This window comes from Biomphalaria glabrata, chromosome 7, assembly GCF_947242115.1.
Source record: "Biomphalaria glabrata chromosome 7, xgBioGlab47.1, whole genome shotgun sequence".
NCBI lineage: Eukaryota > Metazoa > Mollusca > Gastropoda > Planorbidae > Biomphalaria > Biomphalaria glabrata.
In genome coordinates, this window is record NC_074717.1 from 21959348 (window position 1) to 22103526 (window position 144179).

The 144179-nt window shown below is 37.7% G+C and overlaps 2 protein-coding genes and 1 long non-coding RNA gene across 27 annotated transcripts; 2 read left to right on the forward strand and 1 right to left on the reverse strand.

Moving 5' to 3' along the window:
• Positions 1 to 10806: 10806 nt before the first annotated feature.
• LOC106071293 (GPI mannosyltransferase 1-like) lies at positions 10807 to 23761 on the forward strand. 16 transcript variants are annotated; one of them, XM_056034922.1, is made up of 9 exons: positions 10827 to 11165; positions 13297 to 13514; positions 13676 to 13738; positions 15036 to 15096; positions 15189 to 15347; positions 17038 to 17567; positions 20707 to 20971; positions 21416 to 21517; positions 22466 to 23761. In XM_056034922.1, exons 5-9 carry the CDS (start codon positions 15207 to 15209, stop codon positions 22622 to 22624), a joined length of 1197 nt encoding a protein of 398 aa, XP_055890897.1. In that variant the 5' UTR covers positions 10827 to 11165; positions 13297 to 13514; positions 13676 to 13738; positions 15036 to 15096; positions 15189 to 15206; the 3' UTR covers positions 22625 to 23761. The 16 variants fall into 16 exon arrangements, with proteins under 16 accessions (XP_055890901.1, XP_055890904.1, XP_055890907.1 ...); XM_056034924.1 differs by having other exon boundaries at positions 13682 to 13738; XM_056034926.1 differs by lacking the exon at positions 13297 to 13514 and having other exon boundaries at positions 10807 to 10869; positions 13682 to 13738.
• A 421-nt stretch (positions 23762 to 24182) lies between these two features.
• On the reverse strand, positions 24183 to 92753 carry LOC106071291 (protein CBFA2T1-like). 10 transcript variants are annotated; one of them, XM_056034916.1, is made up of 11 exons: positions 92453 to 92753; positions 37314 to 37734; positions 31207 to 31341; positions 30394 to 30620; positions 29998 to 30087; positions 29700 to 29881; positions 29325 to 29584; positions 29129 to 29196; positions 28695 to 28908; positions 28262 to 28452; positions 24183 to 27954 (listed from the first exon to the last, which is right to left on the reverse strand). In XM_056034916.1, the coding sequence occupies exons 2-11, from the start codon at positions 37321 to 37323 to the stop codon at positions 27484 to 27486; spliced, it is 1848 nt and encodes a 615-aa protein (XP_055890891.1). In that variant the 5' UTR covers positions 37324 to 37734; positions 92453 to 92753; the 3' UTR covers positions 24183 to 27483. The 10 variants fall into 10 exon arrangements, with proteins under 10 accessions (XP_055890891.1, XP_013086821.2, XP_013086818.2 ...); XM_013231367.2 differs by lacking the exon at positions 92453 to 92753 and adding an exon at positions 40819 to 40980 and having other exon boundaries at positions 28262 to 28449; XM_013231364.2 differs by lacking the exon at positions 92453 to 92753 and adding an exon at positions 40819 to 40978.
• On the forward strand, positions 59552 to 63742 carry LOC129927226 (uncharacterized). Its single transcript, XR_008778839.1, has 3 exons — positions 59552 to 59833; positions 62665 to 62923; positions 63068 to 63742. It is a non-coding gene; the product is annotated as an uncharacterized LOC129927226 (long non-coding RNA).
• Positions 92754 to 144179: the final 51426 nt, after the last annotated feature.

Consider the following 144179-nt stretch of genomic DNA (forward strand, 5'->3'; position numbering starts at 1 on the left):
TAAGCAGGGTCAGCCTCTCTTAGTCTCCTTCAAATGAGCACTAAAACCAAAACCCTTGAATGGAAGGGCGATACCAGGCTAGTGGAGCACTCAATGCCTGACGTTCTTGGGCTTGAATGCCTCACAAACACTAGAGAGTTTAGATGACATTTTATGTTATGTATTACCTCCCTTACTAACATTGAAATCTTTCTTCTGCTCTTGTTATTTCTGCTGACAACCAGGCGCTGTGCTATGTGAGTGTAGGTGTTTACTTTCTGGCTACATAAGGTAGTCACGAATACATGGAAACAAAGAACTTGAATTCAGAGACCTTTTTAGTTTTCAAAGAAAATCGAAGACATTTGCTATTGTATAGTTGTAAGTTACCATTGATTCACTGATTGATCAAGAAATCTCCTAAACTGTCGTACGGAATCACATGAAATTTCGTACACATGTTCGTTTTGCCTCCTAAGAATCTGATTTGACAGATTCAAAGCTTTAAGACAGCTATTCGCCAAAAAGCGAAGACCTTTGTATTTTCTCCCAAAAAGGCCGCAGTCAACAGATAAAGTATTTAAAAAATATAACATAAATTCCGTATCTTTAAAGCTATTACTTATGTTGAATATGCTTTACGTCATTTCCGCTTCCTTTTAGACGCGGTCTAAATAAAAAACAAAACCAATCCTAGTAGCAATAAAAAGATAATTCTAGAGTTTGTGTGTGTGTGTGTGTGAGAGAGAGAGAGAGAGAGAGAGAAATATCAAAGAATGGTACTTTGTATCATTGTCAAAAAAAAAATCCTAATAGCATTCAAAAGATAACTCTAGATTTATTTTCATTTCTCTACATTCAAAAGGGGACCAAATAAACGATTACAATGAATAAAACCAAATTGATATTTCTTTTTTATTTACAGAACAAAATATGAAGATAAATGTAGAAAAAAGGAATCGGGAATGTAGCAATGAATTAAAGTCTTCGGAAAATACATTTTTTTTCCTCTAGGCCTGAAACGTGTTTTCTACAACTAGTTAGATTTGAGACTATAGGAAATCTCAATTTGTACAATATTATTTTGATACTATTTGATATTATTAAAAAAGGGTGAAGCATAATAGTCCTACTTGAAAAGGAAGCAACCTAAAATTTCTTGCAATATATTCATTTATTAAGGATAAAATGGTGTTCCAGTCATAATAAACAATATAAAGCCGGGGAACAAATCAACAAGCATAGACGATGTGTACGTCTACAGAAGTAACCACTGGACCTGTTCATCCTCACTACAGAAGTAACCACTGGACCTGTTCATCCTCACTACAGAAGTAACCACTGGACCTGTTCATCCTCACTACAGAAGTAAACACTGGACCTGTTCATCCTCACTACAGAAGTAACCACTGGACCTGTTCATCCTCACTACAGAAGTAAACACTGGACCTGTTCATCCTCACTATATACAAAGTCCAAAATAGTTTCATAAGTATAATAATAAAACGCAAAATGTAATGTTATGTTTGACACACGTGTGTTTACTAGTCTAGCGTATAAGAATGATCTCATGCTGAAATTAGATGAACCAAAAACAATGCAGTGTCGTACATTCTTTTCATTTTGACGCTAGTGACTTTTATTTGACATTTAATGATGCTATTGGCTCCATGTTGACCTTATTCTGCCCACTCACTCAACTAATCTAGATTTGTTTTTTAAAAAAACTAACATTTTGTAGTCACCACAATAGAACAAGAAAAAACTGGCGAATGTATCGCAGCAACTTTATTTTACTGGGCTTATGGATGCAACTCAGGCTGAGAAACTCAATCTGTTGTTATCACTGTGGTTTCCAGTGTCCAGCATTACACAATGGAAAGATAAGCTCTGTACTGACCAAGTGACTTATTTAAGTTGCAGTAAAAACATATATAGGATTGAAGCACAAAACAAACAAAATTTCTGTTCAGTTAAAACACATTGGCTAAAGTCAGGTACAGAATGAGAAAAGAGAACTTGTGTTGACCCCAAGCAGATAATGCGTTAGTTTTGAACACATATTCTGTAGGTATGTGTGGAGTTGCGCTCTTCCTGAATCTTCATTTTCAAAGGTAGTAAAGGGAGCTAATTATAATATAAAAGTAGATCTTATATATTGTGTACATGTTTACTTTGTAGAAGAGACGTTTGAAGTAATTTGTTTAGATAAGAGGCTTTAAAAAGACGAACCCTCCTCTGGACACAAAACAATCTTCGCCTTTTTAAATGTATTATCTTATCTTATAGATATCAGAAGTTACTTCAAAGAAAAGAAAATAGTTACTCCCTATGCATTTTATGTGTCAATGTAGTCATTTATGTTAATCACAGACTTAGACTCTGCTAAGTCCTTGGTTTTCAAGACTGATTCAGCCAACCCATTTTATGCTCTAATGGCAAAAAGAAAGAAGAAGCACTTGTACAAACTTGTTCTAACATATGGAATAAGAAATGTGTCTCTCTCTTTGTGATAATGTGATGACAATGTGAAATGAATGTGGTGAGAATGTGATAAGAATGTTGTCAGAATACGATGAAAATGTGGGGAGAATATAATGAGAATGGGGTGAGAAAGTGGTGAGAATGTGATGAGAATGTGGTGATAATGTGATAAGAATGTGATAAGAATGTGCTGAAAATGTGGTTAGAATGTCATGAAAATGTGGTGAGAATGTGATGAGAATGTGGTGAGAATGTGATGAGAATGTTGTGAGAATGTGATGAGAATGTGATAAGAATGTGGTGAGAATGTGATAAGAATGTTATGAGAGTGTGATGAGAATGTGGTGATAATGTGATGAGAATGTGGTGAGAACGTGATGAGAATATGATGAGAATGTGATGAGAAAGTAGTGAGTGAGAATGTGATGAGAATGTGATGAGAATGTGGTGAGAATATGATGAGAATGTGGTGATAATGTAATGAGAATGTGATAAGAATGTGATAAGAATGTGCTGAAAATGTGGTGAGAATGTCATGAGAATGTGGTGAGAATGTGATGAGAATGTGATGAGAATGTGGTGAGAATGTGATGAGAATGTGGTGATAATGTGATGAGAATGTGGTGATAATGTGATGAGAATGTGATGAGAATGTGATGAGAATGTGGTGAGAATGTGATGAGAATGTGGTGATAATGTGATGAGAATGTGATGAGAATGTGATGAGAATGTGGTGAGAATGTGATGAGAATGTGATGAGAATGTGATGAGAATGTGGTGATAATGTGATGAGAATGTGGTGAGAATGTGATGAGAATATGATGAGAATGTGATGAGAATGTGATGAGAATGTGATGAGAATGTGGTGAAAATATATTTTTTTGCGGGATGAAATATGTTTAAAGTGAGGGAGATATGTACTGCATCTCTCCTCTGGTCAGCTATATCCAATGGCAGAACAGTATCCAGAAACTGGATCTGGTTGGTGGTGCAGCGGATGAACAGTTTGCTCTACATTCTACATGCACCAAAGTACTCCTAACAATGTATGCTAGGTGACGCCTGATGGCCCATGTAGTTGCTCACCATGAAACCGGATCAAGAATTTACATACTGGACAGACAAAATATCACAAGATACTTGCTCTGGCTTTAACCAGTCAGTTGAAACGGTTTGCCGGAAGTGGAGTGTTGTCGCGTGCTGACAACTAACTGGAGCCACAGGTCAGAATTGGGTTTTCAGTGGAGAAATGAGCTGCTTAAAGAGCCTGGTTGCCAATGACAGAGGTAGGCCTTCTCCTCCTACAGAACCTCATTAATCATGAAAAGGAATAGATGAATGCCTAATGACTCCTAGCTTCTAAAAAGCCTAGAAACGAAAAAATTAAATACTAGCGAATTTTTTAATAATTGGGGGTGGGGGGTGAAGTACTAATATAATGTAGAAACCTCGACAGTAGACTGAACTAAAAACATGCAATATTTATCCACTGTCACATAAATTTCAATTTAAATTAAATATACCACTAAGACAAACATACCTCCCTCCTTTAAAAGAATAGGATTCGCCCATGTAATAATAGTACCAAAGGAGTACACAATTCATTATAATATGAGACTATTTCCTTTCTAAACCAATCTCTTAGAGTCTTAGACGCTAACTGTAGAATTAGAAAGGAGATTCCTAGCTATTGACTTGCGATGCAATGGAAGGATGCTCTAGGTATCCCCTACAAAATCCATAACACAAACAAGAAAATTCTTAACAGGTTCACAATGGCAAATGGTGCCCACGATGACCTGCTGCAGACGGCAGAAGACACAAACTTAAACACGAGTTCGTAAGGGCTTGCAAAGACCTTCCTCAGTCAGTGTCTGATAAGGGTCGAGCTTATGACTCTTTGACCAACGGGAAGGATTTTACCCAGAGGCCAGACTAGAGATGTTCTTCGCCGATCCCTCTGTCCGGAGTTTCCACATCAAGTAGAAAATCATTTAATCACATCCTTTATAGTGAGACACAGCTTCCTGAGCCACGAATGGGTTTTTCCTTCTCAAACGAGGCCGTAAGTCGAGCACCCGAGGGGGTTCCTACATGTTACTATAATGCAAAGACCTTCCTTCATGGAGCAGTACCAGGGAAAAGAAGAGGTAGACAGAGTAAGCGACGGTAAGACACAGCAAAGAAAGGACTGGTCTATCATCGAAAGATATTCTAGTCAAGGCAAAAAGAGAGAAATGGAGAAAAACAGACGTCAAATCAAGTATGGTGCCCCAACTGTTCTACAGAAAGACTTGATTCACAAAAGAAACTCTACCCTAGCGCGTTGAATATGCCTGAAGCATAAAAGATAAGCTACATAAAAACAAATTTTAAAAAAAAATGGTGGCATAATGAACGAAAACCAAATGTAGGCTATGCTTCAATCCATCTAGATCTGGTAGTGAGTAATATACAAAGTGCCAGTGAATGAAAAACCGCTGATGAAGATTTTATGGATCTCGTGAGAACTTCAAATACAGTAATGCCTGGAGGGATGGTGTCAATGAATATGCATTTTTTTGGTCCCTTGTTAGTGCTTTCACAGTTTAACATTCATTGTCGAAAATCGATATAAGCGTCCCGGAAGAGCAACCGATATGCTTCGTTGATTTTCAAATATTGAATTGAATTATTGGAAAGTTAATCTCGGTAATCGATACAGTATTTGAAAAAAAAAGAGACAAAGTCGATACGATAAACATGGAAATACGTCATATCAATATTTAAATAGGAAATCGTTAAGACCAAAAGTGTAGCATGAACTCAGGCGATTACAGACTAAAATATTGATGGACAGAAAAACGTGTAGATTGATTGAAAGAAAGACATATAGATAGATAGATAGATAGATAGATAGATAGATAGATAGATAGATAGATAGATAGATAGATAGATAGATAGATAGATAGATAGATAGATAGATCTGGTCTTTTGAGTGTAATCAGGGAGTATATATATATATATATATATATATATATATATATATATATATATATATATATATATATATATATATATATATATATAACGAGGCCCAATGTTCCGTGAGGAACTCCAAGGAGTGATGATGATGATGATGAAATATATATATATATATATTGTACCCTAGAATAGGCTCTTCTTTTAGTTAGTGTAAAGACAGTAGACATGCCGCCCTTGCCAGCTAAGGGGTCTGGAGGAGCAATATGAGCTCCCTTAGCGGACTCCGAGCCAAGCATTTTCCCGGTATATTTTAGATATCTACAGTACATTATCCTGCTACTTTCTATTAAAAAATTGTAGGTCATAAACCAGTAGGGTGAAGGGAAACCGTAAAACTCTTTTTGGCTACGCTCATAAAATTTAGTACTTGTAACTTTGCTCTTCCTTTGGCTGGGTAAAAACGTAGAGAGGGGGGTGTGTGACAACCACAAGGCTACACTCATAATGGAAGTTTGGTGATTGTCATTTAGAATTTTTATAGAAAAGGGTTTTATCGTCACTACCTGCTGTTTTTTTGTTTTTAACAAAACCATCTGGAGAAATTTTTAAGCTCAAAACCCCCATTGGCTACACTCATAGGATTTGGTGACTGCAGTTTGCTTTAGCTTAATATTAAAGAGGGGATCTTACATTTAAAACCATCTAGAGGGGTGGGGGGTTATACTCAAAATATCTCTTGACTACGATATTAGAATCTGGTGACTGTTGTTTGCTTTAGTTTTATAATGAAGAAGGGGTTTTTAAGGTTAAAAATTCTGGAGATTTTTTATTTACTCAGCACTTACAAATGCCCATCATGTGACCGCTGCTGTGTATCGAGGATTGGCTTCTTTTAAGTCACACAAGAAGTTGCAAAGGGAAAGGATTATATCTCGAGACGAAAAATATAACAGATAGTTATGAAGACATATTTAAATGTGAACGTGGCGTAACTGATGTTATTGAATGATTATCAGTTTGATTTAATTGTTTTGTAAAGGGCCAATATCACATTTATATTTACACTGTGCCATGATATGGTGAAGCCCCGTAAGTGGACTACACTTCAGGTGAATAGTTGTAAAAATGGTAGTTTATTTTTGTGTGTATTTCTTGCTTTAATTTTTCTAAATACGCTCTGGCCCTATCTTTTGTCTAGACCAGGGGTGGGGAGAAGGAAGGTATCTGGCTAAATATTACCGTGACCGCTTTTTTAAAATGTATGTAGCAAAAAAAAATGTAGTTGAACGACCTGGATTCGAACTTGTTGTCTCTAGCTTCCTCAAGTTTATACCCTAACCACTGTAGCAGAGAAGTGCTTAGAAAATAGAGAGGTTTTATTGTTATGTATTGTTATTAAACTTTAAAGTGGACTAATTCAACATATACCACTATATCAGTCAATTACAATTTCTTTCCCTTGTTCGATACCAATAAAAAATAATTAATAACCAGAGAATAAGAGAATATAAATGTTTTACAATCCATACGAGCGGCACCTTCGACACGGAGGTCACGACACGAGCCTCTGCCTTTCTTGCGGTCGTTAGATGCACCCAGGGGGGGACTGGCTATATGGGCAAACGAGCAAATGCCCGGTGGGCCGGTACCAAATGGGCCGGTCTGGTCGCGACCAAAGAAAAAAAAACTAACGCAGACAACTTAAAAAAAAAAGTGACAGCAGCAAGACACAAAGGCCCGAACACGTTTTCTTGTTTTTTTTTTTAAATTCTTATTACAATTAATTTTGTTTGAAATTCATTAAGAATATCATCAAAAAAAAACACTATACACTGTATGTGTTATCATTTGCAAAACGTTAGACCGTACTTTCCGCAATGCACGAGCGGCATCGACTGCTTTGATGTCTTCGAGGCTGTGTTTGGCCTCATCATTTTGCTGGTCGGCATGGGCCTTTGATGGCAGTCCCATTTTGTTTTGCTCCTTCCCTCCCCCGTCTTTTAATGGTTCCAATGAAATTTAACCATTAAGAGGGATAAGAGAGGTTAAGTTAGAAAACATTGCTATAAAGCAGCAAAAAAAAAAAAAAAAAAAAGGTGCGAAAATTAGAAATTAACTTTAACACATACACACAGCCGCGAAATTGCAAACCACCCTACTTATTCACATCTCAATAGGGGTATAAAGCTATTCTTTCTGCGATTTGATAAGAAAAAGTAAGTTTCTTTTTGTTTATTTTTAATAACATAGATCTAAAAATACTGCACTTAATTAAAATATTTAATAAAAAAAAATAAATCTATATCTAAATCAATTTTTATACAATTATAATTGATGGCAAATTTATGCTTAGTAAAAATAATAAGGCTAGTCTTCGAGTCCGAAGATTAGTGAGGAATGCAGTATTTCCCTTAACTGCGCAGCCCCAGCTCAGACCAACATATTTTGACACATCCAGGGCAAACATAACCATTGTCCGCAGATGGTCGATTTAGATTCTACTTTCACCGTCTACGTTTGTCCTCGGCAGCAGATTTTCTTCTGCTCTCAAATGTGTATCCCGCGGCCTTCGTGAGTGACCTCCAGCTGTCTCGTTCTGAGGCCGCATTCAACCAGGTGCTCTCTTCTACGCCAGCCAAGGAAAGTTGACGCCTAAGCTGGTCTTTGAATCGTTTCAGTGAGACGCCTCTGTTACATCGACCACCTTTTAGCTCATCAAAAAAGACTGCCTTTGGCATACGTTCGTCTCCCATACGGGATACGCGGCCTACCCAGCGTAACTGTCGGACCAAAAGAAGTCCCTCTATACTGTCCATACCGGCGTTCGCAGAGGACATCGCTGTTTGTAGTGCGGTCTTGCCACCGTATGTCCATGATAGAGCGCTAGCATCTTTGGTAGAAGCGCTCAATAAGTCTTAGATGTTTCCTGTATAGTGTCCATGTCTCAGAGCCATACAGAAGGGTTGAGAGAACCACCACCTGGTTTTTGTAGGCATGCTGAGCGATCTGTTCCGACAAACTCTCGCCTGAACGCGTCCAAAAGCGCTACTAGCCCTGGCCAGACGGTTATCAACTTTTCTTGAAAGTGAGGCGTCATTTGACACTATACTACATAGATATGTGAAGTGGTCTACCAAATTAAGGGGCTGTCCGTTTACGGTGATCCTTGGGGCTGAGTATGTTTTATTGGGTGACTTCTGGAACATGACTTCTGTTTTCCCGAGGTTTATACATAGACATAAAGAGGCGGCAGCGTATGCAAATTCGTTTATCGCGTTCTGGTGGTCATGTTAATTGTGAGCTAGCAGGGCGCAATCATCGGCATAGAGTAGCTCCGTTATGACCATCTCCTTTGTTTTTGTATGGGATAGTAGACGTCGAAGATTGAACATATTGCCGTCAGAACGAAACCGGATATAGATGCCTTCGTGCAATCGCTGCATCATTTGACCCAGCATTACGCCAAAGAAGATAGCGAATAGAGTAGGAACAAGTACACAGCCCTGCTTCACACCATTTTCTATTGGGAAGTGATAAGAAAGGGCACCATTGTGTCTGATCTGGCCTCTTTGACCCACGTGAAGCTGCTTGAGAATGGAAAGGAACGTAGGTGGGCATCCAAGCCTAGCTAAAATCCTCCACAAACCATCGCGACTGACTGTGTCGAAAGCCTTGGTGAGGTCCACAAAGGCAGCGTATAGGTTTAAGTTCTGCTCTTTGCATTTTTCTTGTAATTGTGGCAGAACAAATATCATGTCAGATGTACCTCTACCGGCTCTAAAACCACATTGGCTTTCAGATAAGACCTCGTCCACTAAAGAGTGGGTTAGTCGGTCGAGCAACTTAGTATGAAGTCATTAATGATGAAAATTATTACAATAATTACAATAATTTATATAGCGCTGTCACATCCGATATTTAATGAAAGGAGTTTTATATTTTCAATAATGGGTCATGGTATATTCCTATACAAATGGCGTTTTTGAGAATGTACTAGGAGGAAGCAAGAGCTTTTCACATTAAGTAAGTGCCTCTCTAACCGTTCTACTTTCTCTTGTCTTTTAATGGAATGGGTTGCCTGAGATGATTTAGTAATATTTTAAGTCACAGATCAACATACATGACTAGATTGACACATGAAATGCGTAAGACGTAACAATTTTATTTTTTGAAGAAACGTCTGTAATCTGTAAGTAATACCAAAAAGCTTCAAACTCATTAGGCTGCTATTGTATTGTTTATAGTTTTTATAAATAGAATACATTATGTAATCCTACGAATGCATACATCCAGTTTTCGATGCATTATCAAACTTTATATATTTTGTAGAGAATTAGGCTTACACCTATAATATAACAGATGGGGGTAGCCGGGAGGGGAGGGTCTTCAAACCATCACTTGCCTCAGACCTCATTGTCTGAAAAGGAAATTTTACTTACTGCCCAGTGCAGCCAACTTAAGCAAACTACAGTCACCAAATTTCATGAGCGTAGCCAAAAGGGGTTTTGTGGTTTCCCTTCCCCCTCCAGTACAAAAACTAAAGCATTTTACCATTTTCTACCAGTCGCTGGACTCCATTGAATAGCAGATTTGGTTTTTGATTTTTTTTTAGCGAAAGAGTAGCAGGCTAATTGCACTGTAGATACCTCAGAATATGCATTTTTAAAGCTTAAAATAACGGAAATAATTCTTTGTTCCGGGGCTTCGCCCCGGACCCCACTAGGAGGAGCTCACAGCGCCCCCCCGGACTTCCTATCTGCCCTTTGGCGGTGTGTACTGTCTTTCCACTAATTATAGGAAGAGAGTATTCTAGGCTAGAAAAAAAAAAGTTTGAAAGAATGAAAGATCCGAATGTAATGAAGGTTAATTACATACACACACACACACACACACACATATATATATATATATAGGCATATATATGAATTGCGGAGTGGGATAAAAATCCCCCCCCAACCGAAAATATATGACATGCCATTTGTGGGCCGGTTTATATGGTAATGCCCGGGCCGATTTTGATACCCAGTCCGCCCCTGGATGCACCTACTACCATTTGCGTATAGATTTGCCTACTGGGCATTTGCCGAAATGCCCTTAGTACCTGTCCGCTTCTGCCCACCGGCCCACAACTTATACTTTCGTACGGGATTTATGCCCTTCTCAGCAGCGTAGCTGTCAAACAATAAGCAGTTTAGATAGATTTTTTCTTCTTCGTAATAGTCTTTAGAATGACATACATTAGAGTCATTAGAGTTAGATCTAAGACTCTTGGAAATGTAGGCCTATAGATTATATTTATATAGGTCTGGGGGTACATCCATATACAGATATACATATATATAGGTCTGTGAGTATACCATAATCTTCTTTTTTGAAGGATAAATGACGATAAGAGTATCTTCCCTTGTGTTTACTACTACTAGACTCTAGTCTAGATCTAAAGTATTCTAAAGCTACTAGTTAAATCTAGTATCATTACTATCATAGTATCATGATGTAGTGTACAGAGATATGTGATTATGTCGAAAAAAAAAACTATTATTGTATACCATAACCATAACTCATAACATAGAATAACTTAAGAATGTGACAATAATCTAGATTGATTAATTTTCATTAATTAAATTTAAAGTAAAGCCACCCATGCATGGGTCCGGGGTATGGCAGGCCCATGCCCATACAATGATACATAGCATACCTAGTAGTGACTCATTTACTAGCAACTAGACATAGTCTAGGTAGGTAGTGCCTAGGCCTAGACTAGTTCAAAAAAAACCTGAAAAAAATATCTTACTGACTCAATTTCTCAAACTCGAGTTAGAAGTATCTCAAATCGACAAGTCATTCGACAAATCATTGAAAATGTCAAAACTGAATAACTATGCCAACTATGGTAGTCTATGTGTTACAATGTCACTCAATGTGTATGGCTTGAAGCCTTGAGTTATGTCTAATTGTCTTGAAGTTGAAATTCTTTATTATTGGGTCACAATTTTCATAGTGATAGTAATAGTAATGATAGTGTAAAAGGTGTGTATTAACACTACACTACAGGACGACAGTAAGACTACATGACTACAGTGTTTACAGTCTACCTACACTACAGTCACAGTGTCATATTTCATATTATCTTTTTTTTTTTTTAAGTAGCATATCTGTATTATATAAGATACTTGTGACATTATCATTATGTTTATAATATATGTAATATATATATATATATATATATATATATATATATATATATATATATATATATATCATGGGCGTAGCCGAGGGGTGGTGGTTTGGGGTTCAACACCCCCCCCCCCCCCCGAAATGAAATCGGGAGGGGGGGGGGGAGACGGACTTAAGTGACTGATTTTTTGCTTTGATTTTGTTTATTTTAGGTGAGATTTTAATACTAAACAATCACTTGCCCCAGTGCAGCCAAGGGAGTTTTGAGTTTAAAACAAAACAAAAAAATGCAAACAACAATCCCCAAATTCCAAGAGCACAGTTAAGGAAGATTTTTATTTTGAAACCCCTCCAAAATTTATGATAAACCCCCTCTTCAATATGAAAAAATAGCAAATTATGCACTCCAATGTTATGAGCGTACCTAAATGGGTTTTGACTCAGTTTTAAGTTTAAACTCCCCTTCAGTGGAGTTTGAAGCTAAAAATACATCTTCAATAAAAAAAAAAGCAAATTACACACTCTAAAATCTATGAGCGTAGCCAAAGGGTTTTTGAGTTTAAACCTCCCGCCAGAGGGATTTGAAGCTAAAAAATACATCTTTAATTTTAAAAAAAAAAAAGCAAATTACGCACTCAAAATGTTATAGATGAGTGTTGCCAAAAGGGGTTTTGAGTTTAAATCCCCCTTAAGAAGGGTTTGATGCTAAAAAATACCTCTAAATATAAAATAAGCAAATTACACACTAAAATTATTTGAGCGTAACCAAGCCAATTGGGGGTTTTGAGTTTAAACTCCTCTCCTCCAGATGGTTTTGAGTTTAAAATCCCCCTACAGAGCGTTTTGAGGTGGAAAACCTCTATATTCAATATTATTCTAAAGCAAACTACAGTTACCAAATTCTATGATCGTAGCTAAATGGGGTTTTGAATTTAAAAAACACCCAACTAAGTCCTGAGATTTTTTAGTTTAAAACCCCCAACAGATGATTTTGACGATAAAACTTCCCTTTTCGATATAAAATCTAAAGCAAACTACAGTCACCTAATTCCAAAAGTGTATTCAAGAGAGGTTACACATTTCTACCACTGTTGGGATCTATTAATAAAGTGCAGTGAATAGTCATCTGCCGAAATTGAAAAACACTAAATGTGGCTCAACAAAGATGGCTAAGACAGATTTTAGGAGTCAGTTATAGAGATCGGGTCAAATCAAGGAAATCCTATGCCGAACTGGAAGTCGACCCCTTAGTAAGATTGTGACAGAGCACACTCGGTTTTTGAAATAAGACTTTTTAATAGCAGGAAAATGCACTGTAGATACCTCAGAATATGCATTTTGTTGGCATTCAATACCAGAAATAGTGCTCTTGGCGGCGGGGCTCCGCTCCGCGCTGGGGGGAGCTCCTATTGCTCCCCCAGACCCCCTTGCTAGCAATGGCTGGAAGTCAACAATCTTTCCACTAACTACAGGAACAACCTATTCTAGGGCACAATAAACGTGTTCCGAAAGAATGTAATAAAAATTATGTACACACACACACATACATACAAACAAATTTTTTTTTTCGCCGGGGGAGAATCCCCCCTCCCATGAAAAAAAATCCTGGCTATGCCCATGATATATATACAATATAATATATAGATTTACTACATCTATTGCTAGAATATTATCTTATCTTTTTTAATACAGACGTTACTTCAAAAAAAGATGATTACATCCTTAGCATCATACATCTAGTCATGCATGTTAACCAATGACTTAAATTCTGCCAAATCACTGGTTTTCCTGGCTGGCTCAGGCAACCCATGCCATGCTCTAATGGCACTAGGGAAGAAGGAGCATTATTTGTACAAATTTGTCCTAGCATATGGAATGAGGAATGTGCCTTAATCCTTGTATCTTTCTGAGTATTTTATTAGATTTTGTTTTTGTATTAGAAGATTATGGTTCAGTGCTTTATGTATAATTGCTAATTTACTTTTGAGTCTTCTACTAAAGGTGTTACTGTAGTCAAATGTGAATATTTGTTTGTTATGAATCTCACTGCTCTATTTTGTGTCTGTTTCAGTTTCAGTTTCTTCATGTTTTCTTGAGTTGAAATCTACTAAGACTACTAGAGATTCTTGAGTAGGTGAGTACACAGTGTCAGGGTCAAAGCACATGGTCATGCAGACAATACAGTACTTGAATTCATGAATGGCTGCCTGGTCATGCGGTTTGCACGCTGGACTGTCGTTCAGATTTATCGATGGTCCAGGGTTCAAACCCTGCCTGCTCCCATCCCCCGTCGTCCTGCGGGAGGTTTGGACTAGGAAGTAATTATCTTCAACTCTGAAGGATCATCCAAAACATGTAAAACAAACAAACAATACAGAACAATATTCAACACAGCTAGATCTAGATTTCTCTTTATGTATCTTAACCTACCCCAAGGAAGATCAGGCGCCAACTACTAGTACCATGATAACAATGATTATTATAGATCTAAATCATATTCATGATAGGTCAAAGTAGATTATAGATTAAATCTAGACAGTCTAATCTAGATCTAGATTTTGTCTTCGTTTCTTAGATTTATGTTTTGTGAAAGTGCATGTTGTAACTCAAAGCCTCTAATTTTAGTGAGTGACCAACAGAATCATGAAAAAAAGCAGCAATACAAACTGTCAGAAAACTTTATATGGTACTCTTTCCATTCCATTTTAAAGTCAGTTAGTAATATGTGTCACAGTATGTGGGCTAAAAGCAAGAAATAGCTTTATACTAAACAATATTATTGATGGTAATATTAGTTTTTACAAAATTATCAGATGACTATCTGTCTTACAGTTTCGTTTATCAAATTTGTAGATTTAAAGATATGTGATTTTAGATTGTTTAAAAATATACAGATACTTAGAAATTCATTGGGAGAAGATTTAGGAAGTTAGTACCTTAGCCATGTAGTACCCCTTTCAGACCTTGTGATCTATTGGGCAGATGTATGTATTTTCTGTGGCCTACAGTTAATGAGGGTGTCATTTTACCAGCACAACAACCAACTGCCTTTATTTTCCCCAACTAAACTCAGGACTGAGGTACTTATTAAGAATTGGGTGGACTCAGGGGCACCCTAAATATACAGAAATTTAAAATCTCAGTCTTCAACAAGATTCAAACCCAGGACCCCATCTTAGGAAGCCAAGCACTTAACCACACACCCCTTCCCCCCTTAGCCATGACTTAAGTCTGAATGGGACCTTAGTCTATTACACTTATATGCAAGTATGGCTAAATCTATTCAAATAGTGTTATGCTATTAAAAATCACTAGTATTGAATGTTCTTCACCCTTCTCTCTTTATTGCCACATCTAAAAGAAGCTAAGAAGTACCAAACTAATATCTAGTTAAGAGTTGAAATTGAAAACCTTTTTGTCTTCCTACCCAGAAATATTTGAGTTGGAATCCCAGTGCAGATGGGACTGTTGTGCTGACCAAATAAAATCCTAGTAAGCCATTAGTTAAATACAATTTTGAAGAATTAATTACTGGTATGAACATGTATTAGTCACTGTCATAGGCTTTCTTTTAATGTTTTCAGTCCTCACCACATCAAGAAATGAATCAGATCTATGGCCTCTCATTTGTGGCTAGAGTTATTCTCATGCTGTATGGAGTCTGGCAAGATGCTCATATGTCAGTGAAGTTTACTGACGTTGATTACCATGTTTTTACTGATGCAGCCAAGTTTGTTGTTGAGGTGAGTATCTGGTGCTCAATCCCACATCTTCTAGTTGTTTTTGTCATGAAGCAATGAACTTCACCATTGAATGCCGACCATGTCCTTCAAAGCTACATACTCTATCAAGAGGCCCGAATAAGACTCTGATCCCAAAACCCTCCTATAGAGAAAAATATATGGAGAACTGACTGATCTGGAAACCACTGGATGGTTCCTCTCAGATAATAGGATAACTGATCTGAACCCTAACATAAAAAAATGAGAACAAAGAAGAAGAATGAAACAATGAAATAACCAGTAATAACAATCTTGTAGTGGTAAAGTCAAGAGGATTGAGCAATTGTGAGTGCATAGAGTGGAAGGATCGGTACAGACACTCATGAAAATTTATATTCATATTCTATCAAATTAAAGCATACAAAATACCTATTAAGAGGCCTTTACTTACAACAAAACAAAGTTAATTTTTGTTTTTACAAAGCTTATATCAACTCACTGTGCCTGTCTGTCTTGTAAAGATCTATCACATCTAGTTGAAACTTTGCACAATTATTCATTGGCAAAGACAATAATCAATGAAAAATAAAATCAATAAAAGATTGATCAATTAGTCAACTGATTTTTTTGTTTGATACCAACAAGGGAAATAAACCTTTCAGTATTCACATATATGGCTAAATATGTGGGGTTTGTCCACTTAGATAATTTTACACATTATTTCTTCCACATCCATTCTCCGATCAAGTTAAAACTCGAAATAATTATTTATTGTACCTAATAAAACATGAATGAATAAAAAAATGAACATTTTACTCAATTAATTATTGGTAATTAATTATTTTGTTTGATACCAAAAGGGAAATAACTTCTACATTATTGTGATATGGCACCATTAGGAATTAGTTATTTGTTTCATAGAATGGGAAAGTTTTGACTTAGAGACAATGACGCGATTAGAAAAAACAAGACTAGGTTTTGGGGAAGAGTAGCAAAATGTAAACATACTTTTGACTGCTATAGAGAGAAGCAGGGTTTTATGAACAGAGAGATTTAGCTTGCTGACATTCGATGGTTCCCTTCGTTATTATTAAACTTCTTATTTGACATTTGCTATCAGCGTCGACTATCTTATATTGTTGGCCTTTCGCCTGTGTTATTTGTTTTCATTATTTGAGTGTTACCGCCTTTTGACTTATCTGCATAATACACAGCACGGAAGAGCCTAACTATTGAGATATATATATATATATATATATATTGTAATGTGGAGTTCTTTCCATTAGATAAGCTTTATTTTTGTAAAGTATTTTAATTTTATATTTTGCTTGTTTATAGAATAGACTTATTGAGACAGGATTATATCATCTTCTAGTGTTGCTCAAACTATGTCCTGAGGTCCGTGTCTGGCCTGTGATGAGGTGCTGTCCCCTTGAAATATCTGTCCACAGTGCATAATGAAACTTGAGAGAATTAGTTTCATTGGCCTCTAACATTTTTTTAAGCTCCTGTGGCCCGCGACACACATGTTAGAAATTTATATGGCCCCCAAGATTAAAAATTGTTGTGCATCACTGTCCTACAAATTTTTTTTTTTTTCAAATTAACTTTTTTCACTTGTTTATTAGCATTGTGAAGTCTTTTTAGTTTTAAGATAATTTCTTTTTGTAAGTAATACTTACATAAGTCCACTTTTTTTTCTCTGTTGCAGGGTGAATCTGTTTACAAGAGAGCAACCTACCGTTACACTCCACTGCTGGCATGGGTTTTAACTCTTAATATTTGGGTCACCCCTTTCATTGGCAAGCTTATTTTCATAGCGTTTGACGTCCTGACAGGCCACACCATTTATACTCTTCTCCGTAAAATGGGCCATGAGCATCACATTGCTAGAAATTGCTCCCTGTTCTGGCTGCTGAACCCTTTGTCTGCCACTGTGTCCAGTCGTGGGAACGCAGAGTCAGTCATGGCGTACCTGGTCCTCGTGTCTCTCTTGTTGCTAGTCCAGGGCAAAACACTGTGGTCAGCTGTGTTTTATGGCTTGGCCATTCACTTTAAGATCTATCCCATAACCTTTTCTCTACCTATTTATTTGTACCTGAATGGTGATGCTGCTGACAATAAAAGCCAACAAAGGAAGTTCTGCTTCTGGAAGTTGTTGCTGCCCAACAGAGACAGGATTTTGTTCTTTAGTATATCAGGTGGAATATTAGGAATTTTAACAACTATATTTTATTACATGTAAGTAATTCTTTCTAACGTAAGAAATAATCTTAATTACATACAAAAATACATTATACAAGGTGTGATTTTTCTAAGAACAACACATTGAAATAACAAAAACTTTCTAAATTTATAAACAGAATCCAGATATTTATTTGTAAATAGGAAAGATAATTAAAAAAGAATAAATTTATGTTGTTTATTTTATTTCCATTTGAGACATTTTAGAATATAAATCTAAATTTATGCAGTTTTTTGGATTATGGGTGATTTCAACCTACCTGATATAAATTGGAAAACACTAACCATAGATAAACACCAAAACCTTAAGGATATAAATGAGCTTTTCATAGAAACTTTACACAACCTAAGTTTAGATCAAATCATTAAAAAGCCAACTAGATTAAACAACACATTAGATCTCTTCTTAACCAACAGACCTGGATTAGTAGTTGATTATGAAATTATCCCTGGTCTATCAGACCATGAGATCATAAAAATACACAGTCAGATAAAAGCAGTAGCCAATACAAAACCCAAAAGAAAAATCTTACTCTGGAATAAATGTAACCTAACACAACTACACCAAGCTGCACTAAACTTTCAACAAACATTCTTATTAGAAAAAGACATTAACCAACCAGTCGATGACCTCTGGAATTTCATTAAAAACCATCTTAAAAGCATAATAGAAAATCATATACCAACTAAATACACATCAAACAAAATAAATAAATGCTGGTTTAATAATAGACTAAAGAAGCTTTGTAAACAGAAGGAAAACCTCTATAGAAAATTTAAAGAAACTAATGCAGAAAGAGTTTACAAAAAGTATATAAAAATTAAACACTTAACCCAAAAAGTAAGCAGACAGCTGCAGAGTGAATACATAAACAATGTAATATCTAAAGATAACAACAAAAACCTATGGTCATACATTAAGTCTAAGAAAATGGAAACAACAGGCGTACCGCCATTAAAAGATGAACATAACATAATACATAATGATAATGAAACTAAAGCAAACATTCTAAACAAATACTTTGCATCAGCATTCTCAGCCCCAGGAGACAAAGACATATTACTGAATTTGAACCAAGTAGACAACATAGAAGATATAGTAGTACAAGAAAATGGAATTCAAAAACTATTAGCCAACACCAAACCAAATAAAGCTTCTGGACCTGATGGTATTCCAGCTAGATTACTCAAAGAACTAAGTAATGAGCTAGCCCCAGTGTTCAAAATACTCTTTCAGGCTTCACTTAACCAGGGCAGAGTACCAAAGGACTGGAAAGAAGCTAATGTCACCCCCCTATTTAAAAAAGGAGAAAAATCTGACCCAGGGAACTACAGACCAGTATCACTTACCAGCATCACATGTAAAATCCTAGAACACATAATATGTAGCAACATCATAAACCACTTAGACAAACATAATGTCCTCACACCATACCAACATGGCTTTAGGAAATATAGATCATGTGAAACACAACTAATAGGACTAATTGATGATTTTTCAAAAGGTTTAGATAATAGTGAACAAATAGATGCTATCTTACTAGATTTTTCTAAGGCTTTTGACAAAGTTCACCACCATAGTTTGCTTAAAAAATTAAAATATTTCGGCATTAATGGTCCACTGCATCAGTGGATTAAAGACTTTCTGATAGGGAGAGAACAAACTGTAATAATAAATGGCTCTAAATCAACACCGATAACAGTAAACTCAGGTGTACCTCAAGGTACAGTCTTGGGTCCACTACTATTTTTAATTTACATAAATGATTTACCAAATTGCATTAGTTCAGGAACAAAAGTCAGATTATTTGCAGACGATTGCATAATATATAGAACAATAAAAACAACACAAGACACAGATATTTTACAAAGAGAATTAGATGAATTACAGAAATGGGAATCAAATTGGAGCATGTCTTTCCACCCAGAAAAATGTCAGTTGTTAAGAGTAACAAAAAAACTAAAACAAATTAATTCCACTTATCTTATTCATGGCAAACCAGTATCACAGACTAAAAACGCAAAATACCTAGGTGTTATAATAAATGAAAAACTATCATGGAATCCACATATTGATGAAACTACAAAAAAATCAAACAAAGCATTAGGATTTATTAAAAGAAATTTCTATAAATCAAATAAGAACATAAAACTAAAATGTTACTTAACCTTGGTTAGGCCAATAATAGAATATGCATCCTCCGTTTGGGACCCCTCAACTCAAGAAAACATTAAGAAACTGGAACAGACACAAAATAGAGCAGTGAGATTCATAACAAACGAATATTCACATTTGACTAGAGTAACACCTTTAGTAAAATCACTAAATTTAGAAAGCCTTCAGGACAGAAGGCTCAAAAGTAAAGTAGCAATCATACATAAAACACTGAACCATAATCTTCAAATACAAAAACAAAATTTAATAAAATACTCTGAAAGACACAAAGATAAAGGCACATTCCTCGTCCCATATGCTAGGACAAATTTGTACAAATACTCCTTCTTCCCTAGTGCTATTAGAGCATGGAATGGGTTGCCTGAGCTAGCCAGGAAAACCAGTGACTTGGCAGAATTTAAGTCATTGGTTAATATGCATGACTAAATGCATGACGCGTAGGACGTAATCATCTTCTTTTTTGAAGTAACGTCTGTATTATATAAGATAAGAAGAAGATAAATTTTAAAGAAAACATTTAGTTATGGAAAAGTAAACAATCTGCAATTCATTATAAAATTCTAAAAGCAATATACATCTTAATTATTGTTCTAGAAAGAAAGGGAGAGCATTGGAAATATATATGTGACTTGTGAACAGTGTTTATCATTCTTACTGTTCTTTTTGAACTTCAACATTGCCATGTCTTTTTATGTTCCTAATTTTTCTCTTCATCGGTATGGATAATTTATGTAAATACTGTCTGTAATGTTTTATTAAAAACTATTAAATAGAGATCTATGTATATTGAATCAACCAGTTGCATTGAAAAAAAAAAGAATCTGGCTTAAAAGTTTTTAAAATAACTTAACCCTCTCCATTCTACTACAAATACTTCCTAAATTAAGGTGAATTTCAATTTTTTTATTCTTAATGTAATATTTTATCATCTGATGTTGATTGATTTCTTAATATTTGTAGGTATGGATGGACATTCCTCTTTGAGACTTATCTCTACCATGTAGTCAGAGGTGACATCAAGCACAACTTTTCACCTTACTTCTACCTACTCTACCTAACCTCCGACCCCACCCTCGGTGTACCCCTGTGCCTCCGCCTGCTAGTCTTTTTACCTCAAGTAATCCTACTTGTGGCTGTGGCATTGACATTTCATCGAGACCAGCCTATGGCCTGGTTCTTGTGCACATTCATCTTTGTCATGGCCAATAAAGTCTGTACATCACAGGTAAACTGATATTTACTTACATTGCTTACTGCAGACGTTATGTAACATCATAGTACTGGAGGTGGATATATCATTAGTTAAGAACATCATATATCTCAGAATCTCTAAACATATATATAACTGGGATTTTGAGCTTCAAGATTTTTAGGATGCCTCTGGGCCCACTCAACTCTAATGGGTACCTAATATACATTGTGGAAGTAAAAGCTGTTGGTAGTTGTTCTGACCATATGGCACCCTTGTGAAACAGTCAGACAGAGAAACAGATGAGCTTAACATCCTCTGCGCCCCCCCCCCCCCCCCAATCGATCACAATGTCTGAAAGGGTTACCTTTAAAAAAATATATATATAATTAATTTAATTATTAATAATTTTTTTGGTCACTCTTAATTAAAATTGTACCAAGGCAATATCATGATTATTTTGACTGTTTTTTTCCCCAGTATTTCTTATGGTATTTGAGTCTACTGCCCATAGTACTACCATCCCTTCACATGAATGCTACTCAATATTTGAGTCTTGCTAGTTTATGGTTTTTTGGCCAGGTAATTGTTGATTGTTGATGTTTTTTTACATTAATCTCAATACTATCTGTATATAATTTTTTTTATGTATGTTACTAGTTTAAAATGTGCATTTGTTGACAGTTTGGTTTCTAAGTTTGGTCATGATAGAGTTTTATCAGACTACACAGTTTTGGATCCTTAGTTTGGTCATGGTAGAGTTTTATCAGACTACACAGTTTTGGATCCTTAGTTTGGTCATGGTAGAGTTTTATCAGACTACACAGTTTTGGATCCTTAGTTTGGTCATGGTAGAGTTTTATCAGACAACAAAGTTTTGTATCCTTAGTTTGGTCATGATGGAGTTTTTTCAGACTACACAGTTTTGTATCCTTAGTTTGGTCATGATGGAGTTTTATCAGACTACACAGTTTTGTATCCTTAGTTTGGTCATGATGGAGTTTTATCAGACTACACAGTTTTGTATCCTTAGTTTGGTCATGATGGAGTTTTATCAGACTACACAGTTTTGTATCCTTAGTTTGGTCATGATGGAGTTTTAACAGACTACACAGTTTTGTATCCTTAGTTTGGTCATGGTGGAGTTTTATCAGACTACACAGTTTTGAAGAGTATAGAAACTGAGGGTCCTGAGTTTCAATCTAAATGGGGAATAGAGATTTGTATAAATTGTGTTTCTAGTATTCTTAAAGACAGCATGAAGCCTGTTAGATATTCCTCCCAGAACGCACTGAGCAGTCTATGATCATGTTTAAATCATGTAATAATTCAGATCTGCTATATATTGCTTATCTTATACGTTTTTTTTATTTACAGAGAGTAGAAGATTTGGAATGAACACATTTAATCTAAATGTTCATTAAAAAAAAGTTTATTTCCAATTGTCTAAGATTGTTACATGAAAACAAATAATTTAATTAGAACAAATGTTATTTGGTTCAAATCTAATTTGTGCTGCTCTACTTTCAGGCTGTGTGGCTGTGTCCAGCTTATTATTTAGAATTTGAAGGCTACAACACTTTTATGTTGATCTGGTTGGCTGGTTTACTATTTTTCTGCATCAATGGCATGATTCTATACAATGTCATTAAAAATTATAAGAAAAATAATTTTAAACACATAGATTAATACTTTTTTTTATCAAACTGTTTTTGCTGAAATATTGTTTCTTTTTTTTTCTTTATGTGATAATTACACAAAGTCATGTTGTTGAAAAACATTTTATTATTATATTTTATTTACTAAACAAGAACTAAATATCTGCCATTTTAGTGTCCTATAATGTAAAGCTCAATTTTTAACATTTTTATTTACTTTGGTAAATTCAAATTTGATGAATTTTGATTTGGTCAATGTCATGATTTTGATTTTAAAGTAAAGTAACTTTTAACTTACTTCAACTCAAGAAAACATATCAGAGTTTTTTTGCTTCTTATTTCTGCAATATTCCTGAAGCATCGGACCAAAAAAAAATTAAAAAGAAATGTTTTTTGTTTGTAAATGTGTGTGTGAGGACTTCTAAATAGAATTGATGCAGTGCATAAAAGGCTGATGCAAGGAAGTTCAAGATGAGAGACTGGGTGTAGTTTTTATGATTCATAAGTCTCCGTCTCTAAAATAAAACAACAGTAAAAACAAACTAAATGTATTGAGTTACTTTTGTGCTCAACAAAACACAAAAATCAGTAACAACAAAGGAGGGTAAATAATTGCATAGCAACTGTTGAAAATGTTCAGCATATTGTTCCAGACAGAGATTGCATTGCTTCCTGAAGCTTAAATAACATTTATGGACGACTTCTTGATTGAGGTTGATTAATTCTTCAAGTTTGTTGAGTGTTGTTTAATTGTTATGGAGTGCATAAACTCAGTCTTTGATATAGATCCATAGCCAAAAGTCCAGTATCGTGAGGTCTGGAGATGTGTTCATTCCTTTGATTCTCTATGACCTATCTACCGCTGTGGAAAATGTTGATCAAGCCTTTGTTGTGCTGGAATACTGAAATGAGGCGAGGCACCATCGTGTTGATACCAATGTTGATTGTCATTTCTAATGATTTAAAAGTGACATAGTGCATTTTGTTTCTTGTATTGTGACTGATACTGAAGGTTTGTTCTGATTGTAGTTTTGTTAGTTTTAGAGACAGACTTATGAATTGCATTGTATATTTTAAATAGTTCACTTGTGTTTCTACATATATCTTTATTGAAATTGAAAGCTGTTTATATATTCTCAATAAAATTTAATTTTATTTTGTTTAAAAAGTTTTTCATCTTTTATTAAAAATGTGTATCATTTAACTATAGGCCTGCAAGGGTTTTTTAGCTGCAGTCCATACATTTCTTTGTTATTTTTCATTCTATAAACCTTTTGATAACTTGATATCCTTTCTTTAGAATGGTAGAGAAAAATCTATAGAACAAATAATTACGAGCATTTTATTGGTCGACTCAACACAAATTCCTGACGAGAAAATTATTTTTACATAATAGGCCTATTTTTCTTTCTTCTATATTTGGTTCAGAAATGGATAAACTTTTAAACTTATCTCATAGCATAAAGAAAAAGCTCTTGTTTCCAAAATGAGGACAGTAATGTCTTTTGTTTGGTTATACTGGCCACATGACACCCTTGTGTCACAATTATAGATGACAGAGTTAAACACAGAAAATAGTGACAACAAAGTTCTGTCAAATAATGAGTATTTTATTTGTCACTGTTAAGATGAAAACAAAACAGACTAAAAAAAAATGGGACGAAACATTGAACATATTATATATTAAATGTGAAAGTTTCAAGAAAATAAAATCACATTCTGCCCTTTATATACAGTACCCCATGGCACCAGAGATTGTCAGGAAACTCTCACCAGTATATTGTTATACTGTGATCATCATTACATAGTTTAAAATTATGTACATTACGGTTTAGGGTTAGCTATATTGCAATCTGCTGACTTGTTTATTACAGATCTACGAGGCAGTGCTCTTGATATATGTATTTAGCTTTATAGAAACTTTGTGCTTAAGAAAAATTTATTGACAAGAGTGGTAAATAAGTTAAAAAAATATTTTTGTCTATTGTATTATGATTTCAACATATATTGTTTCATTATTTTCCCACATCCTAACTTTGAATCATTTAACTTTCTACTGCTGCCTAGAATAAAATCCTACTTATTGTAATAAGTATTTAATGTCACTTAGTCTACTCAAAAAACTGCTGGCTATTTGGAACTGATGTGAAGAAAATGCTTTAAAAATAATAAATAATTTTATACAAATTTACTTTAACGTTTAGAACATGTTCAAGCACTTAACACAAATTAGGCTTAAACTTTTATGCAACCCAATTCTGAATACTAAGTCAAAATCTATGGTTTAGCAAACTATTCAAAAAATAAACTAATGCATTGGGCAAGAAATTTTTTAATCCTCATTTGTGTGGTTAATGGACCCACAATATGTGCCCCTTGCTTAGTGACAATTGCACTGAAAAGTGTTTTGACGCACAAAGAGATTGGTTAAAAAAAAATATATTAAAATGCTGCTAACATGTCATGGTTCAAATATCAAGCAATAAAATATCACAATCAAGTAGATTACAAGAGTTTTGATAATGTAGCAACATGTAATTAGGGCTATAAAATGTCCAGTGGTCACTAGAAAATAAAGTCATGATTTAAAAATAAAAAGAAAATTGCTAGATATCGGATAAATTTTAACTACCATATTGATAGTGTTTTGTTTTTTTTCCCCCTTTTGATACATAGACTATAGATTATACTATTTCAAAAAATATTAGCAAGATAATTTGAAGTACATTTTTATGACTTTGAAACAGTTTCTTTACAAAATTGAGGAAGAACAAAAAGAATAATGAGTAATGAGATTCAGGAATGTAAGGTCAAGGCTGTTTCCAAATAGATACATCAGTGATTAGTTAAAGAAGAGAATTTAAAAAAATAGTGCTCCTGCACTCACAATACTATGCAGCTTTTCCTTGAATTAAACAGTCTCAGTCGAGTATTGCCTAACAGCAGAAACAGCCTGAATGTTAAGGTTACAGTTAAGATGAAGCCAATTAGTTTGGACACATAGCAGCCCATAGTCAGTGTAAAAAAAAATGCAGAAAGGTCACACAAAATATTTAACATTACTATTTGTATTATTATGAAATAGTATCTTATTATATTAACTGACAATTCATCTGAGCCTAAATGATGACTTCCTGAAGAAGAAAGAAAATGGTCAAATGATATATGTATTGCACTGGGTTGAAAAAAATAATACAAGAATGTCTGAAAAAGTGATATACCACCATATGATACAATCAGATCTCATGTTAAACAAGAATGTCTGAAAAAGTGATATACCACCATATGATACAATCAGATCTCATGTTAAACAAGAATGAACACCTGGATGCTGATATTTAAAATTCGGAGTTGTGTTAATATATATATATATATATATATATATATATATATATATATATATATATTAAGAATAAGATAGTTTAATTCAAACAAATATACACCAAACTTTAGATAAATCAGATCAGTCAAAACAATATTAATCAATGTGAAAACACCAACCGTATTTATACATAGAAAATTTTAGACCATAGTCTTTAAACTTACTAAGTTTTTTAGAAAATTCCATTTATTAAAATAAAAACTGCAGTTTATATGACACAAAATATTTCTTTTTCTGAAATATTTACAAGTAAAAAAAGTATATCCACTCCACAAAATACTGACAGTAATGAGACAGTTACCTCCCAAAATAAATAAAAAAAGCACAAAAGGCCCAGTAAAAAATAAAAGGAAAAAAATCCAACTTTATAGCAATTAATCTTACCCTTTACCATTCAAAGAAAATTTTTTGGCAGATTGAAAATAAAGTTAAACACTCGAGTTCTTGTAAGAAAATTAAAAGAATAATTTTAGTATCAGCCGGATAACAATCTGTGCTTCCGTAGCAAAAGTAAATAAGAAAAAATGTCAAGAAAATAACTAAATAGAGAAATATGATTGTTCTGCATTATAGAATAAACAATTCAATTTTAACTAGATTAGTTTGCATAATTATTAATAAAAAAATAATGAGATCTACAGTTTCTGTGATTCAGTAATGGAGGTAACTAATTGTGAGTAGAAAAAATGCTATCATTTAATGGATCACTAGAATACCAGTATCACAGTCCAATGGCTGTGTTGATTGATGTATTAATAATGTACACTTCATATATTTCATGATTTCTTTTTCAGGTTTTTTATTTTTGAAGGAGATAAACCTGATGTATAGATCATAATATGATTTTTTTTATGGTTCTTGCTAGATAAAAAATCGTACTTTAGAAATATTGGATTAATTGACTCTAAAAAATATGTTTCTTTTGACTCTAAAAAATATGTTTCTTTGTTACCGGTACAATAAAAGAATTATGACAAAAGGGGCACACTATTATGAAATGGTGATAATTCAAATGTACAAACTCATCACTGCAATAAATATATACATGTTTGAACACAATAGTCAAGTTAATGTGACAGGAGTACATTTGATAAGTGCTACATCACAAATAAAAAAACCCACAAACATGGATATGGCAGATGCAAAAGTCTACAAATAGGTCTAAGCTATTATGATCAATCTAAAATCCTGATAGCTTTAAATTAAATGGTGTCTCTAGCTGAGTGGAGATCAATTATTGTCAAGGCATAGGGTCGGTAGAACCCACAGCATCAAAGCATGGATTATCATGTCGTGGATGTCATTACTTTTGTCATTAAAATTCTTTGCTTGACCCACCATTACGAAAGCATTTAAAAATGTAATGCAGGAGACCATCAAGACTTTGGGCTTAGTATCCTACACATGAAGGAAAAAAAAGACGAACAGCCTTTATTGTTTCACTATTTAGAACAACAATGTGCGATCTGACTCCTCAAAGTTTATGTTCAAGTTTTTTCAAATGTGTGCTACACAGGACAACTTTCTGGGACAGAAGACACGTGAGAATCGGTGTCTTGAGCTGGGGTGGTTCGGTCTGAATTAGCTGGACTTGAAGATTTAAAAGATGGTGAAGGAGGAGCAACAACAGTTGCTGGTTTTGTGCTGTCTTTGGCTGAGAGGCTGGGAACAGTGGAGGGTGCAGGAGAAACACAGCTGACAGAAGATGCCTCTGTGGATGAGGTTGTTTTAGAAGATGATGATGATGCCAAATCCTTGCTGGATGTAGAGGACAAGGATGTGGATGAGGCCACTGCAGCTGCGCTGATAAGTGCTGCACGTCTCATTTCTCTAGCCTCAGCAGCAGAAGTGATATGTGCCTTGCCACAAACATGGTGATGGTTCTCCCAATCCTTGTGCTGGCAGAACGATCCACAATATCTTGCAACATTGCACCCACTGCAAGTTTCACTGGCTTTACGGCCACAGTTCCAACAGCTCTAAAAGAAATAATTTCAAACTATTATTATTATTCAATTTATGGTATTTAAAATAAAAGACAAGAAAAAAATGTATGAAACACTATAAGAACAAAATAAGTTAAAGAGTAGTGCTTTCATTATTTCAATGTAAAGCTATATATTTAATGGATAGAAAGTTTGTCTATTAAATGACATTATTTTGTTTCATAACAATATTTATGCATACATTATTACTTTTATAAAATTTGTAACAATAAGCTTAGAAAGCCTGTAAAAAAATGTAAGAAAAATATGTTTGAAAAGATTATAACTGCTGCTTGCTTACCTCAGCAGATTCCTCTTGATGGCTAAGTGTCATAAGTAAATCTGAATGGGTTTGTTTCCTGGCCTCTGCTATGGCCCTTTCCATTTTTGCTCTTTCACTGGAAACCAAGTCAGCTGCTTTCTGATCTGCTGCTGCCACAGCCTTCTGTAGTTCCAACATGGCTTGTCTCTTCATGTCATTGACTGCTTCTTCTAGACAAATGGCCAAAATTTCAGTTTAACCTTTTAATGCTACAGCAGTTTTTAAAACATTAAAAATATTCTATTGTAAATATGTGCAGACATATTTTTTTAAAAGAAAAGTATATAGGTAAAAGGCAAATATAAAAAAAAAAGATTATAATTTTTTAAAATAAAAAAACACACATTTTAATGGTTTAAAAAATTATTCCCTGCATTTTAAAACTATTTCATAATGGTTTTTTTTTACTTACCAGCTCTGCGTCTCACTTCACTGACTCGCTCTTCTGTTTGCCTTAACGTGTAAGCCATGACATCTCCAGAGCGCTTCTTAACATCAGCATCAATGCCATCAGCTTGCCGCCTTGCCCACAGTGCCAGCTCTTCTCTGTCTCTGATACTTCTTTCCTGGAGTACTGCCATGGCTCTTTTAGTTTTGTCCACCATTCCAATGATACAATTTAACATCTGAAATACACCCCATAAAGAGGTTAGCATTTGGTACATTTGAAGTTCAAATAATTGGACAGCCTTATAAGTGCAAACATAAATTCAGTCTATGATTCATACCAAGATAGAAATGTGGTTATTTTCTTGGATTAACATTGAGCCATTATTGTTAAGATAGACTATTTTAATATCAGTTTTAGAGAAAAAAAAACAAAACATCCACACACACAAAACTTACAGTTTCTACGTGTCTCCAATCATCATCTAATCTTTCTAAGTGATCCAACGATTCAGTGGATCGAAAACCTAGATTGAAAAAAAAAATTAAAAAAAAATGAATTGACATTTGAACCAATTTATATTTAATTTAAGGTTTCTAGAATAATGCAATGAAAGTTTTAACCCAAAACTTTTTGATTAAATATAAAACTTACTGAAACTTGAAAAGTGTCTTTCTCTTTCTCGTTCCCTGTCTGCTCTCTCTCTTTCCATCTGTTCCCTCTCCATCCTTTCACGTTCTCTCATTTCTCTTGACTTGCTGATGTCCTCTAATCTAATGGGCCCAGTTGAAAGGTTAAAAGTTGACCCAGGGCTGACCCTGCTGCTTGATACTGGACTGATAGGGTGACTCCCATGATGTCTTTTAGCAGGATGGCTAGAGTCTATGTGCAAGTCAAGGCCGTTCTCTTTAGGCCTTTATTGACAACAAGAAATATTGTATACATTTTTATATTGATCAATTTTTTTTTTTTTATTTTTGATAATTTTACCAAGCTGTCCAATAATTAGTTATAAAATTTTGCTGCTACCTGTCAGGAGATCGTCTTTTGCCATTTTCATTGATTTCTGACATGACTGAATCCTGGCCATCCAGTGGAGAATGAGTAGGGTCAAACACTATGTGCTCATTTTGTGTCAGAAACTGCTGAGGTGTTTGCTTGGCCATGCGAGCGCAGTGGATCAGCTCTCGTTGTAGAAGTGGCAAATTGGCCTGCGAAAAGAAATTTGGTTATTGAAAGCAATGAAAAAATGTTCTATGAGGATTGCATCATTACCAATACTTCATAATTAGCAGTTTTATTTTATCTGAAAGAAAGAAATGACTACCTTTAAAAATGGAATGACAAAAGGTCGGAGAGGAAAATTTGTTGCTTCTTGAAGTTTCCCATGGAACTCTTCAATTGACAAGTGGGAATTCTATAATAAAAAAAATTAATAGCTTTGGTTAACAAAAATAGACATTTAAAATTTTAATTGCACAAAAATAATGTTCTGTTCAAAAAGATGAATTTAATTAAATAAGATATATGATTGTATATCAAAAATACTTTGAATATTTTTAATTTATCAGCAACCATTAATAAACTTGATCAGTGACATGGTCTTATCTTTATTTAAAGAAATAACTTTGAAATTATGGTATGGTTCGGTTAATAGTTTGTTAGTAAATAGATTATTTTGTGCAAACAAAATACTAAATAAATTTTTAAAGTCTCTACTTACTACTAATCCCAGAACCAATGTTCTGACTCGCTCACCAATTTCGGGTGATATGTCAGAACCAAACTGCTGCAGCGTGGTGAGAAAACGTTTTAATTTGCTTAGCTGTCTTGCCCCACATGCCGGGGGAAGTTGCTGCCCACTGGAGGAATTCATGATGGAACCTAACATAGGTGGTGATGGACTCCGTCTGTTCAGAGTACTGTGAGGGGAGTGGCTGCCATTTACACCTTTCAAATAAGACACAAAAAATATATTTCTAAATTAATTTAAATTACCACAAATAATAATATTATAAAATAACTGTAGGAATGTAAGTCCTAAAAGTTAATTTAACTAATCTAATTGTATTTTTAAAATTGTAGGTAAATCTATGAGGTGGTAAGGTGCTTGGCTTCCAAACTTAAGGGTTCGAGATTTTTAGGATGCCCCCTGAGTCTACCCAACTTTATAAAGGTGATTGGTTGCTTTACATCATCTCCCCTGTGCTTCTCAAGGGCCACTGACTATATCGATATAGATCTAGTTAAATGTATGCATTTGTGTGTATTTCTTTGAGAATTTTATTCTGGAAAGTCAAAAATTATACACGTGAAAGCTATTATAAGCATTGTTTTGGAATTTTAAAAAGTTCTACTTGTCATCAAACCACTATGTGTCATACAAGCTTGAGAGAAACCCTACAGTTATTAGCATACCAAATGAAGGCTCGTTTCAAAATATGAGCAATAACTGAATAAGCTAGTTCTATTACTACTAGTTCAAGTTCTAGTTTTATTACTAACTTAATATTTCTGTTCGAGATAACAAACTGACCAGATATATTGCTGTTTGAAGAAAGGGGTCTTGTTGTTGGTGCCATGCTGGTCATACTGGATGACTTGGGGGAGTGGATTGGTGGACAATTTGGTTTGATATCTGGACTGTCCGGCATGGCACACTCGCGGAAATCTGAAAAAAAAAAAAGTCAATGATAATTTTTACATTTCAAGGGAAGTAACTAGAGACTACTTAGTGTTAAGTTATACTGAGTTATTTCTCTTTGTCAATAACACTATTTTGTCCACAATAATTGTAAAATATTAGGCTATTGTTACATATTGTGATTGAAATAATTTAAAACTACTTGGATAAGTTTAATATTTTTGGTTTGGAACGTTAAAAATAAATATTAATTTCAAAGAATATAATTAGACTTTCTTTGAATAAATATTTAACTAATAATTAGTCATCTTTAGCTATAACAATATTTGACTTTTTTTTTCTTTAAAATAGATTCCCGTTGTAAGCCTATGATGCTAATAAATATTTCTAAAACTTTATCAAGAGAAAACAATATGTACAGGAAGGAATAGACCCTCTATTTAATATTTTGGTTGATGTTACATGTTATATATTGGGTTGTTTAAACATTCACTTGAGAAAAACAAGATTGCGAATCTAATCCCAAATACAAAGTATAACCAAATCAAAGTTTCCCTGTTTCAAATATTTTTTTAAAGAACCTTTCGCCCAAACATGTATAAAAAGAAAAGTAAAGGCTACTATTTAAATTATAAGTGCAATACAGAGAGAGAGAGAGAGAGATAGAGAGAGAGAGACAAAGAGAGAGACAGAGAGAGAGAGAGAGAGAGAGAGAGAGAGAGAGAGAGAGAGAGAGAGAGAGAGAGAGAGAGAGATGGGATAGTTAATAAATATAAAAAGTTAAAATTTTCGTTTAATAAATAAAAAAAAATCAACTGACCAATAAACTAAAGATCATAGGCCGAAAAAGAGGGTGGGGGCTTCCTGGTGTGCGCTTGAGACGAAATAAAGAATTGCTTAAATCAGGGGTGGGCAAATTACAGCCCGCGGGCCACATGCGGCCCGCCGAAGTGATTTACGCGGCCCGCGAAAACCTAAATAAATCAAGTGTGCCCACACATTACACATATAAAATTGCAAATATATTAAAAATAAATCATTGTAAATATCTATAGAAATTGTTGAAACTTTTGATTCTTACGTATAATGAAGAGGCTAAAGAAACATTGTCTCTAAACGTCCTTATAAAAAGTTTAAAGTAAACGAACATTATATTTAATAGCAATATTTCGATAAATTCAGTAAAAGACATAAGCCCAGGCCAGTATTTATCCAATGCTATGAAGAACTGTGTTGAAAGAGTTGGGTTGGCTTGTACAAGATGGCAAGGGTAACAACTGATGGAGCTTTGTCTGAGAAAAACAACCTTTTTAATAAAATAAAGAAAATATCCCAACCAAAAAACTAGTAACTGGAAAGTTTCCAAAAAACTACACTGAATTCAAACGAAATGTGTCATATTATGCTATAATTGTATATTACGCACAGGGCCGTATCCATGATTGTTGGGGTCATCGCAAAGGAAATACGTTTCGATTTTTAGAGAAGGAACAGCGAAACTTGAATTCAATGCTATTGTTCGAAGTACACTAGGTCTTTAATAAATGGCATAATTTTAGTTTTTTCCCTTTATTTTTTATTTTATATTTTATTCGGGGCCACCAAATTCACTTCGCCTATGGCCTCCAAGTATCCAAGGCCGGCCCCGACTGGCAGTTCCGAAAAGTACGTGAAGATTTGGAATTAAAACATTCTGATATTCGGTAACACAGTAGTATTCGCTGGCCAATCATTAGATCAATATGGAATCTCAAGGAAGAAAATGTTAGGTTCCTTGATGGACATTGACTGTGACCCTTTCATAATATTTCTAATGAAGAGTTGAAGACAGACTTCATGTTTATCATCAGAAGCATTGCAATTTATTGTTTGCACATGAAATGTATGTGCATCTTAAATCTTTTCAAACAAAGCTATTCAATTTCTTGAGGCCAACCAGAGAAATTAAGGCTTTATCATTTTACCTTAGCTGAAAGGTGAAACTATTTCTAGTGAAATGGTTGAAAAGTACAAGACTTATTTGGATTCCTTGATTGTGGAATTTTAAAACTAATTTTAAGACGTCAAGAACTTAGAACCAGTTTTCAATAGCCTCAGTTCACCATTTAATGCAGAAGCTGATTCAGCTCCAGATGACATACCTCCAAGCAAATTATGACCTGAAAGTGAAGTTATAGTCAGTTCCTTCGCGGGAGTTTTATGGGTGCCAGAAGCTGTATATCCACACTTTAAGAAATTTAAACTTTCACAATTTAAGTAACCACATTCATCTTTGAAAAAGCTTTTCTTTTTGTTTGAAAATTATCAAGTGTTAGAACAAGTCGATGCTTACTGAAGATACTTTGCCAGTAGTCACAAGAAAAACAACAACTAGTAAGCTAGCTCCATGGTTTCGGAACTGCACGAGAGTAAACAGTTAAGTACTACCATACATTCGTCTTGAAATGTAAATGGACAAGAGCAAAATTTAAACAAAAAATAATTCGTAAAATTAGTTCAAGAAATTGCTATTTCTTGTTTTAATTCCTTATATATATATGCGGCCCGCCTGGTCCCCAAATTTTATCAATGCGGCCCTCGGTTTAAAGAAGGTTGCCCACCCCTGGCTTAAATGAAATCTGACATTATCTATCGACAAGCTTGGTGTCCGAGTTAGTTTAATTATCGGGATTTTAAGGGCGCTCTTGGTTGCACCAATCTATAATGGGTACCTGACATTAGTTGGGGAAAGTTAAGCGGTTGATCGTTGCGCTGGCCACATGACACCCTCGTTCATCTTCGGACATTTAAACAGATGACCTATACATCATCTAGCCTATAGATCACATGGTCTGAAAAGGATCCTTTACTTTTATACATAGAGCAGCATTAAATAGATAAGCCTAACTATAAGTGTTACTAAGAAAGAATATATCTAACTACTCTCTCAAAACAAAAACAATGTCACAACATCATCAAACTCCGGGTGAGAGATAAGTTGCGCGGCAAGACATTTCTTGCTCAAGCACTAGACTAGAAGCAATAGTTTGTGTCTGTGGCAATGTACGTCCCGAGAGACGATCTTTTCCCTTTGCAACTTCTTGTGTGACTAAAAAGGCCTATCCTTGATACACAGCTGCGATCGCAGGTTGGGCATATGTGATCACCAGGCGCCGTTGCATTTTCACCCTTCTTTCTGCTTCTGTTGTGTATGACATCTGCAATCCGTGACCCTTCCTTTATAATCTCTCTCCATGTGGATCTATCCAGTGCCACCTCTTCCCAGCAGCTAGTGTCGATTTTGAAGAGCTTCATGTCGCGTTTGCATACATCCGTATAACGTAAAAGTGGGCGACCGGCGGCTCTCCTGCCTTCTATTAGATAGCCATAGTAGCAACAGTTTGTGTAGCAAACTGCATACACATATACCAACACACACACACACAGCAACACATACCAACACACACTAGCCTACTTCTGAGAAAAATTTAGAATGAATAAATTACATTCAAAGGCGGAAAAAAAAAACAATTCAGTGGGGGAAAAGGGGGGGGGAGAAAAAGTGGTCTGCTTTATCTAGCTTCATCTGACCGAGAAAAAACTCGCGTTAAACGACCGTATAAGTCTACTAGACTTTATAATATAGATAATGATAGGTATTTAGATCAAGAATTAGCATTAAAAAGCAAAGTTCCCATTTCAGACCTTGCGATCTATAGGGCAGATGATGTTAAGATCATCTGTTTCTGTGGTCAACGGTTAAAGAACAGGGTGTCATGTGGCCAGCACAGCGACCAACCTTCACTTTCCCCAACTAAAGTCAGGTACCCATTATAGTTGGGTGCACTCAGGGGCGACATAAAAGTCCCGAAATTCAAAATCCCAGTCTTCACCGAGATTCGAACACAGGACCCCAGGTTTGGAAGCCAAGCGCTTAACCACTCAGCCAACGCGTCCCCCATAAACTTAGCAAACAGTGCACGAAATGTTCCTGAACACTAATTTATGACTCGCGCCTACATGCGGAAATACCCGAAGACGTATAGTCTATTCAAGATATATCTTTCTAGTCCTTTACCCAAATTTATACATATATATATATATTTTAATTTGAAAAATTATAACTGTCAGACTGGATGAGTGGCAATACGGCCAACGAGCAAGTAGGTCCATTATTCTTTTCCCAACGATATATATCGAGTCTTTTGACTGTCAAATTTCTAGCATGCGCCGTTTTCGAGAAGCGTGCCCACCTACCCAGGTTTTGGCCATTCGGAATGTGTAACCGGAATAGAGGTACTGCAACAAAGAATACCTGTCTATAGTCAATGAAACAAAAGTTTAATATTTGGTTAGAAAATGACTCGGATAGATGGAAAAACAGAAAGACAAAGAGAGAGAAAAAAATAGAATATATATATATATATATATATATATAGAGAGAGAGAGAGAGAGAGAGAGAGAGAGAGAGAAACAAAACAAATGTACACTGAACATTCTTTGTCTTCTGTTGAACTTTCCACATCGAGCTAAGCTTATGTTTTTGAGAATGTGTGTTCTTTTTCATTTAAACATAGATCTGTCATGTTGGGGACTAGTTGGAACATTCATGACTTTAAATATGTCGATATATATATCCCTTCTTTTTTTAATATGTCCATGAGACTACAGGTACATTCTTTTAAATAGGTCCACTTATATTCGTCCTGTGACTTAAAGGAAAATATAATAAAGTTAAGCCAGTCTTAGACAGTATAAAGTGGTTCGTAAAGGGTTCTGTCACTGAAATTGGTGTCGTTATATAATATATTGGAGTATATATATATATATATATATATATATATATATATATATATATATATTATATGGTATAATATAGAATACTCTATATTGCTGTTCATATTAGCCAATTTTCGCATCACAGCATGCTATTTATGATGTATGAGAGTCTCGTTACATAGACACCTAACTCAGATGAAAAAAAAATGCTTAAAAAAGGGCTTATATAAAGGAAGAAGTTCACATTGCCAACTATATCTTTCAATAATATAGAAGTTATTTCCCTTTTTCGATATCAACCAACATAACTGATTAATTTTTAATGGATTTTTTGCATTGTCTTTGCCAATAAATAATTGTTCAAAGTTTCAACTTCATCAGAGAATGAGTGTGTCCGTTATTTTGTATTCCAAATGTTACCAGACAGAGTTTATATAAGCTTTGTAACAAGTCTAGACTCTAGTTTCCCTGCGTGAATTATCTCCCCGTAAAGCTGTCTTTAACATGTTAAACAAATAGATTCACTCTGCACTGTGTATTCAAGAAGACACAAAGTAAATTTTACTTCCCTGCTGTAAACCCCCCCCCCCCCCTCCCTCTCTAAAATTGAAAGTGTGGATGATGAAAATGCTTTTTTTTTTGTTTTCTGCAACTTTCAAATGCCCCCTCCCCCTTTACTTCGTTTGCAGTTACACATAAGATACAAACTGTGTTATTAAATGCAAAGTCCACAAAGTCTATATAAATTGCTCGATTTATCGTGAAATAAAAGTTTTATTCTAGACCTGATTGTCTCCACAGCTAACGGCACACGAGGCTGTCTTGTGGATAGGACAATGACACATACCTCACCCTTTTAATCATAGGTGTAGGCCTAACCATGTTCAAAATCATTTAATGGTAGATTATAGCATTGTAACAATTTAATCTATTTGATTGAACGGACTCAACGCCATCTTTCAATTTCTGACAACAATCCCCCCCACCTCTAGTGAGCTACTTGTTCGAGCCTTTAGGATTCATGCCGCGAACAGAGCTTGAACCTCCTCACCGCTATTCCCCGCCCTCTAGCATAAGTCTAAGAGGATGGACGACACGTTGACAACTTTTAAGAGGCAACAACATCACCAAACAGATTTGTACGTTGACAAGCGCTTGGCCATTTGGCCACCATTACATCAATTCATGCTTCACATAGTTCAGTATGCTGTTATGTATGCTGTTATGTATAAACCACTTACATGTAATCATGCTGCAGATGTCTTGTGGGTAAAAAGATGACAAGACCTTGGAACCATAGAATGCCCTGGAAGCCAGCCTCAGTAAATAAATCCAATGGGACCACTCCAACAAAACTATCCCAGAAATTTGTAGTTTCTGGCAATCCTTTTGAGTAGCAGACGAACTCTCAGCACAGATCTCTCACGAGACTGTCGATTACAAAATCAATATCGTCCTTTTAGAATGTCCGTTGTGACTCCACCACTTTGCATTGACTTCGTTTACAGTCATTTAATGGCTGACTTTCTGGGTCAAAACATCACTCGACCAAAGTCATTGGATGACTGTATAGTTATTAAGCTAATGGATCACTCACAGTCTTTAATAGCGGGGTTTACAATCCAGTTTTTTTTTAAACTCAAAGTAGTTCAGTTCAAGATTCTGAAAATTTAAAGTCAAACACACATTTTGACGTAACATGATATAAACTCACAAATAATGTGCTCAACTTAACTGATATATATATATACTGATAACACTTCACATTAATCTACTTCAATAATAAGCAAATTTAAAATTAATATTAGAACTACGCATTCCTGATTTTTGTATCTTAGGCATATTTATTTATTTATTTTAAAAAGTTTTTCTAGATATCGATATCTACCAAACAATTGATCGTGTTGAATACAATTAAATATTTAAATCTATTGCACAGAAGCAGAAGGGCTAGAATATCTAGACTAGATCTAGAAATTTAGGCCTACTAACAAGAAATATATCAATAGAAATCGCCACATAGATCTAGACACTGAACATTCATGAATAATTTATCTATAAATCGCAAAGATGAAATCTCCTTTCACTATTTTAAATGTAGCACACATACTGTGACGAAATATAAATCTAGACTCCTCTGAAATAATATCACCTCACTAGGCTAGTCTTGTTAAATTCTGAAATGATAAGGCGGGAAACAAATTTCCTTTATAAGAGTATTGGAAAGGGAAGATAACTCCCGATAAATGACAATCTCGTCTGCTGTAATTAAAGGAGAGGACAAGCTCTTCACATCCAGTCCTGTTCAAGCGCGCTGTCGTCACAGGGAAAATACTCTCGTCACGTTGACATTGCCGTGAAAATAAAACCTTCCTTTTAAAAAAAAAAATGATAGCGTTTTTTTTTTATTCCATTCATCTAGACTAGTTCTCATTGTCCCCCACACGTAGAGCCTGTCCCCCCTTCCCTTTTACCAAACTCCCCCCCCCCGCCACACCTTTAAAACAGATCTCAACTTCTCCATGATCAAACACTAGCTGGCTAGAGTACACATACAGAGAGAAAAGTGGGGGGGGGGGGGGAAGAGGTGGGGGCGCTGGGCGAAATTGAAAGTTTTTCTCCCTCCCACCCTGAAGTAAGATGTGGTCGAGTAAATATCATCGGGTCGAGTTGTTCAAATATTGGGCAAACATTCTTGGACAGGGGGCAACTGTCTCAACACCCAGCCGAGATGCCCACGCGGGAAAGGTAAAACAAGCCATCCACAACACAGTGAAAAGGGGGGGGGGGGATAACACGGCGACAGTTTAACCTTCCTTGAAAAAATATGTTGGTATCCCCCACCCCCATTCTGTTCATGTTGCTCCGCCCCTGTTGATTGAATGTCTGCTAATCACACGTCGTCTGCAATTATGTCCAGTTCCTAAGGCATGGCAACCATAACCACTAAAAATAATCCCTTTTTTTTTTTTTCAATTTCTGTAAGAGCAGGTGGGTAGAAGAGTTTAAAGCACTACGAGGGCTTAAAGAAACGTTTCCCTTCAGAATTAGCATTGCAAACGAGGGTGTTAGGCAGACTGCACAACGACCAACTGTCTTTAATGTCAGGCACTTGCTCATGTTCCGTGTAAATAAAACAATTATCAACAGAATTGAGAACTCAAACCCATAGCATTCGTTACGACAGCCCAAACCTCTAATCCACCAAATCCAATCAAATTGACCTGATGGCTGCCTGGTCGTGCGATATGGGCTCTAGACTGTCGTCTTGGTGGTCCCGGGTTTGAACCCTACCTCCCCCCCCACACACACACACCTCCATCTCGTCGTCGTGTAGGAGGTTTCAGCTAGGATGTAATAATCTTAAGTTCTGAAGAAAAGTCCGCAACATGTTAATTAACTAAAACATCATTTTATTGACTGATCCAAACAGAAGTAAAGGAATGGAACTCTGGTTATTCAGCGCACGATGGGCTATTTGTGTAGGCTTATACTAAAATCTCCAATAATGCAGTTTGATTACAGTGAAATTAAATTTTTGCCGCTTTTAATTTGGTCCAGCTCCTTTTCTTAGTTATCAAATTATGCAAACTATAGCAATATTTTAAAACTTCAAACCAATTTTATCAATAATATTTTAAGAATAAATTCTCAAGAGCAGTCTACTACACACCACGGCGGGCGTAGGCCTATATTCAATAATCGATCGATAATTTACGCGATCTACAACCAGCTGATAAAAATGTTTGAAATAAAAAACAATCTTAATTGTTAAATTGCAATTAATTAAATCTTTTTTACCTTAAATAATTAATAACAAATCATTTTTAAAGTAGAAAAAAAAAAAACTGATGCTAGAATATCCAATGAAAAAGTACGGAAAACAAAATGTTTTTGTACTAGGATATTGAATCAGATTTGTTTTGATGCTCATGTCTTTTGGAGTTTTTTAAAAATAAGTTTTTATAAAGTTGTTTTTTTGTATGTGTAAATTATAATTTTAAGTTTTTATTTACTTGTACATTATTAACTCATTCTCTCCGTTATTATTTTTCTACGTTTTGAAGGAATTCTTCATTTCGCTCAATGCTATTTCATTACCCTGTTATGATTGGGCTTCAATAGCTATGTTGTTTGTTATCAGAAAATGTTGTGTTTGGTATAGAATTAAAGGGGACTGCATGCTCTTTTTATATAATTCAAAGTCAAGTTTAAAAAATTAAACATTAATTTAATATAATGAGGTAATAATCAACGATGGTATCGTCAATTAGGAGAGAAAGAGTTAATTTAATGTAGATCTATAAGTCGTCTGCTCAAAGTCAAGTTTTAGATTCAAACCAAATTGGAACAAAGTTTGTTATAGCTTTAAACAAACCTCTGAATCAATAATCAACCCATTCTAATAATACATTTTGACACAAATTATAGGCATCAGAAGTAATGATTTACTTTCGCTTTTTGAACAATAAGTAGCTAATTTTCGAATCACCATCAGATTTTTAAACGTTTTCATTTCTTTGTAAATCTAGCTCGTAAACTCACTGATTAGTTGAGCACATTAATTGAAGATTTTGCGGTACTAACTTACAAGTAAGTAAACTGCACTGCAACAGTTTAAAACATAAAACACACAAAAAACCTAGATCTAGATATAATCCAAACAGTGTCGAAAACACATGAAAATAAAAACTTTAACCAAGAGGAACACAGTGAAAAGAATCTAGGTTTAAATTGGATGTTTACTTGAGCGACACCATAGTAAATTGTGCTGCCATCAAACGGGGGGGGGACGTCTTCTGTGAACAAGGGAATTAACCCTCATCAACAAGTCCTTCCTGCCGCACACAGCAACACACCACAAACTGCCTCGATACGTCCTCGGCTTACGACTGAGTGCGAAGCGAATAAAGTTGGGACCAAGGCAAGACATCGCCCCCGAGCGACTGGGAATAGTGGGAGAGGGGGGGGGGGGCGAGGAAAAAAAACACAAGGGAAACTGGGACGGGAGATATGGCAGCAGCTCTCGAGCGCGGGGTTGAGGGCTCTCGCATCTTCATTCATACCCAGCACGTGCTCAGCGCCGCCTTGCTAGTTCCCACGAGGTTTCGCTCCTCCCCTTCCCAAGTCCCCTCACTTTACAGGCCAGTCGAATAAAGGTAGATTTGATGTCGTCCCCTGTTGTGTTATCATTCAAATAGCCGCTGTTATTGCCATTATAGTTTATTATTCATGTATTCTTCCAGCGTTTGATTCGAGCATTTTATCTGCCAGATATACCCGGTCATTCAATGAAAAAGTCAATCGATTGATAGATTGAAGTGGATGGTTGCCTGGTCGTGCGGTATGCGCGCTGGACTGTCGCTAGATGATCCCGGCTTCATATCCTGTCAGCTGCAATTCCTCGTCGTCCTGCTGGAGGTTTGAACTAGGAAGTAGATTATCTTCAACTCTGAAAAAAACTATAGTTTAGGGTTCCAGGAAATATTTAGCGCTAGATATAATATCTGGACCCATATCTCAAATAGCTTAGGGACCTTTCAAGTCTAAACACAGAATTGAACTAGATGTATTAACAAAGGGACACGGTTTCGCGAGACCATAAGTAGCTGTTGCAACTTTTCCTATTAATGCTATGATTTCAAATCAAACTATTGCGGGACAATATATTGAAGTATTGTTTTAAAATTGGTCAATTAAAAAAAAGAGGGAGGACGGTGGCTGAGTGGTTAAGCGCTTGGCCTCCGAACCTGGGGTGCCGGGTTCGAATCTCGGCGAAGACTGAGATTTTAAATATCGGGATTTTTAGGGCGCCCATGAATCCACCCAACTCTAGGGAAAGAAAAGGCGGTTGGTCGTTGTGCATGACACCCTGCTCGTTAACCGTACGTCAAAGAAACAGATGACCTTAACATCCCCTGCCCCAAAGATCACAAATTCTGAAAGGGGATCAGTAGTATTTGCATGTATTTTCAGTACATATATACTCCCCTAGTGCCTTGCATCATTGTCAATTTTTTTTTATTCTTTTTTTTTCCAAAATAATATTATATATATATATATATATATGTTTAAAAATATTTTTTTTCAGAAAACCAAAAGCAGCCATTGCATGATAAAGGTTACTTTCATTATCGCTTTTAGTTTTTGAGATAAACGTGACGGACGGACAGAAAGACAACAACAAAAAAAAACAATGCGGATTTTCCCTACGGGTAACATATTGCATACAGCAAGGGATTAGGATGGAGGGGGGGGGGGGGAAGGAGGGATGGAGACGTAAATGAGGTAGATTTGAACCAATCTTAGAGTCTAGCCGAAGAATTCCCCCCCGACAGCTGTGCTCATTAGTAACATCCCTCGCTGCTGTATTGATCGGGTATCTCTTTCTTACTCCCAGCACAAAGTAGTCGATGTTAATTTGTTGCATCCGAGGAGCCCTGCCTTGATAAGATCTCATGCACGTGATAAGTGTATGCGACACATAATAAGGCGTGTTAGTTGTGTTCTGACACACGTCTGCTGTATGTGACACATAATAGGGCGTGTTAGTTGTGTCCGACACACGTGTCCGCTGTATGCGACACATAATATGGCGTGTTAGTTGTGTCCGACACACGTGTCCGCTGTATGCGACACATAATATGGCGTGTTAGTTGTGTTCTGACACACGTGTCCGCTGTATGTGACACACGAAGCGTCCCTAGCATCTGAGACACATTATGATGTCGTTTTTTTTTAAATGTATTTTTAGAACTTAATGACGCAGTGTCCGAAGATAGAGCCTCCACGCAATTTTTACATTAAAAAAAATCTTTACCCTGAAAATGTAAAACTTAGATGTAGTCATAAACCCTACCGGTACGTTGAATACTTCCATTTATTCAACAAGTATTTCCTACATAATGACGTATGAAGCCTTAATGTTCGGCGAGGCCTGAATAGGTGTTCCAGGAACTGCTTGAATAATTAGCTAGTAGGCCACCACGTGAATTCATCTCTCTAAAAACTAAGCAAAGTGTTCCGCTAAATACTCCGAAAGTGTGAAGCGTTCCGTTACCAAAAGTACTCTGAGAAATACTGTGTTAATAGTTTTAAACGCTATAAAGTAACCGGCAGTGTAACTTATTGTTGGTACTCGGTCGTTAGTGTGTGGCTACTACAACCAAACCGAACTGTACAGCTTCAAATAAACTTCTTCTAAAACAAAACTGAATACAATGTTTTAATTATAAAATGTTCAGATTCAAGTTGATATGTGCAGAAACACAATTGAAACGAGAATTGAAACAAGATCTAACTCTTTAAAAATTTCACAAGTCTTTTGCGGCGATCCACAGTTGAGAACCCCTGCCATGGAGCCTCTTTCCCTGGCAATAACAATGCAGATATGTCGCCTGAGAGCAGCGATTCCCAAAGTGGTCTAAATAGACCCCCAGGGGTCTACGACGACTTCTAGGGGGTCTACGAGATTGAAAAATGAAATGGGTGTCTTTGAGATGTAAATGGTAGTCTACGAGATGTAAATGGGAGTCTACGAGATGTAAATGGTAGTCTACGAGATGTAAATGGGAGTCTACGAGATGTAAATGGGAGTCTACGAGATGTAAACGGTAGTCTACGAGATGTAAATGGTAGTCTACGAGATGTAAATGGTAGTCTACGAGATGTAAATGGGAGTCTACGAGATGTAAATGGGAGTCTACGAGATGTAAATGGGAGTCTACGAGATGTAAATGGTAGTCTACGAGATGTAAATGGGAGTCTACGAGATGTAAATGGGAGTCTACGAGATGTAAATGGGAGTCTACGAGATGTAAATGGGAGTCTACGAGATGTAAATGGTAGTCTACGAGATGTAAATGGTAGTCTACGAGATGTAAATGGTAGTCTACGAGATGTAAATGGTAGTCTACGAGATGTAAATGGGAGTCTACGAGATGTAAATGGGAGTCTACGAGATGTAAATGGTAGTCTACGAGATGTAAATGGGAGTCTACGAGATGTAAATGGGAGTCTACGAGATGTAAATGGTAGTCTACGAGATGTAAATGGTATTCTACGAGATGTAAATGGGAGTCTACGAGATGTAAATGGTAGTCTACGAGATGTAAATGGTAGTCTACGAGATGTAAATGGTATTCTACGAGATGTAAATGGGAGTCTACGAGATGTAAATGGGAGTCTACGAGATGTAAATGAGAGTCTACGAGATGTAAATGGGAGTCTACGAGATGTAAATGGGAGTCTACGAGATGCAAATGGGAGTCTACGAGATGTAAATTGGAGTCTACGAGATGCAAATGGGAGTCTACGAGATGTAAATCAGAGTCTACGAGATGTAAATGGGAGTCTACGAGATGTAAATCAGAGTCTACGAGATGTAAATCAGAGTCTACGAGATGTAAATGGTAGTCTACGAGATGTAAATGGTAGTCTACGAGATGTAAATGGTAGTCTACGAGATGTAAACGGGAATCTACGAGATGCAAATGGGAGTCTTTGAGATGTAAATGGTAGTCTACGAGATGTAAATGGTAGTCTACGAGATGTAAATGAGAGTCTACGAGATGTAAATGGTAGTCTACGAGATGTAAATGGGAGTCTACGAGATGTAAATGAGAATCTACGAGATGTGAATGGGAGTCTACGAGATGTAAATGGGAGTCTACGAGATGTAAATCAGAGTCTACGAGATGTAAATGGGAGTCTACGAGATGTAAATGGGAGTCTACGAGATGTAAATGGGAGTCTACGAGATGTAAATGGGAATCTACGAGATGCAAATGGGAGTCTACGAGATGTAAATGGTAGTCTACGAGATGTAAATGAGAGTCTACGAGATGTAAATGAGAGTCTACGAGATGTAAATGGGAGTCTACGAGATGTAAATGGGAGTCTACGAGATGTAAATGGGAGTCTACGAGATGTAAATGGGAGTCTACGAGATGTAAATGGTAGTCTACGAGATGTAAATGGTAGTCTACGAGATGTAAATGGGAGTCTACGAGATGTAAATGGGAGTCTACGAGATGTAAATGGGAGTCTACGAGATGTAAATGAGAGTCTACGAGATGTAAATGAGAGTCTACGAGATGTAAATGGTAGTCTACGAGATGTAAATGGTAGTCTACGAGATGCAAATGGGAGTCTACGAGATGTAAATGGTAGTCTACGAGATGTAAATGGGAGTCTACGAGATGTAAATGGTAGTCTACGAGATGTAAATGGGAGTCTACGAGATGTAAATGGTAGTCTACGAGATGTAAATGGGAGTCTACGAGATGTAAATGGTAGTCTACGAGATGTAAATGGTATTCTACGAGATGTAAATGGGAGTCTACGAGATGTAAATGGTATTCTACGAGATGTAAATGGGAGTCTACGAGATGTAAATGGTATTCTACGAGATGTAAATGGTATTCTACGAGATGTAAATGGTAGTCTACGAGATGTAAATGGTAGTCTACGAGATGCAAATGGTATTCTACGAGATGTAAATGGGAGTCTACGAGATGTAAATGGGAGTCTACGAGATGTAAATGGTATTCTACGAGATGTAAATGGGATTCTACGAGATGTAAGTGGGAGTCTACGATATGTAAATGGGAGTCTACGAGATGTAAATGGGAGTCTACGAGATGTAAATGGGAGTCTACGAGATGTAAATGGGAGTCTACGAGATGTAAATGGTATTCTACGAGATGTAAATGGGAGTCTACGAGATGTAAATGTGAGTCTACGAGATGTAAATGGTATTCTACGAGATGTAAATGGGATTCTACGAGATGTAAATGGGAGTCTACGAGATGTAAATGGGATTCTACGAGATGTAAATGGGATTCTACGAGATGTAAATGGTAGTCTACGAGATGTAAATGGTATTCTACGAGATGCAAATGGGAGTCTTTGAGATGTAAATGGGAGTCTACGAGATGTAAATGGTAGTCTACGAGATGTAAATGGTAGTCTACGAGATGTAAATGGGAGTCTACGAGATGTAAATGGGAGTCTACGAGATGTAAATGGGAGTCTACGAGATATAAATGGAGACTACGATAGGGGACCTCATCTAAGTAGGTCGAGACTTTCGATTGTATTTCAAATTAATGGAATTAACTTACGCACACATATGATTTGTACCTCAGATAATTTAAGTTGGAGGATAATTTGATACATTGACACTTATGTAAATATTTGAAGTTTCGAATAGACCCACAGTGGATAAAATATATAGTTCAAAATCATAAACACATATTAGCTAGTGAGCGTCTTATATTATCTCTACTCATTCATGAAAACTTTATCTTTGACGAAAATTATCATTAATGGCTCCTTTACACTGGTGTACGCTGGTTGTCCAGAGGATTCAGTTTTATGGTATTATGTCTCTTTTTAACACTGTTACGATCCGATATTATAGCAAAATAGTAATCAAGTGGAATTCCTAATGTATTAATCAGACCTGTTTCCTAAATTTGATGTGATTAACTTGCAGCTACCAGTTAATAGACCAAATTTGATGAAAACGGAGTCTACGATCTCAGCATTTCTTATACGAATTGAATCAATGAATCAAATTATTAGACGGGGCTAATTTTCTCCATTTCCAAATTTATAACTGTCAAACTGTAGGAAAGCGAATTTTTTTACTTATGTTGAAGATTTTAATGCCTTTTATTCAGATTTTCATCCACGTTTTGAGACTATTCTGAATATGGACTTATGGTAAGTTTCGAAAAAACGATATCAGTACTTTTGGCTTCAAAAAGATTATACCTGATACTTGTATTATCATCAAAAAGGTTCTAATTGTTGTACATCTTCAAACCTAGTGAAAAAAGGTTTCAGCAGGGTTGCCAATCTTTTAATGAAAAAAAAATGTAGACATCACAAACAGAGAAATTTCAATATTAAACATAATTAAATAATTAAAGCCCAATGTTGAAATTGTAATATCAAAGCAGCCAAGTAATATGCCTTTTGTTTGGTGTTTAGTGATTTCTTGTAATAATGCTTTTTTTTTTTCATTTTTAATTTGAATTTCATCAATGAATAGATATCTATATACAGCTTAGAAATTGGTGATTAAACACATCTGAAATTCATGGATTTTTAAAAATGCATAATTAGCTATGCAGGCGGTCTACCGAAAAAAAACTAGAAAACATCTCAAGGGGTTTACGAGACACAAACGTTTGTGAACCTCTGCCTTAAGAGTCTCTTTGCTCTGGCAATCACAAAGCAGATATGTCGCCTTAGAGTATCTTTGCCCTCGTAATCACAAAGCAGATATGTCGCCTTAGAGTATCTTTGCCCTCGTAATCACAAAGCAGAAATGTCGCCTTAGAGTCTCTTTGCCCTCGTAATCACAAAGCAGAAATGTCGCCTTAGAGTCTCTTTGCCCTCGTAATCACAAAGCAGAAATGTCGCCTTAGAGTCTCTTTGCCCTCGTAATCACAAAGCAGAAATGTCGCCTTAGAGTCTCTTTGCTCTCGCTACCGTCACAATGTTTTACGAAATGATAATTTTTTTTCAAGTAATATCTGATTGTGAGTGTAGTGGCGGGTTGTCTGATTGCCTAGCACAGTGTACCTGGCCACAGGTGTGGCTGGTAGTTATTTCAATCATACCTTCACCCCTTTCCTCGTTGCGCTTCGGCCATTGAATCATTACCTGCCATTGTGACGAGCTGGTGAGCGGTGTCACGTGGACTAACGAACCGGCTGTTGTAGCATCTGCTGCTGTCTTTGACTTCAAGCTGCTCTCACAGCTACTGCCCCCCCCCCCCAAACACACCACACTCTTTAGTCCCACCCCCCTCCCAAACACACCACACTCTTTAGTCCCCCACCCCTCCCTTAGTGAGACAAACGAAATTCTAATCTAAAAACGTTGAGACACTAAGGCTTGACGACCACGTGACCTTCACCTTTACACAACAGTGAACTAGACGTGTAGATAGGGTGGCCAGGGGATTAAAAAGATAGACACATGCATGTACGAATGATTGATTCATTACTCTCGATAGTGTGGAATCTATATATTGAAATGTATAGAACAATATGGGTCTAGGTCACACAGACAGTAAGGTGACATCAATGTCCAGAAATATCAAATATAAAAATCTCAAATCTTAGTGTTGTTTGGATTTCAAAAAATAATTGTCCAGCTCAAAATATAACAAGCAAAATGGAATTCAAAATTCTTTAAAAAACAACAACAACAACAATAAAACACAAAGTTTATCTAAGGGGAATAATTCCACATTTACAGACATATTTTCTCAATACTGTAATATTTATTTCCCATTTTCCCTATCGAACAAAGTAAATTATTTACCACTATTTTATTAACTAAATGTTTTTTTTTTGTTTTTTTTTAAATTGATTCATTGTGCAACTTGATCCGAGAATGTGAAGTGGGAGAAATAAGGTGTACAAAATTTGTACCAGACAGACTCGCACTTGCCTATTCTTTTTAATAGAGATGCAATTAGAAATTTTTATTGCTATATTTTAGTTTTCTTCCAGCAAGTTTAATGTAGAGAATAAACAGTAACATCCCCTCCCCCCGTTTTATATGAGAATGTATTGACTTCATAAGGGGGGTGTCTTTTTTTAATGTCATGATAGAACAAGTTTGTGTGAGTGTGCGTGCGTGTGTGGAGAGAGAGAGAGAGAGAGAGAGTGTTTAATGATTGTTTGAATGAGAGCAGAGAAAGCGAGTGTGTAGTTAAATAACACAGTTTTAATTCAGTTTTTTTTTTTAAATTATTTTTTAATTTAGAGAAGAAAATGTCTTACTGAACTACTGAATAGGAGAAAGAGACAAAGAGAGAGAGAGATAAAGAGATAGAGAAAGAGACCTTGAAAAAGTGAAAGAGAGAACGACAGAGAAGGAGATAGAGAACGAGAAAGAGAGAGAGAATGAGAAAGAGAGAGAGAGAGAAAGTAAAAGAGACAGTGAGAAAGAGAGAGGATGAAATCGAAAGATAGAAAAAAGAAAGAAATAGATAGAAAGAGAGAGAGAGAAAAAGAGAAAGAAAAAGGGACAGAAAGAGACAAAAATGAGATGTGATTGTTCTACGAAGCTAAGATGAACATTGGATTTGATTCAAAGAGAAGACGACACTAAGAGAAAGTACTGCAGGAAGAAGATATTGAAAACAAAAGACAGATAGAAGCACGGGGGGGGGGGGGGCAGGGGAGAGAGTAGGCCTAACGTCAAAGAGAATACAACAGATTGAGGGAGAGCGCAGGACGCCAACCCAAAACATCAGGTTTTAATCTCATAGTACCGAGACATGTTCTCACCTATAAACTAACTAGATCTATTATCTTGAAGTTAATATTGCCAAAGTCCATAGCAACAGCAACAAATTCCGATGTTCTTCCCCTTCAGATCTCCTCTTCACTAAGTTTAAGAAAGAGACAGTGTCTCAAACACAACAGTGTAATGAAAAGTAGTAGAGACTTTAAGTTAATTTACGTATCGCTGAGCAATTAGCATTACATGAGCTGTGGACACAGTACTTACATTTATGTTCTGTTCTAATAATTAGGAAATCCCACAATTTCCGTTAGGGCCCTGGGTTATTTCCCATTTCTGCCCCCCCCCTCCCCATTTCCACCCCATCAACCATTCCGAAATGATGGGACATTAGACACGTACATGGCCTTTCTTCCGGCTATCATTGTTTCTCATCCACTGAGAGCCTCTATCTAAATATCTTAGGTCCGGTGCTATCTATTTCTCAGGTGCCAAAAACCTATCGCGCTCTCTCTCTCTCTCTTTATCTCTTCGTCAGGACCTGTTGTGGTGTGAGGAAGGGGGGGGGAGCGGGAATGGAGGGGGTTAAAAAAAAAGCCCTGATGGTTGAACAAACCAGGCGTGCACCGCACCTGTCCGTGAGTACCATCATCTGGAATTGTAGTCCTGTTCCAGACAGACTGGTGCCAGCCAGGAATGCACAGAGCGAGCAGATATAAGGCGGTGTGCGAGCCACATGTGAAAGGGGGGGGGGGTCTGGGTACAGAGGGGGGCGAGGGAAGGGGATAAAGAGTGAATATAATAAGAAGGGAAGAAAGCAGGGAGAGTAGGGGCTGGCAAAGGTAAATTCTGGCGCTGAGGTAGTCAATGAGAAAAATAAAATGTAGATCTACAGCGTTACCTCTGTATACACGTAGCATAACCTAATAAAAAAAATTGCCGCAGTTACGCGAATAAATGTACTCATTTATTGAAATAAAAACATTTTAAAAATGAATTGCTTCAACGTTACCTTAAGCAATATTTAGTTCTTCTATATAACACTGTCATTTCTTTAAGGCGATTGGTGCTCACTTCGATTTGGTAAAATATTTCCGAGCGTTAAAAAAAAAAGGACCTACCATGTAATTGAACACTCTTAGTATCCGATGGAATTGTTGCTCCGCCATTACGCACTATACTTTTATTGTGGCATTATATCTTTCTACTGATCTAGTATCTCGCCCCTCCGCCCTGCCCTTTTTTTTTTTTCTTTTATATTATCAGCTTTTAAAACGTTATTGTTAAGTTAAAGGATTTTTTGACTAGAGACTAGGCTAATAGTGTTCCTCTCTCTTCCTGGGGGTCATGAAGCCTTACCCAAATGAGCTACATCGAACTGTTTATGTACTTCATTACTAGTGGCCAGACTTTGTAGATCTACCTCATTACTAGTGGACGGACACACTTCGCTTAAGAAAAAAATCAGAACCTGAGAATACAATGTATATTTGAGTGCAATCAATGATGTTTGTATATTTCAATGGTCTTCTTTTTGGTTTGCTTTGATTTGTTGTAGTCATTTGTTTCTCTCCTTGAACGGAACGTGTTCAGCACTGTTCTGCAATGACTACTAGACAGGCCGTATCATTCTAATATACCATGACGCCTGGGACAGACCCAGACTTCTGCAAGTGTTAACTATTATTCCTGTCAGATAGTTTCTCCAAGACGATATCCCACATCTCTGGTCATGTTCTCATAATTACAAAGTCATATATCAGTTGTTAGTATCGTTTCCGTGACTTCAGAGCCACATAAAAGCCAAAATCCTAGTGCTGTGTCTACACTGCAATGCGTGTGTCGCAGACCAAAGGCAGGTTCATAAAAGTACGGAATACCGCTGAGACCATAAAAAATTACCTTTACAAGCAACGTGCGAAGGCAGATGTTGTTACCTCACAGGCTTACGCGGCTATTGTCTGCTTTTCAAGGATACAACCTGGAAAGTGTGCGTTGGGGAAGGGTGGGATCGGGGTGGTCACACCATTCTGACTTGTTTTAGCGATTAAATTAAAGTGCAACAAAAAATGTAGATCAATCGCAATTAAAGAAAATGTAACAAAGTTGTGCGGATTATGTTGTCATTAACAAGGAAACTTTAGCTTGGAGATTTAGCGACAATGAAAGCTGACTAAAATTGCAATATGTCCTATATCAACTGAAGAGGTAACAACTGACCTCAAAGGCATCTTTGAGGCCCTGAACATTTCCAACAAGGGCGGTACTGCTACACTGCCACATTATAATAAAATTCCTCTGGAGACTATGCTAATGTTTTTGTTGTAAGTTAACGAATGTTGATCCTGTCAGTGTGGGGGAAAGACTGAGAAGAAGACACTGCAGACTGAGAAGAAGACATTGCAAGCTTTAGGGACAATATGCCATAATGCCAGATTGGATAACGCCCTTCCACAACTGTCTTTGGAACTGAGCTCCAAAATATAAATTATTCATAGAAGGAAGTTTTTTAGAATGTGTGTTTAAGTAGCATAAACCGCTTGACTAAACCGAGAGTTTGAGTTTGAATCCTGGTGTAAAATTGAAATCTAAATCGAGGTTTGGCTCTATGGGAGTTGTGTTTCCTGACAGACTAAAGACATCACGGAAACTCCCTCTCCCCCCCCCCAAAAAAAAAAAAAAACACAAAAAAAACATCATATTGAAGAACATGAAAGATCCGCTATTCAAAAAGAAAAAAAACAACAAGAAAACAGAATCGACGGGGTTCCAATATGTGTTGGAGAAACAACCAGGTTTATATATACAATGCTGGGCTTTTACTGGACAAAGAGAAAAAAAAACATACACTGAATAGAAAATCTACCTTTATACTTGTAGTAAGACCAATGGTTTAAATCAACATAGAACAGCGTCAGGTCGCCATGCAGGTCCGTCCATGCAGGTCCGTGAGGCCTGGTAGACATGGAATTTTGGTGGACACAAAAAAACAACATTGGAAAGCGATTCAAAACGCTGATAGCATTATTGAGGTGGACATCAATTTCTCTTCAGAGCAATGCTTTGGCTGGTACTATACTGCCCAGATATGTAACGTCATGAATCACGTTCAATGAATGGCCATCTACAATGATTTGGTGGGGGTCAAGTAGATACCAATGTGAGCATACTAGGAAAACATAAATACACCAGTAACATTTCAACAACACATAAATCAATACACAACAATAACATGTGTACTACACATACAACAAGTCAACACACAACAGAATAAACATTATACATACTGATTAGATTTATAAGCACAAGTAGGTCAACTTGAATGTAGGCCTATGTCTGACTCACCTAGGCTATCCTAGAAACGGTCAAGTGGCGATGTCCGGATAAAGTCCAGTTAGAGAAAGAAAGAAGTATTTAGATTCCTCTCGCTCTCTCTGTATCATAAGTTGTTTTTTAATATGTAATTCTTTGATTATGATTTCCTTTACTAAGCACAAAGCTTTATACACAAATATAGGCCTATGTGTTTACATTGTAAAACTATCGAATAGCGAAATTGTTTTCTCACGTTAGATTTAAATGGTCAATGGCTGTCACAGACTGGCCAGCGGTCGAAGTAGAAAAAAAAAACAATGTTAATCCACACCTCAGGACATATCACAAACATATGACAGAAGAGTATCGTGATGAGACACAGCCCGAACCAACTATCCCTGGTGCAGTATCGATGCGGAAGACCATCACAACACCATAAACTGGAGGGGGGGGGGGATAGCAGCATCGATGTGAACATGATCCAATCGGTTCCAAGCCAGTCCCTGCCCCACACCACGCTCTGGATTTTTTAAAAATAATTTCGGCCGAGTTCGGAAAGCAAAGGGAGATGATCACTAGCGGGGGGAAACATGAATTTATCGCAATTTCCTCCCCCTTTTTGAATTGAGGCGTCAGGTGCGGGACAGGGAGAACTCAATTAACTAATTAGCCCCGCACATCACCCCGCACAACATTTGATGCACAGCTGGTACGCACCAATCAAATTGATTACGGGAATGCGCCCGAAAGCCAATCGCATGGATCATAACACGTAAAGGAAGCCCGAAGATTCGGCCAATCAGAGGCCTCGTTTCTTCGGATTCATTTGAGTGTGTGTTTGTGTAGAAAGAGAGAGGAAAGATAGAAAAAGAAAAAAAAATAGGGTGCGCGTGTGCAGGGGTCTAAAGGGAGGGGGGTAGTTATCCATTATTGAATTTCTGCGTTGGCCATCTGTTGGCCAGGCTGTCACCAAGATTCCAGCCAAGGCACGGTGCCAAGCTGAACGATCATAGTTACTCGCCAAATCTTGAAAATCTTTTCCTCAAGCAAGAAGGGAGGGGGCAAGAGGGTGATGAGGGGTATGTGTCGAGCCCCAGAGGATTGCTCACATTTTTTCCTGTTAAAGTTAGTACATTGTGGATTGCCTAACCATCTGTTGTCTATTCACTGATGAGGTAAAAATTAAAATAGTCGCTTATCCATTTCACTACCACCCCTTCCAATCCAAGGTCTCAACACAGACCAAGTTAAGGTAATCAGAGTTCCCAACAACTGTTACCGATACGACTAAGGTGTCCGCCTTTGAAACGTATAATGTGATTAACAGGGATGTTTAATTACAAGGCTACTGGCCTTTATGTCGCTAGACACTAAAGACGCATGCTGTCTCGTGACTGGTGACAACTTTCGGTTTTATTTTACTTTTCACTAAAAAAAAAAACAACCTTACTATTTTATGTAACCCTGTTAAGCTTAAAGCATCGAATGCTGGTCCGGACTCTCCATGATGCAAGACTGTGCAACTTCACTTGGCCTTACCTTTACAGCCTCAACATTTCAAATGTATAATATGCAAATTAAACATACCAGTAAAAAAATGGGATTACATTTACTCCATTGCTCTCCTCCATGCTTTCACGCACAGGTGTCACGTTTTATCCCTACCAAATAGCTTGAATAGAATTGAAGCATAGACGTAAATTTTAGCTAGGTCCTTAATCAAAATATGGCTCTGATTGAATGAATCATTAAAATCATATTGTCAAAGATTTGAACTAGATAGCTAGTAACCCACAATTTGAGCCTCATACAATAGAATTGAATCCAAGACATATGTACATTTGTCAAAATAACTAAATTCTATTCAATGGTGAAGTTTAGTTATATAAGTAAAAAGAACCTCGAGTTTCTTTATTGGGGGAAGGGTAACAATCCATGCTCGATTCTAAACAGTGCCAAGGACTTAAGTAAACGATCACCGTTACCAACTAAATAGTCACTAAATAATACCAACATTAATTTGTGCTCCTAGCGATAAAGCGTAGAAATGTAAGTTTACAGTGCTCAGCAGTACACAGAATTCATCGCATACACTCTGAGATATATATATATATATACTATAAAGTAGAAAGTAAGGCGTATGTGTGTATATTACGAATAGAAATAAAAACCGCTTGACCAATCTTGATAAAACTTGGCAGAAATGTTCCTTGGGTACTAACTTAGACCGTAGTGTATGTATTGTAGCCTTTATCCTATTTATGTCTAAATCCTTTCGATCTTTTCTCATGTCAACATTGTTAACCACGGCCTAGATCCATAAATTCTATAGCTTTAATAGAGTCGGACAGCTTATTTTTTTTTTAGGGTCTTAAGTTTATTTTAGGGCTACAATACATACACTACGGTCTAAGTTGGTACCCAAGAAACATTCCAGCCAAGTTTTATCAAGATTGGTCAAGCGGCTTTGATGTCTATAGGCCTAAGTCACATAATTACAAACGCCTTACTTTATACTTTATAGTATAAATCAGTGATGCCCAACCTTATTCGGTCTGCGGACATTTTAATTTTCGGCATTCGTGTCGCGGGCCATAACACCAAAAAGAAAAAAAAATACAATATGCTATTTTTAATAGTTTTATTTGTGGATCTACTTACATAAATTAATGTGATGCATGAAGTTTATCCAAAACCATCTTCTGAATATCTGGCTGCATAGATGAAACACCAAGTCGGAGCACTGAATCTAGATGTTCATCAGCGAGGTGATTACGTCACTTGGTTTTCACCCGTTTCATCATTGAATAAATTTGTTCACACAAATAAGTGCTTGAAAACATTGTGATCATCCTTAGCGCTTGCTTTCGAAGATTTGGAAACGCTTCAGCAAGTAACATGGAGTAGAAGTCAATGGTCTGCATCACTTGAAATTTGTCAAGCAGGGATGTCTGGTTTTGTAAGTCAATCAGTTCCAGTTGTAGATCTGTCGGGGCACTTGATACATCTGCAGCAAACGGATTTTCAAAAAGACGGATTTCATTTTTTAAATTCTGAAAATCCACAAATCTTTCACTGAAATTATCCATCAAGAGCCTCAGAAGTTGGATCATTCTTTCTTTTGGGAGAGACATATTTAGCTGCTATTCATTTTGTAGAGTGTTACAGGTAGGAAAGTGGACAAGATGCACCCTTTCAGCCTGTTGAATGAAGAGTTGCAATTTGTTTGGAAAACACATATGTCTGCATACTCATGCGAAATCAATTTGTCATTCCTTTGTAGTTTGGTGTTAAGTTCATTTAGATGTGATGTCGCATAAAATAGCCAAATCCCACAACCATGAAGGGTCGTTCATTTGTGGCACTTGTTTTGATTTTTAAAAAAACAACGTTTTAACACCTTTCCTCGGCTTAACCAGCCCCCCCCCCTGCACTTCACTGTGAAATAGAACGTCTTCATGTTCAGACTCTATTTCTGTCAGAAAATCTTTGAAAGTTCTGTCATTCAACGCTTTTGTGATTTGATGAAATGTACAGTACTGAGCACAATCCTCACATGGTCCAGATTCAAAACCTTTCCACAGAGATTTTGTTGGTGAATGATGCAGTGAAGCCGCAGGGGTTCAGTTCCATTTGACTTAACAAAGTTTTTAATAACTCTTGCTGTCAGTCCGCTGTGACATCCAACCATATTTCTAGCGCCATCAGTAGTCACTCCAACTAATTTATTCCAAGGAAGAGCAAGGTCCTCAGTGATGGTTGACACTTCTTTGAACAGGTCTTCTCCAGTTGTAGTCCCATGCATGCTCCTCACAGCTGCTAACTCTTCTGTTATATCATAATTGCTGTTTGTACCGCGAATAAATACCAAGAGTTGCGCAGTATCAGTTATGTCAGTGGACTCATCAGCAGCAATAGAAAACATTTCGAATTCTGCTGCTCTGTCTTTTAATTGTGAATGAAGATTTACCCCCATATCTTTCACTGGCCTTGTAATTGTCATGCGAGAAAGGCTGACAGCTTCTACTGCATTCTTCTTTTCAGGACACATTTCTTCCATCACTTTTTTACACGTTCGACATCTGAAAAAGGCTTCATTGCTCTACTTAAGATGTGAGCAACTCTGTAGCTGGCCCTTATCGCAGACTCATTTTCTTGTCTCTTTTTGTTAAATATTCTTGTCAATCCCCCAATCTCTAGTCGTAACTTGACAATCTTGTCTTCGCGGCTCAAACCAAGAATGCCACCATATGTGTTTATGTGTTTGGCTTCGTAATGCCTTTTAATGTTATGTTCTTTAAAAACAGCCACACTTTCTTTACAAATCAAACATGTTGACTTACTATCATATTCCACAAAAAAGTAAAGATCTGTCCACTTTTCTTGAAAGTTTCTACATTCAGAGTCCACTTTTCGTTTTTTAGGCTCTCCCATTTCATTAAATCACAAACTTTCAACACTACCAATCGCTTTGACATCAAAAGAACACGACCCAAAATGATGCATCAATGATGCTCTGTGTTGCACACACAAGGTGTCAAGGACACGGCTAGTTCAAGACAGTAGCGGAATTTTCCAAGAATTAAAAATAGCTGTCTAGTTTTATCGCCATTGAAAAAAACAATACAACACTTGACTTGTGTTCTTACAATACAAACAAATATTTACTGTGAATATTAGAATACCAAACATAAAGATGAAACTCATCAAAGAATGAGTGAGAATCCTAACTTAAAGAGAATATTTATTCAACATTCTAATTTTTTAATTAAAAAAAAAAAGTTTTTAATTTTTTTTGTTAACATTTTTTACCGTTTTAATTGTTTTTTTTTACATTTTGTTCCCATGCGTTGGCGGGCCGGATAGAAGCACGTCGCGGGCCGGATCTGGCTTGCGGGCCGTAGTTTGGGCATCGCTGGTATAGATTCACCCCACATCGGCCTCCACCCCTGCCCCCATTGACAAACTACGTAATTCTTGAAACATTGCTAACTGCTAGTTAATAAAGGACATTTGGTCAAGACGGCGACAAATGGCAGACATTTGATGAAGACGGTGACAAATGACAGACATTTGATGAAGACGGCGACAAATGGCAGACATTTGGTGAAGACGGCGACAAATGACAGACATTTGATGAAGACAGCGACAAATGGCAGACATTTGGTGAAGACGGCGAAAATGACAGACATTTGGTGAAGACGGCGAAAATGGCAGACATTTGGTGAAGACGGCGAAAATGGCAGACATTTGGTCATGTTGTCATGGTTTCACGCTCTCCCTGTGACAGTAAACATTTGTCAGTTGACTGGCTAAAATGGAAACAAAGAGGAAGTGGAACTTGAGCAGACGATACATTAGTCTTTGGAGGCTGTCACATGATCAAGCATCAAACAATAGTGTAGAAGCTATAATGTGTAATATTTATGTATATAAAAATATTTACCACAAATGTTATAACCAATCTATTCAATTATATTATAAAGGGTATTTTTTGTTAATTCTTGAATTTTTAAAACTTAATTTATTAAATTCAATTTACATTTATCTTCTGCCTTTATTATTTCCAAACTGTTCAAATAAGTCAGTACTTCTGGAAGTAAGAAACAATAACTAAAGACAGGACAAATCGATACGTATAAAGGCTGAGTATGAGATAATTCTAAAAGCTCAAATTCCCTCCCCTTTCACTATAATTAGCAGAACTCCCAAGAAACAGACGTGTCATTTCAGTAAGGGAGCGCAAGCCGAGGGCTGGAAGGCAATGAGGGCTATACACGCAGTCTGCTCAGCGGGCTCGCCAGGCTTTCAAGCTGATCATCTGTTAAACACAAGTCATACGCAAAAATGATTTGTGAACACCGTAGTAGTTTGATAAGTCAAATAAGATTATGTAAAATCTTACTCTCAACAGAGACAGAATAATTATAAGACGACCAAATATTACATTCATTGACTGTCTTTGCCGCCTTTTTAATGTGCATGTGTGCTGTGTGTCGGGGGGCAAAGAAGGGGGGGGCGCTGATTAATCCGATGTCTAATTAGGTTTTAGGAGTTTTAAGAAGTCTGGTCTCCCTTTTCTCTCCCCATACACAGGGAGTCGAGACGACAGATGGCGTTCATGTCACGCAAGCATGATGACATTGTTTAGGAGGTGGAGCACTGAGAGGAGACACATCCGCTACAATGTAAGAACACTTGGAACAGTGTAGTGCCTTTTTTTTTGTCAGACATGTAGATAGTCGACGACTTTTTGTCCGTCATGTAGATAGTCGACGACTTTTTTGTCCGTCATGTAGATAGTGTAGATAGTCGACGACTTTTTTGTCCGTCATGTAGATAGTCGACGACTTTTTTGTCCGTCATGTAGATAGTTGGCGACTTTTTTGTCCGCCATGTAGATAGTCGACGACTTTTTGTCCGTCATGTAGATAGTTGGCGACTTTTTTTTTTTGTCCGTCATGTAGATAGTTGGCGACTTTTAGTCAGTCATGTGTATAGTCGGCAACTTTTTTTGTCAGTCCTGTGAAAAGTCGGCGACTTTTTCAAAAAGCTTATATCAACTATGTATGTCTGTCTGTCCGTCTGGTAAAAAGTTTGCAACTAACAACAATAAATCTGTACAATTAGAAATATTTTGTGCAAAATTTCCGCTTGATCCATGATTGGGTGTCGGAGAAATAACGCATACAAACGTTTTACCAGGCAGAGTTGATATAAGCTTTGTAAAAATAAACTAAATGAAATCTCCCATTTGTCGTGCGCGCGTGAAGTTTTCTTTTTGTGTTTAATATTTGTGTTTTAGTGTATGGGAAGTAGTTTGCACTAGGCGCGTTTTTTTTCGCTAGAATATTGTGTATTTGCGTGTTTACGTCATGAGAAAGAGCTGTTGTGTTAGCTGATTGTCTGTTTCCCCGTTTTAACGATACGTAAGTACGTAGTTTTATTTATTAAGTAGGCTGATATTAAGGTATGGGTGTCGTTAATGAAATGTTCTTTATTGTAGCGGCATCGCTAGATCTAGGTTGTCTTTCGTTTCAGGGTGTTAGACTTGGGGCTATGGGAAAGAGTGTCGCCTTTCCGCCCTTTGGAGCCGCATCGTTAACTATCGTTGTTGGAGGTGTATAAAGTTGATGTTCTGTAGGGCCTGCTCATGGATGTAATGGAGTAATAGGTAGGCCTACCAGACATTAGTTGGGTAAAGACAATGCGGTTGGTCGTTGAGTTGCCCACTTGACACCCATGTTATCTGTCAGCCATAGAAAAAAAAAAGACCTATACATTATCTGTCCTATACATTATCTGTCCTACACATCGCAAGACCTGAAATGGGTACTTCCCCCCCCCTCATGGTAGGCTCCAACATGTATCACATTCATCCAGGACATATTTGGAAAGAGGATACGAAAGGATGGCTGTTCGGTCGTGCGGTATGCCCGCTTCTCGGTGGTCCCGGAATTATACCCTGTCGCTGCCACCCCCCGTCGTCCTGAGGGAAGTTTGACAAAGGATGATCTTCAAGGAACGTAAAAAAAACTTGTAAAACAAAAAACAAAACATCATAAATTCATAAATCAACAACAACTAAACTGAGGAGTTGTACTGGCCACACGTCAAGCCTGTCTGTCCCCCTGTCTGTGAATCTGTAAGCCTCGACAATCGCATTGTCTCCGAACGTAACTATATGACAACTTTTATTGTACCGATACCAGCACGAGGACTATGGTATAAACACATTGTACGGCATTGTTCAATGACCCTGACCCTGCTCTGCCACGTGCGTCTTGTCGTCTGCCATGTAAGAAAAAAGAATACACGTCTCACCTCGTTAAACGCAGCAGATTCAAGAATCAGTCACGGTGTTTATTGTGTCATTTGTTATAAACTCGATCAGAGCAAAGCCAGGGGAGGCGATCAGCCGTTAAGATCAACTTTTTTTTTAATCGTCACAGTTGGAAGCAAATCAAAAGAGGATTGGTTGCTGGGAGAGAAAAAAAAAGAGAAAAAAAAAAGGGGGTTTATATAATCCAATCAGGGTCGAGTAGGCGTGGCTTGACATGAACATTTGCATTTTAAAAAAAAAGTTTAATACATATTGGTAGCTTATTGTTTGGTCATGTCTAACATTAATAATGAGTAGAAGAGACACAATGGTATCAAACATAGCAAATGGGATGGGGATGGTTGATAAGGTAAGTGAAAAAATTCAAACGCTGTCGGCAAAACTAAATCGTAGGACAGTGATGACAAAACTACAACCTGCAGACATTATCCGGAGAGTGGCGCGTTGCTCTTGAAACTCCTGTCCATACTAACTAATGCAGCCAGTGTATCTCAGTTCTATTGCACTTGACCATGCGGCCCGTAGCACGGGTGTTGAAAGTGTACCCCCTCCTCCTCCTCCTTTCAGGCTAAACAAATGTTGAGCACAGTCTCAGGAAATAAGGAATGGAAGTAAGGGTGCACATCAATAATCAATACCTCCATAACAATATCCTACAGACACCTCGATACAGTCAATATCATACAGACACATCGATAGAGTCAACATCCTACAGACACATCGATAGAGTCAACATCCAACAGACACCTCGATGGAGTCAATATCCAACAGACACCTCGATGGAGTCAATATAATACAGACACCTCGATGGAGTCAATATAATACAGACACCTCGATGGAGTCAATATCCAACAGACACCTCGATGGAGTCAATATAATACAGACACCTCGATGGAGTCAATATAATACAGACACCTCGATGGAGTCAATATCCAACAGACACCTCGATGGAGTCAATATAATACAGACACCTCGATGGAGTCAATATAATACAGACACCTCGATGGAGTCAATATAATACAGACACCTCGATGGAGTCAATATCCAACAGACACCTCGATGGAGTCAATATCCAACAGACACCTCGATGGAGTCAATATCCAACAGACACCTCGATGGAGTCAATATCCTACAGACACCTCGATGGAGTCAATATCCAACAGACACCTCGATGGAGTCAATATAATACAGACACCTCGATGGAGTCAATATCTAACAGACACCTCGATGGAGTCAATATCCAACAGACACCTCGATGGAGTCAATATAATACAGAAACCTCGATGGAGTCAATATCCAACAGACACCTCGATGGAGTCAATATCCAACAGACACCTCGATGGAGTCAATATCCAACAGACACCTCGATGGAGTCAATATAATACAGACACCTCGATGGAGTCAATATCCAACAGACACCTCGATGGAGTCAATATCCAACAGACACCTTGATGGAGTCAATATAATACACACACCTCGATGGAGTCAATATAATACAGACACCTCGATGGAGTCAATATAATACAGACACCTCGATGGAGTCAATATAATACAGACACCTCGATGGAGTCAATATCCAACAGACACCTCGATGGAGTCAATATAATACAGACACCTCGATGGAGTCAATATCCAACAGACACCTCGATGGAGTCAATATCCAACAGACACCTTGATGGAGTCAATATAATACAGACACCTCGATGGAGTCAATATAATACAGACACCTCGATGGAGTCAATATAATACAGACACCTCGATGGAGTCAATATAATACAGACACCTCGATGGAGTCAATATAATACAGACACCTCGATGGAGTCAATATAATACAGACACCTCGATGGAGTCAATATAATACAGACACCTCGATGGAGTCAATATAATACAGACACCTCGATGGAGTAAGGAATTGAACCACGTGGCGTGTTGTTGTCATCATTTAGCAGCACAAAGAAAACATCTGTTGTTTTGGGGGGCTGTTACGTGGACGCTGGACATGATGCAACACATGTAATGTCCTCCACCACTGCCGCCATCACTCTGTCTAACCCCTTCAAACAGATGTTGACATCCTTTTTTTTTTTTTAAAGATATTTAGCATCTCGGCCACTTAATCTATTTTTTTCCACTATGACATGAGCAAACATTTCTCATTACAGATTGGAAACATCGTAGATCTAAGAGGTGTCCAGCTTACACGCTGCAGGTCATACACATTTGAGGTGTCCAGCCTACAAACCGCAGGTCAAACAAGTTAGAGGTGTCCAGCCTACAGGCCGCAGGTCATATAAGCTAGATGTGTTCAGGCCGCTGGCCATATCCGACCCATAACGCAGATAGATTTTAATTAAATACTCACTAAATTTACTTAAGAGCGCGTGGTGACTGAATGGTAAAGCGCTTGGCTTACAAATAGAGGTCCCGGGTTCGAATCTTCTCGATTTTTTGGACGCCCCTGAGTCCACCCAGGTATAATGGGTAATTGAGATTACCGTAAAGTCGGTTGGGTCGATGTGCTACAGGACAGCCTCATTAACCATCGGTCTTAGAATATGTACCAAGGAGTGATAGGAGTGAAAAGAAAAAACAGGAACTTAGCTTTAGGGTTCAAGAATTGGAAACTTATTCATTTTGTTTCTTTTAGTATTGCACTGCAAGCGGGCTAGCTAATGCGACTACTGTTTGAGTGAGACATTACTTCTGACATTTATATATAGGCTAGATATCTACACCTATATTCCAGCCTTCAAAGATTATGACACATAGTTGTGTAGACAGGGACAAGCAGGGCCGGTCTTAGGCCACTGCAACCTATGCGGCCGCAGTAGGCCCCGCACTTTCATAGGTCCCGCGCGATGCGAATTCTAGGTGTAAATTATTAAATTAAACAATTTTAACTTATTATTAAAGGGTTCCTGGAATTCTCCTGAAATTATAAAATATAAGAAAAAAAGCATGCGAATCTTCTGAAATTATTAAAATCTTCTGAAAACTGATGCAAATCTCCTTAAAACAGAAAAATTTGTCATTTTGGGATATCATTCAATATGGAAAACGCCAATCCTACAACTCGCGATTTAAAAAAAAAACGGCATTGTCAGCTTTCATTTAATAAAAATGAAATAATAAGCCCAATTTTAACCAAAACAAGAAGTTCAAATACTTTATTTACTTTAATAGTAACTGGCATACAAATATAGATTTAATACTAAATTTATCTCGACCTATTAGAAAAAAACAAAACAAAAGCGATATTTTGCTAGTCAGTAGTAAATCTAAAAGGCAGATCTGAATGTTTATCGGCTTTTTGTTGGAAAACTACTATCTACTGTAGATGGCTCGTAAAGTTAATTTGACAGTGATTTTGTACTTAGTAAACTATAAATAAAATGCAAAGACGAATTTATTTTCTAATACAAAATCTTAATTTTCACTTATTGTCCTTATCACAACCCAAATAAGGCCCCGCGCAATCCGTTTCGCATAGGGCCCCGCAACCTGTAGGGCCGGCCCTGGGGACAAGGACGAAGACATAAACCTAGTCAATAACTAGGTAAAGACCTAGATGAAGACCCCTAGATAAAGACCTAGATGAAGACCCTTAGATAAAGACCTAGATGAAGACCCCTAGATAAAGACCTAGATGAAGACCCCTAGATAAAGACCTAGACGAAGTCCCCTAAATAAAGAAGTAGACGAAGACCCCTAGATAAAGACCTAGACAAAGTCCCCTAGATAAAGACCTAGACAAAGACCCCTAGATAAAGACCTAGACGAAGACCCCTAGATAAAGACCTAGACGAAGTCCCCTAGATAAAGACCTAGACAAAGTCCCCTAGATAAAGACCTAGACGAAGTCCCCTAGATAAAGACCTAGACGAAGACCCCTAGATAAAGACCTAGACGAAGACCCCTAGATAAAGACCTAGACAAGTCCCCTAGAAAAAGACCTAGACGAAGACCCTTAGATAAAGACCTAGACGAAGTCCCCTAGATAAAGACCTAGACGAAGACCCTTAGGTAAAGACCTAGACAAAGTCCCCTAGATAAAGACCTAGACGAAGACCCCTAGATAAAGACCTAGATGAAGACCCCTAGATAAAGACCTAGACGAAGACCCCTAGATAAAATCCCCTAGATAAAGACCTAGATGAAGACCCCTAGGTAAAGACCTAGACAAAGACCCCTAGATAAAGACATAGACGAAGACCCCTAGATAAAGACCTAGACGAATACCCCTAGATAAAGATCTAGATGAAGTCCCCTAGATAAAGACCTAGACGAAGATCCCTAGATAAAGACCTAGACAAAGGCCCCTAGATAAAGACCTAGACAAAGTCCCCTAGACAGTCCCCTAGATAAAGACCTAGACAAAGTCCCCTAGATAAAGACCTAGACAAAGTCCCCTAGATAAAGACCTAGACGAAGTCTCCTAGATAAAGACCTAGACAAAGTCCCCTAGGTAAAGACCTAGACAAAGTCCCCTAGATAAAGACCTAGACAAAGTCCCCTAGATAAAGACCTAGACGAAGACCCCCTAGATAAAGACCTAGACAAAGTCCCCTAGATAAAGACCTAGACGAAGACCCCTAGATAAAGACCTAGATGAAGACCCCTAGATAAAGACCTAGACGAAGACCCCTAGATAAAGACCCCTAGATAAAGACCTAGATGAAGACCCCTAGGTAAAGACCTAGACAAAGACCCCTAGATAAAGACCTAGACAAAGTCCCCTAGATAAAGACCTAGACGAAGACCCCTAGGTAAAGACCTAGACAAAGTCCCCTAGATAAAGACCTAGACAAAGTCCCCTAGATAAAGACCTAGATGAAGACCCCTAGGTAAAGACCTAGACAAAGACCCCTAGATAAAGACCTAGACAAAGTCCCCTAGATAAAGACCTAGACGAAGACCCCTAGGTAAAGACCTAGACAAAGTCCCCTAGATAAAGACCTAGACAAAGTCCCCTAGGTAAAGACCTAGATGAAGTCCCCTAGATAAAGACCTAGAGGAAGACCCCTAGATAAAGACCTAGAGGAAGACGTAGATGATGGCCTAGATAAAGGCCTAGACAAAAATCTAGTCCTAGACGAAGACAATACGAGGACGTAGAGGTAGATTCAAAGACCTATACTCAGATGAAAACCTAGAGACGAAGTTCAAGACTTGGACGATAACCTACTAGCCTAAGACTCCAGCATATTTTTTATTTGGTTAAAACAAAAAGAAAAAAAAAGTATTTTACACATGGACCCACGATACTGTTCTGTGACTTGATGACAACACATGTGACATATGGTCTCCGAGCAGGGTCGTTTATTAATTAATTCTCCAGGGCCAGCGGCAAGTGGAAGCCGGCACTGTGGAGGTGTTTGACTTTGTGAGCCCGTGATATGACTTACAAAGAACACATGTTAATATAATCATTTCAGTTTTGACTTAAATAGACCTAGCCCGCCCCAAAATAATGATACATCATAAACTAAAAGACATTATTTCACCATAGAGCGTTTTGTCCACTTCTGTGATCCAAACAATGGCATCACACGTGTCAAGATTCAAATAATTCCCTTTACAATGCAATGAACGTCACATGTGAGGCTGACTAATGCATGCCGGTAGCCCGGGTCAGTTCATATGAAGAGATAACGACAAACGACCATTTAGGACGGGGAGAAAAATCTTTGTCAGGCGACTTCATCCCCCCAGTTTCTCTTAACTTGTAGGATTACTCTCAGTTCCGCTTGCGTTGCGGCCAATCGCGGGCCATTCATAATTGAAGAGCATTAAATACTGATGAAGTTTTCAGCCCCCTTTAGCCAGGCTGCGTCTGCTGGCACACGGGACGCCCCTGGAAAGCTGTCTCTTAAAATTTTTATACTAAGTAGACGAGTCAGGTGGAGAGGAGCAAGGTTGAGGGGGGTAGAGATGGGTGTGAATTATTGATATGCTTTTCTACCTCCACTGTCCAGCATGTGCCCGATGGATGGTACCATTGTTTGTTCGTCTGAGTGTTTATTCTCGCAGGAGCGCGTGAGTGTGTTCTTGTGTGGAATGAAAGCGCGGGAAAATAAAACAATCACTTTAGTATGGAGATTATCCTTGGACATTAAGGGGAATTAAAAAAAACACACACACACAATATAACATCAGGTGATGTCCCTTGAGTTGAAACTTAATATCCTCTTTGTACTCTGGCAGAAGAAAAAAAAACAATCCGTCGACTGGCTTGTCCCCTCTCTCCCTCCTTAATCCCCCCCCCTTCACCATGGACCACCTTACACTCCTGGCGACATAATAATGAGTCTAACAGGTAAACATATGGTTTTGTGTGTTGGAAGTGGGGGCCGGACGGAGGCGCTAAGAGCAGGCCCGTAATATGAGCGCACCTCTTTGCCTTAAGCGGGTATTACAATCGAAAAGAAGACAACAGAAAGACATCCGTGGAGTAGGCGGATTGAAGGAGGTCACGACTAAGTGGCATACCGTCTGGCCTTCGCTAAGCCGCCTGGCGAAGATCTTGTCCGGATCGGGAAAAACAAAAGTGGCATGACGTATCATTGTCACGAAAGAAGTCCCAGTTGTGAAAGATGCGTAAGAATACTTGTAGACGTGACTAATAGGAAAGACTTAAAAATCATTTGAGAGATAGGCCTAATCATCATCTTATCAGGGCTCTCGTATTCTGACTATGGTTTCACGACAAATCACTTACAAATTCGTTCACCCGACAATTGGCTCACGACAAGTAGTTCACACGACAATTGGCTCACGGGCTAACCGTTCACTGGATAGTAACGTATTTTTAGTACTCTCTTTGTGTGTTTAATTTGTTGACATCAAAAGTACGTAAAAGGAATTGATTTTTCCTTTGGTTCTGGTCCGAGGAGCAGTGAATGTGATGGTCCTATGAAAGTAGTTGTAAGAAGCCTCCTACGGGTCTGTAGTAGAAATGTGGAGAATAGAGTCGAATCTTTTAAGTCATGTCGACATTCTGAAGCCCATACCATTAGACCAGAAGCAGCATCTCCAGGCGTTTCGAATAGATAGAATTTGTGAGAAAAAATAGGCCACATAAAAATATCTATTACTAGCCATATGTTACCCGCGGCCCGCGGGTCTTAATTTGCGTATCACTGTCGATATAGTCAGTGAGAGTGTTTTGGAAACAATTAAACGAAATAATAATGCGTCAATTTAGAAAAATAGTATGAATGGAGCTATCAAAATAACTAATCGATTTCTATTCGTAACATACATACATACATACATACATACATACATACATACATACATTCGCCTTACTTTCTACTTTATAGTATAGATATACGTAGAGTGCTAGGTGGCTCGAAAAAAAAGTAAAGTAAAGTTAGAGCAGATGATGTTAAGGTCATCTGTTTCTGTGGCCCACGATGAACGAGGGCGTCATGTTGCCAGCACAACGACCGACCGCCTTTACTTTTTCTTAACAAATGTCAGGTACTCGTTAGAGCTGGGTAGACTCAGAGGCGCCCAAAAAAGCCTAAAATTAAAAATTCCAGTTTTCACAAGCATTCGAACCCGGAACCCCCGGTTCGGAAGCCAAGCGCTTTACCGCTCAGCCACCGCGCTTCCAGGTGGCTCGAAAACTGTGGACTAAATGTTTAGGAACAGATTTGTTCTCCGTTAGTCACTTCTTGTAATTCGTTCATTAAGTCAGTTTGAAGTCCAGGCTGTGGACAGTATGCTGCGTCACACGTGTCGTGAGAACTTCAAACTAGAAGGGGGTGGGCGGGGGCATCTATAATGGTGCTGTTGTTTATTTAACGGTTTTTATTTTGTGCTCCTCCTAATTAAAAATCAAAGAGCACTCGCTAATCAATTACCTTTGATTGCATTGTTCTGAAAACTAGAAATTGTTTCGATGTCAACCATCCCCCACAGTTCAATCAGAAAGTTGCTAATAGGAAATGAAGAATGTAAAATTTAAGCTTTATCCAGTTCATCTATCGACCTGAAATGGCCTTTTGGAATTGATTCAAATCTTCATATGGAGAAAAAGCCTTGACTCTTAATTGATAAAATGGCGGTATTTTCTTGGCTGAACGTATAAAGGCAATTAAGGGCTACCTACAGGGCCGGATTTACACTTGATGAGGACCTAAGCAATTGGAGAAATGGGGCACATTGTAATCAACGTCAAGCTTTTTTTTCTTGACTCTACGACGTGTATAACTAATTTATTAGTAGTTAAAAGTACCACAAAAAAAAAAGTACTACATAAATTTATAATAAAGAATAAATTAGAAACAGCGATTCTTTGGATCATAGTTTATATCAATATAATCATTCTTTGACAGTAACTAAACTCCAAATATGATATATATATATATATATATAATACAATTTGATTATTTAATAACAATGTATTAACCCCCCCCCCCTTTTTTTTTTGGTCTTGGTTCAAATGTAAATTCGAATTTGAAATATAAACCAAACTAAATATTTCAGGAAAAGACATTTATGTGTTTACAATTGTAGGTTTTATGTAAATGTGTGAATTCCATTTGTATGTATACAAAAACTATCGATAGTCTGACGTAAAGCAAACAAATGCAAAAACAAAACAAAACAGAACAAAAAAAAAAACACACGTGACTTACGATACATTGAAGTGATCGAACTAATAAAATAAATTCAAATCATTTATAGTTGAAAGTGATTTCCCATGTGTCAAACTTTGTGACACAGCTCCACTCGAGCAAGTTTCAACTATCTGAACCGATCAATTGGTGGAGCAGCTCAAATTTCTTTTACAGCTTAATGTCATAGAAGTGCTAGATAGTCTTATATTGCAGCTCAAGACCCAAGAAGTGCTAGATAGTCTTATATTGCAACTCAAGACCCAAGAAGTGCTAGATAGTCTTATATTGCAGCTCAAGATCCAAGAAGTGCTAGATAGTCTTATATTGCAGCTCAAGACCCAAGAAGTGTTAGATAGTCTTATATTGCAGCTCAAGATCCAAGAAGTGCTAGATAGTCTTATATTGCAACTCAAGACCCAAGAAGTGCTAGATAGTCTTATATTGCAACTCAAGACCCAAGAAGTGCTAGATAGTCTTATATTGCAGTTCAAGACCCAAGAAGTGCTAGATAGTCTTATATTGCAGCTCAAGACCCAAGAAGTGCTAGATAGTCTTATATTGCAGCTCAAGATCCAAGAAGTGCTAGATAGTCTTATATTGCAGTTCAAGACCCAAGAAGTGCTAGATAGTCTTATATTGCAGTTCAAGACCCAAGAAGTGCTAGATAGTCTTATATTGCAGCTCAAGATCCAAGAAGTGCTAGATAGTCTTATATTGCAACTCTTGACCCAAGAAGTGCTAGATAGTCTTATATTGCAGCTCAAGACCCAAGAAGTGCTAGATAGTCTTATATTGCAGCTCAAGACCCAAGAAGTGCTAGATAGTCTTATATTGCAACTCAACACCCAAGAAGTGCTAGATAGTCTTATATTGCAGCCCAAGACCCAAGAAGTGCTAGATAGTCTTATATTGCAACTCAAGACCCAAGAAGTGCTAGATAGTCTTATATTGCAACTCAAGACCCAAGAAGTGCTAGATAGTCTTATATTGCAGTTCAAGACCCAAGAAGTGCTAGATAGTCTTATATTGCAACTCAAGACCCAAGAAGTGCTAGATAGTCTTATATTGCAGTTCAAGACCCAAGAAGTGCTAGATAGTCTTATATTGCAGCTCAAGACCCAAGAAGTGCTAGATAGTCTTATATTGCAGCTCAAGATCCAAGAAGTGCTAGATAGTCTTATATTGCAGTTCAAGACCCAAGAAGTGCTAGATAGTCTTATATTGCAGTTCAAGACCCAAGAAGTGCTAGATAGTCTTATATTGCAGCTCAAGATCCAAGAAGTGCTAGATAGTCTTATATTGCAGCTCAAGACCCAAGAAGTGCTAGATAGTCTTATATTGCAGCTCAAGATCCAAGAAGTGCTAGATAGTCTTATATTGCAGCTCAAGACCCAAGACGTGCTAGATAGTCTTATATTACAGCTCAAGATCCAAGAAGTGCTAGATAGTCTTATATTGCAGCTCAAGATCCAAGAAGTGCTAAATTATGTTAACCAGTGCTTTTTTGTGACGGTACGCACCGGTACTGCGTACCGGAACCTTTTTCAATGTGGGGGAAAAATTATTACTTTTTTTTTGTATTTTAACGTTTATTTTTTAATTTCTTAGTAGTTAGAAGGCAATCCATCACTGAGGACTGGAACATATTAAAAAAAAAAAAAAAAGCACTGATGCTAACTAACAAATAGTCATAAACTCAGTTCAAGATGCAATTAGTGCTAGATAGTGCTAAATAACAAGTAGTTTTACAAGTTAAAGAACAACGGGTGTATTAACACCAGAGACTTAAATGACCATTCAAGAAACAGTGTTACTTACAGTACAGCTTAAGATCTAGATTCTTATCTTACTGGTCGCTTTTTAAAATGTCTATTCAACTATTCCAATAGCTTGGAAAGGACTCGACCAATACACTAGCTGCTCGCCAGCAGTATGTGTGCAGTGTAATAATTGTGTAAATAACTCTTACCTGACGGTTGATAGAAGTACATCCCTGAATCCAAGTTCACTAATGGATATAGGAACACTTTGGTTTTGAAACAGTGGCAGAGCACGAAGACAAAAAAGGTACGCAAAGAAAATGAAATCGCAGATCTGAAGCACTGAGCACTGTATGTGTCTCTAGTAGATCAATAGGTCTGTCCACCAAGTCAGCTACTCATCTATACCAAAGATCTACCCACTGTCCAGCTTTCTTTCCTCTCCTTTCCCCAAGCCCGTACACTATGACCATTATTATGCCCCCCCCCCTCCTCCTTTTTGAAGGAAAAAAAAAACTAGATCCTTTTACAAAAAAAAAAAACACTAACACAAAAAAGGGTGAGGGGACACATCTGTTTTGATTTCACATGTATTTGAGAAAGAGTCAACTGATAGGAATCTTATACCTGTACAATACTGTCTCGTGGCTGTCAAGAATCACATGACCGTGGTTTGTCTCAATATTTAAATCATGGCACCAATAAGTGTCTCATTGAGACGGACTGGGTTCATCTGTCATTGTCACAGTGTCATTGTCACTGTTCAATACTTAATACTATCACTAACAGAGCTGGCCTGGGGTGTTGGAATAAGCGTGCATGGGAAGCAAGGTTAAAGTGGATTATCCCGACACAAACCTTATATAATAGAGTTTAATTAACATGTAAACTCTTGAGACAGCTATTTGCACATATTACATTGCACATGGTACAAGGTGAGAGGCACATAAATGAGCAGAATACAACAAACTATTTAAGTCTTGCATATGGCGTCTTGGTCACAGTATTTATCTTTTTGTTTCAGTATTGAGACTAGAAGAAAGGCTTACAAAGTCATACAACACGCTAACAAGAAAAGACGCTTTCAATAGTTTTAACTTGATAAAGGCAGGACTTTATTTCTCTAATAATAACACAGACAGACTAAAGGATAGGTGAAGGTGAAGTCTAGACTAGAAAACTGGATCTAGTTAGAGATGTGGTATTGATATTTTAGAATCAATAAATTGTAGAAGTTGTCTCTACAATAAGTGTGTTGTCACAACTTGGAGCAGTCCAGCTAGTGATAAAACAACGCGTAAAATGTTCTTTAAAGTCTCTTATTCCTCACTTGACTGAACACATGCGGGACTTCCTAATGACTTATGTTCAATATAAATAGACGGAAGTCAAATGTAATTTTTAAAGGATTATATTTTGAAATATTAAAACGGTCAAACCAGGGTTTTCCCTCTGTGACCAATTAGCTAGTAATTATTTTTCCAAATATAAACATAAACTGTCAAATTTCTAGGAAAATCGTTAGAGCCGTTTTCAATATCAGTGTCCACCCACCCACCCTCCAGCCAAGACGTGTTTGCACGCTACCAAGAGGAATTTTTTTTAAAAAAGGTTGTTCCTATTCAGTTCATTCTATGATACAGTTCACTCTATGATTCCGTTCATTCTATGATTCCGTTCATTCTATGATTCCGTTCACTCTATGATTCCGTTCACTCTATGATTCCGTTCATTCTATGATTCCGTTCATTCTATGATTCCGTTCATTCTATGATTCCGTTCACTCTATGATTCCGTTCACTCTATGATTCCGTTCACTCTATTATTCCGTTCATTCTATGATTCCGTTCATTCTATGATTCCGTTCATTCTATGATTCCGTTCACTCTATGATTCCGTTCACTCTATTATTCCGTTCACTCTATTATTCCGTTCACTCTATGATTCCGTTCATTCTATGATTCCGTTCACTCTATGATTCCGTTCACTCTATGATTCCGTTCATTCTATGATTCCGTTCACTCTATGATTCCGTTCACTCTATGATTCCGTTCATTCTATGATTCCGTTCATTCTATGATTCCGTTCATTCTATGCTTTTGTTTGTGTTCAGGAAATGGTGAAATGTTCGGTCTTATAAAATGTTATTACAAACAAATTCTCTCAAACAACACCCAATGGGTGAACGGTGGGGGACAGAAAGCCAGAAGCAGGTCTATTACAATATCAAGCCGTTACCACTGGGTACTACAAGAACGTTCAGGGCCACTGCCAAAATCCAATCTGTTTCTAAGCCCCTCCCCACCCCCTTTTTTAATTCGCCTCCTTATCCACCCTTTCTTTCCTCCTTCCAATTTGACCCCCCCCCTCCCCAAAATCAATCACGTTCCCTTCACACACACACACACACAGACACACACACACACACAGATACCAACAAGCTCACACATACACCAGACAACAAAGTGGAAGACACAGCTGGCCCAACAGATGTCTCATTGTAAAATGTGGAGAGACAACAAAATGTGCACATCTTGAGCCAACAAATCCTGACTCGAACCCTTACATTAACAACAATGCAATAAACAAAATTGTTATTTTTCTATTTCTTTCTGTTCTTGATTTGATTCCTAACACTTTATAGTACATTACCCCTACTGTCTCTCTGACCTAACATTGTCTGTCAGATAAATCACTCAATTTAGAAAGCCTTCAGGACAGAAGACTCAAAAGTGAAGTAGCAATTATACATAAAACACTGAACCATAATCTTCAAATACAAAAACAAAATTTAATAAAATACTCAGAAAGACACAAAGATAAAGGCACATTCTTCGTCCCATATGCTAGGACAAAGGATTTACAAATGCTCCTTCTTCCCTAATGTTATTAGAGCATGGAATGGGTTGCCTGAGCTAGCCAGGAAAACCAGTGACTTGTCAAAATTTAGGTCATTGGTTAATATGCAAGACTGAATGCAAGACGCGTAGGACGTAATCATCTTCTTTTTTGAAGTAACGTCTGTATTATATAAGATAAGATAAGATCCTAAGAATGTATAGTACCTTACCCCAACTGTTTCTATGACCTAACATTGTCTGTCAGATAGATCCTAAGAATGTATAGTACCTTACCCCTACTGTTTCTATGACCTAACATTGTCTGTCAGATAGATCCTAAGAATGTATAGTACCTTACCCCTACTGTTTCTATGACCTAACATTGTCTGTCAGATAGATCCTAAGAATGTATAGTACCTTACCCCTACTGTTTCTATGACCTAACATTGTCTGTCAGATAAATCCTAAGAATGTATAGTACCTTACCCCTACTGTTTCTATGAACGTACATATTTCGCAAGGTCTGAAAGGGTTACTTTTACTTACTGACTACCCCTATTATGGTGATTGATACTCCCATACTTTAGGAGGGCGCTGTGCTACAGTGATTCTACATGGGGCATAGACACTACGTTGTAACATGAGTTGAATAGAATAGAAAGAAACACAAATCCAATTGGAATTAGTCAATAGGTGAATATCACAATCTTGAATTGTAGAATATATAAACCAATGAATCTACAGTCACAAACACAGAAATAAAGCTAGAATAGTCACGTGATCTTCAACGTCCCCGTTACCCATTTATTAGATTAAATATGCTTTTTTAAAATCTATATTTAGATCTAGACAGATCCCAGATTTTAAAAAAAAAAAAGAAAAACTATTTTTAGTTTGGCCGAACTTAAAGAAGTTATTTTGATCTCTTCTCGAAGATTTTAAGAGGGTTCTCAAAAAAATAATGTCTCCAAACACCAAAACAACCTCCGTTGTTATTAGCAGCAAGCAACATGTCTAGTTAAGTAACACTTTGAGATAGATGATTGAACTAATTGAAACAACTCGTGCAGTGTACTTGTATATCTACCTAGCAGTTTATAAAACAAAAACCCAGACTTGTATATCTACCTAGCAGTTTATAAAACAAAAATCCAGACTTGTATATCTACCTAGCAGTTTATAAAACAAAAATCCAGACTTGTATATCTACCTAGCAGTTTATAAAACAAAAACCCAGACTTGTATATCTACCTAGCAGTTTATAAAACAAAAACCCAGACTTGTATATCTACCTAGCAGTTTATAAAACAAAAACCCAGACTTGTATATCTACCTAGCAGTTTATAAAACAAAAACCCAGACGTGTATATCTACCTAGCAGTTTATAAAACAAAAACCCAGAAGCGTTCTTTACGTGTTTCTCAATGGAGATTTATTTTGGAACTAAAAACTTTTTCTCTACTTTTGTCATTAGTTCAATTAGTATGTACTGTATTTCGTCTCCTCTGTAGAGGGTCCAAATAGGGTCAGGCTGAAGGTACTTGCGACCCTGCATCAAAAGAAAGGGCTTTGACCGATGGCCAAGAATGAGTGATTGGCTGGTGACCGACTCTCTGTCCTCTATTTCCAGATGTCTCCTCAACTTATTAACAACTTCCTAATTAACTTTTGCATTAGTCTAATCCAGTTAATCAACTCGTCGAAATGGTGTGAGTGTGTATGCCTTTGTGGGAGGAGGGGTAAAGACACTGTGCCACTCAGGCACCCTCCCCCCTCTATGTACAGCCGTGACACTAAGTCGTCAATATAAACACAATCATTCCAGCTACGTGCAGTGCTATGGTCATTAGTAGAACCGCGGGAGCACCAGAGCATACTTACCCAAAGACATGAGCTCTTTAAGCCTGCGAAACCGACCTGAACCCAGCCCCACTCATACTACGACACACATCCACGTAGACACAACCAATACCTTCACATTCTTGGTTTGTATGAAGGACACAGTCCAAGTGGCGAGGTATGCGCTAGAAATGTCAATAGCAATAATAATTGTATCAGAACCACGCATCAAGGGTCATCAAGTGTAGGGTTTGCGACATTTGTGGTCACACTGGGGTCACTTCCTTTTCTACAACGTGAGCAAAAATTTGAGTTGCAACCAGTTCATGCCTCGTTTTCATCAGGGAGTTAGTGTTACAGTGGGGGGGGGGGTTGTTTATATAACAAGGTAATTAAGTCACCAGCACATTAATTAGACTTATATAAATAAAATTATGTTGCACTATGAAATCGCTACACACACGAATTCTGTTGAAATTCGAAGTTTGGTGGTATAAGTCCCCTTTACACTATGTGTAGAGAATTAGCTCGTCGTTTAAAAGTTAGAAACTTTTTTCATAAGCACTTTGCTGGCATAGTGGTTAGTGTATAGGTTTTGTTTTTTTTTTTTACAAGAAGGCGCAAGCGTGCAGAAGTCTAATTGATCCATTCATTTTGTACCTGTTGTCGCGAATGGCAGGACTTATCTGGAACTAGTCACAGCCTGGTCTGGAAACGTGGTCAGCTTAGGTCCATTTTCCCACGTTCAACACCTTTAATCTTAATGAGACCTCCTTTTCCTCTACTCTTCGACTACCAGCGTACCACAACCTAACACGTGTTTACAATGACTCCCCTCCCAGCAGAAATCTTTTATCAGAATGACCCCCCCCCCAATCCCTTTTCCAATGAGCATATGTTACTAATGGAGCCATCTCAAAACTTTGCTGTGGGTTCACCATCTGGCACTCGTCTAGTTAACGAATGGCAGGTACTCTCTGGTGGCAGGGATTAGCAAACTCCGATACACTCACCACCACACGCACACACAGACTCACACTCGGACAATCTGCGTCCATTTGCTCGTTCTGTCCGGAGCAGGGGGTCAGTGAAGGCAGGGACGTTTCATCAGCTACTTAACCGCTTTAATTGTCGTGTTTGTGGTCGACGCTTCACACCGTAAAACGATGATCCCTCCACTAGTGGTCAAGACTGGCCAGCGTCCGCGAATAAGAAAGTGCACTTGATTACGTCATTACAACGGCATTTATAAGATTGTTAAGAAAATAACCCCGACAGATGGGCGACATACACAAACACACACACCCACCCGGAGACAGAGTAACACAAACAGCGACGGACTGACACAGACAACCTGACACAGGCAGAGACTTACTTGAGAATAAAATTATGTTGGTAAAACAAAGATATTCATACAATAAAAGAAATCTTTACTCCACTAATTACATAGTAACGACTCAAATAATTTGCATGCAAGATATGTTACAAGTCCAGTTTCAAAGATGTGACAAGATACACTGCATGTCACATGATTTAACTTTTCTTTTCAGGAATACGTTTTTTAGCATTAACATATAAATTTCCGACCCATATGTCATTGAGTAAAACAAAGTCAAGACAGTCAGAGTCTGTCATTGAGTAAAACAAAGTCAAGACACTCAGAGTCTGTCGTTGAGTAAAACAAAGTCAAGACAGTCAGAGTCTGTCATTGAGTAAAACAAAGTCAAGACACTCAGAGTCTGTCGTTGAGTAAAACAAAGTCAAGACAGTCAGAGTCTGTCATTGAGTAAAACAAAGTCAAGACACTCAGAGTCTGTCATTGAGTAAAACAAAGTCAAGACAGTCAGAGTCTGTCATTGAGTAAAACAAAGTCAAGACACTCAGAGTCTGTCATTGAGTAAAACAAAGTCAAGACACTCAGAGTCTGTCATTGAGTAAAACAAAGTCAAGACACTCAGAGTCTGTCATTGATTGAGACAAAGTCAAGACAGTCAGAGTCTGTCACTGATTAAGACTAAGCTTACCTGCGACTGATCGAAGCTTATGAGTAGTATAAAAACCCACTATACAAATACTTAGTCAATTACATAGCTATAATAGCATTGGATCTCATTGTCCGTCCATCAGTCAGTCAGCTCACTTCGCAATCTGTCAGCACAGTCAGCATACCCATCTGTCAATCTGTCAGCATACCCATCTGTCAATCTCAATGTCTGTCATAAATTTAGCATTGACCTTGCGAGTTTACTAGCCCAAGTAAATTTTTTATCAACAATAATTGTAACAATCTTGATTACATATTCGCAGGTGTTTAATTGGACAGGTGGTCAAGTTGTAATGAATGGATTCTTAAATAAATTACCTGCGTGATGAAAATAATTTCTTCATTTCAGCAAACAAGGACACGTGTAACTGTCAGCTTACAAGTCAAACATAAAACATGAGTCCAGAAACAAAACAACAAAATAAAATAGAGCTAGAAACATCTAAATAATCTGAGGGGTAAAGTAGACTTGCTAGAACAGCTAACAAAGAGAGATGCGCTAACAACAAATATAGATTTTTTTTTAAATTAGGCACCGAAAGTAGTTTTATAAGAATATTATTTTGAAAGCAAGAATTTCATGTACCAGCTTTTGAACAAATATGGTTCGGTAGAAGTGTGTCAGAAATTTATCGCAGACTTTGTACTGGACCGAACGATAGACGCACAAAGTAAGACATAATTACGACTTAGAAACTCAACGTACAAACAACCATAGACCGCACAGCCGATGTCCAAGCTACCAAACGAAAGCCTTCTCAAAGTCTTCACTACCAAAAATTGAACCGACGTCCAATCAACCGGCGTCTAAACTAATGACACTGAACTAATAACGTCTGAACTAACGACATTGAACTAACAAACTCAAAACAAATGGTCAAGAACAAAAAGAGAGTTTTCGTGTAAAAGTGAACACTTCCAGTCACTTGACCAATGCTCATCTGACCCTAGACTTGCTATTAATACGTTTGCATTAGGACGACGTAATAGATATTAAGGTTCCCAGTGAATGATGTTCGCTTGTATTACTCCAAGTTTGAGACTCGCTGTTCTGAACACACTGTCATAACGTCGGAGCCAGAAAATACGAAATTGAAAACTGTTGGAGGTTTTTACGATCAACTCATCAATGCCAAGGACGCTAAATCGAACTTCACTGTTGCCAACTAAAAGAATGAGCTGTAGTTGTAACACTTTCAATAGAACTTCATAGCCAATCTTCTGACCGCTAGCTAGTTGTCTATTGCTTTGAAATAAGTTTGTTATGTTCCAGAATGAAAGTCCAATTACTCCAAATATGGAAATGATTTTTGTGCTCAGACAATTTTATTCTGTACTAAAAAGTACAGAGAGAGTCAGAGAAGATACATGATAGAGAGAAGGAGAGAGAGAGAGAGAGAGAGGGTGAGGACAAAATGAGGCAATATAATGGAAAGTATCGAAAGATAAGAGAAAGTTGTCAGAGAAAAGTAGGGAGCGAGAGAAACAGAGAGACAGAGAGAGAGAGGGGGGTGAGAAAGTAACAGAGAGAGAGAGAGGGGGGGGGGAGAAAGAGAGATAATGAAATCGAGAGAGAGTGTGAGAGAAAAAAGAGAGAAAAGATTTGAAGTACAAGAAAAGAGAAAAAGAATCGAGAATATTATTAACATAAGGAGAGAAAGAATTGACAAAAGATAGAAAATAATAAATATAATAATTTTAATAATAATAATAATAATTTTTATTGTCCGTAAGGAAATTTGTCTTACAATTTGTGCATTACACCAAACAAAACATTATAATAATAAAAAAACAAAACAACAAATGTACAAGCGCACCAGACTCTCTCATAATTTACTTGTGAAAAGTTTAAATCAGGAAACTTGTTTAAGATCTTTGGAGAAAGACATTCAAATAGAGAGAGAAAACGAGAAAGACAGAGAAAGAAACAGATCTAGAAGGAGAGAACGCGAGAGATACTTCCTCCCCCTACATCTGTTGCTGATTACCTAGTGATGTTGCCAAAAGAATTTCCCCCTCCCCCATTTTTTAGGCGCACCACCCGCTTTCCCGCCCTCCCGCATGCCGGCACACATGAAGGGCGCTGGCAAGCACCTACTCAGTGACAGCAATTGAGGTCTGGGGTATATCAAATCACAGGTGATGCGGCGCCAGCAGACCTGCTAACAGGCTCCCTGAAGCCCAACTATCTGCCTTCTCATCTTCAGAAGTTTCCTTGGCACCCCACCCCACAGCCCCCCCTTTCCCCCACACCCTAATCTTACCTGCCCCTCCCCCCTCACCACAGCTGCTGTTGCCGCGCGGAACAATTAGACACAACAGGCTCCGTCTGTTTTTACACTCACGCTTCTGTTTGGGCAAACAGGTAAATACATAAATACAAAACTTAGACCCCCCCCCCACCCTCTTCTAACCCCCCCCCTCTCTTTCTTCACTCTTTTCTTCTCTTTGGAACTTTTTTTTTCCCCACCATTCTCAGCAGTGACCGACCAAGTACAAGATACTAATACTTCCTAGAGATCTGCAATAAGAAGTCTATATAAGCCATTGTATAGAGATATCTTAGTCGTAAAGGAAAATCATCTACAATAATACGTTTTGAAATGTGTTTTATATCAATTCTATCTATCTATCTATCTATTATCTATCTATCTATCTATCTATCTATCTATCTATCTATCTATCTATCTATCTATCTATCTATCTATCTATCTATCTATCTATCTATCTATCTATCTATATAATACTACGAATATCGCAATCACTTTCACAAAACTGTGACAAGTGTGCAATATCTAATGTTTTTGGTGAATTCGGTGTACAAAATAAACTAAGTGTTGATAATCAATGGCTTTTTTTTATTGTTTTTTTTTTATGTATAACACACATTTTTTTTTCTTTTTGCAATTTTTAGCCCTGACGAATAAACATTTTTAACTCTATCTCTCCATAACTATTTTCCGCGTTCAGAAGGAATTATTCATTTTTCCCATTTGTATTTCACTAGCCTGTTAGGGTTAAACGTCGAAAACGTTTTTCTTTTAATCAGAAAATGTTATAATTGGTAAAGATAAATGTATGCTCTTTTTATAAAACACCAATTAAAGTTTATGAACCGAAAAATTCCGTTAATTAAATGGGGTCAAATCAACGATGGTAACGTCGATCAGGAGAGAAAGAGTTAAAACTCTTGCGTTTCAAGCACAAACTACTTTCACTATAGAGGAAGCATTCGACTTTTAATCTATGGCTGGATGGCTGCCTGGTCGTGCGGTTTGCACGCTGGACTGTCGTTCAGATTTATCGATGGTCCCGGGTTCAAACCCTGCCCGCTCCCATCCCCCGTCGTCCTGCGGGAGGTTTGGACTAGGAAGTAATTATCTTCAACTCTGAAGGAACATCCGAAACATGTAAAACACAAAAACACAAATTTTAAAACAAAGGGGTAACTAATTAGCGGTAATAGAGGGAATTCGATCGAGACCATTCTGCTGCCACTTGCCACTCATTCAGAGATTGGTAATATTTTTATTCGATTTTTTAAAACAAATTAGTTGGCAACAGTGAAGTTTAGCGCCCTTGACATTGGTTAGTTGATCGTGAACATCTCCAATCCAAAGATTGTCTCTAAGCGTGACCTCCATGACCTCGAAGGTGTCGCTCGGAGAGAAGTATTATCGCACAGCGCACGATTGCCAGAAATATTAAGCATGGTGCTAGAAAAGAGGAAGGTTTAATATTCTAGGTTTAAACTTAAACGTATTTCTGGGTTACAAAATGGTGAATACGATTACTGAGATTAAGAAGGTAATGAGAGAGTCATTGAGAGAGAAAGAGATAAGAAAAAGAGACACTGAATAAAAAAAAAAGAGAGGGGGTTGGTGGGGTAGAAGAAAAAAAAGGAGAGATGAAGATATATGGATTGTGAAAAGAAATGAAGAGAAAGAGAGAAAAGAGATAGAAAAGGACAAAAGAGAGAAAGAGAAAGAGTTGAGATCGTGAGAGAAGAGAAAAAGAATTACAGAGTTAGAGAAAGAGAGAGAGATGGAAAGAAGACAGAAAGGGAGACGCCATTTTCTTTGCGAAACATATGTTTTCAATGCGCGGGCTCTGGTAGAGCGCAGACGCCGAACAGGAGCAGACATCGGCCCGCCCCTGTCCACCGCACATGTGTAGCGATTAAGAATAAAAACAAGACTGGCGCCACCTCGCCATTAGCCCGACGGCTCAAAAGTGAGTACTCTGAGGGTGTGCGTGTATGGGGAGGAGGGGCGCGGGTTCCGCTGCAATGCTTTGTTGGGGGGGGGAGGATTAAAGAAAAGAAGAAACTAGATACAGACAAAAGGATGATGGCAGATAAATAAGTAAGAAAAAAAAAATTGGCGTCGGGTGAGCACAAATTAGGAAATTTTATTTTTTTAGCGATATTAGATGTCCAGACGATGGTTTGAAGGCCGGGAGTAAACTAGCAGAGTCATCAGAAAATTAACTTTTAAAACAATCTTTGATGGAAGTGACAAAGTGCAACAGGGCGCGGTCAAATACACACACACACACACACAAACATATACAAAATACATACGCAAACACACAGACTAATAGGGCTTCCAGTTTATATTTGACAGCACAAAACGAATAATGGCTTTTTCCTACGGGCCAATAAAAATATTTATCACCAAAGGCATAGCGTCATAGACATAGAAACCATTAGATAATGTTCATTTCAGGATGACTCAATTAAAATGTTCATTTAAAGATAACTCAAATATAATGTTCAATATCAGGTGACCGAGCCTCGCTCGGATGAATAATTTGTTAAGGAAGTCATACCCGAAGTCATTTTGGGAATATTCTTGTAATTACGAAAATGAACGATCGGATAAAGACTACTAATCTGAAGAGTTGTTTTAGTGTTCTGTTAGTTCTAATTGTAGGCCTAATTGTACATGTCGATTAAATTTAAAGTCTTTTAAGTCCTCCTACAGCCTAGACAAACTACAGCTCACGTCCGTCTTATAGTTTTACAATCCATCTTTTGCGTAAAACAATTGTAGGCTTACTATTAATGGCTTGAAAGAAAGTCATTGCAGTGTAACTTTTCTACGTTATAGGGTAAAACATGCACTTAGTGACAAAGTAAAATGGCGCATTTTTTCTTATTAGACTTAAATCATCGCATTAGTTTTCTAAAGAAACGTTTCCGTGGGGCACCTCAGTTGCGCCGAACAATATGCTCGTTACCCATACGGGATACGTGCCCTGCCCAGCCTGACTATAAGAAGTTCATACCGGCTTTTGCCATCCTTCCATCCCAGTGGTGCTACAGCCCGTGGAGGGATATGGCCTGCTTTTACACATCCCTCCATTCAGATCTCTCTTGGGCCTTCCGTCAACACGCCCTAACTCCAAGCTTTTTACCGAGGTTTATAGTTAAATCAAAAGAGACTGCAGCGTACGCAAACTCGTTGACCGCTAGATGGATATCATGTTTAGTGTGAGCAAGTAAGGCGTAGAGAAGCTGTGTTATGACCCTTTCCTTTGTTTTGGTACAGGAGAGGTAGACACCGAAGCATGAGCACATGGTAATAATTCACCAGCAAAATAATAATAATAATAAGGCTTGTCTTAGAGTCCGAAAATTAATGAGGATTGCAGCTGTGACCTACATATCTTGCCACTTCCAAGGCAAGCATAACCGTTGTCCGCGGTGCTCGATTAAGATTTTCTTTTAGCGTCTGCGTTTGTCCTCGGCAGCAAATTTTCTTTTGGTCTCAAATGTGTATCCGAATTCTTTAAGTCCGACAGTTACGCTGGACAGAGCAGTATCCTGTATGGGAGACGAATCTCAGACGAACGCATGCCAAAGGCAGTCTTTTTTGGTGAGCTAAAAAGTGGTCTACGTAACACCGAAACGCTTAAAAGACCAGCTTATGGCGCAAACTTGACTTAGCTGACATAGAAGAGAGCATATGGTTGCATGCAACCTCAGAACGAGACAGCTGGAGGTCACCAGCAAAATAAACAACAAAGTAAAAGGTATCTACACCGCTCTACACAATTAAAGAGTAAACAACTTATTAAGCACTTAAAACACAATAACTAATCATATATCGGCACATTTAATTTCATTACTTTTCTTTCATAGTTCTATAATAAATCAATCTACAATAAGATGGTGCGCAAATGTTTCATTAGGTCTATTGATTCTTTAGAACTCGATCTTGTTTGCAAAGAAATATTTTAGTATACTGCTGTAAGCTTAGTGACGTAAGCAGCGTTTTTCCCGTTTACGTCATGGAAAATTTTCATTCATAAAACATTCTAGCCAAAATTAATTTTTCGATAATGAGCCATTTTCAAACCGATATAACGGTCGATCTCGAGTTTTCCCGATGTGGCCAATGAGATGAGAATTTTTTTCTCACTATTATGCACATACCGTGAAATTTTAAAGAAAAACGTTAGAGCCGTTTTCGAAATAAAATTTATATATATATATAAATATAAATATATATACATACATACATACATACATACAAGAATTGCTCGCTTAAGAGTATAGGATTTAATGATGACTCAAATACAATCTTCATTTAATGATGACTCAAATACAATCTTCGTTTAATGATGAATCTAATACAATCTTCGTTTAATGATGAATCTAATACAATCTTCGTTTAATGATGAATCTAATACAATCTTCGTTTAATGATGAATCTAATACAATCTTCGTTTAATATAATACTAACTGAATTTTCTATGAGGCTTTCAATGTTCTTTTTCAGTAGAAGAAAATTAAATCCAACCACTTATAAGGCGTTTTGGAACAACAATTAGGTTGTGTAATCCTTCACAATTTATCACATTGACCTCTGGGTCGAACAGGACTCACGAACACTGCCTATCAGAGAGGTTATCTTTTTTGGATGGTCGTATGGTCTTGTTCATCTGTGGCAGCCGTGAGATCGAGTGGGTGTTGGTTTTTCTCCTCGTCCTGTGATGTTGCTAGGCTGATATCTTCTCGTCCTGTGACGTTGCTAGACTGATATATCTTTGTCCTGTGATGTTGCTAGGCTGATATATTCTCGTCCTGTGACGTTGCTAGACTGATATATCCTCGTCCTGTGATGTTGTTAGGCTGATATATCCTCGTCCTGTGACGTTGTTAGGCTGATATATCCTCGTCATGTGATGTTGCTAGGCTGATATATCCTCGTCCTGTGATGTTGCTAGGCTAATATATCCTCGTCCTGTGATGTTGTTAGGCTGATATATCCTCGTCCTGTGACGTTGTTAGGATGATATATCCTCGTCATGTGATGTTGCTAGGCTGATATATCCTCGTCCTGTGATGTGGCTAGGCTGATATATCCTCGTCCTGTGATGTTGTTAGGCTGATATATCCTCATCCTGTGACGTTGTTAGGCTGATATATCCTCGTCCTGTGATGTTGCTAGGCTGATATATCCTCGTCCTGTGACGTTGTTAGGCTGATATATCCTCATCCTGTGACGTTGTTAGGCTGATATATCCTCGTCCTGTGACGTTGCTAGGCTGATATATCCTCGTCCTGTGATGTTGCTAGGCTGATATATCCTCGTCATGTGATGTTGCTAGGCTGATATATCCTCATCCTGTGACGTTGTTAGGCTGATATATCCTCGTCATGTGACGTTGTTAGGCTGATATATCCTCGTCATGTGATGTTGCTAGGCTGATATATCCTCGTCCTGTGACGTTGTTAGGCTGATATATCCTCGTCCTGTGACGTTGTTAGGCTGATATATGCTCGTCATGTGATGTTGCTAGGCTGATATATCCTCGTCATGTGATGTTGCTAGGCTGATATATCCTCGTCATGTGATGTTGCTAGGCTGATATATCCTCGTCCTGTGACCTTGTTAGGCTAATATATCCTCAACCTGTGATGTTGCTAGGCTGATATATCCTCGTCATGTGATGTTGCTAGGCTGATATATCCTCGTCATGTGATGTTGCTAGGCTGATATATCCTCATCCTGTGACGTTGCTAGGCTGATATATCCTCGTCATGTGATGTTGCTAGGCTGATATATCCTCGTCATGTGATGTTGCTAGGCTGATATATCCTCGTCATGTGATGTTGCTAGGCTGATATATCCTCGTCATGTGATGTTGCTAGGCTGATATATCCTCGTCCTGTGACCTTGTTAGGCTAATATATCCTCAACCTGTGATGTTGCTAGGCTGATATATCCTCGTCATGTGATGTTGCTAGGCTGATATATCCTCGTCATGTGATGTTGCTAGGCTGATATATCCTCATCCTGTGACGTTGCTAGGCTGATATATCCTCGTCATGTGATGTTGCTAGGCTGATATATCCTCGTCATGTGATGTTGCTAGGCTGATATATCCTCGTCATGTGATGTTGCTAGGCTGATATATCCTCGTCATGTGATGTTGCTAGGCTGATATATCCTCGTCATGTGATGTTGCTAGGCTGATATATCCTCGTCATGTGATGTTGCTAGGCTGATATATCCTCATCCTGTGACGTTGTTAGGCTGATATATCCTCGTTCTGTGACGTTGCTAGGCTGATATATCCTCGTCATGTGATGTTGCTAGGCTGATATATCCTCGTCATGTGATGTTGCTAGGCTGATATATCCTCATCCTGTGACGTTGCTAGGCTGATATATCCTCATCCTGTGACGTTGCTAGGCTGATATCTCCTCGTTCTGTGATGTTGCTAGGCTGATATATCCTCGTCATGTGATGTTGCTAGGCTGATATATCCTCGTCATGTGATGTTGCTAGGCTGATATATCCTCGTCATGTGATGTTGCTAGGCTGATATATCCTCGTCATGTGATGTTGCTAGACTGATATATCCTCGTCCTGTGATGTTGCTAGACTGATATATCCTCGTCCTGTGATGTTGCTAGGCTGATATATCCTTGTCCTGTGACGTTGTTAGGCTGATATCTCCTCGTCTTGTGACGTTGCTAGACTGATATATCTTTGTCCTGTGATGTTGCTATGCTGATATATCCTCGTCCTGTGATGTTGCTAGGCTGATATACCAAGTTGGATTGTTCGTGATTCTCCATTTTCTCTCATTAGAAATATTGTACTTAGTGATTATATGGTAGATTATATGTGTTTGATTATACATATATGTTAGATTACATGTTATATATGTAAGATTATATGTAAGATTTTAAAGGGTAAGTTATATTATGTATTTAGATTATATATATATATATATATATATATATATATATATATATATATATATATATATATATATATTAGATAATGTATGTTATTTTATATTTGTTGAATAAAATATGTTAGATGCATGTATCTGTTACAGCACATAGATTCCTATTTATAGTCTACCTACCACAGCGATGCCGCCACAGACAAGACACAGTGTAACAAGTACGACAAAGTCCAGAAGCGTGTCTTCCTGGTTTCTGTCTCCTTGGGTGGATAAGACGCGACTAAGATAACGATGACATGTTCTCGAAGACCCCATGCTAACAAGGCAATACTCTGTCTCAAGAGACGGGTGCGCCCCTGACAACCTATACCGGTATTTAGAACAACAGCAAAAAGGGATGTTGCAGAAACGTTTTTGTTTAGTATGATCAATTGAGATCACGTACGTGTTTAGGACATGCAGAGAGTGAGAGAGAGAGAGAGAGAGAGAGAGAGAGAGAGAGAGAGAGAGAGAGAGAGAGATTGTATATAGGTATGCTTAAGTTATAACTTTAATATAAAACATATTTCCTTAAGCACCTACATATAACACTACAGAACGAATGGATTAAATTACTTTGAACTTGGGAGCAGCAAAACGGTACTATCCAACAGAAGGTCACTAGATACTTCACGCGAGACTTGAAATGTTGAAGAAGTCCAGGCACTAAACTTTAAAAAAAAAATATCTCTTTCAGACTTTCTGATCTATAGGGCAGAGGATGGAAAGGTCATCTGTTTCTATGGCCGACGGTCAACGAGAATGTCATGTGACCAGCCGCCCAACTAATGTACCCAGTAGAGCTGGGCGTTCTTGAAACCCCGAAATTCTAAATCTCAGTCTTTACCGAGATTGGAATCCGAGACTCCACGGTTCTATAGCCAAGCGCTTTGCCACCTAGACACACTAACCCTACCTCCCCCCCCCAACACACACATAACAAAGCACGCTAATTATATTTCATTGAAAGAACTAAACAAAAAAAAAAAAAAAAAAAACTAATTTTAAAAAGTTTTATTATTTTGTGAGTTCCCATCCTTTCTCTACTATTATAGAAGCGATATAAAGTTTGTGAAACGTTCAGGAGAGATAACTCTTGAAACCCTATCAGAGGCTGGCGTTTTTTAATTTTTATACAACGTCTCTATGTCTTCAACAGTTTCTATCTATTAATAATCCGGAATTGTTTAGATCTAGTTTTAAATGTATTCGACTTCAATGCTGACCTAAAAGTAGCTTTTAAAACTTGCTACATGTTATAAAATAGTTCTGGCTGGTCTTGAAGACTTTGTTGTTTACATGAATATTTTCATGGGGTAGCAAGGTTAGGTAGCACGATCAATGAACACCCTGGTGAACATAATGCAAGCCTAAGTTCTACGAGTTAGTCATGTGACCGTCACACAAATTTAGTAATACAATTATCTCAATCTCATTAAAATAAATCGAATTAGGCCGGCCTTAGGCACAGGTAAACTAGGCATCCGCCTAGGGCCTCCGATTGGCAGGGGCTTCGAATAGGGCTCAAAACAATGTTTTAAAAGAAACGAACTAGCGAAACATGTGCCCAATGTTGGAGTACACTAGCCTGACAAATGTAATGACTTTAGTTTAGAGATTATGTTAGTTTTGTAAATAAATCTTTTGGTCATTGTTTTTAGTGACGGTCAAAGTAGTGACGTAGTCAGACAGACGAATGGCGTTGCATAATGCGAGTACATGGAGAACAAAATGGCTAGAGCTTATACAAAGAAGGACTTTGTTAGAGACTGCTAAGCAAACGACGGATAGTCAGACAAGACGATCTTAGATCGAAAGTACATGTTACTACATTTAGCTGAGACACGAGCCTCCTTTCGGCACATGATGTCATTACTTGGTTCAAGCATTTATTGCATGAGTTTACCATAACCAGTTTGTCAGCTGGCCATTTTACCCAGTGAGTAGTATTGAAAGGCGCCCCAAACATCGTGAAGCTAAACTTGCAGACTTCAAGAGGAAATTGCTTACGATCAGCCATTAACTAAGCAGTCATTTCACATAAGGTTTGTGTTTTATACAACCGAAAAATCGGGGCACATTTTGTAAAAAATTACTTTTGTAAAGCGATTGTAGCGCATCTATTTTCACAAACACTAAACGTGAAATAATTTTCAAACTGTTTCGTTAAATGTCTTCTAAATTGTAATTGCAAAACAAACCACAAAATAACGATTTTTTTTTTCTTAAAAAAAATTGTGTTTTAATGTTTTACCTTCTGTAAATCTCTTTGTTACCACCCCAGCCCCCAGTCCGCCTCCATCTTCTCCCCCCCCCCCTTTTTTTTTCCTTCTCTGTGTTTGTTTACAGACTCGGGTGCAGGCGATGTAAGTAAAGCCTGAGGTCCAGAAAGACAGAAGATACGGAAGTGAAGAACTCTGCCAGGTTCTGCTCAGACTGGCTGTCGCCTTGCCAGATGCTGGCTCTACAATATTGACGTGTGGCTGATGTGTGTGTGTGTGTGTGTGTGTGCGGAAAAGAAGGGGAGTTGTTGGAGAGATTTGCTCTTCCAGCCCCCCTCCCATACCGACCCATTTCCTCACCTCCCATTTGCCTGGGTTAATTTTGGCGACCCCTCCTTTTAAATGTTTAAAAAAAATAAATATTTGCTTGAATTCGATTACATTTTACTTTATGAACGTTGATTTAAGAAAGTTATTTAGGGCAATAGTTGGTCAAGTAATAGTTGGTCTAGTAATAGTTGGTCAAGTAATAGTTGGTCAAGTAATAGTTGGTGGGGCAATAGCTCAGTGGAGCAATAATTTGAATGGGGCAAAGTTGACTAAAAATACTTACCCCCTAAGTGCTCACCAAGAGACTGTTTGGATAATTTCTCAATCTAAGTGCCGAAATTAACGAAAACCCCAGAGCCTTCTATTAACTATTTAAATTTATTTGACGTAATACCTATTTAATGTTAATTGAATATGAAGATAAATTTTTTTTTAAAAAATTAAATAGCGCAAAACAAATTAATATATTATGATTCTAATTTGAAGCACTTTTGCGTAACTCGACCTATTGGACACTAGCTTTTCCCCCATAAAAATAGTTGTGTGTGTGTTTGTGTAGAAAGTTATGAAATGAAATGTAGTTAGGTCTCTTGTTCTTTTTATGGTGGAGCTAAGGTACACTAGAAATATCGGGATAGAGAACAGGGGGGGGGGGAGTTAGAATGCGATGGATCAAACCTTGAAAGTGAATGTTATTGACACAGCTTCGAATTTTTTATATAAATTTATGGAGATAAATCGTGAAACAAGTCTGATACTTATTTGTTTCAAAAATAGTCACATAATTTTAAGGTCACATAATTTTAAGGTCGAGATTGACCAGATGCAAACTTTGGAATCAGGTTTAACCAAAATAAGTTTTTCATGCATTCCCCTCGTTATCCATCGACCCTCACGTCCATATCAATGCCTCCATATTCTTACACAGGATACTCCAAGGGGCTTGCTATTTATGGACATATGTATGTGGATGACGCCTTGCCTCGATTACAACCTAACAAAAACTTGATAGTCCTTTGATTGTTGTTATAATTGCGGTAATAAAGATATGAATAAGATGTAGATTTGTCTATTAAAAGTACTTTCTCTTCATAGCTACAATATTTTCGGCATCCAAAACGTTTGGACGAAAAAAGTTAACCAGCAAACAACTTCTCTGGGGCGTATTGAACTGCCTAGAGATGAAAGACTTCACGAGGAAGACATAACTCCAACAATGCACCCCCAGTACCCTTACTCCCGCACAGTAGGCGCCGCCCTCTCTGTATAAGCCAGGGAGCGGAAGATGTGAAGATCCCCCTAAAATGGGTCAGGGTTCAGATAGGTAGCCCCCCACCATATCCCGTTTTTCTCTCTTTTTTTTTTCTCCAGCATCGCACATTATTGGAACAATCTGCTTGCCAGAGTCGGTGCCTGACCCTCAGTCGCCTCCACATGTGGCAGGGCCAGACCTGAAGTCGCCTCCACATGTGGTAGGACCAGACCATGCGCTGGATGCATCTTACCTTTCCTCTCTTCAGTTTTCTTCCCATCGAGTTGGTCTATTTCTTTTAAAATTTTATCTTGGTTCAAATAAAATAAAACAAAACAAACAAATTAAATTCTATTTTTTCCCCGTTTGTTAATTGGTAAACTCGTGATTACGTTGATTTAGAGGCTGCACCGAATGTATAACATTGGAAAGTTTTAGTTTTAGTTCTACAAACAGAATTTAGATATAAATCAATGTGAAAACAAGACAAAACATTTTACTATACCATTTCAAAGGAGACATTACCTCCTTACCTCCTATAACCACCTTACAGAGCCATTATTTTGCTCTTAACAACTAACGAATGTGCGATTTAAAAAAAAAGAAACATTTTTTACCCCACCCCATTCCCTCTCCCACTACGAGAAAAACTGCTGGTCAAGTGAATGTATACATCTACAACACTTTTTAATAGTCCAATGATAGGCCTTTAAATCCAAACAATATCCCTGAACATTAATTTATAAAATTCTTGAATGAATAGGTCACAAACTTGACTGGAAAATGGAAAAAAAAATTATCCGCGATTGATCAACTCACAGACATATATATATATATATATATATATATATATATATATATATATATATATATATATATATATATATATATATATATAGATTGTTATGTATTAAGCACAGAACTATACATTCACGCAAATTTATGAAATAAAGCCATTTCCTGTTAGTTTCCATTAAGATTGTATCTTGAAAATCCTAGATCGAAATAATTCACATCTATTGATTGTAGTCATCTTATGTACATTTAAATAGATTGATTACCTAGATCTTTTTAGATTATGTTTCTAAAAATTGCAAAATAATAATCATGAGACGAGAGTACTCTTTTTTCGATGTTCATTTACTAGATCTAGATCTATATGTTACATAGGTTAGGGTTAAAAAAAATCAGTTTTATAAAAGAACTCTTTGTTTCAACTTTTTAAAAAAGATTCAAATTTTTTTTTTGTAGTGTTAAAAGATCTCCATGTCCAATCTAGAAATAATATATATATATAGGTCTGTGGAAATACCCGAAGAAGTGTGGTCTGTTCAATACAAATATTTTCTTGTTCTCTAGACAAACTTAAATTTATTTCATTTTTTTTACTTTGAATAATATGAAGGTCAAACTAGAGCTTTCCCTATGTGGCCAACGAGCTAGTAAATCTTTTCTTAGCGATATTCATCAACTGTTACATTTCTAGGAAAATCGTTTGAGCAGTATTCGATAATCGCATCCACACAGGTTCCATGAAGGAGTGACCTATTGGAATGGCTAGTGATTAAGGGTGAAACCAATATATCTAAATTTATGTTGTTTTTTTTTAAAGATAGTTATAAAGCTTATCAATAAATGTTGCAACCAGTATTTAATAGTTATTCTAAGTCGTATATTGTTTGCACTTGGACTGACTTTTTAGCATTTGTATTTATTAGTGCAATGGATAAAATTGTTCAAATAACAGCAAGTCAATTATGTAAAAAATCAAGAGTTCTGTCCCTTACCCCACGTCTGCTACGGTGTCTCAGGATGACGTCACCGTGTCACATTCCTCAGGTCTGTTACGGTGTCTCAGGATGACGTCACCATGTCACATTCCTCAGGTCTGTTTACTTTAGTCCGACCCATGCAAGTCTACAGGTCGTCTGCTCAATTTTCGACTCAATAAAAATCCTTCCTGAACGCGAGGCCCACGAACTAACACAAGGGGACACAATCTGTTGGTCAGACAGCTGTGACCTGGACAGATCTTGAACGACAACCAAGCTACAGTTGACGGTGGATTTACTCACACCATCTCTCTCGCTGTATCTCCTCTCTCTCTCCCTTTCTCTCTCTCTTCTTTTCTCTCTCTCCTTTACAGTTTTTGTACGTGGGTGTCTCGTTCGTTCTCTATTTTCCTCTTTTCACTATATCTGTCTTATGAGACGTTTCTTGTCTAGTAATTTGGTTCTTACTACCCTGTCACCCCCCCCCCCCTACAATGTTACAAACAAACAAATTTGCAAGGAAAATAGTTGTGTCGGGATTCGGTTAAGAAACTAGGGACAGAGAGACAAAGGGTGAGACACGGAGTAAGTAGAGATTGAAAAACTTAGGGAGATACTGAGGGAGAAAATGAGAGTGATGTAAAGAGTAGAGAGACAAAGAGAGAGAAAATAAGAGAGTAGAGAGATATAGAGAGAGAGGGAGAGAGTCAGAAGGTGGGAGCAGAGAGAGAGAGAGACCGAAAGAGATTGAGACAGAGAGCAGAGAGAGACAAAAGAGAGAAAGAGATAGCAACTGAGAGAGTAGAAAGAGAAACAAAAGAGAGAGCAACTGAGAGAGTTGAGAGAGAGAGACATATCTACAGAACGGTGAAGGGAAAGACATGGCTGTTCTTTGCGAGCCGCCCAGATGGCCAATGAGAAGAGAAACAGACGGACTGCTACGTAATCAAGATAAGAGCACTGGACGATAACGCCCCCCTCCCCCCCCCCCCAGCGATAACGCCCCCCAATGATAAGGTCCCCAGCGCCACACAGATGTGGAGATGGTGACGCCATACCGATGATTAAAACATGAAACGACAAACGGTCTGATTTATAGGGCAACGAAAAATAAACTCTGTGTGTGTGTGTGTGTGTGAAGGATGTAAAACAACAAAAGCAAGTATTGAAATAAGTCAATCAGTTAGTACACAAGACTTCACCAAGACGGCATTCTCCTGCCCCCCCCCCCCCCGCCGTTGTCTGGAGCTAAATGGTATGCATACAAGTCAGTATCTCTCTCTTTCTCTCTCTCCCTCTCTTTCTCTTGTTTTTTTTCTCTCTCTTTTTCTCTTACTCTCTCTCTCTCTCTTTCTCTATATCTATGTTTCTCTTTCTCTTGAAATAGATACTAAAGTAAAAGTAAAGTTTCCCTTTCAGACCTTGCAATCTATTGGAAAGTGATGATAAGGTCATCTGTTTTATTTTTTTGGGGGGGGGGGGGGGGCGCGGTGGCTGAGTGGTTAAGCACTTGGTGTCTGGGTTCGGATCTCGGCGAAGACTGGGATTATGAATTTTTGTATTTTTAGGGCGCCCCTGAGTCCACCCAACTCTCATGGATGCCAGACTTTTGTTTGGGAAAATAAAGGCGATTGATCGTTGTGCTGTCCACATGTCACCCTGCTCGTGAACCATTTAGCCATAGAAACAGATGCCACGACCAACTATGTTTGTTGTATTTTCTTTTTGTTTCAATTAGACACGGAGAGGCATTGTCATTTGTAAACACGATGTCTTAAACAAAAGTAAAAAAAAAAAGGAAATTTTAAAAGCACAACTGCTGTCTTATCTTAGAGTGTAAATATGCTAATTGAAAATCTAATGCCACTAGTATCTTTATCATGGGCAAATATGTCCTACAGACTACAGATTACTAACGGTCTTCGCCAGGCAAACATTAAAAAAAAAACTATAAATAAATAAGCGCATACATCACATTTATTTTTAAATTTGAACGTTAAAAAAAAGGCTTTTCTGTCACCATATATGAGATCTAGTTACCCTAGCAACGGCATAAGTGTTGTACTTCATTGATTGCACTTCTTCCTACAGCTTTATTTCTTCAACTTGAATGAGCGTTATTCTTTGAATTTTTATTTATGAACTATACAAAGCAATTCAACTGCTTGATTCATAAAAATTGACAGGGACACCACCATTGTGTTTGGTGCCGAAGTTGACATAGCCTGCCATGACGCTTTAATAAAGTTGTCAGAAGTTAGCCAAATCCAATCAATCAATCCAAGACTATAAGAAAAACTTTGCTGAGCAGACGTGGAGATAAATGTTCTATAAATATTTATCGAGTGAAAGACACTGTTAGTCTTAGCCCCTTTCACCGCCCCCCCCCCTTCCCGCAATCCGCGTCTCTCCCCTTCGGGATCTCGATTGCCCCAGCTGCACACATGTGTGTCGTCACCTCGGGCCCACTCGGGCTCACTCGGGTCCAGTCGATATCTGTGAAGACCCTGTCCTAAATATGCAGATGAGCCACGTGTGTCAGCCATCTGGTGGCGCTGTAAAAAAAAAAAAGGGTTAGCTCGAAGAGAGGGGGAGGGGCAGGTCAAAGCGGGCTAATTCCCAATAGCTTTACTCTCCCCCTTGTTGCCCTCACCACCTGCTCGAACGGCTCTTCATCCTGACCCCCCCTCCCTCTTTTTTCTCTCTCCCTCCTATTTGTCACACTATTCCCTCTTTTATTTCGCGCTTTCACTCACGTAGAGATTCAACTGCTCACTCGCTTATTTACCAACACTTTTATTTGTGTTCCATTTGAAACATCTCTTAACTGCCTTTGCAAACAGTGTCAGCGTCCCAGGTTTGGAACTACATACAGGACACGTGGAGTCATGGACCAACAGGACTTTGTTTTGTGGTCTTCCTTTCTTCTAGTATACAACTTTTTTTTTGTTCTTAAATCACTCAAGTCCTGTTGGTCCTCCTTCTGTAATTATAATCTCCACAATCCCCTATCTCTCTTTCTCTTAATCCCTCCTTTTCTCTCTCTCTCTCTCTCTCTCCCTCTCTTGCTTTCCATCATCTATTTCCACCCACTTGCTATCTCTTACTAACTCTCTCGTTCTGTGACCTCTCATTCTCTCCTCTCTGCTCTATCTCCAACTCTCTCTTTACACCCCCCTCTCGTTTTCTCTTTATCATTCTTTTCTTCTCTTTCTTTATCTTTCTCTCCGTCTCTCTTTACTCACACCTCCCCATTTCTGTTTTTCTCTCATTTTTATATCCTCTATCTATCTATCTATCTATCTATCTATCTATCTATCTATCTATCTATCTATCTATCTATCTATTTATCTATCTATCTATCTATCTATCTATCTATCTATCTATCTATCTATCTATCTATCTATCTATCTATCTATCAAACAAAGCATTAGGATTTATTAAAAGAAATTTCTATAAATCAAATAAGAACATAAAACTAAAATGTTATTTAACCTTGGTTAGGCCAATAATAGAATATGCATCCTCTGTTTGGGACCCCTCAACACAAGAAAACATTAAGAAACTGGAACAGACACAAAATATAGCAGTGAGATTCATAGCAAACGAATATTCACATTTGACTAGAGTTACACCTTTAGTAAAATCACTAAATTTAGAAAGCCTTCAGGACAGAAGACTCAAAAGTAAAGTAGCAATTATACATAAAACACTGAACCACAATCTTCAAATACAAAAACAAAATTTAATAAAATACTCTGAAAGACACAAAGATAAAGGCACATTCCTCGTCCCATATGCTAGGACAAATTTGTACAAATACTCCTTCTTCCTTATTGCTATTAGAGCATGGAATGGGTTGCCTGAGCTAGCCAGGAAAACCAGTGACTTGGGAGAATTTCAGTCATTGGTTAATATGCATGACTAAATGCATGACGCGTAGGACGTAATCATCTTCTTTTTTGAAGTAACGTCTGTATTATATAAGATAAGATAAGATCTATCTATCTATCTGTCTGTCTGTCTGTCTGTCCGTCCGTCCGTCCATCCACCCATCCACCCACCCATCAGTCCGTCCGTCTATCTATCTATCTATCTATCTATCTATCTATCTATCTATCTATCTATCTATCTATCTATCTATCTATCTATCTATCTATCTATCTATCTATCTATCTATCTATCTATCTATCTATCTATCTGTCATTTTTCTTTTTTCTTTTCTCCCCTTCATTTCTTCGTGTAAATCCCCCCCCCTTTTTTCTCTATTTCTTTTTCCATCTTCTACTTTAACGCTCTCTCTCTCTCTCTTTCTTTCTCTTTCTTCTTCTTTCTCTCAACCCCCATATCTCTCGATTCCTTTTTCCCCCCTCTATTCATCTGTTCACTGACAGATGTAAACCGGGGTGATTGATTTCAAGAAATAGTCACCAAGTCCTACAGTCAATAGTTCAAATCACAAAAGAAAGCGGAAACACACACACACACACATTTTACTTATTTAATTAGTCAAGGCATATTTTAGTAGGTCACGCGACTAAGGCTGGCGCGTGGGTGATATTCAATTTTTTTTTTCGTGACAGCCAGCCGACCAAGCCATTCCCTGGCCATATGACAAGTGTGAGTCTGGATGTCACTAGGGAAATGACACATATATTTGATGGCAATTAGTGACTCTGTTCCGTCTGGTGTCATTAGGAAAATTGACATTGAAAAGAAAGACAAACAATAAAGAAGGAAAAAGAAAAAACTTGTGACCAAGAAATAAATGTGAAGGAATAAATCTGGTTGTTCAATTGTTTGTGGTTTCATACATACACACAGTAAATAGCACACCCCCCCCCCCAATTCAATCTAGGAGATACTCCCCCCCCTCCTCCCCCCTTAAGGATGTTGTTTTGTTATTCTTATTTGATCTTTGCTCAATACAAAGGAAATAAAAAAAAAAAAAAAAAAACTTCTTAAAAAACAAAGCTTAAATTAAGTGTACTTGTATCAATTAGTATGGATCAGTTAGGTCATTAAATTTGTAATAGAGCTAGACTAACAATTAAAAAAAAAGCATTTGTAAATATAAAAAAAGAATAAAGAGAACGACCTGAATTCGAACTTGTGAACTAACGCACTAACCACTCTACTAGCGAAGAGTCTATGAACATGGAAGATTGTAGAGTTACCTATTTGGTAATTGGTTATTTTTTAAAATTGATTCTTGTGTTGTCAGGTGAAAGAAATAACCTCTGCGAATTTTCAGCTTGATCCGAGATTGGGTGTCGGAGAAATAACGTGTACAAACTGTTGGCCAGACAGACAGACAGACACACAGTTTTATAAAAAAAAAAACTACCTCCTTAATAATTACAACAGATAGAATTTTTTTTTAGAGAATAAGAGAGAGTGAGAGTAAGAGAGAGAGAGAGAGAGTGGGAATGAGATGAGATAATGAAAGAGAGAGTGAGAGAGAGTGAGAATGAGAGAGAAAGAGTGAGAGAGAGAGAGAGAGACACTATCGAAGTAATCTTAAAATAAGAACAATGAAACAATTAGATTTTAAAGCTTGCCTCGTTTTCAAACCGAGTTCAAGGGGAAAAAATGTGTATAAAAATAAGTTGTTAGTACCTCTGTGTACAAGACATACTTTTATTTAGGGTAGAAATAATCTCAAATGATTTGAAGTGTACATACTATGATTGTTTCACTTCATTAGTGCAATGCAAATAACCTTGGCATAGTCCCAACGTATATTGAACGTATTGAAGCAATGTACCAGCCCGTCCTAAACCGGGACCAATCGTCATAGTAGGCCTGAACACAGACCTGTGACGTGGCAACGAGCAATTGGTCTACCCAGACCATTGTTTGCCACGTCACGGGTCCACTATGACGATTGGTCTCGCACAAAACTGGGCTGTTCGTGATCACAAGTACTGTAAAGGAAGATAACTCTGGCCTCCATCAGCTGTCTGCCAAGATTTGCATCTCTCCCGAGTTGGACTGTTATTTCCTGCTGACGTCTCTTTTGTGTGTGGCACGTCTCTATTGATGTGACGGAACGCTGACGGCTCTGGTGCAGGTGTAATTTACAGTTTCAGGGCTCAGGCTAATGGTTGGGGAGTAACGAGGAGGAAAAACAACAACAACAAGGGGGCTACGCTACCGTCTGCCAAGACGGACGACACGCTCTGGGTGCCAAAACGTCCTCATGGTGACACACATCCATGAAACGTAAGAGCATTGTGGGCGTGCCTTATGTTCGGTGGCTCGTCCCTGGGGATTTCATGTATAGACCTAGACCTATGTACTGAAGTTCGCAAGTTATTTTGTTTGTATGCAGATATATAGCATAAAATTTTACTTAAAAAAAACAACAACAACTGACACTTAGAAAAGCATATTTAGATTTGAGAAGGCCCTAAGCTATTTGAAATATAGGGCCTTTTTTGGGACCCATCATAAGTCCAGATATTATGTATCAATGCTAAATATTTCTTGGAAGCCCTAAACTACAATTTAATGGCCTATTGATAGATCCGGAGCTAATAAATAGACAATAATCAAATCTGCTGTAACCAGTTCAATTTTTTTACGTTTTAGCGTTTCTCATATCTTAGCGGCCGCGAAAGGCGAAAAGCCGCTTTATTGGTTTTGAGTAGTCCGTTCGTCCGTCAGTCAAGCTTAGATCTCAAAAACTAAAATCGCTATTGAAAATCAAATTTCACAATTGCCCGTATCGCCCTATCTGTTCTTCTTCACAATGTTGTTGATGATAATATTGTAGATGTTGTTGCTTTTGTAATCGTTGTTTTTAATTTAGTTGTTGCTTCAATCATTGTTGTTGTTGTTACTTTCAACTTCGTGGTTTTAATGTGGATGTCTTTGGTGATGTGTTATTGTTTTTTTCTCTGCTAATTTGATGTTTTTGGCTTTGCCTACGTTGAATGTAACAAAATGTAGGTCTGAAAGTAGGACTGTGTATCCACGTGAAAAAAAAAAGAATTCTTACTGATTCTTTAGAGTCGAAGACAAGCCTTAGAGTGATAGCAGTTGCTGGGGTATTTGTAATTAGCCTACTTTTAAGTTGAAACATATTCTCAAAATAGTTTTTTTTTGTTGTGAAATCTTTTTTTTTAAAGTCCCCTATTCAAGCTCTCCGCAGATATTCTTACATTATATACACATCGCTTGCATTATGACAAAACACAACGTCAATACTTTGAACCATAAAATAAATTAAAAAAAAAAAAGATGGGGGGGGGGGGTGGAGGTCGACCTAGATTTAACCCTGAGACCGGGTCGACTAGATATGGAAAACATCCCTTTTAAGATCGTTCCATAAGACCCAAGCTGTTCTTCGTACCAGTACGTTTTTTTTTCTCACATTTAAATAAGGCCCTCTTCTCCCCCTGCCCCCACTCTCAATGTGCACCAATACATCTCCGCCATTCTCGTCTCGTTTTAATACCAAATCATCTTGTGGACCATCTGTGACCCAAGGGAGAGAAGCTCTATTTAAATGAGTACACATCTATTGGACATGGGCCAGTTAGCTAACTTAGACATACATACATGTCATAGAAAAATAGTTATCCTTTCACCCCCCTCCCTCCCCCTGCTTTTCTACACGTTAGCATGTCCACATGTTACGTAGCGAATGATCTCCCCTTACCTTGCTTGTATACGATGTGTATATGGGTTAGTGTTTAAAACATGATTTCTGTATTTTTTTTTTTATGATATAGTTTTGTCTTTTGGGGTCATTGATTCACTAACACCAGGTGTACAGATGTTGGTATCGACTGCTGGGATTGGGGGTGGGGGACAGTGGACAGATGAAGGTTTGAATAAATGATAAATGATACTATTGAATACACGAATTTTTTTAATGATAGTTTCTTTTTAATTAGCCTGATATATATATATATATATATATATATATATATATATATATATATATGTATGTATGTGTGTATGTGTGTGTGTAAAAGGAGAGAGAAAGATATAGATGGATGGATGAAAGGATAGATAAAATGCTATCAAGTCTTTGAGATATGGTGATGAGCACTCTACTCCTATATTAGCGATGGCGCCTCTTCTCCTCCTTGTATCATCTCCGTGTGATTTTACTTTTTTGTTTTCTCATTAACATCCTTGTTTGTAACAGTGAAATACTAGGCCATACTGTTTCTGCAATACTAAATAGTGTATTGACTCTCTTGAATTTAAATTGCGTTAAAGCTTTGCTGTCCAATCAACAATGTGGATACTGTTTCTCTTGAATACTAAGTGCATTAGCTTTGTCAGACCTTTCGATATATAGGCCTAAGGGTAATCTGTTCCTGTGGCTGACGGTTAGCGAGGGTTTCATGTGACCATCAGAGCAACCAGCAGTCTTAACTTTCCCAAAATGTACCCATAAAGAGTTGGGTGGACTCAAGGGCGTCCTAAAAATTCCGAAATTAAAAATCCCTGTCTTTACCAAGATTTGACCTTAGATCCCTCGGTTTAGAAGTCAAACAATTTACCACTTTACCCCAACGCCTAATATTATAATTGTGCTATCTGTTATAAATCGGTAACAAATCTGTTATAAATCTGTTATAAATCTGTTTACTTATGCTTCGAACAACCTATACAAGCGCAGCAGGTCACAACTTTTGTCCATGCTAGGGGCACCACCTAGAAATTAACCCCTTTCTAAGAAGTTAGGGTCAATAGGTCAATACATTCACCAAATCGTGTTACTGTCAATAGACCCCAACATAAATGAACCAGTTTATCTGGCAAATGCATACTAACGCGATTCACGAGCTGTCAAATGATATAATAAGAATTCCGACACGCAAGAGTGAGCTTAGGACAGTTCTGTTGGCGCCTCAGACGACACGGCGCCAGAGATCAACCGCCCTAAAGACACCCGCCCCTACTAAGTTACCGCTAAGCAGAGATTGATGGGGAATCCAAAACACGATGGTACTTTTTTTACTTACTTTCTTTCCGCAGCTTCTCCCTCGTGTTGGCGTCACGAGTTGCCTAACGACATTTGCAGGCTTTGGTGAAATTACGAAGATTTGTCAGAAAGTTGTTTGGGTCGAGCGAGCAATGGAGACCAACATTTGGAACATCATTTTGTGGTCTCTGTTATTCCAATGAACAAAAGATTTACTATAAATCCCACCCTACACACATAAACAAATCTACATTTTTATAATATAAGTTTCTTTCAAGGTCCGAAACGATACTATAATCTTAGTTCCTTATCTTCCAGTTCCTTGTCCTCCAGTTCCTAGTCGTCTAGTTCCTTGTCCCTCAGTTCCTTATCCTCCATTTCCTTGTCCTCTAGTTGCTTGTCCTCCAGTACCGTATTCTCCATTTCCTTGTCCTATAGTTCCTTGTCATCTAGTTCCTTGTCCTCCAAATCCTTGTTCTCTAGTTCCTTGTCCTCTAGTACCTTGTTCTCCAGTTCCTTGTCCTCTAGTCCCTTGTTCTTCAGTTCCCTGTCATTTAGTTCCTTGTCCTCTAGTTCTTATTTCAGTAAACCGTCTTGTTGAAAGATTGAGGCCCAAACATCAAGTCTCTTTTAAAAGGTTGTCTTCATATTGAGATCATTATGATACTCAAAACAATGTTACTAGAAGTTTAACTTCTGTGTTCAGTTCCTAATAGGCATACAGATCATAAGGTGAGGTATTCATAATAAAGTACATTATTAATCTGGCTTTGAAATTTTGCATTGAAGGAGCAAAGTACAATGAAGCATGTAATTCTGAGATCATTAAAGGGCAGATTACTATACAGAATACAATATTATGATGTTTTAAAGGCAGATAACAATGAATAACTTATTTCAAAGATGTTAAAATAATCATTGTATATATAGGTATTTCCTTGATTTCCAATGATACAATCTGTATCTGTTCTTTATACACTTTTTAGAAACTGACATTTTTCTGACGAACTCTCATGGAACTTCTAACCTGTCAGTTCATTGCGTTTTTTTATGTGGTTTAATGTGATATTAATTCTGTAGCTGATTCATATCTATGTACATATATATATATAGTTCGTCCATCGTGGTTCGAGGATGACCACTTTGTCATCCAGGGGGCTGAGGGCTTTGCACTGGGGTTTTATGCTTCCTCATGTGGCTGGTGAGACCTATGTGAGCCCGGAATGTTCGGCCGCACACTGGGCAGATTTATATTACGTAGCGCTAGAACGAAGACTTTGCCATTCAGATTGAAGAGCCTGGCACTACTTTCACTGTTCATTATTTATAAGATAACGCAGTTCTGTCTCGCTTATAAGATAACGCAGTTCTGTCTCTCTTATAAGATAACGCAGTTCTGTCTCGCTTATAAGATAACGCAGTTCTGTCTCTCTTATAAGATAACGCAGTTCTGTCTCGCTTATAAGATAACGCAGTTCTGTCTCGCTTATAAGATAGCACAGTTCTGTCTCTCTTATAAGATAACGCAGTTCTGTCTCTCTTATAAGATAGCGCAGTTCTGTCTCTCTTATAAGATAACGCAGTTCTGTCTCTCTTATAAGATAACGCAGTTCTGTCTCTCTTATAAGATAACGCAGTTCTGTCTCTCTTATAAGATAACGCAGTTCTGTCTCTCTTATAAGATAACGCAGTTCTGTCTCTCTTATAAGATAGCGCAGTTCTGTCTCTCTTATAAGATAACGCAGTTCTGTCTCTCTTATAAGATAGCGCAGTTCTGTCTCTCTTATAAGATAACGCAGTTCTGTCTCTCTTATAAGATAGCGCAGTTGTATCAAGGACACGAATATTTACAATTTCTTTGTCTCTGTTTCTGTCTCTCTGTCTCTTTCTCTTAGTCTCTTTCGCTGTTTCTGTCTCTTTCTCTTAGTCTCTTTCGCTGTTTCTGTCTCTTTCTCTCAGTCTCTCTCGCTGTTTCTGTCTCTCTGTCTCTTTCTCTCAGTCTCTCTCGCTGTTTCTGTCTCTGTCTCTTTCTCTCAGTCTCTTTCGCTGTTTCTGTCTCTTTCTCCCAGTCTCTCTCTTTGTTTCTGTCTCTTTCTCTCAATCTCTCTATCTGTTTCTGTCTCTCTGTCTCTTTCTTTCAGACTGTTTCGCTGTCTCTGTCTCTTTTTCTCAGTCTCTCTCGCTGTTTCTGTCTCTCTGTCTCTTTCTCTCAGTCTCTTTCGCTGTTTCTGTCTCTTTCTCTCAGTCTCTCTCGCTGTTTCTGTCTCTTTCTCTTTCTCTCAGTCTCTATCGCTGTTTCTGTCTCTTTCTCCCAGTCTCTCTCTTTGTTTCTGTCTCTTTCTCTCAGTCTCTCTCGCTGTTTCTGTCTCTCTGTCTCTTTCTCTCAGTCTCTTTCGCTGTTTGTCTCTTTCTCTCAGTCTCTTTCGCTGTTTCTGTCTCTCTGTCTCTTTCTCTTAGTCTCTTTCGCTGTTTCTGTCTATTTCTCTCAGTCTTTTTCGCTGTTTATGTCTCTTTCTCCCAGTCTCTCTCGCTGTTTCTGTCTCTTTCTCTCAGTCTCTCTCGCTGTTTCTGTCTCTCTGTCTCTTTCTCTCAGTATCTCTCGCTGTTTCTGTCTCTGTCTCTTTCTCTCAGTCTCTTTCGCTGTTTCTGTCTCTTTCTCCCAGTCTCTCTTTTTGTTTCTGTCTCTTTCTCTCAATCTCTCTTGCTGTTTCTGTCTCTCTGTCTCTTTTTTTTCAGACTCTTTCGCTGTCTCTGTCTCTTTTTCTCAGTCTCTCTCGCTGTTTCTGTCTCTTTCTCTCAGTCTCTTTCGCTGTTTCTGTCTCTGTCTCTTTCTCTCAGTCTCTTTCGCTGTTTCTGTCTCTTTCTCTTAGTTTCTCTCGCTGTTTCTGTCTCTTTCTATCAATCTCTTTTGCTTTTTCTGTCTCTCTGTCTCTTTATCTCAGTCTCTCTCGCTGTTTCTGTCTGTCTTTCTCTTTCTTTCAGACTCTTTCGCTGTTTCTGTCTCTTTCTCTCAGTCTCTCTCGCTGTTTCTGTCTCTCTGTCTCTTTCTCTCAGTTTCTCTCGCTGTTTCTGTCTCTCTGTCTCTTTCTCTGTCTCTTTCGCTGTTTCTGTCTCTCTGTCTCTTTCTTTCAGACTCTTTCGCTGTTTCTGTCTCTTTCTCTCAGTCTCTTTCGCTGTTTCTTTCTCCCAATCTCTCTCGCTGTTTCTGTCTCTTTCTCTCAGTCTCTCTCGCTGTATCTGTCTCTTTCGCTGTTTCTGTCTCTTTCTTTCAGTCTCTTTCGCTGTTTCTGTCTCTTTCTCTCAGTCTCTCTCGCTGTTTCTGTCTCTGTCTCTTTCTCTCAGTCTCTTTCGCTGTTTCTTTCTGTTTCTCTCAGTCTCTCTCGCTTTTTCTGTCTCTTTCTCTCAGTCTCTTTCGCTGATTCTGTCTCTTTCTCTCAGTCTCTCTCGCTGTTTCTGTTTCTCTGTCTCTTTCTCTCAGTCTCTTTCGCTGTTTCTGTCTCTTTCTCTCAGTCTCTCTCGCTTTTTCTGGCTCTGTTTCTTTCTCTCAGTCTCTTTCGCTGTTTCTGTTTCTTTCTCTCAATCTCTCTTGCTGTTTCTGTCTCACTGTCTCTTTCTTTAAGACTCTTTCGCTGTTTCTGTCTCTCTGTCTCTTTCTATTAGTCTCTTTCGCTGTTTCTGTCTCTTTCTCTCAGTCTTTTTCACTGTTTCTGTCTCTTTCTCTCAGTCTCTTTCGCTGTTTCTGTCTCTTTCTCTCTGTCGCTCTCTCTGTTTCAGTATCTGTCTCTTTCTCTCAGTCTCTTTCGCTGTTTCTGTCTCTTTCTCTCAGTCTCTCTCGCTGTTTCTGTCTCTGTCTCTTTCTCTCAGTCTCTTTCGCTGTTTCTTTCTGTTTCTCTCAGTCTCTCTCGCTTTTTCTGTCTCTTTCTCTCAGTCTCTTTCGCTGATTCTGTCTCTTTCTCTCAGTCTCTCTCGCTGTTTCTGTTTCTCTGTCTCTTTCTCTCAGTCTCTTTCGCTGTTTCTGTCTCTTTCTCTCAGTCTCTCTCGCTTTTTCTGGCTCTGTTTCTTTCTCTCAGTCTCTTTCGCTGTTTCTGTTTCTTTCTCTCAATCTCTCTTGCTGTTTCTGTCTCACTGTCTCTTTCTTTAAGACTCTTTCGCTGTTTCTGTCTCTCTGTCTCTTTCTTTTAGTCTCTTTCGCTGTTTCTGTCTCTTTCTCTCAGTCTTTTTCACTGTTTCTGTCTCTTTCTCTCAGTCTCTTTCGCTGTTTCTGTCTCTTTCTCTCTGTCGCTCTCTCTGTTTCAGTATCTGTCTCTTTCTCTCAGTCTCTTTCGCTGTTTCTGTCTCTTTCTCTCAGTCTCTCTCGCTGTTTCTGTCTCTTTCTCTCAATCTCTCTTGCTTTTTCCGTCTCTGTCTCTTTCTCTCAGTCTCTATCGCTGTTTCGGTCTCTCTGTCTCTTTCTTTCGTACTGTTTCGCTCTTTCGCTGTTTCTGTCTCTTTCTCTCAGTCTCTTTCACTGTTTCTGTCTCTCTGTCTCTTTCTTTTAGTCTCTTTCGCTGTTCCTGTCTCTTTCTCTCTTTTGCAGTTTCTGGCTCTCTGTCTCTTTCTTTCAGACTCTTTCGCTGTTTCTGTTTCTTTCTCTTAGTCTCTTTCGCTGTTTCTGTCTCTTTCTCTCAGTCTCTTTCGCTGTTTCTGTCTCTTTCTCTCAGTCTCTCTCGCTTTTTCTGGCTCTGTTTCTTTCTCTCAGTCTCTTTCGCTGTTTCTGTTTCTTTCTCTCAATCTCTCTTGCTGTTTCTGTCTCACTGTCTCTTTCTTTAAGACTCTTTCGCTGTTTCTGTCTCTCTGTCTCTTTCTTTTAGTCTCTTTCGCTGTTTCTGTCTCTTTCTCTCAGTCTTTTTCACTGTTTCTGTCTCTTTCTCTCAGTCTCTTTCGCTGTTTCTGTCTCTTTCTCTCTGTCTCTCTCGCTGTTTCAGTATCTGTCTCTTTCTCTCAGTCTCTTTCGCTGTTTCTGTCTCTTTCTCTCAGTCTCTCTCGCTGTTTCTGTCTCTTTCTCTCAATCTCTCTTGCTTTTTCCGTCTCTGTCTCTTTCTCTCAGTCTCTATCGCTGTTTCGGTCTCTCTGTCTCTTTCTTTCGTACTGTTTCGCTCTTTCGCTGTTTCTGTCTCTTTCTCTCAGTCTCTTTCACTGTTTCTGTCTCTCTGTCTCTTTCTTTTAGTCTCTTTCGCTGTTCCTGTCTCTTTCTCTCTTTTGCAGTTTCTGGCTCTCTGTCTCTTTCTTTCAGACTCTTTCGCTGTTTCTGTTTCTTTCTCTTAGTCTCTTTCGCTGTTTCTGTCTCTTTCTCTCAGTTTCTCTCGCTGTTTCTGTCTCTCTGTCTCTTTCTCTCAGTCTCTTTCACTGTTTCTGTCTCTCTGTCTCTTTCTTTTAGTCTCTTTCGCTGTTCCTGTCTCTTTCTCTCTTTTGCAGTTTCTGGCTCTCTGTCTCTTTCTTTCAGACTCTTTCGCTGTTTCTGTTTCTTTCTCTTAGTCTCTTTCGCTGTTTCTGTCTCTTTCTCTCAGTTTCTCTCGCTGTTTCTGTCTCTCTGTCTCTTTCGCTCAGTTTCTCTCGCTGTTTCTGTTTCTTTCTCTTAGTCTCTTTCGCTGTTTCTGTCTCTTTCTCTCAGTCTTTTTCACTGTTTCTGTCTCTTTCTCTCAGTCTCTTTCGCTGTTTCTGTCTCTTTCTCTCTGTCTCTCTCGCTGTTTCAGTATCTGTCTCTTTCTCTCTGTCTCTTTCGCTGTTTCTGTCTCTTTCTTTCAGTCTCTTTCGCTGTTTCTGTCTCTTTCTCTCAGTCTCTCTCGCTGTTTCTGTCTCTGTCTCTTTCTCTCAGTCTCTTTCGCTGTTTCTTTCTGTTTCTCTCAGTCTCTCTCGCTTTTTCTGTCTCTTTCTCTCAGTCTCTTTCGCTGATTCTGTCTCTTTCTCTCAGTCTCTCTCGCTGTTTCTGTTTCTCTGTCTCTTTCTCTCAGTCTCTTTCGCTGTTTCTGTCTCTTTCTCTCAGTCTCTCTCGCTTTTTCTGGCTCTGTTTCTTTCTCTCAGTCTCTTTCGCTGTTTCTGTTTCTTTCTCTCAATCTCTCTTGCTGTTTCTGTCTCACTGTCTCTTTCTTTAAGACTCTTTCGCTGTTTCTGTCTCTCTGTCTCTTTCTTTTAGTCTCTTTCGCTGTTTCTGTCTCTTTCTCTCAGTCTTTTTCACTGTTTCTGTCTCTTTCTCTCAGTCTCTTTCGCTGTTTCTGTCTCTTTCTCTCTGTCGCTCTCTCTGTTTCAGTATCTGTCTCTTTCTCTCAGTCTCTTTCGCTGTTTCTGTCTCTTTCTCTCAGTCTCTCTCGCTGTTTCTGTCTCTGTCTCTTTCTCTCAGTCTCTTTCGCTGTTTCTTTCTGTTTCTCTCAGTCTCTCTCGCTTTTTCTGTCTCTTTCTCTCAGTCTCTTTCGCTGATTCTGTCTCTTTCTCTCAGTCTCTCTCGCTGTTTCTGTTTCTCTGTCTCTTTCTCTCAGTCTCTTTCGCTGTTTCTGTCTCTTTCTCTCAGTCTCTCTCGCTTTTTCTGGCTCTGTTTCTTTCTCTCAGTCTCTTTCGCTGTTTCTGTTTCTTTCTCTCAATCTCTCTTGCTGTTTCTGTCTCACTGTCTCTTTCTTTAAGACTCTTTCGCTGTTTCTGTCTCTCTGTCTCTTTCTTTTAGTCTCTTTCGCTGTTTCTGTCTCTTTCTCTCAGTCTTTTTCACTGTTTCTGTCTCTTTCTCTCAGTCTCTTTCGCTGTTTCTGTCTCTTTCTCTCTGTCGCTCTCTCTGTTTCAGTATCTGTCTCTTTCTCTCAGTCTCTTTCGCTGTTTCTGTCTCTTTCTCTCAGTCTCTCTCGCTGTTTCTGTCTCTTTCTCTCAATCTCTCTTGCTTTTTCCGTCTCTGTCTCTTTCTCTCAGTCTCTATCGCTGTTTCGGTCTCTCTGTCTCTTTCTTTCGTACTGTTTCGCTCTTTCGCTGTTTCTGTCTCTTTCTCTCAGTCTCTTTCACTGTTTCTGTCTCTCTGTCTCTTTCTTTTAGTCTCTTTCGCTGTTCCTGTCTCTTTCTCTCTTTTGCAGTTTCTGGCTCTCTGTCTCTTTCTTTCAGACTCTTTCGCTGTTTCTGTTTCTTTCTCTTAGTCTCTTTCGCTGTTTCTGTCTCTTTCTCTCAGTCTCTTTCGCTGTTTCTGTCTCTTTCTCTCAGTCTCTCTCGCTTTTTCTGGCTCTGTTTCTTTCTCTCAGTCTCTTTCGCTGTTTCTGTTTCTTTCTCTCAATCTCTCTTGCTGTTTCTGTCTCACTGTCTCTTTCTTTAAGACTCTTTCGCTGTTTCTGTCTCTCTGTCTCTTTCTTTTAGTCTCTTTCGCTGTTTCTGTCTCTTTCTCTCAGTCTTTTTCACTGTTTCTGTCTCTTTCTCTCAGTCTCTTTCGCTGTTTCTGTCTCTTTCTCTCTGTCTCTCTCGCTGTTTCAGTATCTGTCTCTTTCTCTCAGTCTCTTTCGCTGTTTCTGTCTCTTTCTCTCAGTCTCTCTCGCTGTTTCTGTCTCTTTCTCTCAATCTCTCTTGCTTTTTCCGTCTCTGTCTCTTTCTCTCAGTCTCTATCGCTGTTTCGGTCTCTCTGTCTCTTTCTTTCGTACTGTTTCGCTCTTTCGCTGTTTCTGTCTCTTTCTCTCAGTCTCTTTCACTGTTTCTGTCTCTCTGTCTCTTTCTTTTAGTCTCTTTCGCTGTTCCTGTCTCTTTCTCTCTTTTGCAGTTTCTGGCTCTCTGTCTCTTTCTTTCAGACTCTTTCGCTGTTTCTGTTTCTTTCTCTTAGTCTCTTTCGCTGTTTCTGTCTCTTTCTCTCAGTTTCTCTCGCTGTTTCTGTCTCTCTGTCTCTTTCTCTCAGTCTCTTTCACTGTTTCTGTCTCTCTGTCTCTTTCTTTTAGTCTCTTTCGCTGTTCCTGTCTCTTTCTCTCTTTTGCAGTTTCTGGCTCTCTGTCTCTTTCTTTCAGACTCTTTCGCTGTTTCTGTTTCTTTCTCTTAGTCTCTTTCGCTGTTTCTGTCTCTTTCTCTCAGTTTCTCTCGCTGTTTCTGTCTCTCTGTCTCTTTCGCTCAGTTTCTCTCGCTGTTTCTGTCTCTTTCTCTTAGTCTCTCTCGCTGTTTCTGTCTCTTTCAATCTCTCTCGCTGTTTCTGTCTCTCTTTCTCTCAGTCTCTCTCGCTGTTTCTGTCTCTCTTTCTCTCAGTCTCTCTCACTGTTTCGGTCTCTCTGTCTTTTTCTCTGTGTCTCTCACGCTTTTTCTGTCTCTCTGTCTCTTTCTCTCTGTCTCTCTCTTTGTCTCTGTCTCCTTCTTTCTTTGTCTCTCTCTGTCTCTCTCTCTCACGCTCTCTCTGCCTCTCACTCTCTCTCTCTCTCTCTCTCTCGTTTTTGAGTACCACAGGATATGGTCCAAAGAAAATGTTAATCTACATCTTGACTTTGTACACAACATTCCTTCTCTCTCAACGCTTCATGGAGAGTTCTAAAAACATTTCCACTTGTCTCCCTTACATTAACGTCCACTCCAATGACCAATGTACACTGCTCAATAGGTCTCTTTCATTCTGGAGGGAATACTTAGACTCCAACTGTTTCAAATGTCGCCAAATGACCTGAGCCTCTCAAGTTGTCCAGATGTGGAAATGGTGAAAATATCTGAACAACGGATGGCTGCCTGGTCGTGAGGTTTGCGTGCTGGACTGTCGTTCGGATTTATCGACGGTCGAGGGTTCAAACCGCTCCCATCCCCCGTCGTCCTGCGGGAGGTTTGGACTAGGAAGTAAACTATCTTCAACTCTGAAGGAACATCCGAAACATGTAAAACATTTTACAAACAAACATTTTACAAGGAAACTCCGATGGTTTTAACACAGTTTTGATATATAAGTGTTTTAATTTACAAATAATGAATTTATACACTTTTCATTTTATTTTCAATAATAACTTAGCAAAGGTTGTTTTTTTCTGCGCTTATCGATAAACCTAGATATATTTCTAGTTCTAGACTTTAATTTGAACTAGATCTAGATCCTATTAAATACTAGAATTATTGATTAAAAAAAAAAACCAAACCATAATGTATATTTTAGTTTTGTTGAAGGGAGTACCGTAGTAACCTGCTTAAAAAATCACATGTAATGCTGTTTTTTTTTTTAACTGACATTCGAAGAATTTACTAATTTATTAAATATAAATGCTCTAAGCACATAAATAGAAAATGGTATCTCTGGTATCATGGTTACTATTACAACTTTTTTACACAGAATTAAAATATATCAACAATTCAAATTTGATAGAACATCGCAGTTTTCCTTAAATAATGTGTGTCTTTATTAAATAATGTGTGTCTTTATTAAATAATGTGTGTCTTTATTAAATAATGTGATGCGTTGTAATTCTATAGTGATGATTATTTTGGACACCCTATTCTGTTCCTGATATCTGAGAGTTTTAAAATCACATCAAAGTACGTTCTCATTGTCTCTATCATGTGAGTAACTGTAGTGCACTTTCTGTCATAGATGAAGTTCTATCTTATTTCTTAAACGTTCTATCTTATATCTTATGTTTTATCTAAGGTTCTTTCTTTTTTATATCATATCTTATACTGTATCTTATCCTTATCTTATATATTATCTTATATCTTAAGTTAGACACTACACACACACACACACTCACACACACAAGAAATAAATCTAATGAGCACAACCGACGTTTTGAACTAGACAGGCTGCTCTGACTAATTTTGAGTATTTGAAGACCATCTCGAGCTGTCCTAACACCTGTGACTTGTGCTGCAGGTGGGCTAGGGGAGACCACTCATCTCTGTGACTAATTATTGCAATAATAGATAAAAATACCCAGGGGAAGGCTGTAAGGGGCAAAGTAAAAAAAAAAGGTTGCAAGTTACTCTGAAGTCCAATCAGTAGGTCTGTAATTATTTTGTTTACCGCTTCATCCCTCCCTCCCAGAGTCTTAGTGCTCAATCTTTCTTGTAAATCACTGATTGCCTTGTCTACTAGTTCCATTCAAATGTCGACATTTTGTGTTATAAATAATAACAGACACAAATGGGGACAACTTCAGAGAGTGTGTTTGATTCTGAGTCAAATGTATGTGTTTGGAGCCTGATTGAGACTGGGCTTATGTTTTTTTGGAGCCTGATTGAGACTGGGCTTATGTTTTTTTTTTAGCCTGATTGAGACTGGGCTTCTGTTTTTTTGGAGCCTGATTAAGACTGGGCTTATGTTTTTTTTTAGCCTGATTGAGACTGAGCTTATGTTTTTTTTTGAGCCTGATTGAGACTGGGCTTCTGTTTTTTTAGATCCTGATTGAGACTGGGCTTCTGTTTTTTGGATACTGATTGAGACTGTGCTTATGTTTTTTTAGATCCTGATTGAGACTGGGCTTCTGTTTTTTTTGAGCCTGATTGAGACTGGGCTTATGTTTTTTTTTAGATCCTGATTGAGACTGGGCTTATGTTTTTTTAGATCCTGATTGAGACTGGGCTTATGTTTTTTTAGATCCTGATTGAGACTGGGCTTCTGTTGTTTTGGAGCCTGATAGAGACTGTGCTTCTGAAATTGGATTATGTTAGTGACTGGGCTTCTGTGTTTGGATCCTGATTGAGACTGAGCTTCTTAATCGATTTGAGAACGTCCATAACAGGACGCCCCTCTTCTGGGTTCTTGACAGCTGCAGGAAATTGGTCTATTTGCTGGTCACACAGTCAAATCTTAAAGTAAGAACCACGGACATAAAAATTCATAAGGCTTACATGGTTTAAAGAGGAACTGAACTCTTTCATCTAAATAGAGGCCTCGACCCATAATAACTTTGCTGTCCTCATAGACCATGCCTCTTTATATAGAGTTATCAATGTTATAATGTATTTATAATGTATGTGTTGTTACGATAAGATTATTTCAATGTTTTTGTCCTAACTAAAAAAAAAGTCAATTTCAACAATCTTCATCCCACAAATATCTATTGTATCTGTCTACAGTCGCAAAGCGACATTGGATCATTCAAAGAAATGAGATGAAACCTGGAAATTAGCTATGGTCAGAACAATGTCGCCCACAGAGTGGTTCCTTCTCTCCCCCATCTAGACGAAGCTGATGTGTCCAAATAAAAGGTATGGTGCTAATGCAGCTTGGTATCAGCGACGTCGCAGGTGCTGTCCCAGGGCATAGCCAGGTACAGCTGTGTGCTGCAAATTGCCCAATGGTTGATGGCTCCTGATTCTTCCTCGGGGTTGATTCCCGAAGCCTTTCTCCCATGTTTGTGCATAGCCGCAAGTCAATAGAAGTTCTAAGAAGTATACACGTTTGTTACAGAACATCTATGTAAAGCTTGTACATGTGAAATGAATGAATTGCTGACTACATTTTTGTACGTGTAACAGGTACCTTTGACCTACCAGAGGTAAATACTTCTGCTTTTAGAAACTCAGACTGAACATTGTATGCGTATACGCTATACATATGAACAAAAAAATGATATGCAGTTTGAGTTCATCAACAAATAATATGCCAAATGATGATACATTTGTAAGTAACTTAATGGGTGGTTACTCTGGTTACTACTGAACCTTAGGGGCTGCCTGAGTCTATGTGTAACTCCATTTCTTTATTTAAAATTTAAATCTAAGCTAATAATAATATTATTACGCCAAAAAGCCTTATTCAATTGTATTTAATGTCCAGCGCTTCCAAAAGGCATTTCAGCCAAGACACAGTTCTGTATCTCATCTCGCTGCATCTATCTACCCGTCAAAAGTCAAGACACAGTTCAGTATCTCGCTGCATCTATCTAGCCGTCAAAAGTCAAGACACAGTTCTGTATCTCGCTGCATCTATCTAGCCGTCAAAAGTCAAGACACAGTTCAGTATCTCGCTGCATCTATCTACCCGTCAAAAGTCAAGACACAGTTCAGTATCTCGCTGCATCTATCTACCCGTCAAAAGTCAAGACACAGTTCTGTATCTCGCTGCATCTATCTACCCGTCAAAAGTCAAGACACAGTTCTGTATCTCGCTGCTACTGCATCTATCTACCCGTCAAAAGTCAAGACACAGTTCAGTATCTCGCTGCATCTATCTAGCCGTCAAAAGTCAAGACACAGTTCTGTATCTCGCTGCTACTGCATCTATCTAGCCGTCAAAAGTCAAGACACAGTTCTGTATCTCGCTGCATCTATCTACCCGTCAAAAGTCAAGACACAGTTCTGTATCTCGCTGCATCTATCTACCGGTCAAAAGTCAAGACACAGTTCAGTATCTCGCTGCTACTGCATCTATCTAGCCGTCAAAAGTCAAGACACAGTTCTGTATCTCGCTGCATCTATCTAGCCGTCAAAAGTCAAGACACAGTTCTGTATCTCGCTGCATCTATCTAGCCGTCAAAAGTCAAGACACAGTTCTGTATCTCGCTGCATCTATCTAGCCGTCAAAAGTCAAGACACAGTTCTGTATCTCGCTGCATCTATCTAGCCGTCAAAAGTCAAGACACAGTTCTGTATCTCGCTGCATCTATCTAGCCGTCAAAAGTCAAGACACATAGAGATCGCATTAGTAGAATGTAAATATTCATGCATTTTGTCTGTTTGTATGCGCGTAAGTGTTTTATGGGAGTTGAGGGGAGGGGGCGTGAGTAGTGTTAGTGTACTGCTGAGTTCTGAAATTTCCTCCATTAGTAAGAACGCCAGTGAAAGATGAGGTAAGTGTTGTCGGCGCTAAGGAAACCAGACCAGAGCCGCTCTATATTTGTGTATATTTTGACCTTTTTTTTTTTCTTACTTTCTTTAACTCTTACCCCCTTCCCCCTTTTTTCTTTTTCCACCCTTCAAGTCGTAGGAGGGGAAGTCGGGAAGCAAGGGGAAGTAATGCAGAAACCAGACTTTGAGCAGACAGTGTGGCGCCAGACAGAAGGCTGGACCACCTGCACAACCCATCACATGTTGGATTTGTGATTCTATCAGTGTACATGTGGAGAGAAATCTTACAACTTTTTTTTTTCTTTTTTGCCTTTCTCTCTATCTCTCACACTCTCTTTCTTACTCACTCTCCTCTTCTAGACTCGTCCTACTTCTGTTCTGTTCATACTCTTTTCTTTTAACCTTATATGCTCTCTATTGTTCCTCTATCTATCTATCTATCTATCTATCTATCTATCTATCTATCTATCTATCTATCTATCTATCTATCTATCTATCTATCTATCTATCTATCTATCTATCTATCTATCTATCCATCCATCCATCCATCTATCCACCCATCCATCCATCCATCCATCCATCCATCCATCCATCTATCTATCTATCCATCATCAATCCATCCATCCATGCATAGATCCATCCATCCATCCATCTATCTATCTATCTATCTATCTATCTATCTATCTATCTATCTATCTATCTATTTATCTAGCAATTTATCTATCTATCTTTCCAGGGCCGGTCGCAGTGGGCCCCGCCCTTTCATAGGCCCCGCGCTAATTCTATGTGTAATTATTAATAGAAAAATATATACGAACAATTCCTGGAAATGTCCTGCATTTATTAAAATCTACTCAATAGACACAATTGTCATTTGTGGGTGTCATTCATAACAGAAAATGCCAATCCTATGCGCGATAAAAAAAAGCCATTGTCAGCTTTCCTGCAATAAAATGTAATAATCGGACGAATTTTCCACTTAACCGGGAGTTTCAATACCTTATTTACTTTTATAGTCACTGGCATATGCCATATGTTGCAAGGTTCGTAAAGTAAAGTTAACTTGATCGCAATTTTGTACTTAGTAAAGAATGAATAAAATGCAATGTCGAATTTATTTTCTAATACAAAATCTTAATTGTCACTTATTATAATTATTCCCAGCAAGACTAGGCCACGCGCAATCAGTTTCGCATAGGGCCCCGCAATTGTTAGGACCGGCACTGTATCTATCTGTGACTATCTATCTATCTATCTGTCTATCTATCTATCTATCTATCTATCTATCTATCTATCTATCTATCTATCTATCTATCTATCTATCTATTCTTTGTCTCTGTCATTCCCTGCATGTTTTTGCTCTTTACTTCTGGATGACCTACACTGTCTTCACGTGTAAACCTGTAGAAGCCAGAAAGATGTGACCAGGGAAGACTTCAGATACAGGCACACACGTCAAACTAATGTCATTGACATGTGCAAGTATTTAGAGGTGTAGTCTAGAGACTCTATGGAAATATGTCGACCAAACAGACACGGGGACGCTTTATCTCTAACGGGAACTTTCTGGAACCCTTGCTTGGTTTAAAAAAAAAGTTTTTCTTGACCAAATCGAGGTGGTAAAGCGGTAAACCGAGAGATCCCGAGTTCGAATCTCGGTGAAGACTGGGATTTTGAATTTTGGGATTAAATGGGCACCTGACATTGGGAGAAAGTAAAGAGGTCGGCGGTTGTGTTGGCTGCACGACACCCTCGTTAACCGTTGGCCATAGATACAGATGACCTTTACATCATCTGCTCCATAGATCGCAATGTTTGCAAGGGTACTTTACTTTTTTTTGTTTGTTTATAAATCGAAGATCTTGGACTAAGTTATCAATTAGGTTTCAGCTTAAAGCACGACAGAACTACTTGAGAAACATTCGACTACTCTGAATACACACACAAGTGTACAGGGGCGTAGCAAGGGTCGGTGTCACCTGGTGTTTTTAACTAATAGTGTCAAAAACAACCCATTTTTAAAAAAATAAACTTTCCAATCGACCTTTCATTGCTTTACTCTTTTTATTTGTTAATAACCTAATGCGAATAGATATCTATCTATAGTTGCATTGAATAGTGTAACATTTCTAGGTGTGTGGATAACGTCATTAGTTTATGTGATGATAATTATGATCTCTCTCCATCTGGGTATTATAATACTTCTGCTAACGCGAATGTCATGTCGAGGTTATAACTTGAGCAGCAGTGTAGTAGCACAACAGATCTTACAATTCTAAAAACAACGACACGTAGGACCAGATACGATTGACTGGCTCTTGAACACCAAGGACTCGTTTCAATCATCATAGCATAAGGCATAGAGAAAATGTTGAGAAAAGTACAACAATAACATAAACAGTCTAAAGTTTTTTTTTTTTTTTTGGGGGGGGGGGAATGTAGTACACATTTTTATATTCTCAATTTAATTTTTAAAATCTTGTGTAATTCCTTTAGTCTGTGAGACAGTGTCATATATAGTGACAGAGAGGAGTGTCCGAGAGAGAGAGAGAGTGAGATAGCCTCAGAGAATTAAAGAGAGAATAATGGACAAGTACATGCAGAGATAGTCACAGGGAAACACAGAGAGAGCGAGAGAGAGGCCGAGAGTCAGAGAGAGAGAGAGAGACTTACACATAAAGAGAGAGATAGAGAGACTTACACATAAAGAGAGAGAGAGAGAGACTTACACATAAAGAGAGAGATAGAGAGAGAAAATACTATTAGACCTAGTACCAACAACTCTTCAGAAACGATACATGTTGACCAAAGAGGGAACTTGATGACAGTTCAATGTTACAAGTACATGAAGTATTTACTAAAGCATCAATACATTCAACAATACATGTATTGTGGATATAGAACTAAATAAAAAGGGGCCATTATGTAAGTTAAGTACCTTGAAATATAATTATAAAAGTATAACAAAAATAGCATAATGACCTAGAACCCACTCTACCAATATACAGTAAATCAACAGAAGTATCCCAAAATATTAATGAAGTATAATATGTAACATTAAAACTTTTTTTTTATATAAAAGCACCATTCACTCGAAACATTTGCACTGTGTATAGTTAAGTCTTTATTTTCTAGAATGACTGCCGGAAGCGCTTTATGCGCGCTGGACTGTCGTTTGGTCGTCGTTAATGATCCGGGGTTCATACCCTGCCCGCTGCCATCCCCCTTCGTCCTGCGGGAGGTTTGGGCTAGGATGTAGATTACCTTCAACTTTGAAAGAACATCCATAACATGTAAAACATTTTACAATCATTTTACAGTAAAATCATTTTACAATCATTTTGATCTAAAAGACATATCATTCCAATTAGCTCTCAACCTCTCTACCCGCCCTCCCCTCATTTGAGCTCCTCTAGTTTCTCTGTTCGGTTAGTCAATTACAGCAACTAATTCGTTAGCTTCATCTGTCATCATCAAGTTTACGTTCGGGAAAGTGGGTGGAGCTTAGACACGCAATACTAAAGACAACTATTGGAGAAATGACAGGAGCGTGACTTAATGGGCGTGGCATAAAATGTAAAACAAAAGTTCAGACTAAAAAGTTCAGACTAAATATAAACAACTCTAGGAATACGTTAAAGTGGAAATTATGTTCTGACATTCATTACATACACTCAGTAGAGTAAGACAGAAATACAGTACACGCCCTTTTTTTTTTATTCATCAATTCATCTATAAACGAAATAAAACACACCCACAGACACACCCACAGACACACACACAGACACACACACACAGACACACCCACAGACACACTTAAGGAGCGTAAGTTATTGGTGTGACTTTGGATCTGCTAGGACAAAGTCAACAATGTGGTGGGCAGATTGTATTCCATTGGACATCAAATGTAACTACTAGCCTAAAAAACGACAAAGATATTGAACAGCTAATGAGTTGGGTTTTTTTTTTAGCTCACATAATTGTCAAAATTATAATTTTTATGTATTTGTTAAAAAAAAACAACTGATCAATTATTGAAGTATTGATTTGGAAATGAAACAAAAGTAATGGCAGAGTGACTTTAAGTGTTAAGCATGATGATTTTAAATATAGGGCGAGGATGTACCAAACTGATAAAGGAGGAGTAATAACACCGGCAAAGAAAGAAGTTTATGGTGTAGGGAAATATGAATATTGCTGCTGAATAAATTCACAAATGTATTTGTCAGATGTTGATTGCCTTGTCTTTCTGGGATGTTCCTAACTCCAGTGAATTTTACGCAGTAAGCGAAAGTATTACTCTATTATAAAATTGAAAACATTAACGAATTATCCAAATGTTTTAAACATTAGGTAGTTTTATAGTCACGTGTATAACTCTACACTATGCTGACGAACTGCATGATTTTCTTTGTAATGACATACAAAACTATTGCCTAAAAATTGAAGTAGCTACTGCTAACAAGCAGCAACAAAATGAATACTCCGTATATTTAGAATATTTACAAGCATAGGTGACACTTGGTCATATATAAAAAAATAATAAATTTTTAGAGGCCCCCGAAAGGGGAATTGACGCCATTAGTTTTGTGTGGTCTGTCTGTCCATCCGTCCCGTTTAGATCTTGTAAACTAGAAAAGATGTTGAAAATCCGACATCATGATATTTTAGACCATTCAAAGTTCGAATACAACAGCTACTTCTTTTCTGAAAGCGAACAATCTAATTTGTTAAATAACTTATGCAAGCAGTTTCTTCATAAAATACACCACATTTGCAACTATTCACTATTAATAGTAACAAACACGGGAGGCTTTTAAGTAAGGGGCATGACTAATCATATTTTTAACACATTTATGCAAACAGTTTTATAATTTTTGTCAAAAAATATTTTTTTAACAATTGTATTGCTAAGTTAATTATGTTCTGTCCATAGACTTATATATACTATATCTAGACTGGACATGGAGACTTTTTAACACTACAAAAAATGTCGTGAACATTTTGTAGAAAGTTGGATCTAGGCGTTGTTTTGTTAAGTAGTTAAAAGAAGTAAAGGCTTTTTTTTTTCAACCCTTACATAAGTAACACATAATTTAATCTTTAGATCTAGATCTAGTAAATGAACATAAAAATAAGAGTAATTCCGCCTCATAATTATTATTTTGCAATATTTAGATACATAATATTCTTTATCAAAAGACTGAATGCAACACTAAATTGTGATTTTTTGTGTATTTTTGATAATCAATTAGGCCTACTAGATCTAGATCTAAAAAATAAAATTATATGTTACATAGGTTAGGGTTGAAAAAAAACAACTTGACTTCTTTGAACTACTTGACAAAACAACGCCTTGATCCAACTTTCTACACAATGTTCACGATCAGTCGCAGATAAGAATTTATTTCCGGTTTCCAGTCTAGTAGTAGATATAAGTCTATGGTTCTGTCATACATAGTGCTACAAAACAAATGTTTACTTTTATTTTTAAAGAGAAAAAATATATTTAAAATATCTATAAGTGGAAAATAATTTAAAACAACAATTAATAAGTAGTATTCCACAACGTCCGGTCTTATTTCACACAAACACACACACTGTAATGGAGCTGTGCCGCCATGTTAACACTGAACCAAAGGAAGGGGAAATTATTTTTTTTTTTTACGGAAATGTTTTTTTTTCCTTAGGCTTTAAATAAGAGATTAACCCTTTACAAAACAATTAGATCAATTAGGTTATCATTATAAGACATCAGTTAGGCCAGGTTCGCATCTAACTTCACATTCACTTTCACCTATCCCTTGGTCTGTTGGACCGTTGGGACACCATACAAGATCTATAAACCTTCTTTCTGAATTCTTCTCTGTCATTTGCCTTTTCATTCTGATATTCTTTTCTGAAAATATTGAAACCTGCCTTTGTACCTGTCTGGGTGGACCACTTCGGGGGCCGATTTTGAGTTTGTAACCTTGAACCCAGGACCATCAAGACGACCGAACGACAGTTCAGCGCCCATACCGCACGACCAGGCAGCCATCCAATTATAAGACAGTTTGCACAGACCAACATTAACAGTCATTAAATAATATAGATCGGAAAATGTGTTGACACTACGGAGTGTACGGAGATTAGTGGCAAATAAAAACTCTACACACTCAATTTGAAATGCTTTGCCCATAAAGCCGCAAACATTTCTGATAGCAATTAATGCGGTAAAATAAATTAATTAGCCAATATCATCTTTCAGTTTAGTGTGCGTGATAATAAGTAACCTGTCAGATATTTTTTAAAATACTTCAACTGAAATTGGGAAAGAAAAACGATTGAAGCTGTCTTTTTAAAAAAAGCTTTTTATTGATTTGTTGATTGGTTTGGTAGCCTTTTATTGATCTAGAAAAGGCAAAAATGTAGACAATATCTGTTGCATCATAAAGTCAGGTTTTATAGGTTTGTATTGAACTGTCCCATAGGCAAGGGCTGGCTGTAGCATTATATGACTTTGTGTTGAATTGATCATATTCAAATTTGTATGACGGAGGTGGGGGGGGGGTATGATAGGGGATGATACTTGATAGTTGATGATAGTTGATGATAGTTGGATGATGCTGGAGATGTCACATGTGGCTTGGTGTAAGTACAAATTGGATATATTGTGGGTGGGGTGAGGTTGAAGACAAAGAACGCAGCAGATTGTGCTGGTGATACATACCTAGATAAAAACAGCTGTTAGTTTGGAAGGGGGGTGCGGGAGAGACGGGCATATATTGGTTTTGTTTAATTAACTTGCTTGGTGGACATAAAGGTCGGTCGTATAGCTTTAAAATTAAAAAAATGCATATGCATACTAGGCAGATGTGGGTATAGAGGTTACTGTACCATTTGGTTCAAATCCGTACTTTACTGCTCTTTTGGTCCAGAGTCAACACCATGTGACTGTACGGTTAGAGCAGGGGACTAGGGATCAAGACTTGTAAGGGTTCAGTGACTTCTAGGCATCATTCAGATGAGCTGAAACATAGAACTAAAACTAGAATTGTTTTATGCTTAGACTCAGAACGAGGCTACAATCATTTGGTATCACTTTTTAAGGGTTCTCAGGTTGAATCTGTGTGTTTGTGTGTGTACCTGTGTGTGTGTGTCTGAAACTATGTGTCTGTGTGTGAGAGAGGGGGCACTTAGCCAGACCTATATATCCTTGTTAGGAAACCAGTTCTTCGGCTCAACCATGTCTAAAGGTGTCTTTTGTACTTCTCTTCTAACATTAGTATGCGCTTCGGATTACGAAGGGTTCAAAACCTGCCCTCTGCCATCCCCTGTCGTCAAGCAGGGCGTTTGGGCTGGATTGAAATAATGTTTAATTCCTAATTAAACGTCCCTGCACTCAAAGATCTTTATGCCCGTAGACAGGTTTGTCAGTGTCCTAGAGAAACTGGATTTAGCGAAGGGAATATTTATTCACTGATATATTGGCCCCCTTCAGTCGTAGAACGACTATGGTTCATCTCGAACACTTTTTCATATGGCTGTGGAGCCCTATTTTGGAGAGACACTCCCGTCCACATATACTGCAGGTCAAGGTGGCTTTCGCTAGGTGGTAGAGGAGCCGGCCATGTTTCGTATGGCACGCTTTTCTTCACTAAATGATAAATGTTCAGAAAAGATAATTGATCATAATGACATAATGTAGCAATACATTTATAAAGTATTACATTTTTTTCACTTCACCTCTATTAATGTCTAGTACTTTGAAGTAGTGCACTCAGAGTAAAGTGTTATTTGTAATTTTTAAGTTGGTTCGTGTATCTTTAATTAACTTAGCTAGAAGCGAAAGTGAAACATATTCTGTTTTATTATAAAGAGCTTGTTTTCAGCTGTTAAATGGCCTGAATGAATAGAATTAGAATTGTTCGACTTTACTAGTAAATAAAAACATTCACCTTCAAAACTTTGTAGATCATGCATTTCGTGTGGGATTCTAGCCCATGTGGGTTGTATGCGGACTTTCATGCGTCTAGGGCAGGAAAAACTATGAACAATTTCTGAAGAAAGTTTTTACATTTGTTGTAATACCATAAAATTTTTTTTTTTTTTTTTTTTTACAATGTATCTTTTGGAAAATAAAGTGAAAAAAAAAAAAAAAGATTGGTTGAAAAGTATCGTAGTGGACTTAAAAAAAAAAAATTAACAAAAAAAATGAATCAAAATCGTATTGGATGCCCACGATATAATATATATAGCCTAAATATATTTAGGTCAGTGCGCTGAACACAGCTGACCAATGTGAAACATTGGGCAGGAAGTAAATGGGAATTGTGGGCAGAAAGACGTAGATAAAGACTGAAATGTAAAATGACAACGACAATAACATTTAAGGCAGGCGTGAGTTCATCCAAGCTTCTTGACATGCGCAGTCCAACTTATTGCTCAACTAACCATTGCGGGATGGAGGGGCTGGGGTAAAAATAAAGGGGGTGAGGGTGGGGTAGACAAAGAGTGGACAATGATGGAGAGTGTTTGGAATCACGGAGCCAGAAAATGGTTTTACCTTCAGCTTCAGATATTAGCGAAGTGTTTGTTTGTTTGTTGCACAAAGGGTCGTGCCTTGCGAGTATGTGTGTGTGTGTGTGTTTGTGTATTTGTGTGGATGTGTGCACCCAAACGATTTGAAACTCACTTAGCACATAAACGCGTACATACTCTCTCTCTCTCTCTCTCTCTCTCACACACACACACACGGACACAACGCGAACCAGTTGCCATGCACTACAGTAAACGTATTTAATTTTTTTAAAACCAAGGTGTCACTGCGTCTGTCTGTCTGTCCGGTATAAATCTTTTGAACGTTATTTCTCCCACTTCCCATTCTAGGATCACATTCAAACTTTGCACAATTATTCGTTTTCGATGTCAACACACGAATAAAAAAAGCAACAAAAATTAACTAATTAATTTATTTATTTATTTTGTATGCGGAATGTACCAACTGGGTGAAGGGAAACCCGTGACAATAAGCGCAATAGAATTAGATCGTTCGTTACAAAGTGTAAGCTTACAATCGACTAATAAAACCTTTTTTTCATAAGTACTTGAATAGCTCAGTGGCTAATCACCTCGGCCACTCATATTGGAAACTCGAGTTCGAATTCCGACATGACAAGATCTTTTTTTAAATTGCTTTTGAAAATACAGTACGGAAATCTCTTCCCGTATGATTGATCACGTGATTCATAATGATTGATTCCACACATTCAAGACCAAATCCCGTTCAATAAGCAGGGATTGGGGAAGATGTCAAGTCCCGTGAAATAAGCAGGGATTGGGGAAGATGTCAAGTCCCGTGAAATAAGCAGGGATTGGGGAAGATGTCAAGTCCCGTGAAATAAGCAGGGATTGGGGAAGATGTCAAGTCCCGTGAAATAAGCAGGGATTGGGGAAGATGTCAAGTCCCGTGAAATAAGCAGGGATTGGGGAAGATGTCAAATCCCGTTAAATAAGCAGGGATTGGGGAAGATGTCAAGTCCCGTTAAATAAGCAGGGATTGGGGAAGATGTCAAGTCCCGTGAAATAAGCAGGGATTGGGGAAGATGTCAAGTCCCGTGAAATAAGCAGGGATTGGGGAAGATGTCAAGTCCCGTGAAATAAGCAGGGATTGGGCAAGATGTCAAGTCCCGTCTCAGGGCCTGCCAGTCCCCCCCCCTTCCCGACACTTCCCCTCCCGCAACAATACATTGCCTTTGAAACTTGTGTGCCTGTGTGTGTGTGTGCGTGTTTGTGTGTGTTCTTGCTTTGAAAATCATGTTTACAAAAAAAAAATGGTTTGTTGTTGTCATACACAACTGTCTAACATAAACTCATTTGCGCGCCTTTATTACCATTTTACAACCTTAAGTATTCATCTTTCTAACAGTCAGAGTTTTTTTGTTTTTTTTTATATTTAAGCTACAGCAACAATCTAAATGCAAGTTTAAAAGAAAAACGCATTCTAGAAGCCATGTGTATTATTGACAGACCATTCCAGACACCAGCCCAGGAGAGATAACTCTAGTTCTGCGCATTCTCTGAAATAGAGAATTCTCCAGCGCCCCATCAAAATACATTCTCAGCATTAATGCTCTTTCGGTTCTGGAGGGGAAAGAAAAATACCCTAAACAGAACACCGTACGGGATGAGAGATACATAAAGCGGAAAAAAAAATTGTCGAGGTGTATGGTATAATTTGAAGAAGAGATGCTAAAGGTAAAGGAGGGAATATTCGAGGGCAGGAAAGCTGATGAGGGTGGAAAGGAGGGGGTAGAGAGAAACTGAGGAGGACTCTGGCACCTGGTTAAAACATCAAGTTCCATAACTTGGGTCTATCTGCTAGGAGAGTTGTGTTTCCACCAGGTGTTCACGGGTCTGTCTGGCGCCAGGGATATCGCCAGCTGTCGGCACACTTCCACAGATAGCTCCCAAACAAGTGGTCATGGGGGCTTGCACGTGTGGCCCGACATCCCCGGTATAGACACCCCCCCCGGCCACAACGATTTTGGGGGGCAAGGGCTGGGTTTAGGTGCTCACCCCGAGTGAAAGGATGCGTTTATAGAGTTATCTCATAGTCACCGAGGAATAGATAAAGGAAACAGAGAGAGAGAGAGAGAGAGGGGGGGGGATGGGGAGGGGGAGGGATAGAAGGTGAAAGAGAGAGGAGAAAAAAAAAGGGAGTAACGAAAGAGATGGTATCTCCCCCTTTATATCTATTTAAACATTCGAACATTTCACACTTATTTGTCGCTTCTTGAAACTTTTTTTTTATTTGGATTGATTAAAAATATATAAAACAAAGCGCTCGAGTATGTGTGTGTGTGTGTGTGTGTGTGTGTGTGTGAGAGAGAGAGAGAGAGAGAGAGATTGGCAAAGAGAGAGAAAGAGTGAGAAACAAGTAAAAAAATTACTTTTTTTCAAATACGAAGCTTATCTACGGGGAAGATCTCCACATTTACAGCCATATATTTCAATACTGTAAGATTTATTTTCTTTTTTGATATCAAACAGAATTAATCAATTACAACTATTTAATTAATTAGTTGGTTAATTTTTTGATTAAGTCATGTTTATTAGGAACAATAAATAATTGTGCAAAGTTTCAGTATAATACGAGACTTGGAAGTGGGAGAAATAACGTGTTTAAAATTTGTACCAAACAGACAGACAGAGTGAGTTGATATAAGCTTTGTACCAGACAGACAGAGTGAGTTGATAGAAGCTTTGTACCAGACAGACAGAGTGAGTTGATATAAGCTTTGTACCAGACAGACAGAGTGAGTTGATATAAGCTTTGTACCAGACAGACAGAGTGAGTTGATATAAGCTTTGTACCAGACAGACAGAGTGAGTTCATATAAGCTTTGTACCAGACAGACAGAGTGAGTTCATATAAGCTTTGTACCAAACAGACAGAGTGAGTTGATATAAGCTTTGTACCAGACAGACAGAGTGAGTTGATATAAGCTTTGTACCAGACAGACAGAGTGAGTTGATATAAGCTTTGTACCAGACAGACAGAGTGAGTTGATATAAGCTTTGTACCAGACAGACAGAGTGAGTTGATATAAGCTTTGTACCAGACAGACAGAGTGAGTTGATATAAGCTTTGTACCAGACAGACAGAGTGAGTTGATATAAGCTTTGTACCAGACAGACAGAGTGAGTTGATATAAGCTTTGTACCAGACAGACAGAGTGAGTTGATATAAGCTTTGTAAAAAAAAAGTAAGGCAGAAAAAGCGAGAGAAATAGAGAGGAAATATAGTGAGTGAGAGAGAGAGAGAGAGAAAAAGAGAGAGAGAGAGAGGAGGCGTAATAAGAGAAAGATAGAGCTAGAAGTGAGAAGGAGGTGGTCAAGATCAGTAAATTGAGTAAATAAAAAACAAATCTTTCATTCACCTTTTGGAAAATAACTATTTTGTTCAAGGTTACTTCCTGAACGGATGCGCCAAGCTGATCCAAGATTCTTAAAACTTAGGTCGGGATGTAAATAAAATACTTTGATCTGACTCAAACGAATTTGTATTTTTGTCTCTTAAAGAAATATCTGAAGACTATTCGGATAGATAAGAAGTCTATAGACATATTCGTAAAGAAAGTCTATAGATATATTCGTAAAGAAAGTCTATAGACATATTCGTGAAGAAAGTCTATAGACATATTCGTAAAGAAAGTCTATATACATATTCGTGAAGAAAGTCTATAGACATATTCGTGAAGAAGTCTATATACATATTCGTGAAGAAGTCTATAGACATATTCGTAAATAAAGTCTATATACATATTCGTGAAGAAAGTCTATAGACATATTCGTAAAGAAAGTCTATATACATATTCGTGAAGAAGTCTATAGACATATTCGTGAAGAAGTCTATATACATATTCGTGAAGAAGTCTATAGACATATTCGTAAAGAAAGTCTATATACATATTCGTGAAGAAAGTCTATAGACATATTCGTAAAGAAAGTCTATATACATATTCGTAAAGAAAGTCTATAGACATATTCGTAAAGAAAGTCTATAGACATATTCGTAAAGAAAGTCTATATACATATTCGTGAAGAAGTCTATAGACATATTCGTAAAGAAAGTCTATAGACATATTCGTAAAGAAAGTCTATATACATATTCGTGAAGAAAGTCTATAGACATATTCGTAAAGAAAGTCTATATACATATTCGTGAAGAAAGTCTATAGACATATTCGTAAAGAAAGTCTATATACATATTCGTGAAGAAGTCTATAGACATATTCGTGAAGAAGTCTATATACATATTCGTGAAGAAGTCTATAGACATATTCGTAAAGAAAGTCTATATACATATTCGTGAAGAAGTCTATAGACATATTCGTGAAGAAGTCTATAGACATATTCGTGAAGAAGTCTATAGACATATTCGTAAAGAAAGTCTATAGACATATTCGTAAAGAAAGTCTATATACATATTCGTGAAGAAAGTCTATAGACATATTCGTAAAGAAAGTCTATATACATATTCGTGAAGAAAGTCTATAGACATATTCGTAAAGAAAGTCTATATACATATTCGTGAAGAAAGTCTATAGACATATTCGTAAAGAAAGTCTATATACATATTCGTAAAGAAAGTCTATAGACATATTCGTGAAGAAGTCTATATACATATTCGTAAAGAAAGTCTATATACATATTCGTGAAAAAAGTCTATATACATATTCGTGAAGAAAGTCTATATACATATTCGTAAAGAAAGTCTATAGACATATTCGTGAAGAAAGTCTATATACATATTCGTGAAGAAGTCTATAGACATATTCGTAAAGAAAGTCTATAGACATATTCGTAAAGAAAGTCTATAGACATATTCGTGAAGAAGTCTATATACATATTTGTGAAGAAGTCTATAGACATATTCGTGAAGAAAGTCTATAGACATATTCGTGTTACTTTGCTGTTTTCTTAACCTTTCTTCTCAACCGATAAGGCGAGACTATGAAAGCCAGTATTTATCTCAATCTAGTCTTCATCCTTTATTATTTGATATATGACTCGCTATTCATTACTTCATGTTTACTACAAATTACTTCAGAAGTATGGCTAGTCCAGGGCGCCAGCAGCCGTAGTCTCGCCACCACATACATGGCTCTATGGCTCTTGTTCACATATCTACAGGGCCGGATTTAGAGTTGGTAAGACCCTAAGCTATTTGAGATATGGGGTCCCTTGTAATCAACATAAGACTATTTATTCCTTATTTTTCTTTAAAACAGAATGGGGGGGGGGGGTCCTTGACTAGATGGTAAATGCAGCACAGCACAGATATATGCACAAAAGACATTCACATATTGTAGCTCTCCTAAGTCTGAATTGATTTAATGAGAAACTCAATGAGAACTCTTCAACTCAAAGAGAACACATTTTTCACATGTGAAAAAAAAAAAAAATTGTTGGTTATTATAGCCGTGATTTAGCCAACGTGCTCAAAGTCTTTCAAATCAAAGTCCTTCCCACAGAGTACAGTACAGGCAGATAAGGAAGCATCGAAAGCAGAAAGACAAACTCTTACAGTAAGATAGAAGTATCAATGGTCAGAGAAGATGGTGGAGAAGAAAGACAACTGTCAGCAGAACACTTCTGCTGCATTCAGTTAAGGCGTTAGGTCAAGGTGAACTTTTTGTGTAAGAACATTGAATGTGATGATTGCGTTGATATTTAAACATGATTTTGTTGTACTCGTACCCAGTGTTTAGTTTCGATCTGATTGATTTTTTTTTTATTTCTTTTCTTGAGCTATTTTTTTTTATTGTCAACTAGAAGCTGTACCAACACAAGTTCAAGAGGAATGCCAAATTCTATCTCTAATAAAGTTGTTTGATGACTAGAAAATAGAAGAGGAAAGTTTCAAAGGGGCTCTTGCCTCCCTAGACAACGTCATAGCTTTGTAACGCCTCCTAGTAAATGTTGAAGGATAAGCAACATAGTCATAGACTACTTAATTAAGGATAAAACTAAGCAACATAGTCCTAGACTACTTTATTAAGGATAAAACTAAGCAACATAGTCATAGACTACTTAATTAAGGATAAAACTAAGCAACATAGTCCTAGACTACTTTATTAAGGATAAAACTAAGCAACATAGTCATAGACTACTTAATTAAGGATAAAACTAAGCAACATAGTCCTAGACTACTTTATTAAGGATAAAACTAAGCAACATAGTCATAGACTACTTAATTAAGGATAAAACTAAGCAAATAGTCATAGACTACTTAATTAAAGATAAAACTAAGCAACATAGTCCTAGACTACTTAATTAAGGATAAAACTAAGCAACATAGTCATAGACTACTTAATTAAGGATAAAACTAAGCAACATAGTCATAGACTACTTAATTAAGGATAAAACTAAGCAACATAGTCATAGACTACTTAATTAAGGATAAAACTAAGCAACATAGTCCTAGACTACTTAATTAAGGATAAAACTAAGCAACATAGTCATAGACTACTTAATTAAGGATAAAACTAAGCAACATGGTCATAGACTACTTAATTAAGGATAAAACTAAGCAACATAGTCATAGACTACTTAATTAAGGATAAATCTTTTTTTTTGTCGTTCAACGCCAGTTTTTTGTTTTTGTTTGGACCTACAAACTTGTTTTCATTTCAAGTTAGTGGAGCGTGGTGTTTGTGGTGACGACATCAGCACGAAGACGAGTTGAAGAGCACAGAGACTGTCCACTTGAAATGCTTATCACATCTGTGAGAGATCGAACTGATGACCCCCTACCCCACTTTGCTTTGTGGACCAGAACACAATCTCTAGTTTCCACCATAAACTTTCGAGTGGGGGGGCGGTCCTATTTAATTGTAGAAATCACAGTTTGCTAACAGAATCAATTAAATATCTATATGATTAAAACTTGTTATTGGTATTTTAAACGGTCTTTGTATAATTTCGTTCACCTGTTGGCCGATTGGAAGGGGAAGAGCGAATACCTCCACTGCCCTTCCCATCTAAACCCTTTGAGTGGGGGGGGCGGTCCTACTTTTATGGAGAAATCATAGTATGTGAACAAAATTAGTCGAATATCTATATAATATAAACAGGTGGAAGTGCGATACATGCAATCCCCTTCCCCCCATCAGACAAATCAATACTTTTTCTTTTTGTATTATAGTAAGAAATTAAAAAATTAAAAAAAATCTGTCACTAATATAATTTATATATGCTATAAAGTAAATTCTTATATCGAGTCGCCCAACCCCTATTCTTTAATGCAAAATGCAATCAATAGCAGAAATTATAAAAAGGAGCGAGAATTAATCGTTTTCATTTTACCGCCTTTCCCCTTTTGAGACAGAGTTTGTGTAATTTGACATGAATTTATCATAACTATTTTAAGAAAGACTTTGCTTTGGAAAAGTTATAATTCAAACGAAATTTTTCAATATAACAGTCACGGCTGAGATGAGTTCAAAAGCAAGATAATCTTTTCCTAGTCGACAGACCCAGAGTCTCAGTGTGGATTCAGGAGTGGTAGATCCACTATAGACATGCTTTCTTCTCTACGTCTACTGCAGGAGAAATTCAGAGAGAGAGACAGACCCCTTTACATTGTTTTTGTTGATCTCACTAAAGCTTTTGACATGGTCAGCAGAAGTGGCCTTTTCAAACTCCTGAGGAAAATAGGTTGCCCTCCCATACTATTGAAGTTAATTGAGTGTTTTCACGAGGAAACTAAATGTACTGTCAAATTCAATGGAGCCCAATCAGCACCTTTTGAGGTTTGCAGTGGTGTCAAGCAGGGATGTGTGCTCGCGCCTACTCTGTTTGGCATATTCTTCTCCTGTCTACTGCATTATGCGTATAGCGACATAAACGAAGGTGTGTTTCTCCATACAAGATCCTCTGGATAACTATTTAATGTATCAAGGCTGCGGGCAAAAACCAAGGTTAGGAAGCTACTCGTCAGGGAACTCCTGTATGCTGATGATGCAGCTATTGTGGCTGATTCTGATATTCAGCTAAAGTCCATGGTTGACAAACTATCTGCTGCTTGCCAGAAGTTCGGCTTAAACATCAGTCAAAGCAAGACTAAGATACTTGTCCAAAACACAAACACTGCACCTCAAGTAAGCATTAATGGCCAACCACTAGAAATTGTTGATCACTTTTGTTACCTCGGCTCCATCATATCCAACAACACTCTACTGGATAAAGACATAAACAACAGGATAGCCAAGGCAATGGCCACCATGTCACGGTTGCAGAAAAGAGTCTGGGACAACATATTGCTGACTAGCAGTACTAAAGCCCTAGTCTACCGGACCTGTGTGTTGAGCACCTTGCTGTACGGAAGTGAAATATGGTCAACCTACTCATGGCAGGAAAAAAAGCTGAATGTCTTTCACCTCCGATGCCTAAGGCGGATCTTTAAAATTAGGTGGCAAGATAAGATAACCAATGAGGAAGTGCTACATAGAGCAGGATGCCAGGACATCCGCTCTGTTATCAGCAGCAGACGCCTTGGCTGGCTTGGCCACGTTCGTAGAATGCCAGTAGGTCGACTTCCACAGGACATCCTGTATGGCGATCTAATAGAAGGCAGGAGAGCCGCTGGTCGCCCACTCTTACGTTATACGGATGTATGCAAACGCGACATGAAGCTCTTCAAAATCGACACTGGCAACTGGGAAGAGGTGGCACTGGACAGATCCACATGGAGAGAGAGCATAAAGGAAGGGTCAAAGATTGCAGATGTCATACACAACAGAAGCAGAAAGAAGGGTGAAAATGCAACGGCGCCTGGTGATTATATATGCCCAACCTGCGATCGCAGCTGTGTATCAAGGATTGGACTCTTTAGTCACACAAGAAGTTGCAAAGGGAAAAGATCGTCTCTCGAGACGTAAAATGCCACAGAGTCGACATTTTCCAACCTTTACTCTATCTCATATTTTTCTAGTTAAATAAATTTAGGACTATAACTCACAATTTATACTAGACCTTTATTGAATATTATTAATCGAATTTTTTTTTTCGGCGGCGATCCTCAAAACCTTAATCTAAATATGTGGGGTATGTTATATTTTCAAAGAACAAATCAGTTGTATTTGCAATGTATTAAGGGACTATAAATTCATATTAGAATATTTTTCTCATTATTCAAAAGACACTTTATAATAGAATGAATAATGAGCTGTAGGTCAGGAGAATGCGTTACTGCAGTGAAGAATGCCAGAAAACGCTTTTAGCGTCGAGGCTTCGCCCCGAACCTCACTGATGAATAATAAGCTGTAGATGTCAGGAGAATGCGTTTCTGCAGTAAGGAAAGGAAGAAAACGCTTTTGGCGTCGGGGCTTCGCCCCGAACCCCACTGATAAATAATAAGCTGTAGATGTCAGGAGAATGCGTTTCAGCCGTGAAAAATGGAAGAAAACGTTTTTGGCGTCGGGGCAAAACCACTGATAAATAATGAGCTGTAGATGTCAGAAGAATGCGTTTCTGCAGTGAAAAATGCAAGAAAACGCTTTTGGCGTCGGGGCTTCGCCCCGAACCCCACTGATAAATAATAAGCTGTAGATGTCAGAAGAATGCGTTTCTGCAGGGGAAAATGCAAGAAAACGCTTTTGGGCGTCGGGGCTTCGCCCCGAACCCCACTGAAGAAGCTTACAGTGCTCTCCCAGACACCCAAGCTTGCAAGAGAAAGACTGTTTCTTTTTCTGTTTTTTCCCCGAAGATGTAGAAACAGTCTTATTTTATTCTCATATGTCGAATATATTAGGGTTTACTGGGCGTTAGGGTTAGGGTTTTGAAAAAAATCGCCCCCCACTCCAAAGTTCTGGATCCGCCAGTGACCTCACTTTAGTTTTCTATGTGTAAATTATGGTTTCTTCTTATATATTACAGACGCATTTCATGTGTCAATCCAGTCATGCGTGTCAATCAATGACTTCAACTTTTGCTAAGTCGTGGGTTTTGCTGTCTGATTCAAGCAAATCATTCCATCCTCTAATGACACTAGGGAAGAAGGAGCACTTGTATGAATTTGCTCTAGCGTATAGAATACGTAATGTGCCTCTATCTTTGCGTCTGAGTATTTCATTAGGTTTTGTTTTCTAGTTTTGTCAACTTTAATTGCGTTTTTTAAACTTATTATGAACAAATAGAATGTTATCTGATTAGATCGAAGTCGATTTCTGGAAGACGAATTTATTATAGTTGTGTACTTTACGTCAAATTTATTAGGGCTGTTAGAGTTAAACACAGAGTTAAGCGCAGAGTTCAGCTTTTACAGTTTTGAAAGTGAAATAGAAAGTCTAATAAACTTCTGCAAGTTAAAGCAAGCAAAGTGAATTTTTCCTGGAGTTGCTTAAGTTCAAAACAAACTGAGTCAACTCTCCAATTCTGAACTGAAGATAAATAGCTGGTGGTAAAAAAGAAAACGTCAAGACGAAGACGTCACTTGACGGCGCCGTAACGAGACAGGTGGAACAGGTGTGAGAAGTCTCGTCCACTGAATGATGAAAACTTGTGATGAGCGAGGCTAGAAATAGCATAGTCGATTACTATTTTGTTTTTACATAGATCGTAGTCGATTCCGAGTATTTCATTGTAATTAAAGAATCATTGAAATGAATGTTTGGACTCGTTATATTTGCAAACTTTGTCGAGTCGATACTGCTATTAGAAGGTTGTTCATTAGTTATTTGTTTTATCTTGTTTTTTCTTCCGGTCTGTAAAAACTTGGATTCGTTCATTACTCAGTAATAAAGTTTCCTTACAACAGAATCGGTGTCAAATAGATTCGGGGGGCATCAAGGTTTCATAGTCAAGATTTAGTTGATATAGTTGGTTCAAATTGAGGTTGATTGTATTATCTCTATCTTTTTCTCTCTCTTTGTCTCTTTTTCGCTCTCTCTCTCTTTCTTTCTCTCTCTTTCTCTCTTTTTATCTTTCTCTCACTCTCTTTCTCTCTCTCTTTCTCTTTTCTCTCTTTTTCTCTTTTCTCTCTCTCTCTCTTTCTATCTCTCTCTTTTTCTCTCTTTTTTGTCTTTCTCTTTCTCTCACTCTTTCTCTCTCTTTCTCTCTTACCTTTTTCTCTCTCCTTTCTATTGCATTCTACCTCTCGTTTTGTTTTAAATTTTCTCTCCAAACATCTTTACTTTTTAATGCACACCCTTTCTTCTTTTTTCCCATCCTCTCTTCGTTCCTTTTCTTCTTGCTCTCTTATTCTCTTACATTCTTTCTCTTTCGCTCATTCTCTCACGTCTTCTACTTCTCCCTTATATCTATGTTTCTCTTTTTAGTTCGCACTCCCTTCTCTCTTTCTCTCTCTCTGTCTCTTTCTTTCTATTTGTTATCCTCTGTCATGTTCCCCCTACTCCCAACACGTCACTCTTACATGTCCACGAACTGACCTCCACTGCCTCCCCCCCCCCTCACTCACACGTCCAGTCAGCGTGTGTCAGAGTTTCAGATGCAGCATAGACTGAAAGTGACATGTTGTCATTGCCTGCTGCCTGCCACCTCTCCTCCCCCTCCCCCTAGGCAATACCAGTCCTACATCGTCAGTACTTCAAGTCTGTAAGCCACTATTACATAAGATCTGAACGAAGTGGTCGTCTCCTTTCCATTAGAACTAAAACTGAAAGATTTAAAAACTCCTTCATCCCACTGTCGGTCAGAGTGTTACAAGATCATCTGTCGTCATCGAGAAGTTCATAGAAGTCTAATTCATAAAGCGCTGGTTGTGGCTGTGAATGTGTTTCGTGTGTGAATGTTGTTCGTATTTGCATCTATAATGTTATTGTTACAGTAGTTACGCTGAGGTTGTCAATTGTAATGAAACTAAATTTCCATTTGATTGGATCAATAAAAATTATCTTATCTTATTGTAAATGACGTTGAATGGTGTAATGTTGAAGAATGCGAATGTCGTGAAATGCTGGGTTCTTGCTTCCTGCAGTACTCTTGACACGTGACAATTATATACACTACAAACTGACTTTAGTCCGTTTCAGCAGACAAATATAAAGTTTATTTTACAACATAATAAGACTGCACTCCTTGTTAGTGTTACAAGTCAAGAGATAATAAACAATCCTATCCGCATAACAGCGGTATCAAACATATCCAATACGTTAAAGTCTCCAGAGTACATTACAGAGTATATTATCAATCACGTCCGCTTCTCAGCGGGTAACACTGTACAGAATCATCCAGAACAATAATACATGACTCAAAAAGAACACTGGCATCAACTGCATAAAAGACTCTAACTGAAATTACTACAGACTTTTCTAAGTCGCTACTGTCCGTCCCGGACCAAAATATTACTTGACTACCCGGTCTAAAGGATACCACTTGACTGACTGACTTGACTGAACTCAAAGTCAACTTTATTCATTCTACTTTCTGTTTTCTACATCCGGAATTCCACGTGTCTTTTAAGGTCTTAACATGACGTGAACATTAAATCATGCAATGTCAACTGAGACTGTGACACTAATCTTATATACCGATCTAGACAAAGGTCATTCCTTATTATTACTCCCTTTTGTTTTTACATCATTTTATAATAATAATTATAATAAAAATGATCTTTATTATCCATGAGGAAATTGTCTTATACTTTGCGTTCTTGTTTAGCCTATATGTTGCTGAATGCTCTGACTGATGGATTGGTATTAATTCCTTGCATCTGTGTTGGATGTTACTTATATGTATGTATTGTTGTAAAGAGTGACTCGTGGAAACAAGTCAGACGTACTGCATCATCTGATCTTCAGTTGAACTCAGGCCTTCTCCAGTGGTTGCTGTGACTCGGATAGAAGTCAAATACTACGTTACAGAGCGCAGGGTTCGAATCCCGAGAAAGGTTTGCTACTAATTTTTAAATTTGTTGTTTAAATGTTATGAAATATCGACTTAAAAAAAATAAAGAACCTGGACTGCCCCTGTCACCACTCCTCCAGATGGTGCTAGGCAACAGTTGGATGGGAGTTATCTAACTTGTGAGTCACTTCGACTGACTTGTTTTTGTTTTATATATTTTTTCTTATTTTTATACCCTCCCCCCCCCCTCTTTTTTTTCCTAGTTTTTCTTTTTATGGGTTAATTGGTCTAAACTCCCCTTTTCAATTCCAAGTTTCAATTTGTATGATCTGATTCAGCTGAATACTAATATAGTGGTAGACTAAGAGGGAAAAAAAGAATGATTCGTTGTTATTACAAAACGTATATCAATTCACTCCACCTGTCCGTTTGTCTGTCTGGTACAAATCTTGTGCACGTTATTTCTCCCACTTCCATTTCTGGGATCATGTTAAAACTTTGCACAATTATTTTTTATTGGTGACAACACAGGAATCAATTTAATTACAGAAATGATCAAAACTATTCAATACAACTATACTACATATAATCTTTTTTAAAAAGTATTTTGAATGTTTTTCTTGCTTTTCAATATCGATTGAATCGTATATTCTTCTTTTTTTTCATCATGTAATATGTTTATATAAAAAAGATGAAATCAACACGTATTTGTCAAAATCTGTATATGAAGAGGGCCCGGTGAAGATATGGAGTTAATATTTGTACTTGAACTTCGTGGCTTAAGGAAATTTTGCTCTGCATTTTTTTCCCCGAAACTTTTCTTTACCGAGCCGTGGAAAAACTTATCAGCAATCAACAATCAAGGTCATCTGTTTCTGTGGCCTACGATTAACATGGGTGCCATGATGCCAGCACAACTACCAAACGCCTTTACTTTTCTTTAACTAATGTCAAGTACACAGTAGAGCTGGGTGGACTCAAAGGCGCACAAAAGTTCCCGAAATTCAAAATCCCAGTTTTCACCAGGATTCGAATCCGCAACCCTCGGTTCGGAAGCCATGCGCTTTACCACTCAGACACTAATAACATGACTTATACCTGGGTTTCAGCAACTTCTGAAATTTGGTTTGCTTTCATAGTTGTTACACTACACTCTATTGATCGAGTCACATTGACCTAGTCACATTGACTATGGTGTCTTCAACTTTGGCACGCAGAAGAGTTAAAGCCAAACATATCAAAGTAAAACTGGCAAAAAGCTTGCACTCACATTTTTGAAGAGAATTTAATATCCTTTCAAAGGTGCAGAATGTGGTTAAAGGTAATACTACCAATGTATTTCGCTATTCACAAGTTTCAAATGATGCCTCAGATAGGGCCAGCACTGGTAATGTGCTTGACTATCATAACTCCAATCTGAAGGACTCGTAGATAAAATAAACATGTGTGACTGTCTTGATACTATTAACTCTTTGTTTACAGGGTATGACAAGACTGAAGATTCAACGAGATTGTTTTTGCCGCAGCAAATGGTATTGAAGTCAGCCCTTTAACATTGTTGCCAGCATTGATCAATGATCATCTTGTAGAAGCTCTCATGTACTTCCTCTCTACAGCCACTCCAGTGAAGGGATCTCCAGTGGAAAGACGGTCTTTGTTAGAAATGATCATCTTGTAGAAGCTCTCATGTACTTCCTCTCTACAGCCACTCCAGTGAAGGGATCTCCAGTGGAAAGACGGTCTTTGTTAGAAATGATCATCTTGTAGAAGCTCTCATGTACTTCCTCTCTACAGCCACTCCAGTGAAGGGATCTCCAGTGGAAAGACGGTCTTTGTTAGAAATGATCATCTTGTAGAAGCTCTCATGTACTTCCTCTCTACAGCCACTCCAGTGAAGGGATCTCCAGTGGAAAGACGGTCTTTGTTAGAAATGATCATCTTGTAGAAGCTCTCATGTACTTCCTCTATACAGCCACTCCAGTGAAGGGATCTCCAGTGGAAAGACGGTCCTTGTTAGAAATGATCATGGCATGGTAGCCAACAGAGAGTTATCTTTTTCACTGTTCAACTATTCATGTCCAGGACGTTTCCACTTGGGTGCTTCCAAGGGGCAGGGAAACATGTCCTTGAGTTTCAAGAGACAAGCCTGACAACTCCTTGACATTCCTTGACATTCCTAGTCTGTGTGTGTGTGTCTATACTTAGTATGTTTAATTCCCTTTCTTTTATTTCCAAATCCTTTCACGGTATCATTCGATGATCTCCCCTTGTTGTAAATTTGATTGATTTTAAATTCAAGGAAGCCATTAAGGTAGCTAATTGTGGGATTGTATAAAATGTCGGATACTATAGTGTGGGGCAGTGAAGAATTACATGAGATAATGTTGAATAGTATCGAATACCGTGGGGAAAGTGTGTGATAATATGAGAAAGTGTTTGTTTTTTAGCCTCCTGTTTAATTATATTTATTGAAGATTTTCATACTGAAAAACTGAAAAACTATAAATAGCAATTTATGTGGTGTACAAACTAAAGGCCACGTTGAGAAGCTAGGTTTTTAAAAGCTACTAGAATGTGTTTCTTTTTCAGCACTGCAGAATGTAAGCGTTTAAATGCCTCAATTTGGAACTTTTATTGAAATGATAATTTCAAAATTTAATTTTGCCTCCTTGACAATGTTTAGTCCATCGTACAAAAAAAATCTAAAATGACGAAAAACAACAACAAAAAGACTTTTACCAGAATTCGATGTCCGGTCGACAATTAAGCAAAAACCTTTCTCTATCGATCAGTATTTTTTGTCATATATTAATAGTTAATGTCGCCTTGAGGCTATTCACGTGAAGTCAAGCGACATCTTAAACCCTCGTATGTTCAGAAATAGACGAAAATCTACATTTCGTTGTTATTGGCTTTTTTTTTTGTGTACTTTTTTATGCAACAGGTGGGTTGGCGGAGCTGGGGGGCGGGGAGGAGCGATATTGGTTTGCGGTTTATGATGGTAACGTGTGGAGGGTATGGGAGGGCTGGAGAAATATCACCATATGGCGGTCCAGCTGCTAGCTGGTCAAAATGTATTGTAGACCAGCTGTGGTGGTTGGTTAATATCTTCATGGCTAGGTGATAACAATGATTTGATCCGAACCAGAGGTGTTTCGTTTTTGCCAGGGGCGTCTTCTTTGTATTCAATAAAAGAATAACGATGGTAAAGTGAAGAAAGGAAACAAATTAGGATACATAGAAAAAAACACAAGATTTATTTGTTGGAGTTTTATGATACAGGATTGTTTGGTCGTAATTAAATATAAGAATATTAGTAGGTGGCTGAACGGTAAAGCGCTTAGCTTCCGGTGGTCATGAGTTCGACTCTCAGTGAAGGCTGGGATTTTGAATCTCGGGATCTTTGGGCGCCTTTGAGTCCACCCAGCTCTAATGGGTACCTGACATTAGTTGGGGAAAAGTAAAGGCGGTTGGTCCTTTGTGCTGGCCACATGACACCCTCGATAACCGTTGGTCACAGAAATAGATGACCTTAACAGCATCTGTCTCATAGATCGCAAGATCTGAATGGGGACTTTACTTACATTAGTAGTAGGTAGGTTCTCGTTCAAACCTTGCGAGCTATTGGGGGTGGGGTGGGTGACTAATGTAAGACTCTATTGTTTCTATGTTCAGCGGTAAACCAGAGCGTTATGAAGCCAGCCCAACGAGAAACCGCATTTACTTTCCACAGATATTCATTAAAATTAGGAAGCGTCCTAAAGATTCAGAGGTTCAGCTTTCGTAGATATTAAATTAATTATATGCGCGGACTCGCCTTCAGCACTAAATGCTATCAATTTTTAAGTATAGCTAAACGCATACTACGATGACGTTATTGGGTTTGGGTTGGGAGGGGGGGGGCTGCATCATTTTTTTCTTTATTTAATCCTTAAAGCTTACAGCTAGTCTAATTTTGGTCTAATAGATTTTAAGAGTTGAATTTGATACAATTCCCAACGATGAAAAGTGAATTTCATCCGACGTAATGTTAAGCTACCTAGCTAGCAAAATTAGAAGGTCTAATTTTCACCTGGCTAGTAAGCAACATTGGAAGGTTAAGTTTCACATAGCTAGCAACATTAGAAGGTTTAATCTTTCAATAGCTAGCAAGCAAAAAGAGCAAGTCTAATCCTTAGAAAGCTAGCAAGCAACTTTGAATTTTCACACCTATCACTAAGCTAGCTAGCATTAACAAGATGAGATTTAAAGCTTAAATGAGCAAAGTGATTTGGATGTAGCAAGTCGGGAGCATGATTTAAAGTTGAAAACATTTTGCCCGAGTTGGTAGGGCCAATAGCAAAAGTTTGATGCAAAAACCTTAAACAAATTGCAAATGCTGAGATTTTGGTCTAGCTGTGAAAAATAATTCCGAGCGTCAAAGTATAATCTAGTTATGAAAACATAGAAGGTCTTAGTTTTAAAATAAAATTAACAGTCGAAATATTAATCTTGTTTTTTTAAAAGTGCAGTGTCTGATTGGTAAAGCTCTTGGCTTCCGAACGGAGAGTTCTAGTGTTCGAATCCTGGTGAAGACTTATATTTTTAATTTCAGGATCCTTAGGGCGCCCCTGAGTCCACCCACCTCTAGTAGGTACCTGACATTGGTTGGGAAAACGTAAAGGCGGTTGGTTGTTGTGTTGGCCACATGATACCCTCGTTAACCATTGGTCACAGAAACATAAGACTTTTACATTATTTGTACCGTAGATCGAAAGATCTGAAAGGAGAAATTTCCTTTTTTTCTGCTTTTAGGAAATAGTAAAACGTCGAAATTTAAAACAAATAAAAAACAAACATTCAAAATTTTAATTTATGTAATAAAAATTTGAATTTCAAAATTTCAATCTATGTAAGAACAAAATTAGAAGCTCTAAATTTTAATCTATGAAGGAAAAAAAAATCCAAGGTCAAAGATTTTACCCTCTTTACAACTAGCATCAAAAACTTTTTAAAATTCTGGAGCCTCGATTCTGAGAGACGGTCCTGGCGGTATGTCAGTGTTGCTGTTGAGGTTATTATCCCTCTGATACATCCTCTTGTTTGAGAACACCTGAGCTGTACGTAAACAAAAATCAATATAGCACTTGGCAAACAACAGATGCTCACCATGTGTGACCCAGGGTGTGCGCGCGTGCGAGTGTTGGTGGGTCTGTTGCATGGTCGCGTGACTGTTTTTATTGCCATTAGACCGAACTATTCAACTATCTACCTGATCTGTCTGTGTCTGTCTGTGTGTCTGTTGGTCGCAAAATCTCTTCCTATCTAGTGTTCATAATAGACAGACAGTCAGTCAGCCAATAAATCAGTCAGACAGATAAATAGATAGATAGATAGATAGATAGATAGATAGATAGATAGATAGATAGATAGATAGATAGATAGATAGATAGATAGATAGATAGACAGACAGACAGGTAGATAGATAGATAGATAGATAGATAGATAGATAGATAGATAGACTATCTACCTGTATCTGTCTGTTGTTGGAAACCACTTTCTATCAAGTGTTGACAGATAAATAGATAGATAATTAGAACAGTTATTTACCTAGATCTCTTGTCTCTATATATTTTCCTAATGTGGAGACTATTCCTAAATGTATTTCTAGCAATCTCGTGTTGTTCTGGTAGACTGGAAGTGTTTTGTTTTTCTTGGGACTGACCCGAACTCCAAACCAACCTACCATCATCCACTGACGTCCTGCTGAAGCTTTAAACTATGACGTAACATCTTCATTTCTGAAAAAAATCTAAATTTTGAATGTGTCTTTTTTTCTGTAAACTCTTGCCCTATTGGCTAAGTAGGCACATCATTTAGCTGAAGCACGGCTCCACTACACGAGTTTTGCTTTAATCGACCACAACTGATGATTAAAAAAAAACAAATAAACTCAACAGCATGCAAAGCGACAAGCTTCCAGTAACCTGCGGTAAGAACACTACAATTCTAACGCAAGTGAAACTGACCAGACCAGCATTTCTAAATCCCATGTGGTAAGGGAGCTAACTGCACATCATCACTTAAATTGTAAATGACTTCTCTTGAGTTATGTTCCCTGATAAGCATTTTGTTATGTTTTGCTTCAGACATGTTGAAAAAACAAACCCATACAAGTCTAAATGTGCACTTTATACTAGTGATGACTTACTTGACTTATACCTGGGTACCATGGAGGGACATTCAGATGTTGTTTGACCTCCCCAGGTGGGGCTTGGTTAGTGTATAAACTCTCTTAAAGGTAATCTTATAACAGTAACCCTAACCCCAAACCCTTGTTACAATAGACTTGGGTGGTGAGTACGTTTTCGTATTTTCAAAAATTTAACCTGATGACCAAAAGTCCATTGTATGCATAAAATATTTCTGTTGACCCAAAGTCCAATGTGTGCCAAAAATATTTCTGAAGACCTAAAGTCCAAAGTATGCCGGAAATATCTGTGGTGACCCTGAGTCCAAAGTATGCCGGAAATATCTGTGGTGACCCTGAGTCCAAAGTATGCCGGAAATATCTGTGGTGACCCTGAGTCCAAAGTATGCCGGAAATATCTGTGGTGACCCTGAGTCCAAAGTATGCCGGAAATATCTGTGGTGACCCTGAGTCCAAAGTATGCCGGAAATATTTCTGTTGACCCAAAGTGCAATGTGTGCCGAAAATATTTCTGATGAACCAAAGTCCAAAGTATGCCGGAAATATTTCAATTTACCTAAAGTCCAATGAGTGCCGGAAATATGTGTTTAGGTCAAGAAAAAACAGAATTCTCTTTACTAATATTTTTTTTATTCTCCAATAAAAATCCTCAAAAGATTGAACGCAAACCATTCCATGTATAAACACATAATAAAAGTTCCTTTCAATAATTGATTCAAAAAAGGAGATTTGACATGAAGCTTGAAACTTGTTGAACATCTCTCATATCCTCATTATCCTGTGTCCATTGAATTTCTCGATGTTTCTCTCCCATGTTCACTTCCTTTCCCTTCAAGATGTTGTAACGCCCTTTTTATTGTTCTTGTTTAATGTAAATACCTCTTCTGGTATAAGAGTGTTCTTGGTGTGTTTGTCTTTATTCATGAGTAAAATGACCACAACATGTAGATGAAGGATAAACACAAACGTAGCAGACATGGTTTTATTGAATACAAATAACAATTTCTAATATATTGGCAACTTCAGCCACCAAGAAATAGAGTAGAATATTTCACATAAAACAATAGTATAATCCAAGTGAATTCATTGGATACATAGTGAACAATACTTTCATCTTAAATACAAGACTCGTCTGTCTTCTACCATATTTCTAGGGTCTACTACTTGACCATGTGATTAATACCCCACAATTCACTGTGGCCCCTTTGACCTCATGCTCTCCATAAAACAAATGAATCTCGTGCTTCATAACCAATTCATGTCACTGACTATCAAACAATGATGTGACATGTCAATGACAAGGTTTTCTCGTGGATATTGGTGAGATAGACATATGACAAGTGACGGAAAAGGATCCCGTGTGGATGACCAAAGATGTTTTGTTTACTTCTTCCATTCCTGGTCCAATGCAGCTCGAAGTTGCATCATCGGCCGTCATTTCGCTTCTGTTAGACGACATCCAGATGACCTTATCTTTAGGCGACTTTTTCTTCTCACGAACTTTTTTTTACGCAATATTCTTTTAGAGCTGAAAAAATAATAAACACTTTAGGGCTACAATATATCACCAGTTCATGTCTTTTTATTGATAAAAAGTGTTTGTTTGTTTTTGTTGAAAACGTGAACAATTCTGAGATGACTAATTCATTTTTTATCGCTTGACTAAGTCGCGTGTATTTGTTTATAACACGACCAATTTATGTGTTTTTAAATAACAAGACAAATTCATATATTCCCCAGTGCTATTTCAGCATGGAATGGGTTGCCTGGGTCAGCCAGGAAACCAGTGGCTTGGCAGAATTTAAGTCATTGGTTAACAAGCATGACTAGTTGCATGAGGCGTAGGAAGTTATCATCTTCTTTTTTGAAGTAACGTCTGTATTTTATAAGATAAGATTTTTCATTACAGCATCATGAGTTTTCGTTTACAATATGACAAATTCCAATGTTTGTGTTTATATCATTAACAAACAGGTCTGTGTTTACCTTTATCTCCTATGCATCAAATAAACACCATTGGAAGCGATGACATCCACAATTCAGACCTAATAACGACGAATTGCTAACAATAAAAACGTCCATCTATAGCATTAGCAGCCTTATACCAATAGATTAAAACGCAAAAGCATGCAGATGGATAATTATCTAAGTCTAGTTTCTTGGCTCCGGATATGACATTGTCATTCTATGTTTTCATTTCTACCAACATAAAGAAAAAATAATACAAAATTATTTTTTTTTACAGGAATCGAAAATGCATGTAATGAGTTTAAAAAACACACAAAACAACAACAACAAAAATAAAAAACATAAAAAAAAAACATTGATTGGATTAGCTCTTTCTACAACAGAACATTTCACGATGATTAAAAAACAACAACACACAAATATGTTTCCAAATAAAATATTCGTGCATTAGAGTCATGTTATTAAGAGGCAATGGAATTGTCTTTTTGAAAGAACTATCTTTCTCATAAACGTCATTCAACTAATACCGTGAAGGATATAAACCC

Coding starts and splice junctions, on each gene's coding strand:
- LOC106071293 (XM_056034926.1), top strand. CDS start 15,207: ATGAATCAGATCTATGGCCTCTCATTTGTGGCTAGAGTTATTCTCATG. Junction 17,568..20,706: donor ACAACTATATTTTATTACAT/GTAAGTAATTCT, acceptor TAATATTTGTAG/GTATGGATGGACATTCCTCT. Junction 20,972..21,415: donor ATAAAGTCTGTACATCACAG/GTAAACTGATAT, acceptor TTTTTTCCCCAG/TATTTCTTATGGTATTTGAG.
- LOC106071291 (XM_056034916.1), bottom strand. Junction 29,882..29,997: donor TTGTCATTCCATTTTTAAAG/GTAGTCATTTCT, acceptor TTCTTTTCGCAG/GCCAATTTGCCACTTCTACA. Junction 29,585..29,699: donor AAAAGACGATCTCCTGACAG/GTAGCAGCAAAA, acceptor TTGTCAATAAAG/GCCTAAAGAGAACGGCCTTG.